At 40.2% G+C, this 122,780-nt stretch overlaps 5 protein-coding genes across 9 annotated transcripts; 2 read left to right on the top strand and 3 right to left on the bottom strand.

Annotated features, from left to right (window-relative positions):
• Positions 1-51,539: 51,539 nt before the first annotated feature.
• gapvd1 (GTPase activating protein and VPS9 domains 1) lies at positions 51,540-77,683 on the bottom strand. 4 transcript variants are annotated; one of them, XM_054610544.1, is made up of 27 exons: positions 77,542-77,683; positions 70,798-71,017; positions 69,535-69,802; positions 68,843-69,415; positions 68,662-68,745; positions 68,434-68,568; positions 67,247-67,439; positions 64,829-64,986; positions 64,397-64,526; positions 64,172-64,297; positions 63,849-64,022; positions 61,117-61,254; positions 59,765-59,899; positions 59,008-59,127; positions 58,668-58,745; positions 57,515-57,861; positions 57,258-57,345; positions 55,668-55,739; positions 55,432-55,560; positions 55,200-55,326; positions 54,970-55,082; positions 54,198-54,357; positions 53,854-54,041; positions 53,165-53,378; positions 52,681-52,753; positions 52,375-52,572; positions 51,540-52,051 (listed from the first exon to the last, which is right to left on the bottom strand). In XM_054610544.1, the coding sequence occupies exons 2-27, from the start codon at positions 70,980-70,982 to the stop codon at positions 51,911-51,913; spliced, it is 4,347 nt and encodes a 1,448-aa protein (XP_054466519.1). In that variant the 5' UTR covers positions 70,983-71,017; positions 77,542-77,683; the 3' UTR covers positions 51,540-51,910. The 4 variants fall into 4 exon arrangements, with proteins under 4 accessions (XP_054466519.1, XP_054466522.1, XP_054466521.1 ...); XM_054610547.1 differs by having other exon boundaries at positions 55,441-55,560; XM_054610546.1 differs by having other exon boundaries at positions 64,829-64,983.
• A 3,706-nt stretch (positions 77,684-81,389) lies between these two features.
• unm_hu7912 (un-named hu7912) lies at positions 81,390-87,727 on the bottom strand. The gene is made up of 2 exons (XM_054611672.1): positions 87,683-87,727; positions 81,390-84,651 (listed from the first exon to the last, which is right to left on the bottom strand). The coding sequence occupies exon 2, from the start codon at positions 84,597-84,599 to the stop codon at positions 81,390-81,392; it is 3,210 nt and encodes a 1,069-aa protein (XP_054467647.1). The 5' UTR covers positions 84,600-84,651; positions 87,683-87,727.
• A 9,029-nt stretch (positions 87,728-96,756) lies between these two features.
• On the bottom strand, positions 96,757-104,947 carry syn1 (synapsin I). Of its 2 annotated transcripts, none has more exons than XM_054610561.1 (13): positions 104,053-104,947; positions 102,979-103,036; positions 101,879-101,970; positions 101,557-101,713; positions 101,354-101,443; positions 100,711-100,773; positions 100,465-100,607; positions 100,289-100,363; positions 100,096-100,198; positions 99,876-100,013; positions 99,101-99,170; positions 98,484-98,979; positions 96,757-97,364 (listed from the first exon to the last, which is right to left on the bottom strand). In XM_054610561.1, exons 1-13 carry the CDS (start codon positions 104,412-104,414, stop codon positions 97,229-97,231), a joined length of 1,983 nt encoding a protein of 660 aa, XP_054466536.1. In that variant the 5' UTR covers positions 104,415-104,947; the 3' UTR covers positions 96,757-97,228. The 2 variants fall into 2 exon arrangements, with proteins under 2 accessions (XP_054466536.1, XP_054466537.1); XM_054610562.1 differs by having other exon boundaries at positions 96,757-97,326.
• Positions 104,948-105,037: 90 nt separating this feature from the next.
• vgll4l (vestigial like 4 like) lies at positions 105,038-112,114 on the top strand. Its single transcript, XM_054610560.1, has 6 exons — positions 105,038-105,107; positions 108,352-108,477; positions 110,155-110,278; positions 110,386-110,629; positions 111,168-111,249; positions 111,398-112,114. Exons 2-6 carry the CDS (start codon positions 108,411-108,413, stop codon positions 111,697-111,699), a joined length of 819 nt encoding a protein of 272 aa, XP_054466535.1. The 5' UTR covers positions 105,038-105,107; positions 108,352-108,410; the 3' UTR covers positions 111,700-112,114.
• Positions 112,115-115,867: 3,753 nt separating this feature from the next.
• On the top strand, positions 115,868-121,713 carry slc20a1a (solute carrier family 20 member 1a). Its single transcript, XM_054610215.1, has 11 exons — positions 115,868-115,975; positions 116,737-117,376; positions 117,514-117,654; positions 117,774-117,859; positions 118,117-118,213; positions 119,457-119,576; positions 119,837-120,049; positions 120,162-120,633; positions 120,718-120,903; positions 120,992-121,076; positions 121,197-121,713. Exons 2-11 carry the CDS (start codon positions 117,028-117,030, stop codon positions 121,350-121,352), a joined length of 1,905 nt encoding a protein of 634 aa, XP_054466190.1. The 5' UTR covers positions 115,868-115,975; positions 116,737-117,027; the 3' UTR covers positions 121,353-121,713.
• The last annotated feature ends 1,067 nt before the right edge of the window (positions 121,714-122,780 follow it).

Here is a 122,780-nt window from a genome sequence, read left to right as displayed (position 1 = left end):
CCACAGCTGAAAATAGTCCTTAGTCAATATCTATTGTGTTTGAGTTACATTTGCTAAAGACTACAGTGACTGGCTTTTTTAGGAGATTACGTAACCTTTTTTAAAAAAATGAAAGCATTTATTTAGGACTTTCTTTTAATGAAGATTTGCTTCTTCAGTATGAAACAAAACACTTGGGACTTAGAGCAACAGACACAAAGTATTAAGAGACGGACTGACACATTGTTGGTTTTGGAGTGGATTTGTTGACAAAAAGAAAAATAAGGGAATAAAGCAAAACCTTTGAGGAAAGAGTTGAATTTAGACATCACAGCTAACATGCCGTGGCAATGACACCAAAATAATCTCACTCTCTCTCCTTATTTTGTACAATATCCTCCACAGAGTGACATCCCAGCCATGTATTTTACTCATTTAGTGATTAATTTAAAAGCAGACAATTAATACATGGAATAAATATCAATCAGTAGAATATTAACTGTTATATTTGATTTTATACTGGATGCAAACGGTAAATTATCATGAAGAAACATAAGGAAATGCTTTAATTCCTTATAAAAGAAACAACATTAAAAGTCAACTATTCCATGACAGATTTCCTTTTGGTTGATTAAAGACACTATTTCTATTCTGAAATTTCCTTGAGTAGAGAGGCTCCCAGACCAGTAATAACCTAATTGGAGAGAAGCCTCTAACCAGTGTCGCTCCTCTGTGTCCCTGTGTATAAATAGAGCCTATAATGGACCGAGGTGTGATGCCATCATTCATCTCTGCTCAGAAACACTCCAGGTTTAGGTCTTTGCTCATTTTCCTAATGATGCTCTTGTTTTAGGTATGTTTTCACTTTAAGGTTTGTAAGATTCCAGCTTAATGGATACTATTCATCACAGGCTTCTGTACCCAAGTCCAGTTTACCCAGCAAACTTATTTGACATAACAAATTGCCAAATGAAAGGCTTTGCTGCCGTGGAATTGGTATATTTTTCAAACCAAAAGGTAAATGTGTGAACAAAAAGCACATCCCAGTCCTGTCTTCCAGGTCAGTATTTACGTCCTGTTAAGTGAACAGCGTTCTCTGCTGTGGTTATATGATGGTGGGAACATCACTGACAAATTAATCTATTGTTTGCTAATTTACTTAACATGGCTATTTAAAGTGATTTTTAATTCTAAATGTTAATTGACTAAAAGAAGCTTTCGGTGCCAAATTCCATTGACACCACATAATGGGAGGTCTCTTTAAAAAAAATAGCATCTTTTAGGAAGCATATCCCTTATGATAGCCCCCGGTTATGCCCTGCCTTTATGTGGTAGATTAGTCCCTGGCTGTAGCCCAAAAAAACCTGCTTTTTAACCACTGCTTCTCCCAATTGCCTCAGGATGCTCGTGGGCTGGCAGGTTGCACAACACATTACCATCCTGCAGCAGCTCTTAAAACACATTTTAGCCCTGAAACACAGCTGGCATCTTGGCCTGCACCGCTGTGTTGGGCACGGAAGGACCAAACGTAGATGTTAGAGCGAAATTAAAAATGGAACCCAGTTGGAATGATGAGAGTGCATCCACGCTGCGGTGCTTGTGTGCGTCTCATTCCCAACACATCTCCCTGTGCTAACCTAAAAAGTATTTGAGAGAGCAGGCTTTGATTATTGCAAACTAATTCTAAAGGCATTATACATTCGTGAAAAAGGGAGTTCACTTTAATGCAGTGCAGGAGAGAGTGCTCACATGCATGGCTGCCCTTGTGTGTACTAGCTCATGCCAAATTCAGGGTCTATGTGTAGAGTTATGTGTTGCTAAACATCACTAAGATCCAACAGCCCAGTGTGATGCCTTTGGTTTCCAATCTCATGCTTCACGCCTGCTGCCCCTCTATCATGGATTTTTATTTACAGGCAGGACCCTCGCTGAATCCCCCGAGGAGCAGATGATGTGCAGGTCTAGGTTGAGGCCATATTCCATGAATACTGTCCCTATCACTATGAATACGATTCAAGAGTTCCAGTAACTGATCCAGCTAGCTTCACTATGTGCAGGGCAATGAATGCTGTCAACTTGAAAACCTTTTTACCCCAGAATTAGGTTATTTCACAAGTGAGTAGATGTCTATTGTCAGTTTAAAGGAGCCACAGTCAGCTAAAACCCTGCAGATTATTAATCTCTGTGATATAAATGAACCAACGGCATTGACTGATTCTTTTTTTCTATATCCTGGAGCTGCTGTGGTTTTATTTAACAGAGCGTACAACTCTGCTCCACATTCCCTCTTTTTAAATGCATCATAAATTATGTCCTATCTTTAAACATGCCCAAAATGAAATGTGCAGGAGGAGGAGACAGTAAATATGAGCTGTCCGGTGCTCCTCTTGTCCATGTCATCAGGATGAGTGCATTCAAAGGCACTGTGGAAAGGCTAATTGTGGATTTCTGGCCAAGAAGGACAAGCATCTATAAATATTATTTATTTATTTATTGTTTTTAATGATTGTACAGTTCATGTTCTCAAGACAAAAATAGATTAATGCTTAGCAGTTCATGCACAGGCACTCAAACACAAAATAATGATTTTGACATAGCTAAATAAGTCACTTGTCACTCTTCACATAAAAAAAAAAACTGCTGTTGATTTTTCTCTACTACACCATAGCAGAAACCATAAAGGTAGACGTATTATCCTACAAATAACACATTATGATATTCATACATTTTGATGGTTTAGATGCATGATGTGACTTTATTACTAGTGCAATATAAAGATATATATATATATAAATGTTTTTAAATGATACACCGTGTCTGACTACTGTATAGAATACTTGACCCAGAACTTATAATATTTTACAAAAACATAAATTTTATGAAAAGAAAAGACAACTTAAAAGAATACATTTTTCAAATCCGAACTAAAACGAAAAGAATAATTAAATAGTCTTGCAAAAAAGGACAGAATAATCCTGGATGAGATGCACTGCACGGATGAAGAAGAGATGCATAGTGAAGAACTTTTTCCATGGCACACACTGTTTTCAGCATTCAGATGGATGTAGGAAGTTTGTTGAAGTAACCTTATGTGGTGGGCTGAAGGTGGATATCCCACAATGCCGCAGCCCGCCACCTCCCATTGTCTTGATAGGGGAGCAAGAGATGTACAGCGGCCTCAAATGGAGGTGGCATCTGGTGCCCAATTTGTCATGCCTGAATTACCCAGGAGCTGATAAAGGCTGAAGTTTTAATAAAAGTTGGGAGCAGCAGATAGCAGGGTGAAGGACACTGATGAAGTGTCTTGGGGCCTATTTCCAGCTAGAGATAAGAACCTACAGAGAGAGGTGGGTCGAGGGTCTAACTCAGTGTGATAATACGCTGATGCCGAGGAAAAAATAAAAAGTGCTGTTGAAATGCAACACAGCACACATAATGGAAAAAATAATAAATAAGCAAATAAATAATGATGATGATCTAAACGAGGAGAAGCCAGGGTGGAGGCTGTGGAGTCCTGAAGCGTCTCTGCCTGTAATTTGGCCACCCGCCAGCAGCCATTGCTCACCCTCAGCTGCGACGGCAAGCTCCAGATGTGCCAACGGCACGTTTTGGATTTTGCCAGCTGACTGCACCGTTTGATAGCCCGCTCTCTGGATGCCCATCACCGGCCGCAGAGATAGAATTAAATGATGATGATCTTCCCACAAGTTGGGTGAGGAAACAACGCATATAAATCTTGATTTCATCTCAGCGTGAGAAGTCTTTATCCATCATCACTCTTAATGAACAAGTCATTAGCCGCGATGAATGGCGCTCTGGGCTCCTGCTCGCCACTGCTGCTTTTGTTTGCAGCTTTCAGGGGCAACTTCCTGTGCCCTTTGAGAGGGTCAAACTCATTTCTCCAGATGTGGGGTAACCTCGCTGCTCCTGGGGTGGCTGCACACCCATGTACTAAACAGGGCCTGGAAAAATGAGGATATACTGAGGGTTTGTCTGTTTTTGCCACATTGTCTGTCCCTCAGCAAGTCTCTGTGTGCGCTATCATCCAGAGAAGCACATTAGCAAACTCGGTGGCCAACCTATTATGGTAATTATATGTGCACAATCTTCCACTTGATGCAAGCTTGCTATGTAAACAGAGAAAGGCTTTTTGTTGTACAGTAATAGAAAACTAGCGAGGAGATGTAAAAGCCATGCTGTGCTCTACAGACACTCTGTAATACAAATGCATACCATTAACAATGTGACTGCACAGGATTTTTTCTATATCTGCAAACTTGAGCAGTCTTTTATCTGAATTGATAATTCTCTGTTTGAAATGAATGAGCTGTTTGCCGAACAAGATCTCTTCAAGACAAACATTTCCTGGGAGCCTTCGTTTTTATTCATAGTCATTGTGCCGCTAAGAGCATTTTTAAAGAATTTAACAGTGTGCACCATATACCCCGAGGCTACCCGAATCTAAAACACCTACATAAAAGTTGGATGAAACTGTTGTGATCTTCTCCTCCTCCTTCTCCTCTGAAGTACAACAGGGCTTGAAATATGAAAAAAGCAAGGCTTCAATCCAGCTGTAAGGCACTAAATGTGAAGAGATAAAGGTTGACACGAGATAATTGAAAATATCTGGCACTAATACACCAGAGTCTGTGTTTGTTTTTGAACATAAAGGAGAAGAGTGGCATGTGACTTTCCTTGTTAGTGACAGCTGCCATGTTCCCCAGTCTGCAGGGACGTACTGTACTGGAGGATTCATCTGACTTGTACAGTATGTCTGAAGTTCCTCAAATCCCCGAGACACATCTTTACATGTTTGATGATTTTCCTGAAGAGAGGTTCCAGATAAATCTTTTCAGAAGTTTTGTGCCTTGAATTCCCTGAACGTTTAAGTCCTAGAAATAACAGAAGGACCAAACACAGAGTGATAGTGAGTTCGTAGAAGCAACTGTTTTACCCATGGGAGTATTCCTGCTCTTCTAAGACAACGTTATAATTTCGGCTTTCTAATAGCGGTGTGCCCAATGAGCAATGCTACCATTACACTGTGGTTTCCTAGTGATCAGTCTAATGCTTCACTTGATGAAATAGAAATTTACCGATGTTGTGGATACGCACCATATTTATCTGTGTTTCCAGTTCCAACACACGCTCAGTATAGGTGCAGAAGTGAAATACCCATTACTGCATGTGTCAGTGTCATAAACAATAGCGTCGACTCCTCGGAAGGAGGCAGGGCGGTAATGGAGGCAGTGCATCAATGTTCAGCACAAGGTCTGCAATTCACACCAGGAGAACACTCACCTGAGCATCAGGAATGCTGCTAGGAGACGGCATTACCAGGAGCAGATGTGTGGAGGAGGACCGGCTTGTAAAACAAGCCTTGTATGTACAAGCATGCAACTCAAAGGGTCAGTTCACTCATAACCCACACAAAAAATTAACATTTTGTCAATTATCCTTAGTGGTATCCAGTGATGTAGATAGTGTCAATTGCATTAGCTGAGGTTTTGAGATAAGCTCCTTGGAGACTTCCAACACATTTATACAGAGGAAGTGATTTAAATGTAATTTGTGGGGCTCAAACTGAAACTCAACCGCAATGTCTCCTTCCAGAAATGCCCGTTTTCCAGAAACCTCTCTGTGAACTGTATTTACATAAATACTTTCCAATAAAAACATTCAAACAGTGGATGTGTTAGGAACATCTAAGGTCTCAATGTAGGATACATCTCAGCAACTAAAACAGTCTGCATGGTTAGAGGCGTTAACTGACCCTTTATATTAAAGAAAATGATGGACTTTTCTTTTAAGTCAAGTAACGTTTACAGTCAGTGTTTTTCGCCAACTAGCATTGAGGCCTAACATAAGCATTGAAGGCTTTACCTTCCTCATAAAACATGTGCAAAGCTGATATGTTTAAGTATTTCAAAAATCCTGCATTGATTGCATCCATGTTTGCTAGTTTATCTTCTTTTCCTTGCTGGAACGATGCGATGTTTCTTGCTGAATTACAGCCGGCAACTGTTTTGTGAAACTGTGTGCAGGAGTGTGATGGCATTGCATGTGATGCAAAAAAAGCAGAGGCCCACTCATAAAAACATTGCTTCATAGCACAACTAATGGTCAAAAGTCTACAGGGAACCTTTAATGATGTACAAACAATGAGGGCTGTACCTGTGACTATTGTCTAAAATGATTAAGTGCAGTTTCTATTATTTTAAATGAACTTTTGATTCATTCAAATGAAACTTTTATTGATTTCTTTTAAAAACCACACATACATTTTGTGCAGGTTTGGGCAGCACATGAGTACAGTCCCAGACTAAATAATGAGCCAAACAAAATGTATTGTGTAACGTTAAGATGCTCTACTGCATGCAAATAATTTGTGACAAATATTTTTATCCTCCATATTGCAGGTCAAAAGGTTTTCTTTACCCTCTCTGAGCATAGGCGCATCCAAATTCAGCTCATCTTTTTGATAATGAATAATAGAGGAGCTAAAGTCTTCAAGGGGCTTAACTCTGTAAAGCAGTTACATACAGTAAGGTCTCTCAAAACCTGCAATGTGATGGTGCCAGAGGCAGAAAAGGCATTTTACATAAACACAAAAACAAAACAAGAAGTGCAGAAGGTCTTCCTACTGTAATATGTGGGAGAAGTAGAAGTTTTCTAAATTTAAAAGGATTTCTTTGAGAAATGTTTTTTTTTCTCCTAAGTGGTGCTGATGTGAGAAAATAATGTTGGTCTGAATGATTTGTTGCAAGGTACCATTTACGCTAATTGAGACTTTTTTTCAACAAAATTGAAACTGTGGTTGTTAATTAGGATGCTTCAATCACTGGAAGTGGCGAATGGAAAAAGAATAAAATGCAAATTGTCTCATGGCCAGAAACAAGGAAGTGCTCCATCCTCTTGTCCTTGCATTATAAGAGGCTGAATAACAACAAAACACTGCAGGAATAACAGTCACTATCACTGACCAGCAAAGACACAAGAGTCCCAGTGCCCTTGCTTGATTCTGTCACAAAACTGAATCTCAGCAAGGACTTGACAACCTGACCAATGAGCAGCGAGAGACCAGCCAGCTCATGGCACCCTTTCTCTTTGACTGTCTGTCGCTCCTTTACCTCAGTGGTCATATCTGCAACCTTTCCCTTCCGTACTCGGTGTCCTTGAGTTTTGTTGGGTAGACAGCTGCATATTTTCCCAGGGGACCCTCCTCAGCCGTCCTGCTGCCCCTGGGACCAGAAGTCTCAGGTGAGGTTGCCGAATCTTTCACTGTGAGTTGATGAGTTGTGGGTCATTTTGGTCTTACTGCTGTAAAAGTGAGCTCATTCATGTTGACCCAAAAATAACTGGTTTAACTGTAATGATTTTCCACCTCTGCTTACATAAGCTAGGTAGACTTTTACTATACAATAAGCACAATACCAAACGCCTGTTAGAAACACCTTTCAATATGATGCAGTCAGATACAGCTGCAGCACAAACAATGGCAAAAGTAGAGCTGACTTACAGTCTGCTATGCAGCTGGTAAGGCACATATTAGAGAAAGGAAGTTTTAAAAGAAGAAAGTTTGGATGTAAATGTTGATAGAAAGGCTTAAAGCTAAAAAAAATAACAATACAAAAGTTTATCATTGTTTAATTTGAAATATTTAAAAGTACTTCCCACTGACTGTGAATGAAGCCTTCTGGATGTTTAGTACAGTAGTTTGTCTTTATCTAAATAAATATAAAAAAATCTTCCCTCACTGTGGGCTGCAGCACAATAGTATAACAATAACAATAAGCAGAAATGCAGTCCTTCAGATAAAAGACACACTGGATCCAAGCAGCTTTTTTTTTTCTCCACAGAGCTGTTATTTCCCTGGTTTGGGTGAAGGTAATGCAGCTGCTGATGGGTGTTGTTGGAGAGAGAGGCAGAGCAGCACTGTGATGACTGTGGCCTTGTCAGTAATTCAGCGGATCAGATGACACTTCAATAGAAGAGCCGGAGTGTGGGGTGGAATTTGAAAATTGAGTTGACAACACCAACTATAAAGGCGTTATGGTCTCTGGTATTGGTCTTTAAATGGCTGGTGATTCTGTTGTTGAACAATGTGCTCGTGAGAGATTGCTCTGTGAAACAGCAATATTGCCTCTTGTACTTAAAAGTTCTGGCTTTAATATTTTTGTGTAAATTGAATAACGCCGCAATGGGCAGTCTCAGTAGGTGTGGATTTAGTCTAAATGTTACAGCCCAGCTTGGCCTATGTGGCGTGATAAATGCTCATATTAGGAATTCAGTAATTCTTATAAAAATAAAGTCAGGAAGCAGCATTTTTATTCTTTAAGACCATCAAAGAGTGAAATTGCATAGAGATTATAAAGAAGCAGTGATGCAACATTTTTAAGAGGTGTGAATGCGCTGGATTTAAACAAAAGCAGCCGTGGTGTAACATCAACATTGCACTATCCTGTCAAGATTTCCGTTTAAAGTGTTATTTTTTCACCCTCGCAGTTCTGTCTGATTTAAAATGGTTCGGAGGAACAGTCTGCAAATCCTCCTTGAGCGGATTACAGCTGAGGTTGGAAAACTTGGGGCAATTTCATGTACTTGCTAAATTGCATAGATATGAGCGAGTCAGAGGCTTTGAATACTGTATGGTCCATTTTTTCTTGACATTTTTTCTTTCTGCTAAAAGCATCACTGTGACTTTGTTGCCTCCCTGTGCTGAATTTAGAAGTACATCTAAAACATTTTGTCTGTTTATGTCATTTGTTATTTAAAGACAATGTATTTCATATGGATAATGTTGTATTATGTACTTGTGGTCCTGTATCAACAGAGCTGTGAGCGTTCTACTGGGAGGTGTGATTTTCTAAAGGAATTGCGTCAGCTTCTGAAGAATGCCTTTATGTTTCCAAACCCAGCTCTTTAACACACATTTCAGAGGAGTGCTGTCAGCTTATGGCATATTAGCTGGATGGGTCTGTTTCCCATGGGACACGAGAGGCTAGCTTGGAGGGATCCCAGGGAAGAAATGGAAGACACACTCTGTGAAATGCTTTGCTCTGTCATTCCAATTCAGCACAATAAAAATCAAAAGCAGCTTGGCCACAGACCACAGCTTCACCTGGAGCCTTCCACAGTACAGTACCAGCCTCAGACTCTATACAGCTGTTGTAAAAATAATGCTGTCTACATTCATTTTGTACTTTATATAACAATGGAATGTTATTGAAAAATAAGCATTTTTCCTGCACAGCAATAGCTCATAACTCACATGCTGCATCAACAGCAATCACAAACATAGTAGTGTTTAAATGGCATAGATGTGAAATACATATTTTCTTGGGGCATTGAAATGTTATCTGCATGTGTGTGAGGTTAAACTGATGGCAAAAATCATAATTGTAAGAAGTGCGTCTGAATTGTCCTTTATTTCATACTTATTTATCTTTATTTCATTCTTGAATCTGTACTTTTTAGCAGTGAAGCTCTCCATGTTGTTTCTGCAGTGCTGACTGAGTACAGTAAAACAGCCTCCGCCACGCTACTTGCCCTTACGGACCCAGAAAAACATGAAATCAATACTGCATGCATTTCAAGCAGGAAAATTCTGTTATTGAGTATACTGCTTTATAATGGTTTCCATTATTGACATATATGAGTTATGAAATAAAACCTAACGCAATGAGGATGAGGAAAATGGTATTTGAGGGTTTTTATTGGATCAATGTAAAGTCAGAGCAGTGCATTCTGATGACAATAAAATGCTAATCTCATCCAGCGTATACAACATCCAAAAAGGTTAGAAAAGTGCAGAGGTATCAAAAATGTAAACACAAGAGGGAGGGAGAAATAATCGTAGCGTCTACCAGACTTGTCTTTCTTGATTTTTGGAGGGACATTCTGATGAATGTTTAACCTGACAGAAGCGAATGTGATTAGTTAGCTTCACCAAACATAGAGCTATGAGGTAGATGTGGGAAAGTATTTTTTCAAATATTATTCAGGTACAGAAAGTTGATGTGATGAATGGTCAAATAATCAGGTTATCTCTTAATCTATGTCAAAAGAAACTTCCTTTAATTTAGCTTCTTCCACTTTTGACCAAAGAAGAGTGCAATAAGTCAAGCACATGCTGTTTCTAGATGTATTCTGCAATCTTTTTTTTCTTTTTTTTTACCATTCATCATTATTATCTCCAGAGCTTGTGTAGCATTATTCGTCATGCGATAATAAGGAAAGTCCTACTGTGTATTGAACAATCTCTTCACAAAGATGAGCATGTGCATACAGTAGTTATTGGGACTGTGCTATTGATGCAGCCCTCTGAACATGGCTGATCTCAGATGACCCTTCCTCTTTTCTCCCCCATAGCCACCCCCCCTCCCCCCCTTTCTTATCCATTACATGGGAGCTGAATGATGGTGATTTGGTTGAGGCCCAGTGAGTGCCTGTAGAAAATTGGTTGGTTGATAAAAACCCTCCTATCAAAGGGGGCTACTTTCTCATTTACATTTAGATGAGTATTGATTATTTATTTACTCAGTGGAGTGGGATTCTTTTCCAATCTTATCTCTCGTCTGTGCCTGTCACCTGGAAAAAAAAGAGATAGAGTTCTTGACACTGCACTAAGATAACGGCATTTTGTAGAGCAGATAAAACTTGGAATGGTGGTCTCTTCTGTAGATTCCCCTTTTTCCTCTTACCCAATTTTGACGGAAAAGAGAAAGTTTGGAAAATGTAAACTGATAGCCCTTGTTCAAAAGGGGAATCTCAATTTGCAGGGGGGAACAAGTCAAATTGGTTGTCCAGATATGGTCAGGCTGTGTCCACTGGGAGATTTCTTATCTGTGTTTTCTTTACAGTTTAAGATTTCTATCAGATATAATATAATATTGTTTGATAATTGTGATGTGAAACAGTGCTGTACATTTAATCTGATACCCCCTATAATAAGATTGTATCAAACTGCCTGCTGCATGATCCCAGTGTTTGCAGACTGTGTGGAGATGAAGCCCCTGGACGTGTCTGTCATGTCCTAAGTGCTAAACTCTGGTGATGTTTGGGTGGTAGAGCTGGGGATTGGTCATGCATTACCAATGAGTCTGGAGGCTTGTGGCAGCGTGAGGAGCTTTGCGAGACTGACTAAAGGTGTTTAGGGTGGGAGGTGCAGCATGTGGGTGCTCTGTAGGAATTGGGAACCCCTGACAGACCCTGCCTCTTCTTCTCAGCTCTTTGATGGAGAGTGAAGAGTCTCTTGAGGTGGCCTCTGTCAGCTCTACTTCTCCTCAAAGCAGACAGACGGCTTCAGCACAACACTGCCGCGCCTTCTCACCCTTCACCCCCTGGGCCACTCCCATCCTCTCATGGTCACTTTTCATCTCCTCTGTCTCTGCACAGAGGATGTTGCCACATGCAAATGGCCTTGTAATCACTCTATTTAGAGTGTATCTAATGGGGAGCTTGCATATGTTTTGACCCCAGAGTAGATCAAGGTTGGCTAGTTACTGTAGGTGGGCACAGTGAGCAGAGCTACATGGACAATGACTGTTCACTACTGCCTCACAGAAGGTGACTTATTACGCTGCTCAAGGATTACAGCCCATTTTTCTTTGTTAGCCAGTCAGTCATTAGCCTAGTTACACATCTGGATCCCCACAGCAATTTAAGGATATGGAAGGTTCTTTCAAAAAAACCTAATTAGTCCAACTGGAGAGGAGCATCTTGTTTTCCTACACCCCTAATGGATTGGACCAAGGTCTTTTGAAATGCAAACCCATCAAGGAGATGGCTGAGAACAACCCCCCATCCACCCCCCAACCTCCCCCACTGTGCCGCAGAGCAAACATCCTTACTGCAAACCCGCTACCGGTGGTGCTTTCTGGAGCTAATGCAGCTTTCTACGTGAATATTATTTAATATGTCAAAAAGCAAATTAACAAGTGTATCTTAGCACCTCTTTTAAAACCCAACCCATTCACATTGCTTGCTTATTAGCTGCTTTTGGTGGACTAATGATACATTTAAGGTGTTCTTTATGATGTAATTGACTGATATCTTGAAATAAAGACCATTCAGTGCTGTTTTTATTGTATTTAAAAACAATTCAATAATAATAATCTAACACTGACAAAGATTATTTTCCCATCAGAAATGTCCTACATTTATGGCTGTATCAATTATTCTCGGAGAATGGTGAACATAATAATAACTACAATAATAATAATGATAGCTGTACATCATCGGCATAACAACAAAAGCTGCTGTTTGTTCCAGGCTCCAAAGACAAAGTAAAGTAATAATGCTGTGGAGGGCCTTGGGTTATTTTAATAAAATGAAATATAACATCGTGCCCTCCTCACCAATCAAATACATGTTGTACTGTCCCTTAGCTCAGTCAAGACCGATCAGTACATAATGAAAATTTGAAAGTCTGCATCAGATTTTTGTCATGGAAGCCAGATTTAATGACAATAAAAAAATAAAAAAACAATAGTGCTTTACATGAAGCCTATCTGGGTGTTTTAATGATAATCAAGGTTGTCAGCTAATTGCCGGATGGTAAAGGAGGGTCAACAACATTGAGGAGCTTGTCGTCAGTCAGCCTGTCATATCGCTCATTTAGAGATAAGTAAACAAGCCTGAGTCTCTTGTAACTAACCCACATCATACTCACTGTTTTGCCCACAGGAGGAGACCACTCATGTGACTGGAGCTGTGTGGCATGACAAGTTGCCATGTTGTGAAATCCAAATGTAAGTGACACAGAGCTGCACCATGTTTCATGATCACACACATTACGATATTATCTCTTCCCCTTTTACTTTTATTCATATTATTTTCAAGCCAAAATGATTATACCACTAGGGAAATTGGGTTGCAGACAGTTTACAAACACATTCATCTTAAAACATAATCACAAAATTCACTTTAAGTGAAGTGCCAAACACAGCAGAATGCAAAATGCATGAAGTGTTAAGGTGCTGAGGTTACAGTACAAGTAGAAACTCTGGCTACTAATTGCTGTGCAAATAAAAGATAGCTTGTATCATCTTGTCCTCTGAGCAGGAACTCTGTATCTAAGGCCTGAAGGTAGTAGCTCAAAGTCCCTCTGAAGGACAGTCCAATATGACCTGGGACTTCCCTTAGACTTGCCTTTAGTAGAATTAAGCTGTAGCTGACTAACCCCAATACCTTGGCTGGCCACTTGGCCAAGCCTATTATAATTTGCCAGATTCAGGTTCCTGATCAAGCCACAATACAGAATTTATCATTTAGGTGCAGTCAATAAAAATGAGTACAGAATCTATTGGAACTTTTTTTTTTAAATGCAACAAGGTTGGGTTGGAAGCTCAACTTGTTGACTTGTGATTGTCCACCAGGTCAATTTCATTCCCCTCTATATCTAGTAGTCTTGGGTTGAGTGCAGACTTCCTAAAATCAATGATCATGGCTGTGGTTTTTGACACGTTCAACATAAGAAAAGACTCTTAACACCATGACCGTTTAATTAAAAAACTAACAGACTTTAGTCTGCAAGGACACAGACAATCTGCAACAGAACTCCACACATAAAGGAAGACAAACAGACAGAACAAATGAACTGGTCTGGTATATGAAGTAACTGGCTAATGGGAAAGTGGAAACAGGTGAGCAGAAGGTCTGGCAACTGCAGTGTTGATGAGACAGGTGAAACTAATCAGGGCGAGGCAGACAATCAACAAAGGCGGGAAAACACACAAAAGGCAACAAAGTAAAACAAGACAGGCCACAAGGAGATCAAGTGAGCATTTTTCTGTTCAATAGACATTTAAAACTATGGCCACCGGTGAGAAGATGTTAAAAAAAAATTCACCTAATATTTGAAAAAGTTTATTGAATGTTCACATTAAGACCAGATTTCACTGGGATTTGCAATAGTGAATTTCTTCATCCTCTACATTGTGCTAATAATAGGACTGTCATTTTATACAGTCTAAACGTTAATGTTTAATCAATGTCTTCAAATAGTTAACAAAAACCTTTTTTTTTTTTAACCACTTTTGAAAATGCTCATAGCAATTAAATGAATAGTCTTAGAACTGCATCAACTGTTTCCACTTACAGGACAAATAAGACCATTGTACACAGGCAACAATTAATTTGTATTGATTAAGCAACATTGTAAATATAACATGAACAATGTTCTTTAAATAGAACGACAATGTAATTGAAAATGCAAAGTGTTGAATAAAATCTCACTTTACTTCTATAAATGTGGTTGTAAAGGCCACCCACCCAAAATATATTCACTTTTGAACCAGTTTTTAATGTCTTTTCACTGGTGAACATAGTTGTTTATATACTGTATATCTTTTGTACGTTGCTGTATGCCAAAAACAATATTTTGATCCTCTCCTTGTTTTTAAAGCACTTTGTTTCACTCAATTCCTCCCCATTCAAACTGTATGTATCCCCACTCGCTTTATATAGTGCATTTTAGAAGTAAAATGGCTTAAAGACCAACTTTATAACTTTGGGCTACAGCGAAAGCCCCTAAAAACCATTGCCAACATTAGCATACACATATATTTTTGCTTACTGTCGGTCCATGCAGCAGTACACTACGAGCTAACATGCTAACGCTACAAGCTAGCAGCCTCGCATGCATCGTGAGCAGCATAAGATGATGCCAATGGTTCTAATTTTGCTTTGCTATTTAGAATCCAGTAGTTCAAGTACTACAAAGTATGTAGTTAGCGTGAAGCCTTACATTTTTCCGTCAGCTGGTTCACTTCCCTCCGCAAGTCTGATGCTGAGGCTCCAGACCGATGCTAATTTTGAAGTAGTCTAAGTTTCTGCGCATGCATGTTCCAGCAGTAAAAACACACTCGTATTTTACATAATGGTACAGACTTCAGATATCACCCAGTTTTCAACTAGAAGTCAACGATGAAACCCCGGTTGGTGCTCACTGGGGAGAGTGTACTTACAAAATAAAAGGAGGAAACACTAAGCCTGAACGAATCACATGAAACAAGGAAAAAACAAACAGAAGACCCCAAATCCTCTACAAACAGATCTTCAAAAGATGCAACACAGTCCAGTCTCCACACAGAGAGTCAATGGGCTTGGAGCCAATCGGTGACGTAGTATAACAGAATCATCTGCAAACTTTCTAATGTGTCGGATCTAACATAAACTTTGACAGTTGCTTGTGTGTAGAATATAAAAAAGGGGAGACAGAACACATACTTGACGTAAACCTTGAAAACTTGAAGTAAAGCTTTTCAAAAATGACACCATTAAATCTCACACATTGTGACCGGTGAGAGATAATGGTGTTTTTTAATGGTGTTTGTTTTACTTGGGATTATAAAGTATTCAGAAACGAAAAAGAATATGTCAGAAAACACTCAGCACACTGAATCATCCAGACCTCTCAGACTTGATGTGTGCCTTGGCTTTGTTACTGTAGCTGTGAAGGACGAGGAGTGAATTGGTCTATCAGCTTTCCAACAACAACAGAGAGTGAATGGCAAGGTAAGTACAGCACAGACTTGGTTAGCTCGCTGATTAGATGACAGGCTGTAAGGTTCGGTCAATCAAGTACGCTTCAGAGCTGCTCATTTAAGGCTCTTGGTTAGAAATGACGTTTTCCGCTATCCCCATAGGAGAGAACAAATCAAAGAAGAGATCTCATGTTTCTATCTTTTCTTTGGACGTGTTGTAACACGAAGAGGAGACCAGGGAATTTTTTCCTACTTGTCAAAATCAGCTGAAGACAGCAACCACAAACTTGTGCTTGTGTTTATCTAATGCAATGCATGTATATCTATATAAATGAATAAATGACAAATAGCAGTCTTTTTTGTTGATTTAATTATTGCAATGATATAATATTTACTAATAATCTTAATAATCCTAATAATAATAATAAAGCTTGTCGAGGTCACGCTAAAAAGAAAGTTACTTATGTTCATGTACTCTGGGAAATATTAAAATCTTCTAAAATACTTATAACTGTATGCTTTAATAAAAAGTTGGATTTAACAGTTGTCTCTCAGTTTGTCTCTTTCCTGTTTGACAATTTCCCACCGATGTTCATAGCACTTTACTAGCTTTTCTTTCTTGCTACCTAATCGTATTTTTTAATATAACTATTTTAAATGTTATTTGTGTGACCAAACTCTTGACAGGTGGTGCTTCAGACTTGGATTCCTGCTGCCAACGTTTTTTTGCTCGCGAGAAATCTCACCTTTGTCTCCGATTCCCACAACCCTTTCGCTTTCTACGGAGCAACAGGGCCAGAGGTTGGAAGAGGACCTGTCTGAGGCATCACTACCTCCATTCCTCATGGCTACATCTGCCAGAGCCTCCTCCCACCTGTCTGATGCTGCTGAGATTTATGTGGCTGTATAGGAGGAGGCCAATCCAGTGTGCCAGGCCATGTGTAGGCTTCCCTTTATACTGACAGTTGTGTGTATGATACTGTAGCCGGCTCCCACTGAGGCTTGGCCCACTGTATCTGAAATCTGTCATAAGTGAAAGCTTGAAAAGGTTAGGACAGTTCAGGGAAGATAAATGGTGAATTGGGAGGACAGCTGATGCGGGAACACAAACACTTCAAGACGATGGAATGGACTGAGGCCGATCTCCCTATCCCACTACGCACTGTGGCGGGTTCCTCCTCGTACCTGCTACAACCGCTACAGTTGGGCGAAATCATCCCATTGTGTGCTCCACTAACTGAAGTTTCTACACAGCAGGCCATTCAGGGGAGCCACTCTATTACTCTCATCAAAACAAATGATAAAGAATGGTTATTGGGTTTTCACAATGTCTTTTGTATAATAAAGCTCGTTAACTGCATTGCGCAAAACAAATGGGCAGAATAATCAGTATACTTATTGACATTGTGTCATTTCTGGTTAGAGCAGGAAGAAGACTCTCACTATGGCTCCGGGCTTCGCCTTCTATCTCTCAAGAGGAAGAGCACTAATGGCTTCTGAAAGCGGGGATCGAAGGAACTCATAAAGCTCTGCAGCATGAGACGAGAGGAGGAAGAGCATTATTAATCCTTTTTCATCTGAATACTCGGCGCTCTGTGCTGCACAGCATCCAAGCTTGAGACAAGTATTGTGCTGCATCTCGTTAACTAATTGCAGATGTCGTTCTTTACGGTGGACACTTAAGAAGTCAGATGGCAAAAGACTTAAATAGTAACTTTTAAGTGGGCTACATTTACAGCATAGCTAAAATCCAGCAGTTGTAGAATAATTTATACCAAGTTGTTTAATCACATTGAATTTTAAAATACCAGAATGTCCAACCCAAACAATATTTTTAAATTGTGCACATTCAAAAATGAATTTCATGTTACATTTTGATGCCCGTATAGACTTTTAAAACCAAGAAGTTTTCTCATCGTAATATAATGAGCAATAAAACTGACAAAAATGGACCTTGAATCTGAACTAAATCAAACAGCAAACAAAGCCTTTCTATTCAGGGTAACAACCAAACCTGTCTGGTTCTAATGATAATGTATCAGAGCATAACTGAACCACTGTCCATTCAATATGTTTGTAATTTAGGTTTGTGCCAACAGGCCTTCTTTCCTTTTATATAAGGAACAAATAGCACTGACTGAGGTTCATGGATACTACACTGTAACCTGTTATTAAAAATAGAAAATAAATAGATCTTAAAAATTAAAGATTTTATTTCACTAGTCCAGAGACGTCCATGCATAATTTTCCAGTTTAAGATCAAGCTATATGGGGTGACAGGGCATTTTCTGCTGCTTCCCCTGCCCTCTTGAACTCTATTCCAACTCACATCCGGAACTCAGATTCACTCCACCTTCTCCCTAAATAGCTCTTTAAACACACTTTTTCAACCATTTTACTGTCGTAGTTGCATAATTGTCTGTTCCTGTTATGTATGTTTTTTTAACTATTTCTTTCTATTTTATCCTCTTTGGAAAATATCTTTGAGATTTTGAAAAGTGCTCCATAAATATCATGCATACGGTTATAGTGAGCTTTAGATATGCTGTGGATGGATTTTGTTACCTTTGAACAGAGCCTGGCTAGCTGTTTCCCCCGGTTACCAGTCCTTATTCTAAGCTAAGCTAACTGGCAGCTGTTAGCTTTTTTTTGTCATGCAGACAGTTTAATTTAAAGGCCTTTACAAACTAGTTTTTTTTTTCAGATCAACTCCTTCTATTCTTACCTTTCATAATAAATGTTCGAGTAAGTATTTCGCTCTTGCGTGTTATATATTTGTCATGCACCCGGTGTGCAAAGGCCTGACCCTTTGACAAAAAAGTGAATAAGCATAATGTCCAAAATATAAAACCATTTATTATGACTTCTGCAGAATGTTTTTATTCTCAATGAGGACCATTAGGGCTTTATTTTCTGTTGATGTTATCTGCTCCACAGCGTTTTTAAATATTACTAGTTTCACCTCCTTCTATTTTATATTTGCTAATAAAATCCCATAGATAGATAAATCAAGTGTGAGTGTGTCTATGTGGCCTCGCAGGTCAAACTCACGGCGAGCGAGCTGCTCCGCTTCCCCGTTATTAGGAGATGATTGACAGCTGCCATGTCTTCATCACTGCAGACTGATGTTTGTCAGAAGCCATCTCTTTGACAGAGGATCTGAGGGTCTTCTCAGCCAAGAGACGGCTTACTGTATGACTGCTGCATCATGCTGGGAGGCTTCACCTAGAGGAGAGCGATGCCTGTAATCAGCCTTTGCAGATGAAATTATGTCCGTATTAATATACATTACATTTTGTCATATCATAGCAAGATATATCTTTTTAATATCATTATTATTATGCATTGCACTTCATTGTATCATCTAATCATGTTGTTATTTCTGAAAAAGCAATGTAGCATGAACACACAACTGGATTTACAGTGATGATCATTAACTTGAACTACGAGGAAGACAATACACATACCTGTAATCTGTTTCTTCATCAAGCTGTTGTCTGATTTTTAATGATGCATACTGTATAATTTATTTATAAGTCTATCTTTCACCACTTGGCTCTACTGGGTGTTTATCATCATTTATCATCTGCATCAATCCGCCTGGCTGTAAAGAACCATGCTGGGAGAATGAGTCTCTGCTGTTACTGTTGCTTTGTACTGCTGCCTTAACAACGCAATCAGCTGGCCCCCGCTCTCACTTTCCCTCATCAATGCAAGCTCCGTAATGTACGATAGAGCTGTGATTTATAATCCATGCTCAAAATTAAACAGCATAAATTACTCTTATTTACTCTGCAGGTGATAAAGATCCCGTCAAATAATGTCACTTGAGCATAATTTTTATAGAACAAATGAAATTTGTTATCAGGGAAAAGCGGGTCAAGTTCATCAATTAAAAGTCTGCTCTTTTTTTCTCCCTTCGCCGTAAATGGTCCAGTGCTATTTAAAATGATTGATTTTATTATTTCTTCATTTATTAAAGTACTATGTGAGGCTATAGCATGAGTAATCAGGACAACAGAAACTGACTCAGCATGAATGTCGAATACTGGCACCTCACAATTCAGCAACTCAGACTCTTCTCTTCTTAAAGTGATTTGACCGCGTCCATTAGGCATACCACACTGAGGAGGTTTTTCATGACATTTAAGATAAAAATTCAGGAAAAGTGACATTTCATGTTTAAAAAAAACAAACCTATTTAAAGAAACATCTTATTTCTACTTTAAGTGGAGCACAGAAGTGCGTTTATGTCTGTCAAACCTTTGGGAAATGACTTTGTGAATAATATATACAGCAAAGAGAAGTGGAAAGATTTTAATATATATCATGTCACTTACTCAAAGCATCCTATAAATGAGACAAATCTATTTTTATGTAATGTATTTTAAATTTTCATTTTGTTATATCTATGTAGGCTTTTCCAAAGTGACCCGCTGCGATCGAGACCTGAGGGGGTTAAAATCTGTGCTACTTGGAGTGTGTCCCCCCAGAAAAGGGATGAGGTCCTGGGGAATGTTTTACAGATAAAATAAAAAGAATCAGGAGAATGAGGGAAAGAGGAGAAGTTGAATATATATTTCATGTGATAAGAGAAAGATGAAGCGCGAGAAAAAAGATTCCATTACAGCTGCGACAGTTACAAAACTGCTGCTGTGTGGAGTAGCCTCTGTTGAAAAGATTGATGCAATAAGGACTGACCTTGGCTTGGAGCAGGAGTCGGTGATGTATGTATGAGCATCTCCCTGCTAAATGGACCCAGATTTGTAGCACTAATATACATGGAAGCCCAGTACCAAACTGGCTACGGCTATAAATCAACAGCCACTTTGGGTGTCATTTCTGGTTTATATTCTACTATTGTTCTGTGCCTTTAATTCGTGTCACTGCCATCTGTTCATTTGATGCAGTTTCATACTGTATGATTTGGCTGTGGAGATACTGTGTAGACAATCCCTGTTAGACCATCAGTGTGGATTAACTGCTTCGGGTAAATTCCACTGAGGCTTTCTCTGAGTTACATGTAAATAGAATCTGAATCCAGTGAAAATCTTTACATGTGCAGGAAAAATAGAAACATATAATACCAACTTTTATGGTTTGTCAGGAACTCTGCAAGGAAGTGTTCCTATATAAAAACCACCGAAGAAAAACAGCAAGAAACCTCCAGTTAAACCTCCTGTTAAAGTGCTTTGAGTGTAGTGGATTCACATAAATTCTCTAAAGAGTCAACGTGTTTTACTGAAAGCTGTAACTAAATGAAACGTTTGACCATTTAACTTTACGGTAATTGACAGCTGTGTCCCGATGTCTAGTAGTTGTACATCTTCTAAACATGCAGCCTCTTTTCCCCTCCTATTAAATGTTATTTTTGGTTTCTGTTTATCCTTACACAGACCAAGTGTCTTATAGAGAAAGTCATATGCTGCACAGATTGGCAAATTTGTGAATTATACTATATGAGTAAAAGGGACTGGACTTGACATTGTAGGCAAGCGCATTTACAGTACATACAAAATCAAAAATAAATCAATGCATGTTAATACTTGTTAAAACCATATCAAACAGCTAAATACATACTTTACATTGTTTTATTACCTTAATACTTCAAGACTTCAGTTTGGAGTCTCATTAGACTAGATGTAAAACATACAGTACAATAGATTGATTTGCTGTCAAATCTATGATTTGATTTTTTTTATTTGACCTTCATTACAGTTTGTTCATAACAGGTCTGACAGGGGGCTAACTGGCTGGAAACACGGGTAAAATGACCCTATAGGATAACCAACTGTACAGTTGACTGACTTTTTGGCACACAAAACAAATACATATTTGTCCATGCATAGCCCATATAACATTAAACATGAAATATTCCCATATTTGGTTTTATGACAATGTTTTTTGTAATATCTGTTACAATGTGCAGGACTAGCTATGCCATCTTTAACACTTTATGTTGTGTGTTTGTTGTTTTAAATTGAAGCTAGATATCAGCAGTCAAAGTCCCTTGAAGGCTAGATAGTGTTTCATATGCAGAGAGAACAATGTGATTGATTACAAGAGTCCTTACCAGACTAGATTAGATACTGGTCAACCCTGTCCTCATTATGTCCAACTATAATATGCCAAGAAGGAATCTGCTACTCAGGAGAGATAATATGACTTGATTTCAATGACTTTGCACCCTTACTTGTGACACCATAAGACATAAGGAATAGTTCCCGAACCGGGATGCATTAGAAAGTAAACAATGGAAGATGATTACACTTCTATCAGGGAAAATATGATTTTGAAAAGAAAACACAGTAATAAAGTAACAAAAATCCTTGAGTTTCTTCAAGAGCAACTCTTTCTGATGATATAAAGTTCTCAGCAAAACCTTCTCCCTCACATGTCCTAACCCTTAGATTTATTTTCATTCCCGGCACATATAGGATAATACTCTCTCCCCCTTTATGTGTGTGTCAGGGGAAAATACATTGACAGAGGTTAAAAAGGCCATTTTTGTTTTCTCGTTTAAATCCCCTGGCAGTGTGGCCGGACATTGTGTCTTAAATTGTGTACATCACCCTAAACCTAAAATCATCCTCCGCTGCCTTTAATAAAGCCCCCGATAAGTCCCCTTTCATCCCATGGCCGCTTCAATTTTAGTGTGCCACCGAAGTTATTTAATCAGCGCTGCAGTCTCCCATTCACAGTGTATTACCAATTCTGTCTGCGATCTTTATCAGTGCAGTGATGTATGTATGAGGCAGATGTTCCAAGAGGCAGAGGAAACAGAGGCCATGAATGAATGAATTATTAGACTCACCAAAAGGAGCTATAGATATAGAATTTTGAGCCCTGTAATATGTTTGCTTTCTCTCCCTTATCTTGCCCGACAAAAATATACCTTATCTCGGACTGCTGGGGTCTGCATGAATGTGGAGCCTCTCCGGATCATCCTCTTGTTCAATTTCTTTGTGTTGCATGTGGATGGGTTGTTGCTGTTCGTCGAGGCTGTTGTTATTTTTACTGTTGTGTTGCTCCTCTGCATGTAATGGGATCTTCTGCTTTGTTTTGTGTCGTTGTTGCTGGAGGTGAGATGAGTGAGGGGAACTACTTTTGATACTAGCGTTCTTGAGTTTATACAAACACAAAATAATCACCAATCCAAACACACACAAGACACACTCATGCAACCTAACACACTGTGCCCCAATTTGGGCTCCTTTGACAACAATAAAAAGCAAAGATGCCAAATGTTCCTTCCCCATGTTTCCTGTTTTGTGAATTTGCAATGAGTGTGTGGTGAAAGGAAAGGGCATCAGCACACACACACTTACACATACAGCTGCAAGCCAGAAATACACTAGGCTGCTTGATAATGAGGGTGGACAGGACGGAATTATCACTTCACATCACAATAATATTATCCTTCTCACAACTCCCGCAGCATCTTCCATGACGGTGTGACATTTCCATTTTACTCGAGTTTAATCTTGGTCGTCTAAATAAAACCGTAGCCTACAGGCCCTTCCCAAACTGACCCAGTCCAATTTTAATCACATGGAATTAAATAACTTCAGTTTAACACTGTACTTGTTCTGACAGCAGTCATGACAAGTCGTTTGCACAGCAAACTTCCCCTCTAGTCAAATAAAGAATAAAAACAAACTGAATGGAGGCTAAGGATGACATGAGTGATATTTACTACTACTGAGAACTATGGTGAAAGAAAAAAACGTATTATGATTTCTATAATTAAAGTCATGTGACTTTATTGTAGCCTATTTTTTCTATAAATACAGTTGAAATGGGTTTTATTTTGTACTGCAGAGTTACCAAACTACATCATAGCCAAGACAATTCTGCAAACATGCACTGTTAAATATTTTAAGCTGGTTCAGCTCAAAAACTTACATTTCCCCGCTACCTTAAAATGTGAGGTAGCTGAACATAAATTGAATATTTAGTCGGCTGTTGAGTTGTGAAATACTTATCTTCATCGTGATTCATTCTTTATGATTCTTAACATAAAATAACATCATACAGCAAGTTTACAAAATATTTTTTCCAAAAATGGGGTCTCTGGTGAGTTATAATATCGATGCATGCTGGGAAGTCTGCTGCTATGTTCATCTATTTCTGGAAGCTGTAGAATGACAGGAAAGGGGGAGAGAGAAAGAGGATGAAACCCAGCAAAAGAGCCCAAGTCCGAATTGAACCCGGTCAAGGACTCAGCCTATATGGGCTGCAAGCTCTACCGAGTGAGCTGGAGATCACCCATAAACTAATAATATGGCAAACATTTTAGCAAACAGATAATTTACACTACATTTACACTCTTTTAGCTCTGTTTTGGTCTCTGTCAACTGCCTCTGTAGTTGCTTTATATTCCTCTATTTCATAATAGGCGCTCGTCACTAACTGTATGTCTGTCTGCTGTTTGGTGCTGAGCAGGTGGCAGCTAAACAGCTAGACAGCTAAACAACGAGCTGAAACTCACTACAAAGCTCCACCGCTTTAGAGTCGGGTGATAATTCTCTGTAGGTCCATAACTATCAGTGACCCCTTTCACAGTCACATTGCTTTCACAATATAATTTGATGTATTGTTACGGTATTATCAAAGTATCGATTAATGAGCTGAGTGAACACTCAGCTGTACATTTATTCAACGTCAAATTACTTACAGTAAAAAGACATCAAGCCAGAACAAGTCATGTTTTTTAAGTTCCGACATGGTCTGACGATAAAAACTAGTAATTTAACTTGACATAGCTAAATTTATTGAACTAATATATATATTTTAAGTTGATGACAAATGTTGATTCCATTTAATTATTGTATAACATGTTATTATGAGATGTCAAGGCTGCTGTATGTTACCTCTGCTGCTTTGCAATGCAAACAATCCACCACAAATGCAAGAGCAGAAGAGACTGCGTTGTATTTTTACAAAAATGAGTCAGTGATTTGCACATTAGTCTGCCGTTGCATCACCTCCGGTTTATCAATGTGATGTCAAACATGAATGTCAGACTACCCTGTTAGTTTGACCTTCTGTTAGTTATATCATTTGTTGGAAAGGATACACAGTGAAATATATACTTGCAAAATATTTTTATTGGCACCTTTGGGTTTTCTTCAAGTCAAATAAAACCGCAAGAACTTCCATTTTGAATCTCTTGTCAATTCAAATGCTGTGCATCTCTCCCTGTGAGCCAGCTCTCCTCCTCCATCTCATTCCTTTGTTGCACTGGGGCTGAACACTATGTTAACCTAGTAATTGGCACTGGGCCTTCCCCATTATACGGCTTTCTATTGAGCCGTTCTACATGACTAGTTAAAGAAGATGGCATGAAGATTAATGAAGTCCAGCTAATACAGGAGGGGGGTACCTCTCCAACACTTCCACTGAAGAGATAGCAGAGACCAACAACAGTCTGCCCTCAGCTCAGTCGTCTCGCTACACCTTTTTTTTTATATTGCCTGTTTTAACCCGTGAACCCTGGACCTTCCACTTGTGTAGCAAAGCCAGCGCAGCGTCCCAGTTTGATTGATGTCGCTACAGCAGTCAGTCTTTTCCCTTTGAATTGAACGGCCCGGCTCTCCAGAATAGATTTTCCAGCACAATTCACACTGGCTGCCAGTAGATAGAATGGAAGGGCAGCCCTTTATGCAGTTTCATTTAAAACCAAGAAGTAGCTGACACACTCATTCACTTTTTGCAAAAGCTCCCTTTGGATAAGGTCTACAGTCTTCACTTTCATATTGTCAGAGAGGTTTCATTGGTGATATTGTGAAATGTTAAAGCAGAAAATGTGTTCTCAATTTAAAAGCAGGAGTAAAAAACAACAACTCTAAACTCACTTTAGTACAGAGGGGGTTACCTTTGGACCTGTGTGAAAATGTTCTGAACTCAATTATTATTATTAATTTTTGTTTGGTTGTCAATGAGTCAGGTATTGTATTTTGCTGATATGTGACAATCACTGTAAGTGACAAAAGATTACTAAAAAGAAAATAAAAGGCACTAATTTCTGGATTATAGATACTCCAACTTTACAATTCGAAGTGCATAAATAAATTACATTACATTACATTACAGTCATTTAGCAGACGCTTTTATCCAAAGCGACTTACAGGAAGTGTAAATGTGTAAATAAGCATCTAAAACCTGAATTATCATTTTGTTTGGCCACAGCGGAATTCTTCACCTTTTAGCTCTGCTTTGGTCTCTACCAACTCCTGTTGTTGCCTAAATCTTTCACATTAGACATATTCACAGCTACAAACTTCTACAACATGTGTGCATTTAGCCAGCATATGATGTCCTTTCGTAAATAAAAAAAAAAGAGAAAACGCTCACCTGATTGCTAACCACTGATGGCTTTGTATACACTAAAACCCCAGAACTGCTTTGATGCAACACTTGAGGTTGCCTGCAGCTTGTTCTTTGGGTGCTCTTGTAATCAGATAAATTAACCAAGGCTATCAAAAGATTGCAATAACACTCAACGCCGCCATAAACCTAAGAGCTGCAACTGTGGCGGGAGCTTTATGACAGACGTCACTAGAGCATGCTGATTTATTTGTGCACCCCTGTCCTATCGATCTTTCCTACGAAGGCCTTACTCTGCCTCTCAAGAGAGCTCTCTCAAGCCAGGTTCTCACCGGCAACCATCAAAATCAGCTCCAAAGCATCGGCATATTGAATGTGCATGTGTATGTGTGTGTGTGTGTCACTGATTTTATGACCCCGGACAAGTGACAGCGAGTGGCTGCTTTCTTTTCTTTTCCTTTTTTTTTTAGTGTATGCGTGCATGTATTCCTCTGGTGTTTGTGTAACATTAGTACATCAGGAAAGAACGCCGCTAATGAAATTAAATAGAAAGCATGTGTGGGTAGCAAAGTGACCCGTATCCCGTTTGTGCATGTAATCAATATTATAGCTTGGCCTCTCTCGGTTGTTACTTTAATCAAGAACAAACTGTACCTCTCTTAATCGCTTGGTCCCAAGATGAATGTTTCAGAAATGCTGCTGAACATTTGCTTTGATATATGCATCTGATTGGTGTATGTAATATACGAGGGCTTTCTTTTTCAATTGGTTCCAAGAAATGTTATAATTTGGATGGCAAATTTCATTAATTATTCTTATATATTGAAACCTTTTAAGAAACTCTCTTTTTTCATAAAGACACCTTTTTGCCGTTTTAATCATAAATGAAAAGTATATGACACATAAGGGCACCCAATCATATCGTACATATTGCCTCATCCTTTTAACAAATATGTTTCATAGCCCTATTAAAAGGGGTCTTCATCTGTCCTGTCAAAAGGCAGCCTAGCAAGGTTTTTTAGTTTAATTACACTATCCAATTAAAAAGAAAAAAAAAACTGAGCCGCATTCTGATCCGCCTCTCCTTGGGTTTGAGTGGATATGACATTTACAAGGCTCGCCTTTCAAGCAGACAATGGCGTGATTGATGAGGTGCAGAAGCTATGAAGGAGGCGATTGCCATGTGGAAGCAGTGCTTAGTGCACTTTGATTTATTTATCATCTGTTTCTAAAGCAAGGCTGGCTGCTCCAGGTCCACCTTATTCTAGGTGAGGCTGTAGGTGGACTGTAGCTTTGATGCTTTGTGCTCCGAGCTTAAATATCAGCGGGTCAGCAACATGACGCTTTAACGTAAGAGGTACCCCTTTAGGATCCTGAGTGGCAGTATCTTAAAGAGTAGCAGGCCTCCAAATTGTTGTCCTCATTGTGCGGTGGTGTTGAGTCCAGTAAATGTTGCTGTTATTGACATTGACATGCTGTGGTCAACCAGCAGGGGCCTCTTGTTAGCTGACTCTTGCTGTTTTGTGTGTTTAGAGAATGATTAATTCATTCAGTAGGGAGAAAAGCTGGATTCAGTCCACAAACACAAGCTGACGAGTGGAAAAAGAGGCTGTGATCACAAGTATATATTGCCTTTATGTCAAAAGTCTTTGATATAATTTAAAAATAAAACTATTATTTCCATTCTGATGTTGAAATGTCTTTTGTGGGTCATTGGATTTCTACAGGATTACACCAACGAGGAAAGTTAAACATCTTGTTAGAATCAATTTGCAAAGACTGCAATACCATATTTCAATAGGCTTTTTATGAAACTTAACCTGAAATATTTTGCCCCCAACCACAATAAGACTTTTGTTGTATTTCGTTACAAAACTCACTTTTCTAAAGGAGACGGTAACATCTTGATTGGAACATCTTGAAAAGCGCAGCTGCATTGAAACTCAGTGAGGCGTGCTTGCTCGCTGCAGCAGCAGCACCAACCTCATCAGAATCCACTGATGAACTTAGCCTCTGACATCTCTCTTGTCTTCACACTTGTACAGCGATGGAGTCAGAATAATTTAAAGCAATATTTCATTTTTCAGCACGCATACCTCTGTCATGAGTTCAGGAGCAGTTAACCACCAATCCTGGCCGCCCGAGGTAACCATAGCGATACCTCTCACTTGCACTCACTTTGAAAAGTAACTGTTTTTACTCGTACAAAATGGCATTGTGTGACTGAGAAAACACCATCATCTTTTATTCTGTCTTCTGCTTGTCTTCGGCTTGAATGTGATCTTTTTTGAGAGCTGTAAAATGAGTGATGTGAGTTTATTTGATGTATTTCATAGGTGAACCTATGAGTGAGCATGATCTTTTATGTAAAAAACAACTTAAATGTCCAAACAACTTTGTAGTGTTGAGAAAACTCTCTGATTCCTTAACACTATCTCCTTCATCCCAGTCAGACTCAGCCCTGATGGGTGGCACTGTTAACTCAGCGTGATGATGGTCAGCCCTTGGAGAGGGAGCAAGGGTGAGCCACCTTTGTTGTTTATGTGCTGCCTCCCTGGCAGCCTCCTCCATACACAGACTGAAGGGGGGAGTCAGGAGACAGATGCTTAACGACTCCCTCAAGGCCACGGCTCCGGCCCTTATCTCATCCCCAGTTTGTGCAGGTTGCCATAGTAACTGACCTGAACACTTGAAAGGATGAGTAACACTACAGAATATATTGGCCCACAAGCTACTAGAAGAATTTATTGAACACATAGACTAATAAAAGCCAGACGTAATGTTGGGTTAATGCGGTTATAATGTTCACTGCTTAGTAATGCTGTTTTTACAACTACACGTGTGTATTTTTTTTTTATCTAGTAAAACAGCTAAAGAATGGAGCAATGCTTGTAGTCAATGTAGCCTACAGTTTTATGGTGTCATACTTTTAACAATGACATCTACTCTCAGTGTGACGACATGTTGGTGACAGGTAGAAAACTTGTTTTAGCGTTCCATATTTATGGTAAAGTTAAGTTATTATTAATCAGCTAATGATTTAAGGTTTAATGTGCAACTGCTGTGGCACACCAGGCTGTGATCTATGTATTAAGAAAGATTCACAATGACAAAGTCACACAATGAGTTATTCTGAATATGCTGTCACCCAGTTATTTTGTATCTGTTGTCAATTACTGTATCACACACCCAGAAAGTACATGTCTAAGTAAGAAAATAAATTAAATCCAATATACGCTCCATAAATGCTTCACTATCAGACGAAATTCTGCCTCTGGGGCTTATTCTGGCACATGTTCAGTATTGTTGAGAAAAAATCTGCAGTGTCTTTGTCAGCAGAGGTGTCCATTGTGTAGTCCCAGACTGGGCCTTGAAGAGGAGACTAAACTAACAAGGACTGGTTGCACTGTTGCTGGTTGCACCAGCATGTGCACCATGGTGATCAGACAGGTGTTTTGACATCTCCCTCTCTCCTCTCAGAGAAACATCTGGCACTGCTGCCAGGCCTAATTGTAACAGTATTTTGCAGGCTGTCAGTAACCTGGACACTAACAAGCAAAACAAAATTATAATAATGACGCAAGTAAAGCCTTTTAGAAGACCTATACTACATATTCTGGGGGGGTAAAGATGTGTTTTGCTTGTTATAATATTTAAATCTATTTTGTTGTCTTTTGATAGAAAACATTCTCAAAATGAATGACTTGTCTTTCTCATAGTAAACTAAAAGAGAGAGAGAGAGAGAGAGAGAGATGATGTAAATTAAAACAAGGTCTTAAAAATACATTTTTATACACAGGGATTAAGGATTAATAACATCTTATACACAGACATTAACTGCCAAACTGCCTGTTGATAAAAAAGTGAAAATTGTCTTCAGTAATAATAATAAAAAAAATAACTGTATAGAGTAATATCTGATTAATTATTTCTATTATTCGATGAATGGTGGATAATATTGCAATTTCTATTTGTAACCATGCTTTGTGTCGTTATCAAGGCTGAATGAATGATGGCACAGTTAAATCAAACATTGCCAGTTTACCAATAAGATATCATGCTGCAGAGTCATTACCATATACTGTAGAAATGACAACATGTCAGTCAACAGGTGTTTATAGCAGACTGTAAACAAAGCTCCACTTCTGATTGACACTGCACTCTGTATGACTTTTCATTATGCCATAACAACACAAACCCTGTGAGTGTCTGTGTGTGTGTGTGTGTGTGTGTGTGTGTGTGTGTGTGTGTGTGTGTGTGTGTGTGTGTGTGTGTGTGTGTGTGTGTGTGTGTTGTGTGTGTGTGTGTCTCTTCTTTGACAAATAGAGAATGAACAGTTTTATAAATGTAGACAAAGGGTGTTAAGTAGAACCGTGCCAAAGAAATTAAATGAGTACAATAAAAATGGTATGAGCCATTTTACGAGTGACAAAAGATGCTTACTTTTACAGCATCCAGAGGACAAATTCCTGTGGCAATTGTAAGGAACAATTACTTAAATAATTGGGCTTTCAAAGAAAAGATTGATTGTCTAAAAGCTGTTTTCTGTGGAAAATCCATTAGGGGAGACCATTTTTTCTGGCTCCCTGACATAGTGTTTTTATTAATTTCTACTCGCAAAGATGCATGAATCTTTGGTTTCTTGCTGCTCTGTCGCTGGCCTGTATGATGAACTATGCTGCGTGGGGAAAAGTCATCAGATGAACAATTTAGATTCAACCCCTGATTTACTGTGTCTATATACATATATATTACTCAAGAAAAAAATTGTCTTTCAACTTAGGGAAATGCACTAAAATATATGTGTGCTGTACTACTACATGTTCCAAGTGAACTGTGATGTCTTGAGTGGATAGAAAAGGTAGTTTCATTACTGTACGTGTGCGTGTGTGTGTTTTTTTTGTTTTTTTAGTGGCCGCAACAGTATGGCAATCTTCTCTTTATTCACAAAGCTTAATTAGCACCTATTCAGTACATGCTCTTCACACTGCAAGGAGAGGTGAGGGATGGGAGGCTGCTGAAGGTTATCTCCCAGACAAGCTGCTCATAGACGCCGCAGCCTCATTCATAGTCGACCACGAGGCCCGTCAGGCAGGTCGTGCCCCGTCATCTTAAAGCTGATTTTATTCTGTCTCATTTTGAGGAATATATTTCCTCACCTAGATCCCATTTTTAGGCCAGATGTGATACATACATGTGATAGGCTCTACCCTTGACTTTAATGTTATACTGTGTAAGTACCCAGATGATTGATTCAGCATCTCCAGTATAGTGCGGTGAAGGTTTGGTGGGGGGGGGTTGTATGTTGTTAAAAACGTATCACGCTGGCGGTATGATAAGGCATCTCCATGAATGCTGTTAATGTGAGGGGGGCCTGTGGCCATCTTGAGTCCCCCTTCTGTTGTGCTGATGGGACGAAGCCACTGCCATCTGCTTCCCATCCTCCCTGTTCCCCCACCCATGGACGCAGCCGCTCTCCGATGCCCTTTCATCCAGCACGCTCGCATTGTCTTCCATCTCTCCTTGGAGGTCACGCAGTGTGCAAGTACAATAACCCGAGCAGCAAGAACATATCCAGGCCTTCATCCTTTGAATATGATGAGCACAGAGAGAGAATAATTAGGAACAGGTACTGCGACAAAAAACATGATGTTTTGAGTTGTTCTGCTAATATTTAGGAAGCTGATGTGGATTGCTGGCCAATCCTGCAGCTACATGCATCATCACATGACTCTATAAACCTTAGGGCTGAAAAGAAAGTGATGGTGTGCATGGTAGAGTATTATGTAAATGTGAGGAGAGGGAAGTCTATTCCAGGGAAAAAAATCGCTTTATTTATGTGTCCTACATCTCAACTTCTATTTCAATCATCCCGGCCCCCCCTCTCTCTGAGATGGGACCCGCAGCTTTGCTCCGGGGCAGTCTGGTCCTCCTGTGACTGACACCCTCCACTGCTGCCCCCCCACCAGGATGCTTCATACACAACCTGGGGGGCCCGTGTAGAATTAGCTTTAAAAGTAGGGCACAGATAATTGTCTGGACAAGAAAGTGTATCAGTGCTCTGTCATGTTCAAGTTCCTGCCACTCAGCCTCATAAGGCTAATCCTGGGGAAGTACCTCGTGCTGTAGGGGCAGAGTCGCTCTGCTTTTTGACTTATTTCTCTGCGCTGGTCCATACATGTTAATGCACTCCTCAGCCCAAGGCAGCTGAATATAATTAATATGTATGAAAGGTGAAAAAGGGAAGAAAAGCGGTTCTTTTGATTAATTGTTCTTCTTTGTTGGCTTTACCATATTAATAACCAGGAGGATTAAGAAGGTCAGGACTGACCTGGTAAACATAAAAATTTCATGGAACTACTACACATAGCTGACAGTAAAAAGACAGTAAGCATACAAACGCAGGCTCTCACGCTGGCATGAATATAAATTACTCACACAGTGTAACACCAACCAAATCTGAAAAGAGTGCTGGGATGTCATTAATAATAAACAGGCAGGCTCCCATTTATTAGAATAGTGAAAAGTCATGTTTTCTCCAATGTGGCCTATTTTAAAAGTGCTTCTGAGGGAATAGAAGAAGCGCTCTGTGTGGATGTGTCGGAGCAGCCTCCCCAGGTCCCCACTGGGAGGAAGTACGGCTCAGGAGCAGCTGAACACACTCCTCGTTCTGGTGGGACAGCACTGGGACACGTAGCAGAGGGAATATTTTGCAGAAGCTAGATTTCCTTTACACTGTCTCCATTGTGCTTATCATGTAAAGATCTGGGATTTTATTACCCATGAAAACGTTCCGTATATTTTTATGCTTTAAGCTATAAAATGTAATGAAAGGGGAACACCCCATGGTGCATAAAAATTGTTCCGATTTTACCACGGCACTGTCTGATCCAGCTGATACAAGGCCAAAGGGTCCATTTTTATCTTTTGATTCTCGCATTAACCTTCCATTAAAAATTATCTATGTTATCATCATCCTAGATTTACCCTAATAAATTCCAGTTTTATGAGCCATCTTGGAGGAGAATTATCATGATGTTATAGTTTAAGTAACATATGTTCCAATTTACTGACATCTACTGGATTTGACGCGGCATCAGCCATCCATTCACATCATCATCATCATCATTTCATGGCATGAAATTCCCTGCAATAAGTCGCCTTTGGATTTTGGTGATCAAGCAGCACATGGAGCCAGAAATGAACAGGCTGCTGCAGAACCATGAACAGGGCTAGTGTAGAAATGGATGGATTTTTTAGGCCTATTATGATCATGCAACATAATGTAGCAGAATCTCTTTAAATAAGAAAGGAGACAACCACTGCACTGAATAATGCACCCAATTTTCTTTGCCAGAATCCAATTTATCTGTAATGCTGAATCCTTATATTTAGGCACCTTATTGAGTGGAGCCCTATTAGCAAGAAATACAAGGGCTTTTCCAGTGATTAATGTTGAAAAATTGTTGTAAAAAATCCTTCGGTTTGTACTTGGTACTTTATTTCCTGTTCTGATGTACTGGACAGTATGTAGCAAAGGAATAACAGTTGTATTCAGGGATTCATTTTGCGTGAGTGGTAATTGATGGTTGATATATAACTACAGTCAAATATTTTCTGAGGTCATGGGAGATGTTTGGAGTCTCTAAGGTGTTTATTGCCAGGTTTACCCGGTGGAGGGTGACAAATGCAGATGTAAATCTAATTTTTAAAGGTTAATGCTTTAGAGAATTCAGAGTCATAAAAAAGGAGTCGCATTCAAGTTTTCCTTTTCCTTCTGGAGAGAATATAAACTTTCCCCCCATGCTCACTAGATTCTTACTTTCGTGACAAAGACGTGAAACAAAGATGTGTTCTTGTGTTATTTGGTATGAAATAACATTTTATTATATGCAGTATATTCAATAGCATGCATCTAATGAAAATTGAAGAATTATATGTGGATAACTGTAAGGATTTAGAAAGAAAAAAAATAGCTTTTAACTTTTTTTAACAAATCATTGACGCCATTAATACATTGTTGTACTGTAGAGAGATGAGTCATACAAATGTGACCAAACCGGAGTGAAATCACTGAATATGTGACACCTCTACGCGGCGCGAGCAGTAGCCTTTTAGGAGGTCAGTTGGAGTCAGATGGTGGGAGGGAGACTCCGGGGCAAAAAATTAAGCTTTTCTGGACAGCTGCTGCAATAACGTGAATAGATGTCTTCCCCTCTGCAATTAAACCCTCCCTGATTACGTCTCTCTGGCTATCGATTGGAAACTTTCACTTAATAACCACTAACATGGTCTCTTATCTTAACCTCAAGGTCTAGCCTTCAAGGACTGACTGCGCAGAGATTTATGTCCGGTTTCTTAGTGACTCCTTCGGGCCATTGTGTCATTTCTGTATTCCAAAGTGTGGAGAGGTCTGTTGGTTTCTTGTTAAACCACATTATTAAACACTGAGTTTTCCGGTCAACTCTTTTTGTAGAAGTGCAGGGAAAAGGGGATGAGGGAATGAAACGGCTGATTCTTTAACTTTCTTTGATCCTCATTGATTATAAGTTGGGTAGTAGTAAAAAGGCTGCATTTAAATTGTATGACTTTATTGCTGTTCATTGTGATAACTCTAGTTAAGTTGCTCCAGTTCACAGAGAGAGGTGCTCTGAAAGCCGATCCCATAGAGCTAATAAGCGACATTTATGCTTATAATCTGTGACATTGTGGAACTCGGAAATTCCCCAGTATCCAGTGTTGGCCATATCTCTCCACAAAATAATACAAAGGAAGCGATTACTTTTTGTCAGCATGAAATAAATAAATAGAACGGTGACAAAAGCAGTGATGCTGTGTGTGGCTAAATAAAGAGGCCCACCTACACAAAGTGAGAACTCATCTCCACAGACATCACAGGACAACACAGCACAGCACTGACCACTTACTGGCATCATGCAAATTCTGGGTGGCATGTCATTACTTATATATGTACTTGTCACATTGATGAATGCGATTTAAGCCAATATTTACTTTAAACCCAAAGTAAGATGATGGATGGAAAATTGCTCACAGTCTTTGATGAGCTAGCTATGAAACAATAGAAGTGCATTCTGGCTTACGAGAGGAAAAAGTCACAATGCGTGTAAATGTTTCCTGGGACAGCTCCAAGCCGCTGTTTGCTCCAAAAGCAACATCGACTTGTATAAAAAATTTACCCTTCACAGCTCACGCCTCTGAATCATACACCTGTTTGGTTTCAGCGTGCCAGTCTTCCTCACTCGCTCTCTGCTCAGCCATGTGAACACAGCGCAGGTTGTCCACAGTACTGCCCTCAGGCCCCGCAATGTGTTCATAGCCCGGCTGGCTGGGTGGCTGGGTGCATGCACGGGAAGAGGGAAGAAGGCAAGGAGAGGGAATTAAATAAATAATAGCATGGCCTTTCTCTGGGTGAGTAAGCAAAGAGGGAAGCAGAGTTTCCACGTGGCAGAGACAGTGCCCTTTTATTTTCCGGAGCTTAGAGCCCCATGCTCTTTATGGTAAACACAAAGCTTAGGATGATACAGTATGCTTGCTGAGTGCAGAAAAAGCTAAAAAAAAACAAAAAACTATATGAGCATGGTATCTACCTCATCTAAAAAATGTGAATGTTAAACAAACGTAAAAATCGACAATGGTCATTTGAAGATGTTGAACATAGTGGGGTATTATTTTTTTAACTGCATCCTTCAGAGGGATAGATGGTTGGTTTTTTGTTCTCTGTCTGGTGTCTGATCTTCGGCTAACTGCTGCATTCATCAAAGGCCTAGTCAGACACATAGAGACAATAGCTAATGAGTAGAAGCTCCCAGTTGGGCTGATCCGGGCTTTGGTGCTCCAGACAATGCAACAACATCTGTGCTGCTGAGTGCTGGTGTGTGCTGACAGAAGCATCCCCAGAGAGAGAGGAGGGGTGGTGGTGATGGGGTGGGAGTCTTCACATGTCCTGGACATACAACCCTCCCTTCCCCCCAATCCAAGCCCCCTCACATCACCCATCTGTACAGGATCTCCACGCACAGAAGGGATGAGTGCCGGTGAACTATGATCCATTTCTCAGCCAGGTGCGCCACTTGCACAAAACTGGAAACCCCAACAAAAGAAGCATTTTAAATGTCAACAGTTTTGAGTTACAACTGGAAGGAAGCGAGAGATTTTTCTAGATTGAGGAAGGAAGAGCGGGGGGAGGGAGGGAGGAAACAGGTGTGGACCTCCCTGTGGATAGCTCCTCAAGGGGAGGGTTAGCAGTGACTGGGGCTGGATGGATACCTCCCCACAGGGGGAGAGGTGAACATAATTCAGGGAGGATGCCGGTCTCTCCCATATACAGAATTAGTTATGTTGAGTGGTGACAGGCCAAGCATGAACAATAAGATCCCTATTCACGCTTGAGCATTGCGTTAAAACGTCTTGGTAGAGTATCTCATTGTAAACATGCAGGAAGAGATAAAGCAGGTCTGAAAACAGGAAAGTCTACGCACTCACTCCCACCAAGGCGGTGACCCATCAGGAGGACAAGGTGTACCTGGTAATTAAAATGCAATCTCCGCTGCTGTGCCCCCTGGAGCGGCAGTGGCAGCGGACTCACCCATGAGCCTGGGGGCGAGAGGTGCCACCTGCACTGCCACACCACCTGCGCCACCACTGCCTCCCTTCATTAAGCCCGGTATTTATACGAGCGTCTGCCCCCCCCCTCTCAACAGCCCTGGTCTTCATGGGCCCTGGTAAGGCGGCGCTTTATTAGAATTAATGTGGCACTTCAGAGGAGAGTGTCAGTGTGGCGCGTACCGGGGTGCCAGGAGAAAGAGTCCCCAGCTCTCCTCTGTCACATTGAATAAAGGCACCAAAGCCAGCCCAGAGCTGAGATGAGCGTGGACAGCACATGACAGAACTGTTTTCCAGGGCCAAGGGAAAGCAAAGTATTCTTTATTCAATCTGTTCTCATGTTTACAGGATGAGCTATTATATTGTACATGGAGAAGATCAAAGCCTGGAAGAGAACGTAACAGTGCAAGACAGAACGTCGTGTCAAGCGTTTAGCTAAAAAACGGACATTCGACAAAGCTCGGCGGAGAACACATGCGACAGTTGAGGGAAATTAATATCAAATGGCGCCTACAGTCGGAAGGTTTAGCAGAGCCTCCCTGTCATTCTGCTTTGAATGATGTGATTGTCAACTCGATTGGGTGTAGATTTAACACATCTCAAGCATAACACCCTGCTCTCTCACTTTACATGTTGCTTTTTGCACCCGTCACAAGGTTTAGAGGGCAGCCAAGACTCTACTTCCTGGGGACTGATGACATAAGTATCACATTATAAACCAGCACTTTATTATGGCCAGTAATTAAACGCCAAAATTAATCTGAAACAAATGCGATTTAATAAAGTTCCCACATGAGTCATAACACTGTTTCCTTGGCAGGATTGTCACAAATACTTCTGCACTTCTTCAAATGCCAGGAAATAAAACAAAACTGTGGCATTTAGACGCATTTAGCATCTAATGTCTGCATGTTGTGTCGCCACATTTAGGAGGGAGTCTGTAAGAGTGTGTTTCAGAGGTTGTTAGCAGAATGTTTGGTCATTTCTGCGAGAATAGATGGAAAAGGAGGGGTGGCTACACTGATGCTACTTGTAGTCAGGCAGCAGGGGAGGGCATTAAAACCTAGTTTGCATCACTCAGCGCCTCCAATTAAACACGAATAACCAGATACAAGTTCCTGTCTTCAGATGTGTTTTATGAGCTCCTGTGCAGCAGGGGAATTCTCCAGAATATACTGTACGTCTCCCCGCAGTTTGGCGATCTCTACTGCACGCCTCAGTTCATTAGTGTTAAAAATGGTAAGCATTTTAGAGCCAGATGCACTTTTTTAGCTTCAGATGATGTTGTTTAAGGGGCATATGAGGCTTCCAATTAAAGCTGTATAAAACTAAAACAAGTTTCTCTGATATTTTTTTTCTTCCTAGAGTTAGATGCAACTTTTCTAAGCCATGGGCCTAACTGTTAGCACCCTTCTTATCAAAGGCAGACATCAAAGGATGTCTGCAGCTTGTGCACACACAGCTATATTAATCCTTAAGACAAAATCTAACAAGCTGGAGAAACAAACAGTGCAGTCGTGATTTGTTGATGTCCATCTTCAAAGTTGCTTGAAGGTAGCGTGAAGCGTAAACTGAGATGGAAGCAGTTGGTGATATAGAATATCTTCTATTCAAGAAAACAAAGATAGATTTCTTTGCAAAACATTGATGTGGTACAGCGGCTGTAGCTTCATAAATGTTTTTTAAAAATAGACTAAAAAAGAAAATAAGAATTTGCATCATCATTTTGTGTCTAAAAATCCCATTTTGCCAGCTCTGGGTCAAAGCTATTTCAATCATTTCAGCGCAAGTTTTTGGAAAAAGACCCCACTAATCCTTTCCTAAATATGTCCAACGCCACTTTAACCAACACACAGCTCTTTTGATGCTCTTATTTTGTATTGGACCCGTGCTAATGGGTTCATCTTAAGCCATAGCAGAGGCAACAACAAGGCCATTCAGCATCTCCCACTACGGGAAGGTGCACCGAGGCCCGGCCATGCTGCACTCCCAATCCCCTTACAGTGCTGTCACTATTCATTCACGGTCTGCCCTTCCTCCTCGCGCCACAACCTCAACAGGGGCATCGCTCATGATAGAAAACAATGAGCATGATTTGTGAACTCTCGGCGTCTTTGTAATTTCATCAGTGTAATGGGATTATATTTCAAATCACCACTCCTTTGTTCATTACACATTTAAACTCCTCTGACAGACAAAAACTTAAATAAAATGTGCATGTCAACCCTGGTTGACTTTGCCTGCTCCGGCACTTGATTAGACAAACAGCGCACCGCGGCTGCAGAACAGGGGGAAATAATGTGCTCATTTATTCATTTTTCAGCAAGTCACAATAGATTTTTAACGACCAGTGTCTGACCTCCCTTAGGTACTTCTTGCTTAGGGGGGTTAATAAAGCCTAACGTCGCGGCGCTCAAGCACCACGACGAGGACCAAGCTGAGAAGATGCCTGTGATGAAATAAAGGCAGGGGCCAAATCAAGAGTCTCCGAATGCCCGCTCCAACCCCGGAGAGAGGGAGTGAACGCGGGCGTGGGGGCTGGCAGTGGTGTCGGCGGGGTAAGGCTAGAGAAAGAGACTGGTATTCCACTTAGATTCCAATTCCACAGGTCTCTGAGGGACAATTAAACCAAGTGAGGAAGAAGTACTCTCTTTTCTCAATGCACTGGGGCGTGCATATTAGACGCTGCAACCATGGTGATACACTCACACACAGAAGAGTCTGCCAAGATTTAAACTGGGAAGCTTGTAAAAGGCGCTCTGAAAACTTCACGTTGACATTTTAGAGCACAGAGAGATCTCTCTGTATAGTCCTTAGATTTAATGTCAAGCTGTGCAGTTAAAGGATCGTCTCTGAGTCATGACAACATTAAAAGAAATGTGTGTTTGTAAATCAAGGAGTTGCGTAATTTCTCGAGTTTTAAGATGCATGTATGCAAGGCTTATTAAGAGTGCATCCAGACGGCTTTAGAAGTGGTGTGTCTGGGGAAAATGTCAAAAGTTTGGGCACACCAAACACACACACACACACACACACACACACACACACACACACACACACACACACACACACACACACACACACACACACACACACACACACACACACACACACACAGAGCGAGAGAGAGGCAGCCTGTGCAGATGTGCTGCCACTAGACATCCATCTTGTTTTCCCGCTTAGCTCAGTGCTCTATTTGTCTGAATCTATGTCATTTTAGCTCACTCAGGTCAACGGCAATTCAACCTCCTCTTTCGTCTGAGGCACTTCAGAATCATAATGTGATGCATGTGGGATAGGAACCTGCTAAACACAGTCCCTGTCACTGCTCAGACATTGCTGGATATAAATGATATACGCCCTGCGCTTGCCTTCCCTATTCTGGGCCTTACTACATCCTGTTTCCACCTGTACATGATCACTGCCTTGTGTAAATATTCTCTCCCACACCCTCTCTGGTAGTGTTCGCGATGTGTCACGGCATTAGACTATAATCACACCTCCAGAAACGTCAGGGGAAAAAAATAAGACTTAGTGATCTGGAAGAAGAAATAGTAACAAAGGGATTTGTTCATAACAGTTGATATTTCATACTTTTTCTGGCGCTCAGCCTTGTTTCTCTCCTTTTAGTTGGTGTAGCTCTCTGCTGGGCACCTCTTGGGAACGGAGGAAATTACATCCTACCTGATAATTAGCAAAGTTCAGAGCAAACTAAAATCTGCCCCACTCTCTTAGCTCCCCACCACTGGCAGCTTTCTCTTAGTAACTAATTAAGTCCGCCTCTGAGGTTTTCAGACAGCAATGTGCTGGATGCTGCTGCAACAGCAGAATTAAAAAACAAAAGGAGGAAGGATGGAAATGAAGAGTGAGAGTTCATTTTTTTATTATGTTTTTCTGTTTCATCTTTTTATTTTGACAAATAAAATATGACAATGGTATTCCTGGAGGGAGTATTATTATTTCACACATGGATGCATTCTTCAAATAGAAATAACAGTGTTGGCCGCCATTACGCACGGTAGCAAATAGCGAAGCACCCTCTGTCCATAATGTTCTTTAATTATTATAATGTCATCATCCATATCCGGCAATGTTGCATGAAAAAGAAACAGCAGAGCACACCAGTATTAAATGCAAATCACTAATCTCCCCACAGTTGAATGAAATCACACTACACAGACAGCATTATTAGTGATGTTATCGTCACTCCTGCAAATCATATTGGAGATTCTTATGTGAGACTTATACAATGGGTTTGATTTTTTACCTCCATATTATTCATTTGTGGTTTACCCTCATAGGCTTAATATATTTTTTTAAAAATTGAGTTGTCCCAATAACCTCTAATCTTAAAGTAACGAAACAAAAGATCTCCATTTCGTTTTCTTTAGTGGCTGCTATGGCAAAAAGTGGTAATTGTAGGTGACAAGTCGCTGCTTGTGGTTTTTCTTGGGAATGTTGCCTCAGACATCCAGTTTGTAATACCGCAAATGCAAGAGCTCAGCGAACAAGGCTCAATTACTATTGCGTAACCTCGGCCTAACAGACATTTATTTTAAGGTATAATGTGTAGCATATTTAGGGGTTCCGTTGGTAAATATTGAATATAATATTACTAAGTATGTTTTCTGTAGCGTATTATCACCTAAAAATAAGAATTGTTGTGTTTTCCTTACCTTAAAATTTGCCGTTTATACTTCCTTAAGGAGTCGACCGCCATGTTTCTACAGTAGCCCAGAAGGGACAAACCAAACACTGGCTCACATTCGCATTTTTGAGTCAGCCGCTGTAGTTCTTTTACACGTTTGGAAAACATGAGTTTCACTTGATTGCAATCTGAAATCTCATCGCTAGATGCCGCCAAATCATACACATTTAAACATTTTTGGCAAAGCCAGCCAGGGGAACAAATTCAAAGTGAAAATTTGTAAGAAAGTCTTTGAAAATAAAAGCTAATTGTAATGTGTCATAATCCTTGAGTTAAACACTTGAATAATGGCTCATTAGAGATGCTTGAGCCACTGGGCCACTGATGACTAGCAGTGTAAATGGAGTCGCCTTTAAAAGGCAACCCAACAGCCTCCTTGATAAGGCTCTTGGTTGCGCTGAGACTGTTTGTGATGTGCAATCCATGAGAGACAGAGGAAGCAGGCAGGCAGGCAGTCATTATTTTCTCCACAATTACCTGAAGTCCTTGATAACGAGCAAAAAAAAAATGCCATATAATTAGAAAAACACCAGCAACACCATTATTGTCAGGAGAACACAACAGTATAATGAAGCAATTATAAATGAGCAGCTTTGTGCTTGTCATTAATTTCTGCTTTTAAGGATGTGGAGATGAAGCATGGCTAAACGTCAGAGGGAACGGGGAGGATGTTTAGGTGGGTTAGGCTATGAGGAGCGCACTCTGGGGTGTTGTGTGTGTGGGTTTGTGTGTGTGTATGTGTGTGTGTTGGGGGGGGGCTGCGGCATAGACAGAACTGCTGGTGATGAGTCCACTAAGCCAGCATGGACAAAATGTCCACTGGGGGACACTTTAAACACGTTATAATAACCTTCTATCATGCAAGTGCAAGTAAGGCTTTCAGTCGGAAATGTGTGTTTACAAATATGCACAGATGAGGACACGCAGGTTCCACTGCGGCCAAAGACGGCCGGATATCATCACACTGCATTCAAGATGTTTATTTTGCATCAAGTGGAAGACGCTCGGTTGCCAAATGAAAGGTAATGAGGAAAAGTACATGCTGGGCGAGGAGCTTGCCCTTTTCACATATCATCACAGAGATTGATCTCTCCTTCCCTTCCCCTCACTTGAATCCGGTGCTCAATTGAGAGATACTACATTTGAAATTCATGCATATTTTCCCTTTGAAATGTATACTGTTCTCCTGATGCAGCCGTGCAATTAGATAACATGTTGCATTTCATTAAAATAATTTCCTCCCCAACCACTGAGTGGATTAGAGACATGTCTTTTTATTAATGAGCCTGTTTCCCTCTTTGATTTCTCCACATATTGAAATGAGTGGAGACAAGCTGAAATCCCAGTTTCCTCCTGATATGTCAGGGCTACTAAGAGCTCAGTTGTTTGCCACCTCAAAGGCATCAAGGTGAGCAAATAGGAGAAAGACAGTGAGTGAGTGAGTGAAGTCCCTCCACTTGGTATACACTGAGAGTACAACTCCAAAGCAATGTCCTCAGTTAGAAATGTCATCTTATTAACACATCCTACAGCACACTTCATCACATTGTCTTGAGAAGGCAATTGAATGGAAGGGGCAATTAGGACAGAGAAGCTGTGAGGTTGCCATTATTTTAGAATTTAATGACCACACAATACGGACCTAGATGTAGAAATGAGGGCTACAATACTACAATTATGCATAATCTGGCAGATCTTACCGCACCCCCCACACTCCTCTTCCTTTCGCCTTGAATAAATTTACATGGAAATGCATCCCTGCCTAATTTATTCAGAAAAATTAGAATATACATTACAAATATTTCCATAGACGACATCGGCAACATGCGGTTTAGAATTTAATGACTTATTTCTTTGTATTAATGCTCAAGATTAGGTCGGTAGGGCACACCCTCCACAGTCAGTTTTTTTTATTAGAAAAAATAATAAATAATCAAACACAGGTATATTGATATTTACATTCACCTTTCATTTTTTCCAGCTGCTGTGCCATTTATTCTATAGCAAAAGAAAGCTTTCCAGTGTATAAGAGGGAGAGAATACTCACTGTGGAAATGTGTGCTCTGTATGCTGTATGCTGTAAAACCATGTGTGTGTGTGTGTGTGTGTGTGTGTGTGTGTGTGTGTGTGTGTGTGTGTGTGTGTGTGTGTGTGTGTGTGTGTGTGTGTGTGTGTGTGTGTGTGTGTGTGTGTGTGTGTGTGTGTGCCACTTGTAGTGGCAAGATGCATGACTCTGGACACAACCCAAAAGCAGGGATTATTGACATGGATGCTCCACCATTAATAAGCCGCCGTATCCTTTTGTGTTCGGGGTCGCCATTGCTGCAGTTAACTATAACTTGTCAAGGCTGCTCCAGCCGCACAATGCGTACCTCATGCATCTCCTGTCAGCAGGCATAATTCCTGGATGCTGGCACGCCGCTGATTTCTGCATAAGTGATGCGAGCCTTCTAGTAGAGTTAGGAGCACGAGTCTTTTGCCATTGAGAGATGTTCATCATTCTTGATCTGGCTCTGTCAAGACCTGGTGTTTTAGTGCCTCTCACGATTAGGCAGAATTGACAGGCCAAGAAGGCAGTGAATAGCAAAAATGTGTGGAACCAAGGGGGTGTGGTGTGGGCTGTAGGGTGAAGTGGAGTGTGGCCGCCATTTAATCTGCAATTTATCAGTTTAGGCTGCACCATGTAACATCAGGGAGATTACATTCCAGAGAGAAGGAGCTCTATCTCTCCTCCATCCCCTCCTCCTCCCCTATCTCCTCTCAAATGCCTCCTAATGTCGTCTGACGGCAGAACGCGGAGGACAAAGAGGGAGGACTGTCTTTATTGTCACCATTATTGTTTCTGAAACCCTTAATTAATATATAGCATTGTGGACTCCTCTGTGAGTAAGCAATGAAGTGCCAGTGACAGAGAGACGGAGCATAAGAGGTTTGCTGCATCTTTTATAGAGTCCATTTGTCATAAAGCAAAAAGTTGGGTCAGATTTAACATGCACAAGCACAAGCATTGACTGCACGTGCATTCAAACAAACACGCACACACACACACTCGCTGCCATTGACGCCTGCACATGACCTCTGACAACACTGATCACGGCCAATAAATGCTTAATTGCCATTTTTCCGTTGGGCTGCTTTATTGATGTCGCTTCAAAAGTGATTAATATGAACTGTTAACTAGCTGTTGCATTTAGCACTAAACAAAACTAAACTGGCATGTTGAATTATATTGATTTCTTGGATTTCTTGGATTTTCTAACATTGTACAGAGATTAAATTAATTAATAAATATATGTTGTTATGGTTCAATAAATAAAAATAAATCTAAAGCTCACTGGGTTTTTTTTTTTATTAAACTTTTTTGCATTTTGTCATAAGCAGCAGGAAGGCACAGGTGTTGTTTTTTTATTTACTCAAATATCCTTGTCATATGAATCCAAAATACTCGTGCTACATGCACTGTCTCCATGGTGTTTAAAAGAACCATTAACAAGGTCACTATCTCTATTAATATACACCGGTATAGCATACCAACAGCAAGCTCAGTTCTCCAGTTTTATCTCTCGTTCTGGGAGGGCAGAAACAGAAATATGAAGAAGCCGGCTTACAGGAAGGAAACCCATGGCAGCCTGATATTAAAATGGTTCAGGAGTCAAGTAGAACAAGTCAAGTAGCTGGAGGGCAAACAAAAGAGGGAGAAAGAGGAAGGAAAGAACAGGTCATTCTTAAAAGCTAATGGACTGTCAATGGTCATATTGTATTATATCAAATATTATAAAATATGTTTGCTTCATGTGAGGACTGTGCTATTAGTCATTGTCTATTATTAAACCAAGACCATTGACCAACAACAACAGAAATGAATTAAATGTACACATTACCATTCAAACAGTGTGCATTTGTACAACTGCAACAGAGAGTTTCCAATGACAATTTCAATTTTTTGATTTTTTATAATAGACACCCCTCCACACACGTCTTTGTCCTACATCTTGCTAACCTCTTCAGTGTGGAGTTTGTCTGCCAGCTGCTGAGACCAGAGCTCACCACCGCTGCAGCAAACAATAGCGTCCACCAGATGGACTGTAGCCTGAATACCAGTCCGCCCAGGGCTCATACAAAACACATTTCTGTGCCTGGACACAGAAAAAGCTTGTTTAACAATATACACTGCGACTTTTGATTAGGTTATGTATTTGTACATTTAAAATGCAGTGTTGTAGGATTCAGAATGAACACAAACACATTGGTGACTATTATTGCTTCCTGATCGCCAATAAAGCAGCATTTATTAAGAATGCCTGTATCCTGGTGGTTATTTTAGAATGGAGGGGAAGTATGAGCCTCTGCCCAGCGACTGAGAGCTTGATCCATCCTGAAAAGGGGATTGAACTCTCACAAGATGAAGACATGACATCTTCAGCTTACTTGATGTCAATGATAGGACAGCTCACTTGTAGATCAGGCATGTTGCCAGCCAGCCCTCCTTGGGTCCTGAATGCTGCGTCTGAACAGAGGCCAACGACACAGATGACATCCGGGGAAACCCATCACCTGTTGCTTTAGGACAGAATAATCAAACTGGGTCATACTGGGACGCCGGCCTCACAGCGTGCGCAAGGGCTGATGTGTTCATCTAGTGCATGTGTTTGTGTGTGTGTGTGTGTGTGTGTTTCCATGACTTGTCAGGGCAGCAGTCAGAGCTGAGCCCTGAAATCCACCCCAGTGACAGAGATCATCAGCATCAGCCGCAGATCTTCAGCCTAGACCATGTTCACAATGAGAGCCGTGCCAGGCGGCGACACCACTTCACTGTCCTGTTGGACAACAAAATTTTGCCTGCCGACACATTTCTGAACGTTGATTCAGAAATTTTTTAAATCAGCAAACGCGTGTGAGCAATATGAACATTTCTCGAGGCAATAACAAAGGTCATTTTAATATAAACAAATAACTTTATTGATTTACATGCATCCAGGTAAAACATGTTATTGTTGCCCTTGAGGGATTTATTTTTTTCTTACGATCCACACTTGACACAGCCCTAACAATATTGCTTAATTGCAACCTCAGTGAAACATGCACGCTCAATCACGGAGGGAGTTTACTGTCGAATTTATGGAAATGCATGAAAGGGGCCTGTGTTAGTTGTAGGGTACACCTGCACTTGTCAAGGTACTCAAGTACGCCGGGTAATTGGCTGTTGATTGCTGCCATTAACATGTGATGGCTAAGTGCATCTAATTCCTGTTCTATTTCCACGGTTCAATTTGATGTCACCACCCACTCTTTCCTCTCACAGGTGATTAGCTGTGCCTGTGAAAATTGTTCTTTTTCTAATGATATAAGCACAATATAGGGAAGGAGTGGTAGCCTCAGAAGCACCATTGTAACTGACACCTTTGCTTAATTGATATCCTTTGTGGTGAGCAGTAAAGGAAAACATGATGGGGAATGTCATTTATTACTATGTCTACTATTTTAGACTAAACCCAGTAGGTTTGATGCCACAATAATCTATGTATCGGTCCTTTGGAATGATGCTATAGCATGACTGTTTGGGTAAGCATTTAGCCTACTGCTACCTATTTCCATGCTTTGATATTGACTCTCTATCTAGCCATCTTCAAATGAACCAGAGCTATGCTGTTATTTGTTAGGAGACACAAATCTCCTTTGTCTTTTTTTTTTGTTTAAATTTCAATTATTTCAGAGAATGGTGCTCACTTTTACTATTTGCATCTCCTACACTATCACCACCTCAGGGCACATATACTTGGTATCCCTTTGAGTTTTAATCTCCTCCTCTGCCTGCATCCTTGCGGCTATTTCATTTAAGTTTTAATATGTGTATTTGACATTTTTGTTCATTTAAAGCCCCCCCCCCCCTTCATCCCCCTCCTCATCCCGACACTTAATTTAATTGACGTGCTGCTGCCTTGTGTTGTTTATTCTGTCCCTTTGTGAAGATTTCCCGCCACCAACAACAGATTAGTCCCAGCGAGATACGTACATATGGAACTGTACCATGCAGTATATGCGCGTGTGATGACACTTTTCACATCCAAAGAAATGTCACGCGGTCAACAAGAGACCTTTCTTGTGAGCCAAGTAATACAAAGTATTAGTCTTAAATGCTTATTTATTTAGCTTTTAGTGTATGTCCCTCCTACTACCAGGCCCACTGAAAAAAAAAAAAAAAAAAAAAATAATAATAATAATATTTTTTTTAATTTGACGAATATCCAAAATGAACAATACAGATCCAGTTCCAGACAGCGAGCCCCATTGGTTTTACATTTCAAGCCGTCGTGCCCCGTGGTGTTCTTTGTCTGAGCCGCTCTCAGATCAGATCTGCAGACCGTCGTCGGGAATGGTGCGTCTGCCATCTGCAGGACACCGAGGGTGAGGAGGAGACAAACACACACACACACACACACACACACACACACACACACACACACACACACACACACACACACACACACACACACACACACACACACACACACACACACACACACACACACACACACACACACACACACACACACACACACACACACACACACACACACACACACACACACACACACACACACACACACACACACACACACACACACACACACACAGTCCAGTCACTGAGGAGAACAGTGCTGATGTGGTTTTGTCCTTCCTCTTATGGTATATATATGAAAATCCGGCAAGGCTACTTTAGATGTAATGACTCCTTGGAATAAAAATATTAATATCCCAGTCATTGTCTGTGGTATATTATGGTGTATTTTTAGTTAGTACGGTTTTGAGCAATATTTTATTCTCTCTACTTTTAGATCATTAACATTTAAGCTCATCTTTAGAGATATACTACAACCCTAATTGTACAATTGATTATGACTAGCGTAATGCATTAAAATGGTATGAATGGCAATTTTAGTGTTCTACTGTAGAATCTAGTGTTCAATAACTTCCCATTGTAATTGAACAGTAGTGGGTGGGGGCTCTTTACCTTGTTCCTCTAAAGCCAGAAAGTACCTTCCAACGTGCAAAGTCATGCACAAACCCTGCTGGAGTGATCATCCGTCATTTCACAGCCATCTGTGAGACCTCAGGCCTGTTGATGTCTTCAAGCAACAGAATTACATCAATATAAAAAGGAGTCTTTCCCACTTGATCCATCTGCCATCACCTGTAAAACAAACTTCACTTTACTGATACCTTGTCTAATTTGGAAGAAGTGTTACACCTCATGTGATGTCTGCACAGCCTCATGTTGTCTCTAGTTCACTGTTGAGGAAAGTATCAGCTGTTAATAACACAATATGTGGAGCAGTGTAAGACAAAAACAAAACCAAGCCTCCTTTAATCTCAAATCAGCTAAGTGCCACCTAGTCAAAAGATCTTATCTCCAAATCTGGCCTATCTAGCCCATTGGCTTATGCAACTAATTAACTTCACACACCAAAATTTGAATTTAAATTAACATTTGTGAGATATCATCAGGGGACACAAAGCACCCCACGAAGAAGTTTATGATGAAAAAAAAAAAGATGAGTATTAGAGAAGGCAATCGGTGAAGTAAAGAGGGGATATCTCCAATTACAATCCAGCGTACACTTGTCAGCAGTAATGAAATGTTTGCTGAGAGGTTGCTATTTGTGGCTGCTAGATTGGATGATGCTGCTCCACTGCCCCCACTAACAATTATATTCCACGCATAAATTTACCTACCATCTCGTCTATTGTGTGAACTGTCAACCAGATATACCTACTACTGTCCCAAGAAGCCTCAGAATAATAATAAAAACACCATTGTTTACAGTTGGTACGACATTCTCTCCTTGTAGTGGAAATGTATCGCAAGAGTGACATAAGAAGAATAAACAAAAGAAGAAAAACTTCTGCTTCTTTTATTGTTTTTTTTTTAAAGATTTACATAATGCATTAATCACAGTAAAGACAAACCGGCTTTCCCCGCATGTCATAATTGTGCAAGCTTACAATTAAATGTAAAAGTAGATGTAAGATGTAAAACTGTTTTTTCTCTTTCTGCTCAGATTTTCAGCTCAATTGCACAGGGAGCAGAGCAGTAAAAGCTTAGAAGAACAGAACAACTCTTTAGTCTGGTCACTTGACGCTACTGCCCAGTGGTTTGCATACAATCAGAGCTTAAATAACAGTTGCCATCGCAGCCATGTGCATATTTGTGTAAATAATCGGTTGTTTTGATCAGTTTTTTCACTCGGGTCATCTGTAGCTGCTGCGACCGGCTATCTAAGGAAACGCTGAAACGTAAGCCAGGTCCAAATAATTTCATCAGATTTGTGCAGTATGTATTTCCAATTAAAGTGACATCACATAAACCTAATTAGTAGAGATGCAACCTGCAACTTGATTTTCCAGTGCATGGTTTTCTCATCAAATTGATTACAGAGACTCTGCGAGGAAGCATACTGCACATACAAATCTGGTGTATGTGCTTCTGTAGACAGTTATAAAAAAAAAATGCATTTGTGATGTCGCCTATAAATGCGGAAGCTTGAAATATTAACAGTCCGGTGCTTAACTCGGCTACTCAAACTTTATTCTAATCACAATATATTTATGTTAAATGACTGTAAAGGCCAAAAGTAATGCCATTTCAAAATGCACTGCTCCCTGTCAATTTGTTTCAGGCAAACATCTGTTTTGTGCAAAATTAATCGAGTTTTGATATGCAAGTATCACGGACACAAAGAGAAGCTTTGCATCCTCTTGCAGGTTCAATTACTGGCCTGTGGCAGATGCTAACTCTATTCTACTGTTCATCATGAGTGAGAATGTACAGACCATTCAATGACTTCATGCAAGAGGAGGCAGAGGGTCAACCAATCAGACGGATCATCTCACACACACTCACTAGATAAAAACCACGCTCACGTACTACACCAACCACTTTTAGCATAAACTGAAAAGAAGAAGAAAAAAAAAAATCAGTAACAAGTTAATAGTGTCGATTATTTGCTCTTCTATCCTACTGTGTTTTGTGCTGTCAGGTCAGTTAACGTGAAAAGTAATGGATCATTGAAAAACTATGATACATGTGGCACGTCTGTGCACAAAAATGAAGCAGAGGATTTCAAGAGAGAGGAGGAGTTTTAGTCATTTCTGGATAATTAAAAGACATGCTTGTACTATACTTGGGAATATACAATGACACTGGGATATCACAGCACGCCAAATTGGGGAGAAAAAAGAAATAGAAGTGCACATGAGCATGAGTCCCTTTCTTAAACTTATGAGGAGGTAGAGAGCCAATATCCAATGGTTTACTAGTCTGCCCATGTCACACGTGGCATCTCTGGTACAATATTAGAAACTAAAATGTCTTTGTTCGCTAACAAAAGCTTGTGTTGATTGAGGGTAATGTGAACACAACAGGAATCACAGCAGGTCAATATCCAACTTTTCCTCCCTTCCCCATCACTGTTCTACTATTTCTTACCAGTGCAAAAAATGATCCAGTACTCTGTTGACAACCAAATACAGGACAGTCGTAATCAGGCTCATTGGTTTCAACTCTGAGGTAGGATCCAGAATACCAAAGGGGACATTTGTTCAAATTCAGGTGCATTAAAGGGACCGAGCCATGACAATCAGTGAGGTGGAGATGCCCCATGTTCCTGCAGCGAGTGCTGGACAAAGGTTTCCCAGTGAAACGTGGTTGGCCCATTGGAGTGCGCGTGTGTGTGTGTGTGTGTTGTGTGTGTGTGTGTGAGGGGGCGGGGGATAATGCCTATGCTGGGTTAAAAAATAAAAGTCAAAACTAACTACCTGTACAGAGCGCCCCACATCAAAAAGGCACAATTGTCAATATGTCCATAAATGCCACCACTACTCTGCATAAGTTGACCCTGTATCCTAATCCCCCACCTACTCACTGCTAAGGTGCCTTCCTAACTCAAGCTTTTCTGGCAAGTTTACTATAATTACACCACTTGCCTCAGACATCTTGAATGGGCATGATATGCATTTTAATTTTTTCTTTTTTAAATTAGATAAACAAAAGCATTAAATAGATTTACAGAAATAAATACATTTTATTTCATATAAATATGTGGGCCCTTATGTCCAAATTGTCACTGACACACTTGTTTTTTTGGGAAAAGATGAAGTAAACGATTCATAAAAAAAGCTGCCCTGCTTGTTTGATACACTTACCTTGTGAGTAGTATGATTATTGTGAATTGATTTCAGTTTTTATGAGTCGCTAAACCCAATCAGTAACTACCACGCACTGTAGATCCCCACGTTACAATGCCTTTAATGAACACTATATTGTAATTTAATTGGAAGCCCTTCCCTCTCACTCAGGGGGGAATAAAAAGATCAGTGATCACATCAAGGAAGTCTGGTCCCTTTATATAGGATTATCTTTTAGATTGATTTAATGTCATATTGGTAATTATATATTTATAAAATTCCTATTACAGACCCCAAACGTGAAAACAAGAGACAAAAAGGAAAAAAAATCAAAATCAGGTTCAGAGCTAACATCTTGCCAATTTTTTCCCCAAGGCCGTTTTTTTCAGCACGGCTAAAACCTGGATTTGTCCACATAGATACAGTAATATATATTTTGTACTCTTTCAACGTCTCTGGCTATGTACAAGCTATACAAATAAAGAGCAGGCTGAGGGCCAGGTTTTAGAAGCTGTGCAGAGGGAGCAGTTGGTTGGGAGGTCTCCAAGTCTCCCGGCTCCTTCCCCCGCAGTCTGCCCATACAGGTGGCTGTTCTGCTTCACTTGCGATCGTCGATGGTCTTAATGAATTCCACCGCCGCGGTGAACTGCATCCACCAATAGCACTCCTCCCCACTCAGCCGGCTGGCATAGAAATTATTGATGTACTGAACGGTGGACAGCAGGCAGGGCGGGTTTGCCTGGAGGGGAGGAGATGTAGGGATGGACCCACATTAGCCGCCGAAAGAACCCTCGCGCAACGCCGTACGGATTACAATCATAAATATGTAAATATGTAAAATATATCCACACAGGTTAGCAGATAGCGCACTTTATGATGCATGGAATTACAATGCAGTCATTTGGGAAATCATTTTCGGATGGTTATTCTTAGTCTTCATTTCCAAAAATCTGTCAATAAGTGATCAATGCTGAAGGTCAAAGAAAGAGTTTTGTTTAAATATACAGCTTAGTGCTGACTGTGCTGTTAACAAAGTGTGCAGCAGTAAGAGCAGAGACTCACCCTTATGAGGACAAAGACAAGTACAGGGACAAAGTCATCCGCTCCAGGGACGGAGTCCTCATTGGCCAGGCTGAGGAGGTTCATGATGGTGGAACACATGCGCAGTATACACTGGACTTTGTCACGTGGCGTCTTATACGCATTGATGGTCCTTATCTCAGACTGTGCAGAGGGCCAGGGAGCCTCCTTCAGGTAAACCTGGAACCACAAAAGTAAAAGATTAAAAAGAATAACAAACAAACAATGACTGAAATGTTTTTTTTCCCCTTTTCCACACATGAATATAAGTGATCACAAAGAAAATACCTCTGGGATTTGAAGAGCTTTATGATTGGCCGTCACAACTTTTGTGAGCCGCTGGATATGTTCATGGAAAAGCCTGGGTGAGACAGAACAAGTAAGTATATGACAACAGAGAGAGTGCACATTCTGCCCAATCCAACAGTGCAACATATCAATCTAAATATAAAGCATCATATTTGAATTTATCTTCCTCACTGGAGTTCAACTGATTGATTAAGTGGCTTCAACTCGTCATAAAAATATACAAACAAAGCATCCTGGCTTCCTTGTAAATGTTAGCAGCTAAAATTAGCTTTAGATGTTTTCAAGGTTTATAGCATTATACTTATTTTAACATGTTGGTCAATAAAACTTGGTCGGAATTTTTTTTCTTTTGGGTTTTTTTATGATGAGATTTAAGTTTTACATTTGTTTTCATAAAATAACAAATAATCTGGAGTACTGCCTAGTGAGACCCTGTGGTACTGGTGTCATTACGGTTACTCACTGGTCTCTGAGAATATCTCCATCCTGGTTGGGGTAGAAGGCCAGTTTAAAGATGCGGTTCATAACGCTGCGCTCAATAGCCATCTGGGCATCCTGCAGCTGGTCCTCGCTAGCGTACTGCCAAATGGCATCACGGGCCATGGCACCGTACAAGTAGCGCAGAAAATCCTCCACTGCTGCCGTCTTGTCATCCGATGCTGTGCACCCCTGGAACGCTGGAGGGGAGCAGAGAAACAACAGATGTAACACCAGAAGAGGACGTAGCAGCAGCCTCTACTGTGGATGGTTTTAAGTGAGTCAAGTTGAGCTTGGAAGTGATGTTGTGTACAGGCACATCAAATACATGGAAATAAATTATGTGAGGATCAGAACCAATCTCTGCTAATAAATCTGGCTAAATGTAGTCATTTTATATTAACTGTAATTACATCGTCAAACTTAAAAGGTAAACAACAATCCTTCCATCATATCTCCCACTGCCTATATATTTAAATATCTTGTCAGGGTCACCACCACCTGTTTTGTTTTTGTGTTTGAGCAGTGCATCGTAAATCATGTGTAATATGCAAGAAATGGCAGAAAATAGGTCAGCAGGAAGGTCAGGCTTTTCTCGACTCTCTGCCAGCCGAAGCTCATAACAAGTCCATATGCTCATGTTTAGGTACACTGAATGTGAAAATGTGGAGATACCTTTAATGAAGTCAAGCATCTTGGCCTCCATGTGTTCAAGAAGGAGCCGGACACACACGGTGGTGAAGTAGCGGTTGGCCACCTCCTTGTCTCTCAGCACCCTCTGGAGGAGCCTCTCCAGGTGGGCCTGAGAGGTCTGCAGGCCCTGACGACACCGGGTCAGATAAGCTATGTATGGGGCCCGCTTCCTAAAGGAAACACACACAGAAATGTATATTTATATCATTGCCACTGTAGTGCTTGCCCTATGTTGCCTATACATCTGATTATGAATTGGACAAAGAGAAGATAAAATTAAAAACCCATTGGGTGCCACAATTGACTCTCCAGTCCTCCACAGTTACCTATAATCCTCGGCAATGGCAGCCAGCAGCTTCCTGCAGGTACGTGCGTCGAAGCGGGTGACGCAGCGCGTGGTCTCCTGGATCTGGGCCATCTGGTTCTTATCCTGAAGGTTGATGGCCTCCGCTAGCTGGATCTTCAGGAAGCAGACGATCTCATTGTCTGGGGGAAAGGACGATAGGGAGACAGAATTAGATGGCGCTCACAAAGGAACGGCTGGCTGCTGTAATCTGATCAACCTGCTGCCTCTACATGACAATGTGACTGATGGCCACAGAGATGGAGTCTTATGGTTTTACTGTTGAGCATTTCACAGGATGTCACTTGATTGTGCCTGCTCCTGATGTGAAAGTAGTGTCCTGCAGAACTGCTGTTTGGAAAGCTTAGGAGGTCTACATTTGTTTTGTGCAGCATCAGCATAATTGTATCTTTCCGATAACATTTTGAAGCAATATTAATGTAGGTGGTTACATGAATAATTGGTAGGATGGTTTAATAACATGATATTTTACTGACACCATATGGAGTTTCTCTTTTACCATCCACCACTTTTTTTCTACCTTGCCCCAAACCTTGGAAGGCGGGTCAGAAGGTGAAGGTAGAGAAAAGGTGTCTTGCTTAAAGACAATTTCAGCTGGTTGGATGCTTGCCAACATCCATGCTTTAAATGGATTGTGTTTCATGGTAGGTGTGTATGCTATCACACAGTTATTAGTCACTACAGCAGCACTGATACAGGACAGATCTAGCATGGATGCAGGAGGAATGGCTTACCTTCACAGTCCATGTGGTCAGGCAGCCCATTTCGAGTAGTTGTATGAGTCATGATGGGCAGAGCCACAGAGTCTGCAGAACACAATGCCAGCCTCAACTTCTTCTTTGCATCACTGGAAGACACACACAGGAAAAAAAATCTAACTAACAGCAATGGCTGAGAATATCTGTTGAGTAAATTAGAAATTGTTGAGTGATGGATTATAAATGGGGTTTTGTGGTTTTCCGACCTGAAAGAGAACTTGGAGTCATGCTGCTGTGCTGTCTGGCTGGCGGAGTCTGGGAGGTCATCAGTGGAAATGTTCTGCAGAGTGTCTTCTCTAGGAGAGTCATGCACGCTGTCCTCAACACAAAGGTCTGCAAACATTTACAGAAATTGGCAATTTATTCAATGTATCGTCTGCAAGTGTACAGTATGTAGCATACATATATATATATATATAGAAAAGTGTCTTTCCTGACCTCCTGTACCATCATAAGAAGCTCCGCCTGTAGCTCCATCACTCGGGCTGGTCCTCTTGATGTTCCTGTACTTGTCCAGAATGTCTTCAGCTGCCTGAGCTTGCGAGCTCTGTCTGGGCAACGGGTCATCTGATAAACCCACCAACACACAAGACGCATTAAAATGAAAGCCACCACAATAGATATCTAGATTTTGTGCCCAATTAGGAATGTAATTTAACCAAACCAGGGCAGACCTTGAGGGACACGCTCTGGGACGACGTCGTCTTTCTCATGCTTGTCTCTTTTACGAAATGCAGCTATCGGAGCTGTAGAGGAGAGACACGTGATTAGTGAGCTGACACCACTTTCCCTATGGCCGGATGACAAGCTGATCATGAGTTGCTTGCTGACAGCCATTTTGGTCTATCTTTGGTGGGGGTTTTTTTTTCATGGTTTGTATTGAGACAAAATAATCTCAGTGTAGGATGTATGGTATCATACATTACCAGAAAAAAGTGTAGTGTAGAACTTAACGAACATCAAAGCAAAATAATATAGAAATGGTGAATTAAACCATCGTTTTATATCAGAATATCACAAAGGTCCAATGTAAGTCATCTTATAAAGTCCAGTCCATATAGATGTAAGTAGCCCCGCTGATGCTTATCCTATTAACACTAAAGGTGCAAACAGGACAAACAAGAGACACAGGTTCAACAATTTGATGACACGAACACAAAGGAAACACTGGGGTGGAATATCTACATTGATATTGTGTATTCTCCAAACAGTAAAATGGTGACGTACTAGCAAAAAGAAAAGGGAAAAAAAAAAAAAAAGGGGTGATAAAACGAATGCAGGGATGAGGGCTGTGGGCGTGAGAACTCAGGCTACAACCATGACACATCACAGCTCTAAGGCAACATCTACAAAGCAGCATGGGTACGCGGCCGCTGGCTCCAGCAGTAAAGCTAGCTCAATGATGACAGCGTGGAAGCGTTACCTGGGACATCACTCTCAGCCGTCCAATACAGCACTGTGAGGAACACAACAGACAGGGTTGGCCTTTCACACACGGCTGCCGCTCTGCCGGACGACTGACTGTGCGTCACCATGCAGAGCAACAGGACAACACAATGGACTCTACAGAAGTTTGGCTGGAGATTGGTGGGGTTTAGGCTTCATGGCTTTTTTACTTTTCCATGTGCACAGTCCTTCATTTTATGAATATCAATTTAATGTTTACTAAAGAAACATCATTATCTCAAAGAGTAATAAGCAGCCATTCTGTGTGGGCACAGCTCATTATTTCCCAGACAGATGTATGAGAGACGGTTGTAGAGTAGAACTGCAACAAGAGATGCGTCATCGATCAGTGTTGATGACAGAAAGGTCTATCTAATGACCATTAGCCGCTGGCTGACAGCACTGCTGGGAGGGCTACAGCCACACAATCTACGCAGCTAAAGCTCCTCTGATGACTGATTAGCTTTGAAAAGTCTATATAAATCTGCAGCCAGTGAGACGCGAGAGAAAAAGGACTGGACACGTCTCTGAGGTAACTTCAAACAACAAGAAACATGATTTTCCAACTGGAGCATCAGCAGTGGAGTGGACAAACATGGATCATCATTCTCTTTCTCACATTATAAATTGCTTTTTCGCTCTGCTCTTTAAAGTGTGATATTTGCTGTCCGTTGTGATTAAGATAACTTTGTTTTTCCCACAACAAAAAATAAAAGAGCGCTGGGATCAAACTGATTGCTTTTAAATTTCTAAAAGTTCATTACAAAGTGTAGAAAAAGAGGGCATGCTTAAAATGACCAAGTGTTTTGTAACCTTACCTTTGGGAATGGCTGACACGAAACGCTTCTTCCACCAAGGCCTGTTGCGATCAGACTTCTCATCGTCACTGTCTTTCCTGTCCTCAACCTTTGGATAGAAATGACCAAGATACACTTAGACACTAGCAGGTACATTATCAAACATAACTACAACTACAAAAGAAACAATTTGATTATTTTAAAACGGCTCCACAGCAGCATTGGTAAAAACACGACTGTCTCTGTCAATAGCTAAGAGTGCCTCTGTAACTGGTTACCTCTCCTTTCAGGGAGTCCTTGCTGGGGGACGAGGACGGCCCTAAGGCGAAGGCCCCGGCAGGGTCGCGCTCTTCGACCGCTACCCGCCGGTTAAGGCCGGGGTCGCTCGTGGGCCGGCGGCCAGGGCACACGATGTCAGAGCTGCGGCTACGGACCAGCCTGTCCGGGAAGGAGTGGCGCTGCTTGGTGTGCTCCAGCTCGGCCTGGACCAGGCAGTGAGGCGTGAAGAGAGAGTGACGCGTCTCCGGCCCCAAGGCACTGGCCTCAGGGATGGGGGGATCAGGGGGAGGGTGAGGGGGCCTGGCGTAATGCACTTTGGGCCTCACTATTGTTCCAGTAGAGGAGCCTGAGGTAATAAAAGAGAAAAAAATAAAAGGTTGAGAACATTTGAGAAGAAAAATGAAAACCGATAATATTTAAATATCCCTGTGCACTTTGTATATTTGCATTTTCTTTCATCTTTGAGTTTCTTACTTACCAGCTCACTCCACAAAGCCTTCCCTAAGTGGATATTTGTGTTTAACTGTTTTTACACCCTTAAATATAATAATGATATTCTACAAGTAGGTTCACTGAGAGGATTGTTGTTCTGTTCCACCGAATCTCACTTGTTCCTGAGTAGTGGCTAAATATGATAAAACCGGTCGGAAAAAAAAACATCTCAAAAGTGGGGGAGAGTGTTTAAGAGAGAAGTTAGTGGGGGGTGAGACCTAGGTTTAGGTAGGCCACCTGTTCCAAGGGTAGACTCTCCTGAAAAGCTTCCAATGGCAGCCTCGAGCCATGAGCACAGTGGGACGAGGGGACAGTGCCAAAGAGCCCGGGGTGAGGTCTCTCAACCTGTCATGCCTTCACCTTGCCACACACACAAAGCCACGACCATTCCTCTCTTTCCACCTGCACTACAAACAAAAACCCACAGCAACAGAGACTGTGGAGAGTAATTTGGGATACTAAATGGGGCGAATGAAATTACATTTCATTTGCACTTATGACCGGCAGTTGGTCATATTGCGTGTGAGGAGCACAGGTATTCTTTTGGTTAATTCCACAGAGCTCAAGCTGTTCAGTGAGCCTGCAACATTAAGGTAGGGATTTAATGATACTCATTTAATAGCTCCGATTGGCTTTAGTGCATTCTGGGAGTGAGATTACCTTCACCTGAGGAGAGGGGATCGAACATGGCCAGTAAGGAATCTGTCTGAGACGGTGGAGATGTCAGATTGTGTCCTCCTGTAAAAACACAAGAGGATACGAGCGTTTTCTAAATGAACCACTGATACACTAATGCATATTGCTGTAATTTTCAGGCTAACGAAGAATAACAAACTTTAACTTTTATGACAATTACAGTTGCTGAGAACTGAAACAGTGATTTAGCTTGGTGGCAGTTGTGCAAGTGACAGAGATTGATAGCTCAGGCTGATGATGTTTAGAGCAGATAGACACTGAACTGATGGATGGTTAGCCTAGCGGGGATGTAACACTCTCCTACCTTGGCCTGACTCCTCCCCATCTGGACTGGTCACAGAGTCCTTCCCTCCAAAGTCGGAGCTGCACTCTGACCGTAGGTCCTCGATCTTGTTGGGGATGTCTTCTGAGGTTGCACTGATGCCTACATCAGGAAGAAACAACAACACAAAAACAGTAGAGTTGACATTTTGGACAAAAGCAACTCGATATCAGATCTACTGTAAAATAGAAAAAAACACAACGTGCATGTTCAATGTTTCTCAAACAAAAGAGGATATTTTTCTCTTTACTATACAGTACGCTCTCTTTCAGATGGGAACCCACTGGGAACTCCAAATTGGTAGTGTAAGCTCCCATGGGTAAGAGGAAAGACACAGATAAGAGTGATCATCAGATGCAGCCTATCCATTGGCCGGATCCCGCGGGACGTTTTCCTGTGAGCTAAGCCGTGAACATCACCGCTGGTTTCTTAATCTAGGATACTACTTCATGCGTGTCAACATAGCATGTCCACCTGAGCCCACGGAAAAGACTACCAGCAATAACCAGTGCCATTCAGAAAAATACACACACTACCATTGCACTGGTTAACAACCCTCAAAGCTACATGATTGCTCTACACAGACTCAAGGAGGCGGAGAACATTTATTTAGCCAGCAGTCAATTTAAGACGATTTCAATTTATGAAATACAGAAAGGACTAAGCATCAGAAGCAATAAAAAAAAGAACAGATTGGAGTGGGAGCGTAGATGGGGGAGAGTGGAGATTAGATTTATACCTGAGACAACACTGAGGCCTGGTGTGCTGGGTCTCGAGCTGACCTCTCTGACCTCTGTGTCATCAGAGGTGCTGCCAACACCTGAGCAGCTTTCCAGCTCCTGCAGACGCTCCTCCTGTTTCAGGTCTGGGGCTTCTGGAAGTGGACCCCAAAGAAAAGAAAAAGGCATATTTATATATACATTTATAAACAAAAAGACTTCTTAGACAAGAGTGTGTACTTTTCTAACTTGAAGAGGGGATGAATTTAAAATGAATCTCTGCATTTTGCAACATGTGATGGTCATTCTCTCTCTCCAACCCCCCTCTGTTACAATCATCGGGATACCAAGTGTGCACATATGCATGAAATCAAACAAAGCATACATTATTGTGTCTTATAACTGCCAAACCAAACCATAAAGCTAGTACGGCCAATTCTTTGGCTACCCAATGGAGCTGTTGGGTCGAACCCAGAGGCTCCATACTAACAGCAGTACTCATTTGCATGCTCGTTAGTAATAATGTGTTGGTGAAGTGCTCTTCAGAGTGTAGTTTTCTGCTGCCTAGCCATGAAACAAGCGTTCTACTCCAAGCAAGCCTCCGATCGTGCTATTACCGAGCAGAACAGGGGCAGCAAACGGAACAAAAAGCAATCAAGACACTCATGCATGTCATTTCTGCACATATTGGAATGCTGTACTACTTCAATTAACATAAGGCCTAGGCTTTTCAAAGAAACACTTAACTCTGTTAATAAAAGCACTCTACTGATTTTCTCAAAACACAGGTTTTTAAAAAGGGGGAGTTAAGCACATAATTACTCATTAATAAAAGGTTAAGACTGCATGTTCAATTTGCAAGGACACACAATCTACAATTTATAACATTTTATATGCATTTTGATTGGCACTGACTGACGTAAACTGATAACATGCGTGGCTATTGTCATAACAATATATAAACACCAGACCTAGAGAAATATAATGTTAAGTCTAGCCAGATGAAAAACTGACACTGTGTAAGCTGGCTGAGGACAGCTGCTGTCCTTGTGCTTCCCTCCCCACTGCTCCACCACAGGTGCACACACACCTGGTGGTCCCTCTAAGGAAACCCTGAGCTGCCTTTTACTGGCACACGCAGATCTGCCCTGAAAGACAGGCTAGTGCACACAAATATGATGACAGATGCACTCACACATTTTTGGTATGGAATGCTGTGCAACCACACCTGGTGTCCCTACCCCCACTATATCCAACAAACATAAATATGCACGCATGAACACACATGCATACAAACATTTGAGTCTCTCATGGAGATGGAATGTAAGAATCAAGACTATAAGCAAAGGACAGAACAAACCTGGCTCCTTACCTGAGTCACTGGGAAGGACCTCCACGCTCCAAGCCTCGCTTGTGGTCTCCGAGATGGTGGAGCCATAGGGGTCCAGCAGCACCGAACCCGAGCCAGGAAGACACAGCAGGCTGCCGAGCATGTTCTCTGCAGCTGCCCCTGAGAGCACAGTGAGAAAGAGACAAAGAGTTAATCTCCGTCCACAGCATGAAACACCTTTTTTTTGTCTGGAAAAGTAAGAATTCACCTCTACAAAGTCATCTGAAGGCACCTTTTTCTACTTTAACAAGACTTTATCGGTTGTGTTGGCACTGGTGTTGATTCATATTCTGTAATTAGTTCTGATAAATTATTCAGATTTTAAATATGAGCAACATGTGAACTTGAGAATAACACTACAGAAGATAGACATTTTTGAGTTGCATGTATGTTGAAATTATTGTTCCATTCCATAAAACATTTTATATATTACTAAGGCTTCCACTTATTATATTCATCATTTCGTTAACTGACTTATCAGTTGTTTTTTTCAATTTACAAATGATTCATTTTGTCCATACAATGATGATTAAAGCATAGTAGAAAATGTCAACTTCTGAGCTTCAAAAGTGAAATCTTCAATCTTTTATTTTTGACTTTACTTAACTGTTCAAAACTCAAAGATATCCCATTTATAATACAAAAACAGGAAAAGTAGCAAATTCTCACATACGAGAGCTGTGACAAGATGAATAACTGAAATTACTATCTTTTTTTTTTTTTATGCACTAAATAATTTAACAAGTAATTGTTACAGCACTCTATGGTACCGAACGTTTTTGTTTCACATATTATAACTTTAATAAAACCTTTTCCATCACTTTTACCGTTTGCCTTCAGCTCTGACTTTTTAACAACACTGTGAAAAGGCCTGAGATAACCAAAAAAAATACTAGAAAAATCCTCTCTGAATGGTGTGTGGATGTGGCTTCAGAGACAGTGAGCTTTGCATACAGAGACACAGAGAGAGATGGAGGTCACGTGCATTTCATGCTGGGACCCACAGGCACATATACCACTGTGCCAAAGGTCAGAGGTTAATGGTAATATCTCACCCTGCCCCGGCCTCCAGGGCCATGACTTTGAGCTGTTGATTAAGCCTAGCATTACTCACAACCAAATTACCGCCTCACCCACCCTCCCACAATGTCCTCAGCACGGTGTCCCTCCATCTCCATTTGGGAAGCCCTGGCTTAACAAGGCGGAAGAATGCGGAGGAGCTAGCAGGTGTGAGTGGGAGTACGTGGCCAAGGCTCAAGACCAGAAAAGTCGACCTGTGGTATCCGCGCCCCCTGGTATGTCCCGCTTCCACTTCATGGCACACACACGGCATGAGCACGTATGCATGCCAGCGCCCAGGCAACAGTGTGTTCTGATGTTGGCGGGGGCAGGGCTCTCATTGGCGGCGGGAGAGCACTATCCCGCTGTCCGTGTTTACAGTCTTCAAGGTAGGGGCGCAGAGTACTTGTCTTTCAGGTGGATGATTAAATGAGTGGCACAACAAGAAGTGAAACAATTAGAATTTCTGCCTCATTATCATGGTAATCTTATCAGTGGGATAATGAGGTATTAATGGATATTTAATGTGCATCTCATAACCCAATCCCTTGGAGAAAACACATAAGGAAATCGCTGTAAATTCACTTAATGATGGAAAAGTCCCCCAACGCCATATTCCGAAGAATGAAAAATGGTGGATGCAAATGAGAAGGAACCAAGGTCAATAAGACTGCAGGGACTGAGTGAATGTCAGAGAGACAGAAGGAGAGAGAGAGAGATGGGCAGAGGGAAGGCTGTGAAGAACAAGACTGAGGCAGAGGAGACAGGAGGATCTGAATAACTATGGACTGAAGATGTTTATCTTTTACAGTAGAGCAGCACATTATGATTACGCGTGTACTTATTAGCTACTGCCAATGTTATTATGTAAGCCAACTTCAGGATGTACTTCCAGAGACACTTAGACCATAACTTGTTTTGCCCCTAGAGTCCATTTTCAATCTTTATGCGTCCACTTAATTAGTCTATTTTATCAATTGGAAGATAATTGCATATGCAGTAATCAGTGGCAACAGAATAAAAATGATTATTATGAAATTGGTATTTTTTCATCCTCAATTATTATTATTATTCAATTAATATATCATTCAGTGTGTTTTTCTTCAGTTAAAAAGGTAAGAAAAACTGAGATATACTGTATTAATCATACTAAGCATCTTATAAAGTTAGGATTTGGCAGTGAGACAAGAAATTGCCTTACCACAATAAAGCACTGCATTTGGAAAACAAAAAGACAAATGTCATACATCTACCTAAAAAAACAACTAGAAACACTGGCCTATAATATCTCTTTCAGATCAAGTAGGTAACATATTCACTTATGATGTGTCTTAAATAGTGATATACAATTCAAAATCTTGTTTTAGATTAAAGAAAACTATCATGAGAAAATGTAAAAGCAGTGCCCATGTGGTGAATTTCTTAATAGAACCTGAGCTGAATTGATGACATGCCTGTTGATGCTATTTCACCCACATACCACAAGGTGATGACATTTCCCTAAATCTACTTAATCAACAGTCAGGGAAGATCCCTACGTGTGGCAAATTCATCTCATCAAACGGCAATGATCACATATGCTGTGCAGATCAATCAATTTGCCTCCTGATGCAGGAAGTAAAGTAGGTTAAATAAGCAGTAAAGCCATGCCCCACCTGCTATTTCCTGCAGCCGATCTTCATCCATGTTGGGGTCAAAGTCACTGCCGAGCACATCGGTGCTCCAGGTTTCGCTGACCGTCTCTGAGATGTCTCGGTCATCTGTCAGACCCATCATGTCTCTGATCTCAAACTTGCGCAGTTTGTCATCCAGGTTGTCCTGAGTGGTGGCTGAAGGGAACACGCAGTATGTTAGACAGGGCTTGCTCATGAAAAACTTTTATGTGTAATCTTTCTTATCTTTGGTCTGTTTACCAAACTGCTGTATCTAAAAATATCTATTTATTTATACTTCCAACACAGCAAAAATAGACACAGACCTTGTTCATGCTCCAAAAGCTGCAGAGCCTCCACTCCGTTGCTCCCTGATGGGCCGGCTCCCAGCTCAGAAACAGACTCTCCCTCCAGGTCCAGAGAGGACACAGAGTTGGAACGATTGGACGGACCTGTGGAAAACAAATTATAAATTAAAAAACATACACAAGGTAATAGTTTGTTTGGTAATTGTTTGTTTAGATGTATGTGTCTTCAGACTGCAGACTGACCCTCTGAGATGCCTTCCAAGTTGTCACTGCAGAGGGAGAAGCGGAGGGTTTTGTCTGGTTTACCATGCAGCTTAGTATCATCAGCATGGCCATCCCCCTGGGCCCCATCAGCCATCTGCAGGTTCAAAACCTAGAGAGTAAAAATAAATCACTTAATATATATTAAAATATCTCTTGTGTTTGGTGCCAACTTGTTTGAGTCATTCTTGCAAGAGACATTATCTCATTCAAAAGACAGCAGGAGACAGGTAAATTTGGATAAGGGAGTTAGTTATACATGAGATACAAGGTTTCTTAACCACTGAATAACGTCGCAAGCACACATAAAGCACCGCAAAATGCATGTCATCGACTCTGAGAAAAAATATGGTATTGAATTTATCACATCATCATCTCACCTGCAAATGAGCGCATTAATTCAAATCACATTACCTCATTCTCTGACATCATCCCAGGGACAGACTGAGGACCAGTTCCTATTGAAATCACGAGCACCTCCTCTGGCATCAGCTCCTGTAGGGACTCCTGGGAGCTGGCCTCTGCCTCCCCCTCCTGGGCTATGTTGGTACGGCTGCGGCTGCGGGCAGCTGCTGGTTGGTGGGGTTGGAGGGAATTAGTAGGAAAACCACTGTAATGTTTCAACAAACAACCAATCATTATTTGTGAAAATGAACAGCTCTAGCCTAAAGCTTGAAACTAGAGAACCAAGACTCTCATCTGGTATGTCACACCAACGCTAAATTCATAAGTAATAAGAATGAGTTCCAAATGAGCTGTAAGTCACAATGACTTTGTCAGTTTCACAAAGAAAATGTCAAAATTACCATTTGATTGAGTTCCAATTGTTTCCTTTTGAAGCTATACATTGGTGTGACATTAAAGACGAATTTAAGTATTATATTTAGATGTTAGATAATAGTTAGTTAATAATAATGGCTAAGCTTTCAGAAAATATTTCAAATCTGAAATGGTATTTTCATTGTAGAGTTCACTGGATACAAGCAAGTTCAAACGGATACAAAAACCAAAGACGCTATATCTGCCATATTTTTTTTTTTTTAACTAAATGATTTTCCCAATGCTAGAATATAGAATTTTGTAAACACTGTAAATAGAAATATTACAATGTTCACTATTGATAATAGCTTACTTTCTTTAACAATGTTTCTGGGATTGAAATGGTAGGCCTGATATAATGAAATGCTAAAGCAGCACATGACATTCATACCACTCTTCAGAAGAGTATGACATATTTCAGCTCTGTATTTCTGAAGCTGTTGCACACAGCATTGATTATGTAGCTCCATCCAACAGATATATTTAAACTAATTCAGAAGAACCACTAAGTACAGGACCAGGTACTCTACAAGTTAACTGGGGTTCTGACTTTTTCATGGGATGTCTGGTACTCAATTCTCCAATCATCTCAAGAGAATTACATAAAGAGAATCAAGACATTTTACAACATTACACTCATTCTGAATTGTTTTCCCTTCTCAATAACAGTGTTGTTGTTTTTTTACTAACAATGCTTTCATCAAGTATATATATATAGGTATAAAACTATTCGAGGAAGATGAAAAGCATGCTGGTTATATCACATGTTCTTCAATAACAACATTATCTCAGTTGTGAATTTTTAAGCGATCTGGAAATTAAACACTATACGTCCTCCAATTCATTTAAAAGCACAAAGAGCCAATATAATCCTTGATATTATCACTGTTATTCATTTTATTCTTACTTTTTCAGAGATGAGTGGATACCATATGTTCTATTAAGGACACAACACCACCACAGAGCCACAATTATTGTGGGAAGTAATTGCGCTAGTGTTTCCTTTATTTTGACTATAACTTTAGGCAGAGACTAAAAGGAGGAAACGATAGATTTTCCCCACTTTACCTGGTAATGAAAAGCCATATTCCGCTGAATGAGGAAGCAAAATAGGGGAAAACTTAGAAAACGAAATTAGTTTAAAAACATTTTAGCTCTAATAATAAGCCAAAGCACTGCGGGAGGCAAAGCGAACATGGACAACAGCAGTGCTATGTCACAGTGGTGAGGCGGGAAGGTTGAGAGCATGAACTAGATGAGCCTTATCTAACACGGTAACATGGGTTAAGTCCTCTCGAGGTCTAACACGACTGACAGGCTACCCACCAAAAGGGGTTACTAATGGAATGTGAGCAGACAGAGCGGTGGTTGTGGGGTCCCAGGATGTTATAGCGGCTAAGTGTTGTCCTGGTCATTCAGTGGCAGCACAGGAGGAAAGGAAGAGGAAAAAGTAGGGGTTGGAGAAAGAATACAGAGTACAGCTCAGAATTCGTAAAGTATTTCAAGTGTCAACTCAAGATTGTGTGTATCAACTTCATATTTCAGAGCAGCAAGCACTAGTGGTTCATTTCTAATTAAGGGGGTGTTGCTACAGCATCATTTGTCTTGAGAATGCTAATGAAGGTAGTCTATGCATCTTTTCCATCCATTCCAATTAAAATTAGTTCATTTATATTTGGTAATTTAATTGGTTGTCATTTCTGTAATTGAGCCTCAATCCAGGCCACGCTAATTATCTCTATAACAAGCTGAGAAGAAGCTCATTAGCTTCCTATAAAAACACAGGCCTTTCACTAGCCATCACCACTCAACTCTACTTGTTTATTATGCTTCTCATTAGGCAAAATGTTACGCTTTCATCTTCTAGTTCTAGTTTCAAAATGTGATATTCCTATGGAGCAAAATATCCTTTAGTGCCTCATATCGGGAAATTACAAGAGGTTGCATCACTCGGAGCACATCAATACATCTGTTCAATAAAAGTGTCAGTGAGACAGAGGTGGCGGTGGGTACCTATGGGAAGTCTGTTCTTCTTGTTGGCAGGAGTGGTAGCTGGGGAGAGCTGGGGGGTGTTGGAGGGAGTGAGCTCCAGACTGTTGCTCTTCACAGTTCGAGACTGGGGCACGTTGGCAACCAGGGTCTCCAGAGCCATGTGCTCCTCCTCGCGAAGGTGGTCCCCTGCCATCACGTTACGCACAAAGTCCACCTGTCAAGGAAGTGAGAAACGTTATTCTTGAGACCATGACGATAATTAGGAGTCAAATGTTATTCTGCGGAAGGGTGTGAGAAGTCTGAGTGAGCCTAAACTGTTTCTGGTGCAATACGTGAGAATACACAAAGGTTCATTAGAGTTCAATGACAAAGGATTACGACATAATGCATCGATAAATATGTTTTGCACTGAAGTCGCACTGAGTCATGAGGAAGGTTAATGCATAAGCTTTCCCTCTAGCCAAATTTCTGCTTTGTTTGCTACCGACTCATCTGCAATCCACATGGACGAGCCAGCCTATTTTTAACTGTATGTAGGATGCCTCTACACGTTACCTAGCAGAACAGCGTCAGTCACATATCTATTAAAGCTTTGACGTGACGCTATTGACTCACTTGTGTAGCTCCCTTTTTAAAATGTTATCTACATAGTTATGATTGAACTGCTACTAATTTAATTGTAAACCGTGCAACATGATGCACTGTGAAAAAAGGCTAAGGTCGATAATGATGACGCATATGCAAAATGCAGAAGAGCGCCAATGGAAACTGGTTTCATGGAAACTAATAAACTAAACTGACTGGTAGACACGTGCACTAACAAGATATTTGTGCAATAACTACTACATACTCTGCCTGAATAATTAACGCTGGCAGTGAATCAACATTCCTAGTTTCACAAAAAAGACAAACATAGTTAACATCTCGAGAAAGCCATTTACAGCACAAATTTGTAGTGTGAGCAATTTTTTTCTTGTTTTGTCAGCTGCCTGTAAATGAACTCTGCATTGGGACCTTTTAAGTAATTGTAGGTGTTTCAGGGAATTATGCAAAAGGTATCGGCAAGTCAAATCACCTCTGTCTGTAGGGAGTAACTTAAAACCTTAGATTGCCTATATCAACAGTTCAACTCTGCAACAGGGTGGCAGCACATAATAACAAAAACTTTCAAATGGTAACAAGGATACATCAATTGCAAAAGAGCCTACCATCACGAGCAGCTGATTATGTGTAATATAGACCGCAGTCCTACTGAGGCCTTCAAGAAGGTTCATTGAGGACATGGGCGGGGTCTCCGCTGCTCTTCCTCCGATCACCACATCCAGGAAGGCAGCTACACAACTCTGCAGACAGAGAGGAAGAAGTACAAGTTAGCACAATGAGCAATATGTTGTGCTCGGGCTGGAATCAACTAAGCATCACTATTGTTCACAAACCTTATCAAATTTGGACAAACTGCTTTTCCGCCTAGGGTCTGCATCGTCATCGGTCATGGCCAGCTGCTGCAAAAGTTGCCCAACCTGTGAAAAAAAAAATATATACAATATAAATCTTTACTGTAGAATGCCTCCGACCTGTGTGATGATGTGTTAACAGGATACTTGCTTTGCCACTAACCTGCATCAAATTGAAGCGGGCCACTTCATTGATGGGGGCGTCTGAGATGATGCCGTACTGCTCTGGGTTGACTATAGCTGGGCAGATGAAGCAGGTCAGCAGCAGGTCTGTGCACATGGTGCGCACCTCGCCCACCTCGAGACGCTCCACACAGGACAGAGTCTTGTACATCTGCGACACGATCCAGCGCAGGCTGTGGGGAAAGCAGTAGGTGTTCTGCTTTAGGTAGCCGATAAACTTGTTGACTAGAGCCACCAGCTTGGCTTCATTGGCCTCCACAGCTGCTTGCACCCTCTGTTTGTAGCCATCAGAGCCCTTCTCCCCAAAGCGTTCCTGCTGGGCCGGAGTGAGGCGCTCCGTCACCTTGGCCGGGTCAATCTCTAGGTGGTCTTCGTCTTCCACCAGCAGCTGCATTATGGGTTCATGGAGGGTGGCGGTGAGGAAGAGCTTGGCCGAGTACAGGCCCTCGGAGAAGAGCTTGAACAGGATGCTGAAGGCACAGGTTCCCCGTCGCAGCAGGCGGCGAGGGTTGTCACTCTCCTTTAGCTCGAACTCAACCAGATATCTCAACACCTGGGAGTTGGCGAGAAATAAAAGTTGCACCAGAGAAAAATAAAACATGTCATGATACTTTGAGGTCTTTAAATTGTTTCACAAACGTGTAGCACTAGAGACAGGTTGGGGACACTGACCTGGAGCAGGTAGCTCTCATCCTCCTGCATGATACAGTTGCCATAAAGTGAGGTGAAGACTGTATGGGTGACCCCCTGGTTGTGCTCCTGGTTCAGCCTCTCTCCTGCCACCAGACAGGAAGCCACCAGTCTGGGGTTGTCCCTCAACCGGGCCAAGAACTCGCCATAGATCGTCTCCTGGAAGCCCAGAGTCTTGTAGCCATCGACAAACTGTGTGTCCTCCAGCATTTTGGCATGTTGGCAGCATTCAGCTGGAGAGGCCTCCGCACTGAGGAACAGAGTTGTTTCATAATGAATAACGTCCAACATATAAAACCATGTGTACCACCAAATACTATCAGTATATACTGTAATTCCCTCTGACTAAGAAAACCAGATCTCCAACACTTTTAAGGCATGGTGGGTATAAAAGGGTATATCCCAGCTTTTCTACATGGTAGACGACACATTGTCCAACCTTGTTCTGACTGACATAAATCAACCTTTAGACGATCAAGTAGAAGCATTAGATCGCATTGCTCAAAGATCAAGGTCTCACTTGCTCTGCATCTGCAGGCTCCGACTGACAACTGATCTAACCTGTAGTGACAGGGCCAAGTGCAGATAGGAAGAACACCATTCAGTATCAATTTTTTTCTCACCAGCACAATAGAATTTACATTCAGAAAATGCTAGGGATCCAGATTGCCTCATTGTCACTGTTCCCTGATCCAGCTATTTGAGTGAGTATCGGACCGATATCCGATATCAGTATCGGTATCAATATATCTCTAAATGCTCACAACATCCTAAAATACTTTTTGGCATTTAAATTTAGTTGTTATTAAGGGTAAGTTTTTAATTTACCAGTATTTTAATTATTTACTGCTAACATACTGTATATTGCTATGTCTTTCATTCAAACCTGCTTTCTGTTGACATAAGTAAACCAAGATACAACAATAACAAATCACAGGCATGACACAGATCGTCCTCTATATACCTCTATTTGGGTACAGATAAAAAAAGAAATTGTGTTTATCAGAGTTTTAGAGACGGTGTGAGACATATTTAAACCTCAGAGAGAGACAGGCTAACTGTTAGCCCCCTGACCCCAATCTTTATGCTAAGCAAGGCTAATCACAGCCTGGCTACAGCTCTGTACTTTATGCACAGAAATGGCATTAAAAGCCATCTTGGCATCTCCCTTTTTGAAAGCATATTTCCCTAAAGGTTGATCTATTCCTTTTAAAGGCCTGAGTGGATAATGATGGCAGGTCAGACCTGGTGAGAATGAGACGGTCGAGGTTGATCCTCTGCTGCTTGGCGATCCATGCGGCCCGGTACAGCCTCTCAGCTGTCTTCAGTACATCACTGTTGAGCCTCTGGATCAGCTGCTTCTCCGATGACACGTACAGCCGCTCCTGCTTCAGGTGGTGGGCCAGAGTGTGGATGTCTGGCTTCACCATCTTCACCAGCTCACACAGGCAGAGAGGTAAATTACCTGAAAAGAAAAAAGGTAAAAGAGGTGAATACGTGGTACTGAAACAGATCAAAACCTCAAATAAGCTTTTATCAAATGTTGGAACAAAGAAAAATAAAACAGATGTCAGGTGTTTTGTTCTAAATGTTACATGTTATAGATAGCAGCACTATATAGCATGTGAACACAGTTGTATTAAGTCCACTGTGGTTCTGGAGATGTTTTGTCAAGTCTGTGAAATGAACCCCTGATGATGTCAATAGGGTTATCTCAGCTTGTGCCTCGAGACACAATTTAGAATAAATAGCCTGTGTTTTGAGTTTAAACAAATCAAGGAATTTATTAGTTGATAGTCCAAAAATGTAACTACTCTAGTTACATTTTCAATCTATTGTAGATTGATTATATTTGGGTTTTGGATTGTTGGTCAGACAAAACAAGACATTTGAAGAAGTCTTGACATTTTTTGATGAACGTCTTCTAACCTTCCAAGTTAAGACAATATCAGGATATCACAGCCTCACATTCAAACTTGACCATCCTTTTTTATCCGTCTCTTGCAAGTCCCCACTTACTGACATTTGACTTGTAATGATGTTGTGGGACTGTCTAGAATGTGTACTTGTCTGTTACCAAACAAACACTCCAATGAACCCAAGAAAGTTAACATTCTGCGCTTGTTGACATTTATGCTACTTTAGTACCCAACGAGTACCTACCTAACGATAGCATTTATTTAGTTTTTTTGCAAATAAAATCGGTATTCTCTATTGGAGCTCTCCTAGATTTAAAAGTAACTGTAATTAGAGAAGAAGCAGGAAATGGTTCACACATGATGCTCGCGTCATGCAAGGGTGATCATTTGCATTCCATGTGCTTCACACACTGTCCCAACGACAACAACAAAAGCACACTTTTTCACAAGCTTCAGGAGACGCCCAACAGCAGAATATGCAAATCCCTCTCCCTTTTCCAGAGATACACAGCCAACACATACAAACCAAGCTGAGTGCATGAAATTTGAAGGATTTCTTGGTGTATCATTCGCACAAAAGCTTCTTTGTGGTTGGTTGCAAACAAAGCAAAAGACAGATTTAACTGTGGAGTTATGGTTCTGGGAGGAGAATGAGACTAGACTGTAGAAAACGTCCTCAGAGTGTGAATGACTGGAAGGCAGCGCCATTGTTCCCAAGCTAACAGACAACCACAGCGTTTGAGTTGATGTGTCTGACAAATCAAATTGGTTATACGGATTTAAATTCATAATGATAGCCTCCACATTGAACTCCCATGGTAAACCAAGACTAATCAGTTATTACTGATCTCAAATAACTGATAGATTTTCTTTTTTTTTGGAGAGAACAGGTCAACTTGAAATTTGATGTTAATGAAATACCACTCTTATACAAAGAAACATTCAGTATGTGATTTTGTGGTTTGGGGAGAAAAAAATGCATACGTATAATTCTTCACAAGACCCAAATGATCCTTATCACATGAGAAACATGATGGCGTCCTGGGTGCATCAATAGATCGACAAAAATAAAGTATTCTACCAAGCAATGAATCACTTATTCATTAATCAGGAAAAATATGAAATAATTGCCAATAAAAGATTTCCAAACATAATTTCACATCATTATAAAGGCAACTATTTCGGTTTGCTTTTGAAGGCACTTTTTACTTGTATTTTTTTTTAATGATTTTAAGACTAAAACAGTTGAAAAGAAATCAATAACAAACTGGATCATGGGAATAACGGCAAGACTTTACTTTAAGTCCCCTTATTTAGCATTTATAAGCAGCAGCAGTCTATACATTCAATAAATGCTTTGTCAACAACTACATCTCATCCTGTGGGAAACCAAAGCTAGAGGCTGGTGTATAATCAGAAATATTTATTAGAATTACTGGAATCTAATGTCCCCCACATGCAAATTTTGAAGCCCTGGAAGAATTGCCAAATAAATATCATCCCATGTTAGATCTGAGCCGGTTATTTTGGGTGATTTGAATTTAGATTGGCAGAGATTTAGATTTTGCTTAGGACATCAGCATACATTGCTTAGTTGCATAAGTTAGAAATGCCTGAAACCTCTGGAATAACACCAATCCTTCCGTACTAGTAGGAAAAGGAATTTTAGAAAAATAATTAAATCACTGACCTTGAAAAAAATTAAAACATTTCTGAATCCAAACTAGCTTTTAATAATTTTACACAATTTTTAATAACGTTCTTGCTCCCTATGAACATTTTACAGTAAAAACAGTTCTAGCCTTTTATCCTTTTTTCCCCAAACATTTTCAAAACTCTTATTTTCAGAGACTCAGCTTGGAAAACTTGCCAAAACAACCAACCCTCTGACTGACCGGCGGAATTTTTGGCATCAACGGAATGACTATCTCAGACTTACTAAAGCTAAATCTGACTTGTACTCGCTTGCAAATACCTCTGGCAATGCATTTTAGTTCACGAAAAAGTTCAAATGCTTGAAAAAAAACTTCTCCTGCCTGGCTCCCCACTAAATATGTGTGAAGCTTTTAATTATAATTTTATTTTTTCTTGCGATTTATTTAACAAACAATTGTCTACTTCTAAGTGCTGGCTCTCCATCTGCTGGTTGTTCAAATAAACTTTATTTAAGAAGTGGACGTAGTCATTGTGACATCACCCATTGGTTTGTGGGATACCATCTCGCCATGTTTTTCTGCAACCAATATACGGAGAGGTTGCGGCCCGGTTCTTCACCTAATATTTTCCACTTTGGCAATCATTTGTTTGAATTAGTTTTATCAAACAGGGGGAGTTAAAGTTAAGTTTTACCAAAGTAACTATTAGTTGTGGCCCAATCTGTTTTTGTTTTTTTGATCTGCTTTTATGGTCATTAGAGTATGAAGTGAGTGGTGGGGACATGATTTAGGTATTAACTTGGGCAGCAACTAAGGATTATTTTGATTGTCAAATAAATAATTTTCATTTTTATTCAAGTAATTGTTAAGTCTATAAAATGTCAGAAATTAGGGGGAAAAAAATCCCACAGCCTTCAATATGCTTTTTGTTCTGACCGACCCAAAAAGATGAACTACCAAGGAAAGAGAACCAGCAAATATTCACATTTGAGAGGCACTTAACAGTGACATTATGGCATTTTTGCTTCAAAAATGACTGAAATGATTAATCAACAGTTATCAAAGCAGTTGTTGGCACTGAATTACTTGAAAACCTAGAGAAGGGAGCTGTGCTAAAACCAACACATGATGGGAGCTATAAATGATTGTAAAGCCAATCTACATTTAGGACCTTTCTAGATTTATAGATCTGGCAGGCAAATAATAAAAAGGTATAATTTCTTAGGTTTCCATTTCACATCCGAATTACTTGAAAGATAACTGGTTGATGGTACTCATCACTCAGGGTGCACTTCCACGTATTCACTCGTGTTCTTAAATAAGCACATTCCTCACATACTTGGAAGGAAGTGAAAAAACACCTAGGCTATTGAGTGGCTAGCAGTGAGGTTAACTGCCATTTGTCATAACCTCCTGTGCCAGTTAGCGCCAATACAATAAACTGCACAAAGCCTCCTGGTGAGTCAGTAATGGAGCTCACTGAGGAACTCTAAAGCAGAAGGGAAACCAAACAACAGACTTTGCTAGGGAAGGCATATTCTGCAACCTCATAAGTTGTTTGACAGTGATCTTAGTTGTGGCAGGACAGATACTGAATACTGTTTACATAGTGACAAGAGGACCAGTCATCATCCATTACCAATCTTTCCATAAGCACTTAAATGATATAAAGTCATAAGAGGCGGGGCAAAGACAAAATAGATGATTTAAAATGCCAAGGAAAGTCCAACTGCTTGAGTTATGTAATGTGGCTAAAGTTTCAAAGTCAAAAATAATTCTAAAAATGTGAAAGCACATAACAACACTACTTTTTTAAGTTAAAAATCACTTAATATCACAGCACCTGAGCAAATGTGTTTGGAACCCAGCCCACTCCTCCCACACACACAAACACACACACACAAACACATGCACACGCACACACACACACACACACACACAAACACACACACACAAACACATGCACACGCACACACACAGAGAGAGAAAGCCAACCAATACCACAAAGTGCTTTTTATAGCTATTCAAAAGATTTCACTTTCTACAAAAGGTGTTCATGTTTCTGAGCAAACATCCTCTTTCCACTTCCCTTTCAAATAATTTCTTACACTTCTCAGCAAGCAGATACTGTACACCAAGTCCATCAGATTTAAGAGAGACCTTTCCCACCATTCGGGTCAGGTACTGGGAGAGCTAGCATTAAATTATCACTGTCCCCACTCTGATCTGGGGATCCAAGAAGTGACCTTCTGGTCACAACGCTAGCTTATCTACCCTTATGGCCACCACAACCAAAGTAATGTTTGACAATGTCCACAAAACATTGTAGTGTTGCCAAAAAAAGAGAAACGCACACAATACATGTCCCAAATCAGGGGCAGAGTCTCACTAAATCCATGTTTCCATACCAAATACATTATGAAAGGCGGACTCTTTCATATTCAGTTGAATAAACAATGTTTATGCTTGAGTTCCTGAAAGAACTCCACTGTTTGTAATTGTTATCAGCTTGAATATGTAGTTAATTAAAGGGTGTTTTGTAGAAGTTATATGGATAAACAGTATTTACAATTAACATGGATCACTGTTGCACCAGTAGCTCATCAGATGCTGAAGTTAAATGTTACAACTTGTACATCTTGGAACTTAACCCAGTTTACCAGAGGGGCTGTCACCTTATCTACCACCTTCAGGGCAAGTGTTTGATTTGGCCAGTAGATGAGGAGCACCAGAGCGCACAATAGTATTGGTCTCAGTCAGGACAGACCTTCTCAACTGGCAAGATATGCTAATTCAGCCTCGTTCTGCCCTTTTCACAGACCCGTGAAGGTGGGTCAAACTATGTGTTGTTGCCCAAGACATTGAGTGAAATGGCTTCAAAGAAATCATGAAAACAATGGATTTGAAGTGTGCAGTATTCAGACAGACATTTTGCCCAAACCAACATTGTGAAGATGCACAGCAGCTGTCATGAAAACGTTAAGCAAATAGAACAAACACATGTAGCTATAAACAAACTCCACCAGCTCGGCAGTTCAACATCCTCTGAGCTTACACAAGGTCATCTCCTTCAGTGACCCCAGATTGTTAGAAATTGTATATAGTTTAGTATACATTGTCATCTGCATCAACTGAAATAATCTGTTGTTAGTTATCTTTTAAACTTTCAGTATTGTGGTCCTCCGACAAGTCAAGATGAACCTACCAAGTAATGAATGAGCCTAGGAATTGTTTTTAAATCCAGTTGAAAGCAACAACATTGTGATCCCGTAGTCACACTTGAATCAACAGAGCTGACTTAACAAAGTGAGTTACTAAAAGTGACTTCTGAAGCTATTAAAGTTATGCTGTGCTCTGTAAGGTGAGGTAACATTTCTTGCAGGGCATTAGCAGGTTAGTCCTTTTGAGGTCAGCAAATACAGAGCTAGGATGATTCAGGATCAGTACACTATGACAGCAGCTATTGTAAAAGAGGTAGTCAATCACTGTGTATATTGCTGTTGTAATACTATATTACATCATTTGTCATGTAAGCTTTAAGTCAGAAGTTCACGGCGCCTTCCCGTCTTCTGTGAACATGTTTTGTCTGGCAAACATTAAAAACTCAAACATATTAAATGTGACGATAAAGCAGCACAATGTAAAATTTGACAAGTGGTAACCAGCATATGTTTAGCATTTGACCTTATTAATAAGACTAGACTTATTTGGGTGTATGACAGATTACTACAGTAACATTTGACTTAATGGGGAGATCATTCCCTGTTTGCTACAAAGAGGTTTAACCAGTATGAAATCATTGATCATGTTAAATGGCATTACATCTGTACTTACAAGTCTAACAATACAAACCCTGTCTTAGTGGTCATTGTATTTAGTCACAAGGTAGACATTACCTTCACAGGCTCAAAGGATGGGTGTTGGCACACTTGACACTAAAACCAAAACATTTTCAAGTACAAGTGTATAATGTGCTTGATTTGATAACTTACTAGCCAGCACATCCAGATGGGTTAAGTTAAGTTACCATTTGTTAGGTTCACCTTGTTTAGATTACCATCAGACGAGCTGAGAAACCAAATAACCCACGTATCTCACGTCAGGTCAACTCACGATACATGCTACATAGGAAGCTGACACAACCCAGGACACCCAGGTGTTAAATACACTGCTACCAGACAACACGGGCTGGTGTTTGCACTGCTTTGATTAAGGAGCAAAGACAGGGAAGTGGTGAGCTAGCCAAACCTAGCTGCAGCCTGCTAACGCTAACCCAAGTTAAACTCGACTTGCTAGTCAAGCAGGGTGAGCTAACGAGGAGCTAGTTAGCTGCGTTAGCTTAGCTCCAGGCTGCAATGCTCCTCTGTGTCCAAACCTGATCAACGCAGCATGCTAACATACGTTCAGCGACTTACCCGGATGTTGTTCACGTTCACTGGTTGTTCACTAGTTCTCCAAACACAGCCGATCATAAGATTTCTCGAGTCAGAGGGATTGTGTGTTGGCGCTTAGCCGTCTCACACGGGCTACTGCAGGAGCGAACAGTGCTGTCATTTGCTGTCATCACGAGGAGACCTGCGCAACACGCATGCGCAGAGGCTTGTTAAAGGAAGCTACAGGCCTGCACATTTTAAATGTAAAACTACTTACTACAACCAAGCATTTTGGGGGATTTTCTGATTCACAAGCTTTATGTCCTATCTTAATGGATTATATCTAAAACAAATTATACATTTCTGTTACAATAGTTATAATAGTTTCTGTCTGTATATATAATATTTTTTAATTATTTTACTGTTTTTTTTATTGCTCATTTGCTTATTTATAATACTTATTTTTGATCTTGTTTTTTTTTACTATGTCTCTTGTTTGCACTATCCTCTATGCTGCTGTAATCCTGTAAATTTCCCCGCTGCGGGACTAATAAAGGATTATCTTATTTTATCTTATTTTATATCCTAGTCCTGGTTATATGGCAGTATTGTTTTCTTCATATTCTCTCCTAAGTGACACTTTGTCAGATTTTTGACTACAAATTCTGGATCCTGTGTCACAGAGGTAACTTAGTTGCACTAAATTGAGGTTTAATAATTTCTTTTGGAAAAAACAAATCTTGGTTAAATAATACTACTTGTATCTTTGCACACTCTGAATATACAGGCAAAAAAAACTGTATAGGGGAAATGATAGTGAAAACTCACACACAGTGTGATGTTGCTATTCACTCAGATCTGACAAAAAATGTAATAAAATGAGATGAACAGATTAAGGGCCGCATCCGAAAGTGAAACATTGAAAAGAACAATCTTCTCTCTGGGTTTTACTTCTGATTAAAATCTAATTTGTTATGATAGCTTATGATTTGTGACTTTTCCCCATTTTGCTTTTGTGTGTCCATTTAATTTGACTCTTTGACTGTATTCTCGGTTTGTATTTTTGTGTGACGAGATCCACAGTTATTTCATGCAAAAAAAAAAAACAGGTTCTAAAGATGAACTTATTATGATTTACACTAATTTAGTGGTTATCTTCCAAAGTTACTTGTTAGTCCTTAGTCTTTGTAGTCCCTCTTTTTGTTACTATCCCTCCACCACATCATCAAGGAAACACTGTGTTGGAAAACACAGAGAGGGAATACAAAACAGACTTTAACTTTAATACAATAACTTTAATGTATTTGAGTGCAACAGTCTGACAAAAAACAAAATCAAATTTCCTGGTAAATTCATAATTCATAATTTAATGGATTGGAACAACTGTTTTGACAGAGGCCCACTTTCTTAGTATTAAGATCTAAAAGCAGGACATTTTCCTGAACTTCATCCCCTGATGGCACTGTAATATTGCAATGTAGTACAATAACATAGGATAAACAAAAAGCAATCACATTTTCCATTTTGATATTTTTAAGGGAATGATATAAATTATAACTGAAGATAATACACATACTGAGCCAGTAAATAGTGTGGTACACTTACATTCACTGACACATTTATGGACATGATCTAGGTTTAGTGCTGCTGAAATAGGGGGGGGGAAATAATAATACATGCATTCTTCCACTAGGTGGTAGTCTAATAACAAAGAAAAAAGACACCTCAAGAAAATTCTTGAGTAAATAACCAGTTAGAGTAGCTCGAATCAGACATGTTATACCACATTAGTATAAATGAAAAAATATTTAAAAAAGAAGTTAAGGGTATGGATGAGGGTATCTCCAAGCATCAGCCAATTTGAAACTCAAGTTATAATATATTTAAATAAAAAATATTAAACACACACTACATCATTTACTCATGTAAATTTACTTTGTTTGCCTAGTGCTATTCATCAAGAAACCATGAGCTTGTTATTCAAGATAATCCACAGACATTGTTGAGAGCAGTTTCATGTAGGGACTATGGCTGAATTAATATGTTTCTACATGAAACAGCTCACAAGGTATGTGGATTACCTTGATTAAGCACCAAAAACCTAGTACCATATAGTCCCATTATTTTGGAGAGAAGGAGGACATCTCTACAGCCGATGTCTCCTGAACTAGGCAACTCACACCAAAACAATCTAGATTATAAATAGTAGTAAAGGTAAGAGGAAAAATGTGTGGTTTTCTTTTGTCTTGGGTTTTTTTTCTGAATACTCCTTAATCTGTGTCCATGTATGATCTTAAGCATGGCTGAAGAACGAAAGGGACAGGTGGCTGATGTCTTCAGATATGCTGATCAATGTGTGTATCAATCTAATTGTTGGTACCTTCTTATTTTACCCTTCAAATGCCTAATAAGGAGTACGCTAGAAGATACATACAAAGTCACAAAGTCACTCGTTAAATTCCATTTATTTTATATTTATATATGGTTATAAACATCACAAAATAGAAAGTTAAGGAAGGTCTTGCACAAAGATAGATAATCAAGTAAAAGAGCAACCTTAGATTAGTCAACCATGGCAACGGAAGCAGGCATATCATCACATCTGGGTTCAGTGCTGTTAAGAACATTTTTATTTTATAATTTATATTTTAGTGCAAACAAAGTCTTTGCAGCTCTCGGCTCCAGAGAACGATTCAATATTAATAATAAAATAGGATTTTACAATATAGATATTAAGGTTGCTCTTTTATTGCATATTGTTTAAGAACATACTGTGGCATTAGTTACAATAAGGTCTGAAGGTCATGATGTTCAAATGATCTAATATTCATATATATATATATATATATATATATATATGTATACCTCTTACATGTCTAAGCATCAAATGGTATCTCATTAACATAATAAATATAATTATAAGCTGTATCCATATTAAAATACCTGAATATAAATAACATGCTCTGAGCAAAATAATTGTTTCTTTACAATGGTAGTTCAAACAACCTAAGTCAAGAACTGTCAAGCCTTTAGAAATAGCTAAACCTATACATTGCTTTGTGTCAAATGCATTTTTTTTTTTCGACTGAAGGCCACTTTAAAACAAAGCAATTTGTACAAGAATGACATCAAGTCTAATCACAAGATGAAATGAGCTCCAACTAAAAATGAATCAAGTGGGAAACAAATAGGTGGTTTGATTGTACTTCTTTGTCTATCAAACAATAATTATCAATTATCAAATCAAAACGTAGCCACACAACTACAATATACTCAGGAAATAATACTTAAGTACAAATAAACAGTTGTTATATTACAACCACTGTACCAAGGTTTAATATAAATTTCTGATATAACATTTGTTGGAAAAAACCAATAATGGATAAATGTTACAATATAAGACCTGGCTGTGCCTACTTTTATGTGGTGGCAATGCAATGTTTTATTCATAAATATTGTGTGCTTCATACATCGTCTTCAGTAACTGCACAGATCAAACATGTTCACATCTTAAACACCTTGGTAACTTGCGACAAATCTACATGCAGACTATTAACTCTTCTGAGTGCAACAGGATCAAAACAAGCCAAAAAACAACATAGGGCATCCTTTAAAAGTGTGAGTATATACTGTCTGTGTGTGCGTCTTTGTGTGAGTGAGTGAGTGTTTGTGTGTGTGTGACTACAGAGAGAAATAAGAGAAAGAGAGAGACAGAAGGAGAGATTGGTCATATATATATATATATATATATATATATATATATATATATATATATATATATATATACACAGATTTCCATATCAACGTTCAATTTGCTTTACGACACCATGTATTTACAGTATGTACATTTAGTGTAGCTGACATCATTACCATAACTATTTAGTGCTGTCCTATATGATATCATCCAAGAGATGAGGGGTGCCCACCCAGTCCAGTGTTCTTGGCTCGGACGCAGCCATGATCATGCACATAAACTGTTTCCCTGTTCTCTTATCTAGAGGGTAAATTGTAGTTGGAGTGAACCTTTTGTTGCTCTCCACAAACTCACACAGCTGATTATAGATTTTGGGGTACTCGTGACGGAGGAACACCCCCCTGGTCCTGAGCTCACGCTGGATATTGACAAAGCACACCTCTCTGGCTTTCCTGCCCTCCTCTCCCTCCTTGTCAATGTCCGGTGTGCCTGGAGGCGGAGTGAGGATGAGAGTTTCCATTTCACTGTCCTTCCTGAGTACCTTTTTGTCAGGGCTTGAAGAGGCCAAGGACACCTTTGCATATTTTCGAACCGTTGGTGCTGGGACTCTTGGTGAAGGTCTGTTAGGCACCAGTTCACCTACAGCTACAGATACATTCAGAAGGAAACATTCATTGGGGTCATACTCGTTGCCTGCATGCTGCAGTTCCTTGCAGTATGCGCCTAGGTTGTCCTTGAAGCCATCCAGCTCTCTGAGAGAAAGGTATGTGGGAGACATGAGGAGGCTCTCAAGTCCAACTTGGAGGAAGTTGTCAGCTGTCTCCGGATTAGCAAAACCCAGAAAGAGAACGCCTCTCCCTCTGGAGAGATAGCCAGCCTTGGCAACGCGAGAGAAGGCTTTGTGGATCGCTGTATTCTCTCTGCAGAACTTAAGACTGTGTCGACACACGCTGTTCACACGGCCGTACAGACAGGTCTCTTTATGGATCTCCCAGTCATCCCTGCGACAGTTTCGCGAGCAGTAAAAGGTGTAGCAACTGTGACATGATTTGAAGTACAAGCAGGCGTTGAACATACCCTCAATCCGGTTGCACTTCTTGTTGGCGCACACCATAGTGTCGTCCTCATCTGTGCTGTGGTCTGGAGAACATTCTTCTGCACTCCTTTGTAAAGCATCACACCCACTATCAGGGTCCTTCATGGTGTCGGGGCTGGATTTAGACGAGGGGAGCTGTGTGTTCAGGCATCCTAAGTTTTCCAGCCCAGAAGATCCTCTGTCTTTGTCGTCATCTTCAGTAATTAGTTGCTTCAGCTGGTCTAAAAGGTCCACGCTTGACTTTCTGCTGGTTGGTGGTTTGTAATCAACGACCAAATCGGCTAAGAGTTCGTCAAGTTGCTCTAGACTCTGCTGGAGGGAGAAGTTGTTGTGTTTCCTCTCTTTGGTTATGTCCTGTGTATTCTGTGGCTGTTTGTGATTTATTACTTTCTGAAATGGTGTCTTCTCAACATCCGACGTATCCCAGCTGACAGAGTGCACATCACGCCGCTTGCTGTTTCCTGCACTTAGGTCATTATCTGTTATTGTGATCTCAGGAGTTACAAACCAGTGCCCACTCTTGGTATTCCTCCACGGATTGCTCGAGCCCCTCTCTAACGAGCTTTCAGAGAGCGAAAGTGCGGCGTAGCGTCTTGGTGAACTTGAAAGGTTAAGTATAACAGGTTGACTCTGTATGTCAGAAGATGCTGCATGCTTTGCTTGGTGAAACAGGTTCTCGTAGCTTCGACCACGAGGCACTGATTGCTCTCTTTCGTGCTGTGGGTAAAGAATATTGTCCCAAGACTTGGAGTGGTTTCGGACCTCTGTTCCTAGCCTACCTGTCTCTGCACAGCTGTTAGTAAACCAAGGGGGTATACTGGGGTCTTGCCTTACTCCTGGTGGTGTGTGCTGAGAGGACTGGTTAGAGTAACCGGATATACTTGAGCGATACCAGTCGTCTGAAAAGGCCTGCGACATTCGAGGGCGTCGACGGCCCTCCGTATGGTATGGCCTTGGTGGAAAGTACTGCTCCTCAGGGGAGCATGGTTTGGAATAAAACAACCTTGGGTTACTCATATGGTATGGGTTGAACTGGTTTTCCTCTCCATAGTAAGATCTAGACAGTGGAGTTTGAGAAAAGTATGATCCTGCCTCACTGGTGGAGTAAGGCCTATTATATACAGAGTGAGCTGGCTCTCTGTTGGAAAAGTTTTCTGTGTAATAAGACCTGACAGGAAGGGTGTGCACCCATCGAGTCCTTGGATCATACTGGCTAGTCATTGTACTACCATGGCTGGTAAGACTGGACCGGTCATCCTGAAAGTATGCTCTAGAATAGGGATGGACTTGATACCGAACTGGGTCCTCTGTATAGAAAAACTTGGTTGGTATGTTAGGATTTGAGTAAGCTCTTTGTTCTTGGCTCAGATATGGTGGCGTTGGTGATGGCATTCTGTGCATGTCTAGATGCTGGTATGAGATAGGAGACATGCTGGTGGTATAGTGGTATCCTTGTCTAAAATCTCCACTGTAGCATTCACTCGGAGTGGGCGTTGGTGAGGACACAATCTGTCGAGGTACATACAAACCTCTACTGCTACTGGCCTGGGAGTATCTCTGCCAAAGATGATCAGTTCGTACATTGGGAACCTGTCTAGATGTGTGCTGCAGGACGGCAGCATCTGGTTTAATGTCAACACGGCACCTGACATGAGGGGTTGTGGCTGGTTTATCTGGTTGTCCCTCCTCAAAACAGTCTGAGACATAGAGGGGAGTCTGAGGCTGCAGTTTGATCGGATGCACCTCATTAAAAAAAGCCTTGTTTGAGGAGTAGGATTCTCTATGTGTTTCAGAAGTCCTGTAGGTTTGAGACGCAGCCTGAGGTGCATCTCTACCCTTCCTGGCTCCTGGAGGGGACACTGAGATGGGCACAGGAGTGAGGGTGGACTTAACTCTTGGAGCGCTTCTAGACCTTGTTCTCTTTTTAGAGTCCGACCATGTAAGATGGCTAGGTTTATCCTGGGTGGTGTTCTGCTGGAAATGTCTGGTGTTGAACAGATCGGGAGACGAAAAGCGAAGGTGCCCCGGTTGATCTAGTCCATTCCACATAAGATCTTTGTTTAATGTCTGATGCTCAGTCCTCTTGTAAGGGTACTCCATTGAGGAAGAGAGGGACTGTGGGTCATCCAGTGACTCAATGAAGTCAAAGCTACGGCAGTGTCTTTTGTTGATGATTTCTGGTTTGTCGATCATTTTCTGGTCACATTGCCTCGAGGAGTGGAGGGAAATGGCGTGGTCGCTGATAGGATTTAGAGTAAAGTCCCGATATAGAGTTGATGCCAGTATATCAGGGGGATGCGTTCGTGTCATCTTAAAGGAACTTGAATGCTCTCCATTCAGTGTGATTCAAGATCAACACAGCCTGAGGAAAGAAAGAGAGAGAAGAAAACAAATACCCTTCAGTGCCATTTAAATGTACAGTGAGTTGTGTTATGTCAATAGTAGGATCATCATATGTTCAATTAGTCTGTGAACCAAATCTCTACACACAAATCATTTTTAATATGTTTTATTGAAAAGCATCTATAAAAGTTAACAACCTGACCAAATGATCCAGACGCTTGTAATTATTAATTATTATATATATATATATATATATATATATATATATATATATATATATATATTAAAGGTCATGTCTTGGCATTTTTTTGTGGTAAGATTACATACAATTACCACCTCAATTTTTATATATATATATATATATATATATATATAAATAATATATATATATATAAAAAAAATATATATATATATATATATATATATAATTTTTTATTTTTTTTAACAGATGTAGTAGCTCATTTGCTAACCAAGTTCATCTCATGAGACAATTTAGAATATTTGAGGTGGTAATTGTACGTAATCTTACCACAAAAAAATGCCAAGACGTGACCTTTAATTAGATTGGAGACACTGTATGCTAAAATGAACTCTTCACACTATCCTGCACTGCTAACTAGAATGTTTCTTTATATTAAAAAATCTAAAACATAACTTGCATGACATAATAACAAATTGAAGGGAAATTTGTATATTGCATATTGTTTGGTATATTACTCATATTTGTAGACAATAATATTAAACCTTTTTAAACCAATTTCAAATGAAAATATTATCTGAAACTAATTTTTATTGATTTTACTGCATAACTGCAGCATATCTTGGCGTGTCTTTAATTCTGTAATAAAGAAGTGGCTATCCTTGTTTTCACAATTTTTTTAAACGCAATGCAACAAAGCATTTCAGTTTTCTACTGTTTTAATATTCACATCTTATGAATAAATAATAATCTGCTTAAACATCCAGAGTATTTTCTTAAGGGCTTTGAATATTTTTCATGGACAAAATGATTGCTTGTTTCAACAAAGGTTTTATGTGTGACATACACATGGGCTTCCTTGTTGGCACCAACCCACAAGCTAATGCTGAGTTACCATCTGTTCATCGTGATGAGAGGAGGACTGACCAGCCATCCCCCTGTCATGTCTCCACAACACACCTAAATATCACACATGACCAACCGTGACAGACAAACCAGCACTGTTATTCACTGCTTTGCTTCGTGCCTTAGATTTTTTTGTTTCAAATGCATATTATAAGATACCTGCGTGTATTTTGCTGCTCGTAAAAAATTAACAAAGCAGCTAGTTGTATGCCAGGGTTGTTTATTTAATTTCAAAACACATTCTTTTTAGGTATGCATGAATGAATGTCAATGGGTGAAAACATTGCAAATAAGAACCAGATCACTGACTTGCTAAATCCAACCATTGTAGAAAAATCTGTTCAGGAACTCAATTGTAGTTTAGGAGCAAATTTCCCCATCTTTTCAAATCCTGTAAAGAAATATTTACCCAAAAGTCTGCTGTTCTTAAAAGTACCGAATGGTCACTAACCATAATTGATGGCTAATTTAAATAGCTTCTTTTGTGTCAGTTGTGCAAAATAGCAGGAATACATTCCTTATTGTTATCCCATCAGTGAATAATCTGTAAATGATGAGTGGATGGGTACTGAAGTTAAAACTATATGCAACTAAAAAAGTTCCTTAAAACCATTTTACTCTTACCATCATCTTCCTATTTTTCTAAGTTGAAATTAATTAGGTGAGGTGTCAGCAAGATGGCAAGGACTTTGATGTGACTAATACATTCTATTACAAAGCATAAAATGCCCAATGAGATGCAGGATGTGAAGACTGATAATTCAGTGAGAAGTTCACTTCCACACTCTATCTGGCCTAAAAAAAGCTATAGAATTTAATACATCAGTGGATATGAACAATAGTACTGTGGAAATAGTCCTGCAAAGCAGCTGTACAAGTCCCAAAAGCAATGCAACAAAATGCCACAGGAGATTAATACAATAACATAATTAATTAAGTAGGTCTACTTCACTGTTGACATCACTACTGACTGCTCCAGACACACTTTTAAGTATTTGTGGAAACCAATTAAAGTTGAAATATGTTAGTGATCTAGGAGGGAAGGTAAGACAAAATAGCACATTTGTTTTAAATTAGAGGACAGGAAACGAAGCTTAAGCTAACTAAATGCATGCATGCCTTCCTCTACTCATCTTCATGGTCTAAGAATGTTCTTGAATAAAGGGACTACACTTTCCTGAACAAGTATAAAACCACATGCCACATACTGTCTCCATGGCTACAGCACACAGCAAAGAAACCATCTAACACTGCCGGAGTTGCACACTCAGGGCACAATTTCAGTCTGAAAAAAAAAATGGACTCCCATTCACTATGAATTGCTTTAATATCGTCTGTGTGGGCAAAATCCATCTGTGACACACAAGTGCAACTTTATATTGACTTTATCAAAGGGTACACCAATGATATTGCTACGATTGCTCCTTCATAGAGCCAAAGGCTGTGTGTTTTTCTGAGCCATTTTCTATTTGTGATGCATGAGGTTATGGTTCTACATGCAGTTTGATATTAATTGAGCTCATATTCATTTGCTTGGCAGTTTGTATCATAACTAAAAACTTGAACTGTATTCTACCAATTGCACCAGGTTTTCACACAATAACAAATGTGCTGCAGATTCGCCTGGAGCCTCCCCATGGGGCCACACCGAGGCGCATTGAAGCCTTGAAGCGTTACCAAATACTTGCTCTAACGCACTTCGACACCCTTTTTATTTTGGTGCTGCGGCACGATCCGCCCTCCATCCTTTGCGGCTGACCTAATGCCTTTGAGCCGGGAATGACATCATTTGCAGAGAATAAAATTTAAAAAAAAAAAAAAAAAAAAAAAAAAAAAAGCAAAGGGGTTCAAACCAGGACAGAGCCCCGCCGGGGGGAAAGGGGGGGTGAGTTTGGCTATAAGTTTGGTAAATAAAAGATTGCGCCAGTGAATGAGGGGGCCTTACCGTCTCGCCGTAAAGCAGATCGGATGCGGTGAACATGGTGAAGCGGCAGCCTGTTCTCCTGCGATCTGCAGCTTCAGACGCACCGCGCCTGCTGTGCGCCTCCCGGAGCCGAGGACCCGTCCTTCATGACGCCTGACATGTTGTCAACTTCACCCAGCGATGCTCTCACAGTCGCTTATGGCTTTTCGTGTGTGTGTGTGTGTGTGTGTGTGTGTGTGTGTGTGTGTGTGTGTGTGTGATGGATGGGGGAAAGAGGAGGTGTGTCTGATGCTGCGCTTGTGCGCGTGCCTCTGGAGGCGTGGTTGTGCGTGTTTTTTTATGAGGAGGGTTGGAGGAGGAGGAGGAGGAGGAGGATGCCGGGGAGGGTGATCAGTCTCGGAACAGCAATGCGGTCTCTCCGTTCATCTCGGAACATGGAGCCCGGAGGACTACTGCATGGGCATTCCCGGGGGAACTGTTTGTTTGTTTGTTTGTTTGTTTGTTTGTTTGTTTGTTTGTTTGTTTGTTTGTTTGTTTGTTTGGTTGTTTGTTTGGTTGTTTGTTTGTTTGGTCCTCGGGCAGTGTAAGGTGCTTTGCAATCAGCCGAGGCAAAGCGATTCTGACATTTACATTTATAGAAAGTTTGCAGACAGACTAAAAAAGCTGCGTGCAAAATTAGGCCTCTCCTACACTTGACAGGTCACTTCTGATCTTCCTCCTACACTATTGCTCATGCATTATACATGGTGATGAGAAAAATCTGTCTTGTGCCAGTATACTCTAATTTAGTTGCCCTGATGGGAGATACATGTTTCATGTAAGGCTGCAGATTGTTTTCATTATCCGTCGTACACCACTTATTTTCACAAGTAATAGATAAGCCTTTGTGGTCTATAAAACGTCAGAAAATTGCAATAGGCCATTATAATTTCCCATAGGTCAAGATGACATAATAAAATATGCCCGCCTTGTTTTATTCGACCAACAGCCCAAAACACAAAGACATCCACATAACTATTTATCATGTATGACACAGAAAAGTTTAAAATTGGTGCCCTAGTTTGTAGCCCTGTTTTGAGTTGCACATTGAGTCTGGAGAACAGCTCCTTGTACATGCACTCAGATTGGCACCTGAAAATGTCCTCTTGTAAATCTTCCTTGACACAAAAGGATTTTGATACAACACATCATCTTTGTTGTTTGCAATCTTTCAAGATTCAAACTCAGTTACATTATGCCTATCTTAGCTTGCCCTGTGCCACACACATCTGCCCCACAGTCTCACCTCTCCACAGCCTTGTGCATTGTCTGGATTGATGATGGGGACAGCTGGCTGTGAGCCCCAGCCGGGAGCATGTGACTGCCGCTGGAAAACTGCTTACTGAAGCACTCCCACAGAAGATACAAATCACTACAGACAAACTGTGCTGATGGGGCAACGATATTTAGCTTTCACAGTGCTCTTTTTATTAGCACGTCTTTACACTACTTGCGCACAGTAGATGATCACTAGGTTTTTTTATCTACACTTTTCCTGCATGCACCCTGGTTACAAAACACCACAGCTAACCGAGACTCCATCTGTGATAGACCACGTGTATGAGATGTGATTCAGAATGACAGTACAGTGGATCTCACATTGTGCGGCTTCCAACATCCCTGAGAGTGGGATCTATCTGAGCATGTGTGACTCACCCTCTCTCCAACACAGTGCATTGGCATCAGTTTGTGTCAGCTGTTGGTTAGCAGGCATAAGTGTCTGTCAGCTGGCTGCTAGCAGGTGTCTTAGGCACCTTGTAGGCTCCGTGGAGAGGAAATCAATGGCCCTCTGTTGATTAGAGCGCCCTCTGACAGAGATCAATCAAGTTTATACCACCGCAAAGTAAAAACATTAAAGCAGAACCAGTCTTCACTACGGCTCCACTGCTCCGACAAGCTTTCATGCTGCTCTGACATATCAGCCATAATGAGCCATAAGGACGAATCTGGACATTCTGCTTTGTTGTCGCTCCGCGCTCATGCTGACACAGTAAACAACCTTCAGTTCTCCAGTTGCCTCCAATTAACTCTATATAAGATTAAGCTCTACAAACTTTCTTTTTTGATTTCTGTGTTACCATTCGAGGGAATTACATAAGAGATGCAGGGATGCGCATCCAGCCAAACCCCACTGCTTACAAAGTCCAGCCCAAAATAGCCAGTATGGCAGGCTAATACAAAGCAACTATCAGCTTGGGTTATTGTGGACTGTAATGACATGTTAGAGGAAACAAGGAAAACACATTTGACAGCAATGTTAAGGCAAACACATTTTAGCTGGACCGTTTCACAAGGAATGCCCAGTGCAGCTAGGAATGTTGTCTGCAGTCCCTGCAGTCGTTAATATTTCACACAGCCAGAATTAGACCTCTTAGATAGACATATGTCTGAATGAGGGTGGTTCCTTCAGATCTTACGGTACCTTAACATGCCCTGTATAAAATATTAAGATGCTCTGATTCAGTGGATTCAGAGATGCAGCAGCTGAGAATTTGAAGACTCAGTGGGAGATGCACCCAGTCTTCCCTTAATCCCAAATGAACCCTGATTAAATTCTCAACAAATTAAACCACTCAATCCTCTCTTGATTTACAGTTGTGACAGTCCATATACAGCACATGCCACTCAGACCACTCGTTTCTGTGAGGATTTAGATGCAGCCAGAGAAGTATTTGAATGCTCCACGTTGGCATAGCTCTGATTCCTGGTGGATCAGACTAGATTATATTCATCACATTTTAAGGCCTTTCCAGGGAGCACTTGAGTTAGAGACACTCTCTCTAACGTGCTCAAGTAGCTGATACGGCATGTTGTAAAGGGTGCAAATGTTTGCAAAAGATCACTGCCTGAAGAAACCATGTCAAAACAGAATGCTCTTGAGACTCAAAGAATAAAAAAAGAATAGAATAACCATTTCAATGTAATTTTCTCACGCTTAATGAGCAAATTATGTTTACTTTGGCTGCACAAAAAAAGAACATTCGAATCCACTGCAAGTCACACTCATAAACAAATTCATGTACAAGCCAAACCATTTGGGAGCGGTATCCATGGTAACCCACACTGAGTAGGAGCAAAAGAGACTGAATTGATTTCAAAGGGAATGAAGTAAAGTGCTGATGGGAGTCTTCCATGGAGACCATAAAAATTTCGTCACTAGGATGAGATGAAGGGAGCCGAAAAGTGATTTAAAACCTTCAACAATCTGCAAATGCACCGCAGGAGGGATGGAACGGTGCAGTTTCAAAACAATGCACGTTCGGTGGAAACATACAGTGTCGATATCTCTGCTGGCCTAGATTATCTCCAACTGAGATTGACAATTTAAAGTTAGCATAAGGTGTACCATAAGGAGGCCCCCTGTGGCAGCCCCACGGTAAAAAATAAGACAGGAAGAAAGACTTGTGTGGGTAGATCCTCCTCCCAGTACATGTAGGTCAAAGTAAGAATAGTGTAGATATTATTCACAGCTGCACTGAGCAAACACAAACTCTTCTGTCCTGATCTCTGGAGTCACAGTAAGACATCCCATGGTGAGTCTTAATTAAATCTTTACTACACACTCCTCTCTCATCCTTCATCATCTGCCATTTTGGCTAAGGAATCACTCAGTCATGTGTGCGATTTTATTAAAGAGGAAACGCATTAAAAACGAAGGGACGGGCCTCTCTGCGGGTGCAGTTTCTTTCCAAGGCCTCCTGATGGTGTGAATTATTTGTGGCTGTGCATTGTCACAATGATATTGTTATGTAATGACATGGCAGCAGAATGCGGTAATATTACATTTGGAGAGTTTCATCAGATTTTCAAACTGCAATTGAGGTCAGCAGGAGGTTTTATAATGCAGGGCTGTCATTAAGGTCCCGCTATTCAAGACTGGACAGACAACAAATCTTTTGTGCCACGGTTAGGAAGAATCAATGAGGTCCTTCTAAATATGGATATCGCTCGCTCTCCATCCCACAGCAGCACAATGCAAAGCAGTACTGAGTTGCACTAATTGTGCAAAGCTGCAGGCCATGTATAATAGCTGTAACAGTCACTGTTTCCCATTCAATGAATACCATCTAATTTCTGAATAAAACAACTGAATTGTGGACTGACATTAGCATTTCTTTTTCCTCCATAAAAGAATGACTCAGAAACCTTGTTTACAATTATTCTGTTCAAGTATTTGAAATGAATGAAACAAATGTGACATGTACCCGGGGCCTGGAATCTTGCCCATTCAAATCCTGCGTAGTTTGCACATCTCATCAAATTACATTTGCAAATCGGTTTTGACACTTAATGTATGTAATTACGCATTCCGGTTGCAATTTGCAGCCATCCAGATGCACCTGTGCTCGCAGCTTTCTCCGGGCTGGTTAAATGGGTCAGCTCTGGAAATATCCTGGCTCAGAGAAGAAGTCGTGAGAGCCCCTCCCGTAACAGAACAAGACTATTGCTGGCAATACCCTTGAATCCTTTGTTTGTGACCTGCAAAGTCATAGAAGTCTTATTAGAATGATTACACCTCAAGTGCATGACTGAAGTGGGAGAAAATCACAATTTCAGTTTTTTTGTTGTGAATGGATGGCGTAGTTCTGCCAGACAGTGATAACAGCCTGCTCTCCTCTTTTAATATATTAAAGTCACACATTTGCTAGTGAAAGATCAAAATGTGAAGTGGTATGTGTAAATGATGCTGACTTTTAAGACGTCAAAAAAAGTAGAATGTAATTAACCTCCAGAACATGTTTAACATGAAGTTACGTCATCCTGATCAGATGAGCATCTGAACTGCTAACAAAACCTAGATTTGTAAGGAGAGAATGGTAAGGCCCACTGAGCAGCTAGATAAGAAGTGCAAGAGGGCCGACAGCTTTGAAAACCACACGGACCTTTTGTGAGCGAGCTGCCATATAACATCCTGCCCGCAAAATTGGATTTTGCACTCCAGACACTTTTGTCTATAATGAAAACTTTCAAGGGAAAAATAAATTGATCCATTTGGTGATTAAAATTGAGCTCTCTCCCTCAGTGCATGAAACCAGCCAGCCCAAATATTTTGACACGGCAAGTGATTTTAAAGTTGGATAAGGGAAAGTAAAATATAATTTGAATGTATTTGTTACAGCTGTAGATGCCGTCATTAATTTGTACAATGAAACACAGGCATTCTTTTGACTAGAGGATGCATAATACTATTGCCGTTTTGCAGCTGCAGCTGCTGCATTCAAAAGTCCAAAAGACATTGGAACATAATAAATTCGTTTTTCCTCAAACACTATAAATTAGGCCATTATTCTAAAGAGAAAGGGTAGGCTAAACTATTATGAGTAGTATTGAGGGAGCCAGTTGTTCATATGTGCCCGATTAGTTTGGTTTAATAGGATTACTCACACATTGGTATTTGTGTTTTCTGTGTGATTATGACTCAAAATCATGGAATTGAAATGCATGTCTCAGTAGACATAATGAAAACAAGACCTATTTGCCGTTTATAACACAGTAGAAGACAATAATCCAATAAAAATCTCGTAATAATACCAACATAATAATGGTTAAATCGCTGAATAGTCAGTGAAATACAAACATCTCATTTCTAAAAATAAAATAAGAATCCTAACTGTAGTAGAGAAGATGTTTTTACCTTGTTGTTTGAGAGAGATGCTCTTACAGTTTTTAATATCTAACTCATGTTCCTATCAAATATGATTTTACATATTGTAAGTCATAAAGCATTTTCCAAATGAATGTAATGTATTTTAATGAATAGTTCTGATCACACAGACATAAAAGGGTTATTACTCCATTGTAAAATGAATTACATAACCTGTTTAATCTCGTCCAGAATTGAAGGCTGTGGTAGTCAGACTGCAGCCCCACACCACCTTGTGGTCACATTAGTACGACCGCTATTACAACAAATGTGCAAAACACTGTTCAGCTGAGCAAAGTGTGCCCAGTTTACAGTTTTCAGCGTGCACTTCAAGCATCTTTTATTTGTTTTAAAGTTTACAAGATTTAGAGAGGTTTTCAGCTCCTTCCTGACCTCAAATTTTAGATTTTTCTAAATACTTGCATACTACCATACAATACAAAACACAAGTACATCAAGCACAACTCCTACCTGGATGGTTAATACGGGCAATTCTAAAGCGAAAATTATATTTTCAATTTCTTGATCTGGATGTCATGTTAAGTCATAACTGTTTTATTTTTTATAAATCTTTGTCTTAGGGTGCTTTACAATCTGTACAACATACGGCACCCTGCATTCTTTGACCTTAAACTTGAAAAGAAAAAACGCCACAAAAAATACAAAAAACAACAGAGGATGAATCTCTGCAGGACAGACAGACATGCTTAATGTACAGAAATAATTAAGTGAAACGTACTGTTCCATATTCAGTTAATAACAAATAAAACATTCATTGTTGGTCATAGACTTTATTTGACATGTGCATGTTTTAACAACATACTAATTTTCACATAATATAGCTACATTGCATATAACATCAAATACATTTTTTTGACATTTAATTCAATAACCCACCATGATTTGCATTTTGCAGTATCTCCTTTTTTGATTGACAAAAAACCTCTTTTTGATTCTTGCACTTACATTAATGATGTACATTTTAAAACCTGGCAGGCATCAACTGACAATCAGTTCAACTCAAAATTGTAAAGAATTCATCTTTTCACAATAATAATACAATGCATTTGAAAAACAATCAAACTATCTGTAACAAAGAAAAGAATGTACATTCACAGTCAGATACATCCACCATAAATAATGTAAACTTTTAAAAAGAAAGAACAATCTGTGAATATCAAAAACATAAATACATAAAACTAGTTCTTTGCATCACTGTCACAGCTCATCCTGTTAATCCCAGAAGGTGCCATTACAAATGGCATGTCTTATAATGGCCAACAGGCCTCTGAGCGACAGTTTGACATTTTTTCAAAGTTAACCATCCATGCTAATTGTGATGGCTCATTTTCATAAATTACACACTCAGTGTAACAATTACACAAAGCTGCTCTTACTGATTCTCTTGGCGTTGGGCTCTGCCATGATAAATCAGACAGTCATGCACTGACACTGAGTCACTGTAAAATTTAAAAATGAAGCCCTGAATCACTAATGCATAAACGTACAAGCCCCAGATAGTCCTGCCTCATAGAAAAAAAGAAGCGTGTACAAAATAGTTGAAATTAAAAGCACATAATAAAGAAATAAAAACTTTAGAGACACACATAATATCAAGAAGCACAAATAGCAGCAGGGGATAAAGGTGACAAGCTGCATCACTCAGAGCTCTGTACGACACATCTATTTGGTTTGACCAGTTACAGAACGACATTCACACATTTATGCACCATTGAGCACAAGGGGTCACTGTGGCTACGCAAAACACAGGCAGCATGAAGAATCTTCAGGGGAACCAGGGCTCCTTTTTACTTTTGGCTATTGGGTCTTCTCGAAAAAGCATGATATTGCCATACTACGTTGACATTCGAATGGAAATCGCTCCATCTGGAAGACATGTTAGTGCCTGGAAACAGAGTCGTTTTTCAGTAGTGATCAAAGAAAAGGTTGACAGTGCGAGGGAGGGGTTGTAGAAAGTACTAAATCTACTGCAGGGCTGAGGCCCCCAGTTGACATTCCTACATCTTTACATTATTTCTTTGTTGTAAAGCATCTTCTTATAGGACTATGAATGCATTGAAAACCTGGAGGCATAGATGAAAGCAGAAAGTCTCCTGCATTGTATGATACAGACTCAGGTTTGGAGTTACTTAAGTGCAAAATCACAATGCATCAACGCACTGCTAAACCCTAAAATAAAGCTGACTCAATCCACTAATTTACTGTAAATTAATAGCTGGATTACAGTAAGAAGCTCTTTCATTAAATTGCATTGGAATCAAGGGAATATGAAATGACACTGTCTGTAAATAATCAAATTTTTCACTAACTGTACCTGAACAGATGCAAACCCTGCCTATGCTGTATCCTTCTGTGCCACACCTGTCACACACACAGCAGCAACCCAGAGTACGAACAACGAGTTCTTGCTTTGTCAAGTGGCAGACGAATAAACCTGAAAGTAAAGACTTCATACATCGGTCAGTGTCACTGTATTCAAGTATAATTTTGCAGTATACTCTGTGTGCAAATGCATCTGAAATAATATAAAGATTATTTTTTATTAAAATGCATGCTTTTCCTTCATTATAAGTAAACAAGCACAATAAACTGCAATGGAAGACCCTCACCCACATACAAGTGTCACAATCAATTGGAAATCCCTGAGACAACTCCATTTGATCTGACGTTCTTGTCTGTGTAAGGCATGCTTTCAAGGTGGAGACCTTTCTGGCTTTTGTTCTTGTGCGACAAAAAACGGGAAGAAAAGTGGCAGCAACAACGTACTCACAACACCTACTAGTTTACGTTACTAACTAATTCAACTACATGTGACGACACAGTTACAAGCGCCAATGTCAGGGGTTGGAAAATGCGACCATTGCCTCCTGTTGACATGCAGCCAAGACATCACCATGAGCGGTCAACAGCTCGAACAGATCTAGCATTAACTGGACACTGGACATCCTATGTGTGCAGCTGTGCTGTGTTAGGGACCGTACAAAAATGACTTTGGGGCAGACGGTTCAGAAAAGGGTGTTGTCATTTTTATTTTTGCTGAGGAGAGTGTAGTCTTACTTTTTTGGAGAGCAGGGGAGGGTCTTTTATTGTTTTATATCTTCCCACACATTTCTATACTAGGTTATATTTTATGTTGTTTATGTGTAATGAATTATATAAAAATAGGTAAAATAGTTAGTAAAACAAAAATATGGTTTTCATGTGTGCCATAGAGGTGCATTTTGCCATATGCAGAGGATATAATAACTGTTTTAGCAAGTTCTATATTCAAATATAAAAACTGTTGTAATTCAGTATTTTGTTATGTTAGGCTATATATATAATAAATAATGTATATATATATATATATATATATATATAATTTTGACAGTATTAAAAAACACTGGGGAGGGCCTTGGTTTTTGCTATAAAATAAAATATAAGATTTAGAACTCCACTACTCCCAAATGATTTTTGTACAGTCCCTTAATTTATTCAGTTAGTTAGCAAACCGACCAAAATGCAAAAATAAAGATCACAATGACTTCACGGCACCTACAAACAAGTGGGAGCAGTATTTTTGTTGTTTAGTTTCTTATCTTTGTGTAAGAGTGTTCATGCATATACAGGCTTTGTTCTGGGATTTGTTAGTGTCGAGGCGAGGCAAGGAATGTTTCAGATATCAGCGCCTAAATTAACTGTGTATTCTACTTTTTGTTCATTTTAAAAGGTGTTAACTATTTAGGCAGTGTGTACATTTTCATATCATGGTCAATGTACATGAATTGTATCCTGTTGGTCGTTGTTTGCTGGGGGAATCTGTCCTTCAGTTTGCCTGTCCATCGTTCTGTCAGTAGGAGGAGAGGAGGGGGGCTTGTGCCGTCTCAGTCTGAGAAGAGACTGGCAAAAGATTTGCGTAGATTGCGTATGGTTTCAGCCTTCACCTCATCCTGGCTAAGGCTGGCTCGTGGCGCTGGGGTTTCTGGAATGTTGAAGGTATTGGTAAGAGACTGGGACTTGCTATAAAGAGAGGAAAATGGCAATAGAGGAGAGGAAGAGGCTATTAAAGTCATGCAGCAAACCCATGGAATGAAGAGACATGGAGCGCGGCAAGTCAGAGCGAGAGAGAGGGAGGAGAAAAAAAGCTCAGTAAAAAATGATAAAAGCTTTCTATATGACCATTCAGTATTGCCTTATCATTTCAAGTTAGCTTTGATATGATATAGGGAATGGCTTTTCTGGATGCAAAGAGATGATGATGTTCAAGAGAGCATATTGCAATCTAATATAATTAGAGTTCAATTTAATTTAAGAGTTCAACAAATACAGTGAAATGTAAAGGCACTTGTACAGCTTTGAAAGCATCTATATCAAGATGAGTTATATAATTTGTCAGTAGTAGTAAATGGTAGTAAATTTTTTATTTAAGCTTTATCTAATTTTTTGCAACACACAGTTTTACACATTATTACACATTATTCATAGAGCAATTATTTGCAACAATATCTGAACTATTGTCTATTTTTTATGTTTAATGTAAAGGTCTCAGATTGCTTAGAGTTATCAGTGTTGTCTCAATTTAAATTTTGTGACTAAATGTGAATCTGCATAAAAATTTTAAAATTACTTTCAATGATATGAGAATAATGTTGCAGATTTTAATTGTTAAATCAAGAATTATCTAAATTAAAATGGCAAAATGTTTATTTCTTTAATGAATGAATGCTTCATATAACAGCACATCAACCGAAGAAGTTTTAAATGACTGATTACATTCTTTTTGAATTTGTTAACCTGTGTCCTAGAATATGAATTGTGACAAATGTGATAGATTCATTGTGGTTATGAACAACTGCAAGCCAGCTTCAGCTTGTTTTTGTTTTAATGTATGAAAATCTCAACAGGCAATCTGGAATGTTATGTTTTGTGAAACTGCTCCTGAAGGACTGAAAATGTAAGAATCAATAAATCATGCACATTCAAGCGGATCATTTGTCAAAAAAAGTGCATGAATAGATTTCCCATGTGGCATGCATATCCAAATGCAGGCAAAAAGTAAGACCGATCAGCTGTAAGGTTTACTTTTTAAACAATAAGAGGAAACTGATCCACAATCCTGTATCATATACACTTACTTACTTTAGTTGTGGAGAACCGCCCATAGCCGGGTTGTCCTGACTGGGCTTGTTCGGGGGCTGAGGCTTTTGCTGCAGCGGGGGTCGTCCTCCTGGGCCCCCATGGCCTTGAGCAGCAGGTCGGGGCTGCTGGGTGGTTGGTCCTCCAGGGCGACCTTGCTGGCCGGGAGCCCTCTGTTGCGGCGCCCCCCCCAGGGACTGCTGTCTAGGAGGCTGTGCAGGCCTCTGTTGAGTTTTCTGCTGGGAGACAGACTGCTGCCTCTGAGCTTGGGGTGAACCTCCCTGGCTTCGCTGAGGAGAACCCTGACCAGAAGTAGGTCTCTGGCCTTGAGGGGCTCCCTGACCTGGCGGCCGTGGCTGGGCTGCAGGTGGTTGGTTAGCCTTAGCCTGAGCACTGGGGTCCCCGGTTGCTGGGTTTACAGCAGATTGTTGGACCTGTGCAGGAGGTTGGCCTTGAGGCTGTGGGCGCTGCTGAGATGGGGGACTTTGCTGAGGACCACCTACAGGAGAAAAACAAATCACCTGAAAATACTTTCCTAGTATCCTTGCCTAGCCTTGAAATTAAAAAGGGATGTTTTCTAGACAAAAATAAACTATATCATTTAACTTCCAAGTTCTTACCCTGAGGTGATGGGCGCTGTTGAGCCTGTGGTACTTTGGGCTGTGAGACAGGCTGAGGAGACACTGCTTTCTAAAATACACACAGGGGTTAAAGGACAGAGAGTAAATGTGCATCAATCAAAAAAGATAGAAAATTAGCGAAAGGTAGAAAAACAACTGCTTGGCCCGTTACTATTCTATTTTTTGTCTCTTGATTACCCACAAATATGACATAACTCTCCACTTCTATGCTGATGACACTAAATTCTTTGCACCATTTAAGCCTGATGTCCTTGCAACAGTTTGTTTGATACCTCAGAAAACCTGAAAAAACTATAAGACTGAGTTGTATTACGTACTGGTCCAGGAAGGCATAGACATCTACTTTCAGACATTACCTTAGAATCAGAATGATAAAGAAATATGATATAATATAATGATATTTGTTTATTCTTAAAAACTGAATTCTTCAATATTTGTAACTTGTACAGGGTCTGGACTTTGCTGTCTTTTACAATGGTTCCACCAATGGATGGTTCCACCAATTACCGTGAGTTTGGTCTCCATAAAAACTCATTATCTGTTTCTCATAGTCATAGTCTTTACATGTATGCAGTACAGTGCATTGTACGTATGTTATCTCATAATATTCTAATGTTCTTCGAAACCTTGTGTCTAACTGTGCACGCTAAATAAAAACAGACTTAACTTGACATTTATTATTAATAAAAGTGTGGAAAATAAAGACAGGTAAAAGATTACTGGATCAAAAAAATAGTATATGTGGTTTGAGCACCTGTGCAGGCTGCCCTGCTGTGGAAGAGCTCAAAGTGCGTGGAACAGCCTGGTTCATCTTAGAAATCACCAGCTCTGCAATCTGAACACGATCCTCGTCCTGCTGGTCTCCAATCAGTGGCATCGAACAGTCATCAACCTAAAAATCCATGGATTTAATTGATTTCCCTTATGATCACAGACAAATATTCTGTTGATATGATTAAACTGCCTTTTAGTACCTCTATAATGTAGTCCTTGCCATCTTTACCATGGAGAGCCTCCACAGCACAGATATCCAACCCTCCAAAGATGTCAGCACAAGAGTCCACCCACAATCTGTACCTGCAATAACATGTCGAACAGATCTATTTTAGAACAGTGAGACATTATAGGACTCACAATCTCATCTTCTCTGCATGTATGAGCTCTTACTTGTCTGACATGGCCACCTGCTCAAGCATAGATGAGCCAGTGTTGGTTTTCCAGTTGCCAGAAATTGATGTTCTCCTGTAAATTAGAATTTTAAAATGATTATCCTATTTAAGCAATTTCATTTGTTATAATAATGTACCGGTGTGTTGGCACTTTGGCAGTAATCTGAAACTTACATGTAAGCTTTGTAATGGCTGCCGATCTTCTGGATGCGGACATCATACTTTGCATCAATGAAGGGCTCGGATGTGGCATAAGTCTTGGTCAGTGCCACAACACTGGCAATATCTTGAAAATCATATTGATTGTCGACTTTCACCTAGAGTAGCAAAGGTCAAAATATAAATATACTGGCATATATTGGTCCAAGAAATATTGTGTTTACATTGAATTGATTAAACACTTGAGCACTCCAGTACTACCTTTCCCATTCCTGAGTGAGCATGGCCCATCTTTACCACTACAGGAAAGCAGGGGGAGGTAATCTGTAACAGGAGAATCAGCACATACTCAGATTTATCATAAATTTACTTCATAATACCACTCTAATCCCTAAAACACTATTTTTTTATGCATTTCTGTCAAACAGAAGTCACATACAGCATCCCTCCTATATTTCTGCAGGAGATTCTGATTCCTATTGATGGCTTGAAAGTCAGCCCAGTACTGTCAGCCTGTGACTGCAGGGGTGGAGATGACTGCTCTGCAGCAACAGACTCGGTGGAACTGTAATGTCACTGACTTGGCAGACGAATAATCAAAAACTCTGCCTCTACCAGAAAATGGAAAAAACCAAGACATTGATTGATTGATTGATTGATTGATTGATTGATTGATTGATTGATTGATTGATTGATTGATTGATTGGTCTCAGCTGCTACATGGAATGGAATATTGACATGGAAGTGAATTACCCTCCTAAAATGGGAAATGGGCCGTGCAGAGGGATGATCTGTTTCTGTGTGTGTCTCCTTAAGGCTTCAGCGTTAAGACATACTAATCAGCAAAAGTGTAAAGGGGGAGGAGAGAGAGAGAGAGAAGGAGAGCAGATGGCAAAGAACTCACCATTTCCTTGTGGTTTGGGTAGTAAACCTGCTCTATCAGAGGGAACTCCTCTGAGCCCAGTTGCTTGGAAAGTCTAGACATCTGAGCAAACTGAAATGGCCACAAATGTTTAGGAGAGAGCATTTGTAATTCAAAAGTTTTATATATCTATGCAGATATAATTGTGTAATATGGTTTCAAATTAATTAATAAATAATACTTGCCACCCAGGGTTTGTCACAGAAATTGTAGACAGAGTGCAAAGAGTTAACACTTGGCAGTCCAGCATACTGCAGTCCAATCACTATGTTCCGGTGGTCTCCATTCTTGTCCATGCTGAAGGCATGCTGTCTGATCAGCACAAAGTCTGGCTTAAGGGATCTGGGCGAGAGGACATTAGCAAAATATTAAACTGCATTGCATGACAAACTGAACAGTTATGAGGCACTTCCATTCCTGGTATAGCGGAATTTCAGCACCTTGACCTCGAATTTGCAGCAGCACTTTCAAACTTTCCTAACTAGAAATATTTTGCAGAGTACTTACTTAGTAACCTTATGCCCATTCCTGATTGCATCAATGTCCACATTGTAAGTGCCAGTGGAGTTCACCACCAGGCTAATTTCAGAGAATTCTGCCTAAAAGAAGAAGAAGAAAAAAACACGATCACAGCAGCAGGATAGTGAATGACTTGTCACCTATTCAACATGAGCCTTGTTGAACAGGGTGCAATTATAAGATGGCAGACTTCATATGAGTGTGTTCTACCTGTTAAGAGGCCACAGGGGAAATAATGGAAATGCCAGGGCAACATGAAGTTGAGGGACCAACAGAAAGGTAGGAAAATGCCTCAGGCAGCGGAAAAGATTTACTAACTATTAGGTTGTCCTGGTGGATTACAGCATAAGCAACCACTGACACACACTGTGTTTAATAATAATAATAATAATGTTAATAATAATAATAATAATAATAATAATAATAATAATATATTTTTACAAGGCTATACATTACTATTCACAGATTTACCAAAATTACTAGACCATACAAACAACAAATTTATTTCTATAAGAGACTACAATAAAATCTTTGCTTTACTCACAACTACTTTCTGGAGGCATGTGCGGAACAAACTATATGTTTCTCCTTATCAGATGTCAAGAGAGTCGTGTGGGATGAATAGAGCTGCCCCTTCTGCTAACAATACTCTGGGGCATTCATAATTCTAAGGGCTGTCTATAAACACAATTATAGCTCCCATTGTACTGGATGATGCATCTGTTATTTATTGAAGAAACCACAGATCATTATGTTAGTATCAGGGCCTGTTGTTGATGAGTTCACCTAATATGCAAATATATATCAGAGATATTTACCCAACAAAATGACTCACCAAGGAACTTAGAGGTGTCACTGGCTCAAAAAATAAAGATATAAAACCAAAATAGGATCAAAGGGGAGACAATTATGCACGATATGGGCAGGGCTTTGTAACATTTCTCTAACTGAAGTTTATAGTTTTGTAACGAGGATAGACTGGTTTATCTCAACCCGTCCAGTTATTTTATGTGTTCTCTGTCCTCCTAATAAGTGGTAAAGATGGACACTAACACAGAGTAGGGAAAATAGTAATGTGTAAAACCTACCTGTTCCACCTTGATGTCAAATTCATTATGCACCTTTCTTCCTCTGAAGACCTTTACCCTGCATGTGAAATAAAGATTTGAGTCCAATTGTTATTTGTATTCAGACACAAAACATGAATTTAATTTAGCCAACTCTTCCTGTAATTGACAGCTGACATTTTCTCAAGCATTTGCAGAACATTTCAGAAATTACCAATGAAAGAGTTATGTCAAATACATAAATAAAACTGAATTCAATGGAACAAAATGCTATTTCTCCACATATAAAGTAATCTGTTAGTAGCAGTATGTTGCATACATACTGCTACATACTGTTACTAATTGCTGGCAATTCATCAGGATTAGGCCTGAAGGCCCCACGCAACATAAATGTAAAGCTAAATTAAGATGCCTATGTAACATTACTTTACATACCTGATGCACAAGGAGATAACATGAAATGAATACTGGTCATGCCTTTTACATCCACCCTATGAAGTATAAATAACCACACCTCCTACATGTTGTGAAAGGTTGTGAGAACAGCAGGGCCTCTGTACTGTGGGATGGACTGGTTTTGATGGTGATGGTGATGCACAGATGCACAGATATACATATAGTTAAATTATCACCTAGGGTGTCATTTTGGTGAGTGCAGTGTTTTATCACCTTGGCTGTGTGGGCAAATCTCAAACAAGCATGCATTATGCACACTGTTGAGGAGGCTTGACTAACCTGATGCATGCATTTTTCTTTTGCACCATTTCTTCTTACATCCACTCCACTTGAAAATACCTGCATCATCACTGTGACATTAGCCCACACCCGGTGCATCGGCCCCTAATGTTAAGCATTTAACACATGGTGCCATGGCAAACTGTTGCTCGTTTGCCATGGCACTATCACTACACAAACACATGTGCACGGCGTTGCAGGTTTGAGCCAAGCCCACGGCTGTTACGCGTGATATATCTCACAGCACTGGGTGAATCATATGACCTTCTAGATGCTAGGCCACTGCAACCCACGGTCTGCCACACATTTTTTTTGGTCTAGACGAGGGGGCACCGCGCAGGCAATGCGCACTGCTCTTACCAGTCGGTCTGCTGGTCATCGATAACCAGGAGGATCTTGGCGCTGCTGGAGACTCCTGCCCGGTCAGCTGCCTCAGATAAGGTCGCAGCCGCAGCAGCTGTGGTCTGTTTGACAGCATTTGATATGGAGGAGAAGAAGCCTGAGCCTCCACCTCCAGTTTGCTGCTGCTGCTGCTGCTGCTGCTGCTGCGGCGGCTGCGGCTGCGGCTGCGGCTGGCTGGTGGACTGCCGCCTCTCCGTCGGGCCGGGCGACACTGCGGGGCTTTGCTGCGGCGCGTCGGGGCGTTGGAGATCCGTCATGTAGCCATTGGGCAGGTTGGACATGAAATTGCTGTCCGAGAGGCGTCGACGCAGGTAGTTCATGATGGAGACCTTCTAACGTGATGGAGAGAGAGAGGTGTCCAGATATCCTCCAACTGGATGCGACTTGCAACTTGGTGTTCAGTAAAAAAAAAAAAACGGAATGACTAGGCTACTTTCCCTTATACAGGGGGCGGGGATCAGTGATACCTAAAGAGAAGCAAGTCTTGTGTTATCAATTGGGTGCAGATTTTGAATATCTAATTATAGTCGAAAGGAATCGTGACAGTAAAGCTTGAGGTAAAGCAATCACGCATCCTATTGATAAAAGCTGGGGGAAATAATGCTCCATGCAATTGCTTCAAACGAAATAGATAATATCCACATGTATATGTGTTAGATAGCGTAAATAAACCCCACCTATCAAAGCAACCACTATAACACCGTCATATCAAGGCACGATGAAGCCTACCTACCTTGGAGTGTATCCAACCTGATCCGCCCCAAGGATGAGGTGATGATGCCTAATTATTATCTCTCACAGGAAATCTAAATATAGGTTACTCTCATGTCCTCTGTGCAGTAGGATAAACGGTGCATCGGGCTCGAACCTGTGAAATGAGATCTTACAATCCTTCCAGCATCACCGCCGTCCTCCCTGTCCTCACCCTCCAGCCCTAGTTTTTTTCCGTGTGCCCTGCGTCACTCCCAGTCATCCTGAAGGGAAGGAGCCTGCAAGGCTTCACAAGAGTCAAGGTAGGTAATGTGCAAAACACGACTTCCGGGTGTTTTTTTTTAATCAAACTTGGATGATATTATATATATATTTGTTTTTTTTTTTTCTACAAGAAGAATATACATTTTGACAATCTAATTCAAAAGTAACATATTATAATTGTGATAATATTTTTTTTCTAATTAAAAATAGGGAAATGTATTTCTGTTTTGTGAAATCAACGTGCCTTTTTTTTTATTATCATAACAACTTGATTCTGTCACTTAATATTGTTCTATCAGCAACATTGCTGTGTAGAACTATTACACACAGCTCGTTAATTGGCAAATCAAAGTGGTGCTGAAATGATGACAGGAAATCGACATCATTTTTAAATACCTGTTTCATGTAAGTAAACCAACATTTATGGGTAAAGCTTCGAAATGTGAGGATTTGTTGCCTTTGTGTGTTTTATGTAATTGTAACATGAATATTTGGGTATATAGGTCGTGCAAAACATCCCTTTGAATAAGTCACGTCAGGCTTTGGTAACAAAAGATTAAAAAAAAAATCTATTTTTGTAGTTTTGACGTACACCAAACGGTTAATGGTTTAAATCAAAATAATCAAAGGATTAACTGAAGTGAAAATAGTTTGCAGTTGCAGCCATCAAAGTATTTTTTAAAAATGGCAGCTGAAATCACTCAATGTCTTGCTACTGTTAAAGTCTTTTAAGCTATTAAAATGAATATTATTAAACTTCCTCTCAGTTTCAGCCTGTGATTGTCTGACTTGACGCAGCTCTCTGTTGGGAGATGATGGTGGTGCTGATGAGAGTGTCAGGGGTGTCGCTCTCTGTCAGACATGAGCACGCTGTGAATCCACGGGGTGCTTATGGGTGTTGATGTGATATTGCATCCTGTTGTGTTCAATAATGCATCAGTGGAACACTAACTGTTTGGATGCCAGGGAGCTGACACAGTGTGTTACTTTTGATTATCAGAAGAGTCAATACAGATTTGGAGAGATGCGCCATCTGTTGGTGACACCCAGTGATCAACACCGACCCCCAGGGAGTCCCAAGCCTTCACTATGGAAGCTGCACTGTCTGTGTGGTGGTGACTGAACCATGTTTACAGTGGACACAGATACACAAGGCATAGTTGAATAATGCCTGGTCAATGTAGATATTATAGCCTGTTATTATGACAAAATAATAATAATAATAATAATAAAAAAAGGCATTAGTCCAGGATATGTAGGATATTCAAGCTTAAACTTGGATGTTTAATGACACATTTTGCATGGTAAATATGTGTTCATTTAAATATGTTCTGACAAGAATTTTGATTAAACTGATTTATTTATTTATTTATCAAATAAATTGAACTGAATAGAATTTAAATTCATTTAAATGTCAGCAATAGGTTGTTTTATTTCTGAAAAATGCCTCAATATTGCTGCTGTGCAAATACATTAATGAAACACCTTACTCAAAAAGCAGAAAATTATCAATATTATTATAACAACAATGTCTTAATAATATCATGATTTAGTATAGGCTTTACAGTATCCATAAAGTGTCAATGCTTTTCTTGTTATCACCTGGTACCTTCAGTCCAATTTTGATTAAAAAAAAAACTATCAGGGTTATAATTATTAATTTATAGGAATTTACTGCTATATACTGAAGCAATAGCAGTTTCTCATATGGGAGAATTGCATTATCTTGAGTTAACAGAGGGTTTAGACAGAGCGGATAACTATCGACTGTGTATTAAAACAAAAAACACCAAGAATACACCAATAGTTAAAAAGTACACCAATATTCAATTTAATATAATAAGATTAGGACTATTCAGACCAGAAACTGGTTCCCCTTTGCTGCACTATGGTAATAATCTCTCTAGGGCGGCACAATTAGTTGTCATTTTATCAAAATCGCATTGGCCCGCTGCAACTTTCATGTGTCAAAGGCACATCCTTGTGCTGCAGAGATGTCCTGGCCTACACATCGTATTCTAGACTTCAGAAATGGTCAATTAAGGCAGACATGAGGAACATGAATGCTACAAAACTAGAAAGACAGTCAATCAGATTCCATGCATTTTTAACCCAGATTCCTTGCATTTGAAAAATGTTAACACTGCATGGAATGGGTCAGTGAGCAAACTAGTAGCCTATATAGTTAACAAGACGTTGTTATTCTTGATGTTTTAAATGGTATGCTGGAACTTAGTGACATTTTTGATGGCATGTTGTTGCAGTGTACTGACTTAAGAGGGCAGTGTGGAGCTTATAAATTGAGCTCAATACAACACATTTTATTCACGCACTCACAGTATGCCCTTTATATGTGCAGCCCTTCTTTAGCAGCTGCTATCACCCTGTTAGGACAAGCAGCATAATCAGTATCAAATGGAGTAAGACAGGTTTATGTATACCAGGGTAGGGCAGAGGATTATTTTTAACTATTATAATATACCACTGTCTAATTATAAAGAATATGATTGATATGTTTGCGTATAGCAACATATTTATCACACTCTTAATGATTTTTCCTGCAGATGGCTACCAGTGCCACACGGTATCTGAGTAAGTGGCCTCCAAAGGCTTTCTACGAGGGGCCAAAATTCTCAGTATGCTCAGGTGAGATTGTTCTCATGGCAGCGGCATTCTCAGGACTTAGGAGTCTTTGTCTGGCCATCAACAAAAGCCTTTGGATTACTGGTGAGGCAGGCTCACAGTACAGCTGCGTGCGTGTATGGGCAGGTCAGTGGAATGACTGGAGCTCCGGTGGGCTAAGAGCTCGAAAAAATGCAGTTTGGTGAGATTGCAGATCAGTGGAGGGAGGGAGGGAGGGAGGGAGGGGGACAGGTGGTGATCCCATGGAGGGAAACAAAAGGCACACTTGACTTTCCTCAGGGAAAAATCTAAAAAAGTTGTGAGAGGTGTATTCTTTTAAAAGAGAAAAGTGTTGAATATTGCAAAAGCTTTGCTAATCAGAGAGGATCCTGTGGTACTATGACATTTAGCAAATACGCTTTCTACCTGTAAGACTGAGCTACCTGTGAGCTCATTCTGCCTGAAGAACAATAACAACCCAGAGTGAATAAGGGCCTTTGATTGGCCTCTGCAGCAGCGAATCTGAATGCAAGGAATGAGTCACGAGGAAGCCACTGCACCTATCTGCACTCACCTGATACTTTACCTGTCGGAGCTCAGACCCAGCATCTCATTACCTTTCATATGCAATCTACAACTGAGGCTCATTGTGTCCTGTAGGCTCCAGCAGACAAGTTGTTCCTCGCTATTGGGCTTCACTCAGACAAAGACAAGGAGCCATGGCTGTGGCTAACTTCCAATACATTACCCGGATGAGCAGTGGCTTCAAGGTCTACATTTTAGAAGGTGAGCATGATTTCCACGGTTCTTTAAATTGCCTCATGTTGCTTGACGAGAGTGAATACTTGTGTTACCTTGATCAGTGGAATCAAGTCTCTGCTGCGGTTATGATTTAACATTTTAGTTTATAGCATTTTAGTTTTAATTGTTTATATATTTTGATTTTGTGACATTTCAAAACCATATGTGTTCATTACAGTGGCAGTTACCTTTGTTCTTTACAATGTTATAAATGTAGATGTAAATGTATCAAATATAAAGAATTAGATGTGATGGCAGTCACCCGGGAGATAAACATAACAGCTACATTCAACTTGAAAAAAAAATATTTGGGAAATTTGTCTCTTTGTGTTGTTTAATACAGTATGTTTGTCATAAAGAAAAGATAGATGGGTTTCATAAAGGGAATCTACTTAAAGAATAAAGGAATCCCTATTCATACTTAATACTTACTTACTTACTTTTAAAGTCTCCAAGATTGAAGATTCTGTATATTGTGTTACTATGCTGTGTTTCTGTAAACAGAGCAAAACAGAAGGTCAGACAGCATATTCCCTCCACTAACAGGGAATAAATATCCATGCCCGAGGCAGTAGAAAATCAGCATAGGTGTGGTTATACCTACCCCTCTACAATAGCACTCTGTGTGAAGTCAGTAGGAAATGCGGATTGGAGCGAACACTTGGAGTGTGAAGACAGGGGACCACTTTCATTGTCTTACAATTCAAAACACATTATCACCTCATTGTTTGATTTCAATAGACGTGTTTATGACTTATTTAAAACACTGAATGGTACATTTCAATACAGTTCAAGGAGCTCTGAAGGACTCCCACATCAATGTGAATATTCAAGTGTTAACTGAGCATACAGTCAAACAATAGGCCACAGTCTAATTATGCTGCCTTTACAATGTCAAACAATGTGTTTTATTTTGACTGGCTGACTTTTGAACATGTGAGCTTGCTGCTGTGAGACAGGAGCCACAAGAGCCAATCAATTTAAAACTATAACTCCTGTCGCTTGCATTTAATCTGATAAATGAAGATCCCTCCTTTATAAAAACATGGAAAATCATTTTGTGGGTTTAGCTTGCACTCCATACAATGCTCCTATTCAGCGCATCGATGACATCATCAGCATCTTGTTAATGTGTTTCAACTTGTGTAATTGCAAAAATCCAGTGTGTGTGTTCACTTTCATTGGCACTTCCAAGAAATGGGTGCCGCCCAAATCAGGGTCCTTAAAGTCTCATAGCTTTTAGACGTGTGACACCCCATTCTTACAAAACCTGTTGATTGTGCCCTATGAGCTGTGTGATGATAGGGCTGGATGCCAACATTATGCAGAAAAACAACATTTACCGTTAGCACTGAATCAGCTGTGTAGTGTTGTAACCTTCACTGATCTGGTAGTTCAAGTTCTACAACTTAACGGAGTTTACAATTAACAGTGGCCAAAAAAAACCAAAAAAATATTTTCCCACAGTAGTAGCAGTCATGCAGGTTTATGTCATGGATCAAAACAAGCAGTTACTCATTACCACTCAATTTTATCACTGTAGTACAATCGTCATTGCCAGTAAATGGCCACGTGTTTTTTTTTCCATTTCAATCAGCCATAGCCAAAACACATTTTAACGCCTCTTATTCTAATCCTGCGCTTTAACTTTTTATTTTCCAGGTCAGCCCCATCTCAGGAGCGAAGACAGATACAGACATATGCCGAATGATCGGGCTCGAGTCCCCACAGTGCTTCCGGTCAAACGCAAGCGAAGCCACGAGAGAGGTCTTACACTGGAAGAAAGGTTGGTTATTCATGTTCACAAAAGTAATTCAATATTAGAATTATGATTCATTAAATGCAAATGGTGTCAAAGAGATGTAACATTTTCTTAATGAATTAATGTTTCAGGCGAGAGCGGGCCCTGAGCAGAAGCAGTGGCAAAGCTGCCCAGAGAGCAGGACCAGTGGTGTTCAACCGGCCACAGAGTCCCACATCTACCTGGAGTCCAACACCCAGCCCCACTAGCCCTCTGCCCACCCACGTGTACTATGCACCAGTCATGGATGAACCGCTCGCCCTCATCAAGAAACCAAGAAAAGACCCTGAAAGCACAGAGGAAAAGACTAAAAGCTCTGCTCCTGCTCAAATCCAGGTAATTTAACCAAAGCAAGTGCTCCTTGTGTCCTCGATGTGCTTTTCTCAAAGGTCATGGATATTTGGGCTGTCGTAACTTATCAAACGTTGCAGTCCCTTTGTAGTGTCGGTGTAGCTCCAGGCTATCCACAGCAGTGGTACATCTCCCATCTGTAGTCAGTATATAAAACTGCACAGGCATTCTTCTTCCAAGTGTTAACAGGCCTTAGCTTGTCGGAGCTATGCAATCCGGCCGGATTCAGGGAAGAAATGTGAGCAATGGAGGGAGGAATGCCATCAACAAGACCAAACAGACTGCTCTCTTTTTGACCTGCATATGCCACCACACTGGGGATAATCTAATGTTTGTGGGCAAACCAAACCCATTTAATCGTTTTTTAAATGATTCTGTATTCAAAATTGACCTTTATACACTATTTTAGTTGAGAGTAGGAATTTTCAGGGATGAAGAGAAAACAAATAGCAGAGTTGCGTTGTTATAAATGCAGAATTAAAGTGTGTTTTTATTTAATTGATGTTCCATGTTGTTTTTTCAGATGCGTCCTTCTGTGATTACCCGCGTCTCCTCATCAATGAACCCCTCCTGCAGATCTGAGGTCCACAGGAGGCCCTCATCAGGTCAGTTTCACAATCTTGTGGATGAGCTCATGCACCCGACGGGCATTATAACTTATTGTAACACATGCATCATAGTGTAGATAGACTCATTCTTCCTGACTCATCGAGGTGTGTATTTGACATTGTTATTCATTACTCTCTTTTTCAGTGATTTCAAGATGCAACTATGACCATGTGGTTGACGAGCATTTCCAGAGGAGCCTCGGAGTGAACTACCAGAAAGCTCGCTCCCAGCAGCTCTCCATCAGCGTGTCTGTGGATGACCACTTTGCCAAGGCTTTGGGAGACAAGTGGCTGCAGATTAAATCCAAGTCTTCGTCATGTTCTTCCACGCCTCCCAGCAGCCCAAGTGTAACTCACTCCCCCACTTACAGCCACAGCCCGAATCAGTCCCACAGAGAGTCCACCAGCAGCTCATCGCCGACTTCCAGTCGCTGGTCCGTCAATTAAATCAGAAACGACCTCTGATATGGGAAGAACCTGTGACTTTTTAACTTTTCACTGCAGCTCTGCTTGGCGAGCAATGGAAATGCCAGTGCTAGTGTTGTGTGGGCGAGCTAGCAGATTCAGTGCTGTCGCTTTGGACCTTTGTGTGTCCAAATGTAAGACACGTTGTTGCAGATAAATGTAGCAATAATTGGGGATGTCCGTGTTTTGATACATTTCTACCTTCTGCTTGTCGATAGCATCTGAATAGCTGAGATACTGTAGATGGTGATGTGGGATGATTGAAAAATCAGCCAAATAATCCTTAACATTTCTTTGATTTTGTGGCGTTTGTTTTTTATGTCGCTGAATGCTACAATTTCGTTGTATTATATTTATGTTCTGATAATACTTGGGTTCCTTATAGTCTTATGCTTATCAGCTGTACACAAAGGAGATTTTTAAAAAGACCTTGAAAAAATAAAAAAAGTTCCAAAATTCTTTAATAGCTTTGTGTGTTTTCTCGTTTGTAAATAACAAAAACAAACAAAAATGTAATTACAAATGTAAACTTTAATGCTTTTGTTGGACTCTTCAGAGGGAGAAGCTAAGGATGTCACAAAATGAATAAAACTCCTGAAGGTCATGAACCAGAGGACACCTTGTAAGAACTGGGCAGGGTGGTTTACCAGACAACCTAATTTCAGTTGTGAGTCAGTGTGCGTCTACAACACGTCCGGCATATACTCAGCATTTACACAGAGAGCCGTTGCCACACACTGGCTGGAAATTAGATGGATGTATGAGCAACACTTTTGGGACTTTTTGTAGGAAGTTAGAGGGAATGTAGGGTGCATGTCCCAGCAGGCACCAGGCCTTGTGTTCTGACATTCCTGTCTCCTGAGAAAATGACTTTGTAAGATCCTACAGATCCTGTTTGGCAAGGGAAAGGAGGGAGGGAAGAGGGGAAGAAAGAAAGGGTTGGGCTAATATAGGCCTGAGCATGAGAACCAGCCAAGCTCTTCAGTTACTTATTTGCATGTTCTATCTTGCCTAGCCTTAAATATGATAAGCCACATAAAAAAAATCCAAAGCTTTCGTCTTTGAAATTACAGATACAGTAATTTTAAAGAAGTGGAAATTACCTAAAGGTTCTTACAGGTTGAACACAGTGGGTTGAAGGTTATAAATCAGGATGTAGAATGAAGGAAAGTATAATTTAGGTGTGTTTTTACATTAAAATAGTTATGGAAAACAATTAAAAGTGTGTAAGCAAATGCCACTGGGTTGTTTAAGTAAAGACATATGTACAAAAACTCTTACAATCTGTACAGTAACATAAAGTTTACATCAAACAGATCTGGAATCCATTCAAACAGGTGACCAAACTGCTGGTTAGTATTTTTCCTCATTAAGTGTTGAGACTGGTATTTCCACATTGAGTTTATTCTTTATCCAGCGTAACCTGAACAGGGGCATTGATGCCATCTAGAGGCGCTTAGGTTCATGCAACATGACAAATGGTCTCATATTGCATGTTGAAGAGCACAGACAAATAAAAACACAGCTCTGCAGGTCTACTTGTTGAGAGCGAAAACTCGCTAGACAGAGAGACCTTCAGAAACTTGAGAGAAAACACTTTGCTCAGCGTACCACTAGGAGGAGACTGCGTAACAGGTTTTTAAAACTGCATGTCACTCTATTAATTCATAATCCACTTATTTTACAAACATTGATTATGTTTCTTACGAAAAAAAAATTATGTTTCTGGCATTGATAAACAGAAAAAAAAGATGTATGGTATAATTATGTTAGTTTCTATTAGTAGTTATGTTTGTACCATATTAAGTATGAAGGATCTTATCTTTAATTTCAGAATGTGTTTAAGATACTTGTATATATTTATAGATACACCCTGTATTTGATGTACCAACCAAGCCACAGTTGTATGCAAGCTTGCTGTATGAGATAAATTAAATGTGTTCAGTTATAGTACTGGGTACTGTTGTTTAGTACAAGTGGGAGTTCAAATAAAATATAACAACATGGCCATGAGAATGTAACAAGAAAAAACTTCTCAAGCTGCTGCAACACAAATGAACATTGTTGTTTGAGGCAACAATAAAAGATAATTACATTTCTGAATGCCTCAAACATGACAGAAAACAACATTTAACTCAATTTAACTGTGGCAGTAGTAATTAAGGATGCACCACTGTACAGGAGATCTCTGGGAAAGTTCTTGCACTTTGTCTGGTCTGTCAAAAGTTAGATCACTGTCAACACAGCATGAAGAATTTAGTAAATCATTTAAATTGCAGCTCTAATCTCATGAGAACATGATTGCGTTGAATGACTTTGTTTTGAGGGAGGGTATAATTCGTTTTCAAGGTTCTTGTTCAACCTCTTTGTGTTTAAATGATCAAAGATAGCATTCTGGGATTTTTCTTAAAATGATGATTTATTGGTCTGGGTCGATCTGGGTGTTCTCAATCAAAAAACTTGCATCTTTATTCAACCTACAATAGCAAGTCAATATGAAATGAAATGCCCTTTTTCAAACAGGGTGCTCAGAGGGGATAAAAAAAATCCCATTTAATTGGAAAAGCTACTGCAAGAATCTGTTGTAAAGCGTTTTTTTAAATTCCATTTAGCTATGTATGTGACACTCAATGTGAGTTGTGTTGGACCATACCGGTATGGTTACATGTATATGGGTAAGCACCACTATATAAGGGCATGCATATATAAAGTACGATGTAGAATTTTTTTCACCTTGTGTGTATTTTTCTCACTTTACTCATCTTGTTTTGATATGTATTGTATTTGTGTACTATTGGTATTTCAGAGCTGGCAGGGATGGATCTAGGGATATTATGTATATGTTAAAAAACAAAGAACAAGTGATAACATAAATGTCTATTGATAATCTAAATATCTGTAAAAAATATCTGCCACTTGACAAAATGCTACAGAAATGTGAAACTGCTTTTTCCAACATCAGTTTACCAACATTAAATTACATGGTTATATGGCCTCGTTGTCCCCTTTTTAGATGATCTGAGGCACATAATACTGTATAACATGTGGTGGTGCAGGTTAAAGTGTGCTGACTGTGTCTGCCACCTTCACATTTCTTTTCAGTAGAGTTGTGAGTCAGTTCCCTTTGCACTCCCATGCTTTAGAGAGGTCAAAATATTCCACATAGGTAGCATTTGTGCGCATGGGTTGACTTGTCAGATGTTACAAAGCCTAACTACATAATCCAACAGGAACTTAATAAATGAGTAATGAAGATGAACCCATCAGCAGATTTGGAGGCAGTGTAGCATTTCCAAAAAGAATCAATTCTGCTGATGTTGAAGGTGGCCTAACAGTCTTTTTCAGTAAAGGGACAGGTGAATGGTGAATAACAGGTCAATCAGTAACATAGTTTGAGCCTGTTGTTCACATACTGCTTAGCTACACTTGCTAAACAAACTATACATACTACAGGTGATTCTCCACATCCTTAACTTGAGTTCAGTGTGATCATAATGTGACAAAGTACAATGCTGGGAACTCTTTAACATTGACATCCTCACATGCAGAGAGAGATGGACAAGGGGGAAAAAAGACACTAAAGACCATCAAACTAGTATAAAACCTCAATAATAGCATGCATGTATATTGTTTAATAAATAATAATAAATATGAAAACAATAAAAAAGATACTCCTATTTGTATAACCTTATAATATTAGGTTTGTCCAGTAGGTGGCATCAGAGTGGAGGCCAGAGTCTAAAAGCTGCACATGCACATTGTCTTTATTTGTATATACCCGAAATAAGTACAACTATACATAGTATCCAGGAATATTCTGTGAATATTACACATAATATTACAATAATAAACCTTGATTACCATAAACACACTGTAGCCTGAAATATATTTTTCTTTAGGAGCAAGAAGATATATTTAAGGAAAACAATAGACATGTGTGTGTCTCCATGGTGGTGAAGGGGAAACACAATTTGGGATTTTAGGCTCACATGCAGTCAAACAACCTAATCAAAGAAAACTGTAATTATTCCTCCCTGCCTACAAACAAGCTAAACATTAGCTTTAGGCAACAGAGGTCCCATGACCGGTTTGGAAAGGCGTGTACTCCACCAGCTCAATATATAAATCAACTTCCAACGGGGACCCGCAAACGCAACAGACCGCCCTCCTCTAATACCATCCTTTCACTTTGCATAAGGCTGCTTCTCACCCTGCGACAGTAAACACGGAGCGGAAAACTTTCACTCTGGTCTCAAATGTAAGTATTTTTACTTTCTATTCGGTCGCACTTATTTTCTCTGTTTCTCTACTGAAATGTCGCTCAATTTGAATTATGCAATATCAGCTTAGAAGATTAACATACCGCTATTTTCTATACTGGAGTTGAGTTTGATCAACATTAAGTAATATGCCTATTATTTGAAGTTTTTGGGGGAGTTTTAAGTGGATTTATTTGTGATTTTACAACACAGCTGGAATTTTTAGAGGCTGCTCTAATTATGCGAGGCTGACTTTGAACCTGTTGATTCAGACAAGTCATTAAGTCAAATAACTACCGCATTAGATTTCATTACATACACGGATTTCATTTAATTTAAATTTCAAGTAGTATAATTAAGTATCCGGTGGGAAATTAATACTCTAAAAAAACTATACATTGCTTCTTCAGTTTTTGGTCATAAAAGAATCCAAAAAAATCTTATATAGGACCATTTTATCTCATGATATGATTAACTAAGATCTCCATAGCCTCCTGTTTAGACAGTAATGGTATGCTCTATAGCAATGCAATGCCTTCATTTTGGCTCACACCAGTAATGACCAGTAATATAAAACACTTTCTCATAACCACTTCCCTTTGCCACGACGTAGTAAATCATGTTTGCAGAACAAAATGATGTATGATGTTTGGTCGTGTTGGCTATTTTTGGGCTTGTTAATATGTAACTCAACTTTGTTTTTGAAGCTTTAAATAAGGCCTATTAACCACTAACCTGTGTATTTTATGTGCTTTTGCAGTGTATATCACCAGAGGCTCGCTGTCACAATGGATGTCACTCCCGTCACTATAATCTCTCATTTTATGATGAAGCCTACAGACAAACCCTACATACCAAGCTAGCAATACATTTTTATTTCTTCCCATTAGTACTATTGGAACTGAACTAAGGGGAAAGGACCTGAGGGTAATCCATTTATGTGGTAGAAATCTATTCAAAGCACATATTACCTCACACGTCACCATTCAAGCACAATCAATTGGCTTGGTTTAACTCTATTTGTTTTGATTAAATTAAATTGCGATTAGTAATGGATACGACTACACTAGCAACTCTGGCTGCTGCCACTACAGTAGCTCTGGTCTCTCAGTCCACCATGTCAAGCTACTTTTGGCTGCTGGTGTTAGGCTTCGTCATTGCTTTTATCCTGGCTTTCTCTGTGGGGGCCAATGATGTGGCCAACTCCTTCGGTACTGCAGTGGGCTCCGGAGTGGTCACCTTGCGTCAGGCCTGCATCCTGGCTTCTATCTTTGAAACGGTGGGCTCGGTGCTGCTGGGGGCCAAAGTCAGCGAGACCATCCGAAATGGGATCATCGACGTCCAGATGTACAACGGCTCTGAGCACGTCTTAATGGCAGGATCGATAAGTGCAATGTTTGGTAAGCACTCATATATATGGGGTATAGAAATTACTTTTGAACTGGAATGGTGCAATGAAAATAAAGCAAAGCACATATATGAAATATTTATTTTCAGATTGTGAGAAAAGGCTTTGCTCATGTTTTTCGTCCTACAGGCTCTGCGGTTTGGCAGCTGGTGGCATCATTCCTGAAGCTCCCCATTTCTGGAACCCACTGTATTGTCGGAGCCACAATTGGCTTCTCCATGGTAGCCAGAGGTCACCAAGGGGTCAAATGGATGGAACTATTGCGCATTGGTGAATATTTGTTGTTGTTGTCGCCCACATATTTAAACAAGTATCTGTTTAATGTGAAATATGAGTGTCGCTAACAGCTCACTACTAAATGTGAATTCAAATGTCTTTCCTATCCAAAGTTGCATCCTGGTTCCTGTCACCTTTGCTGTCAGGCATCATGTCAGGGATTCTCTTCTATTTTGTTCGCAAATTCATTCTGAACAAGGTAAGCCTAACGTGAAAGTTCTTATTCTGCAGAAAACTGTCACCGTAGACTGATATATTATTATACACAACATTATTAGATGTTTAATATTGACAGGTTAGAACTCAAGCAGCATTTACCTACTGTTACATACTGTTAGGTAGTTTAATCCAGTGGTTCCCAACCTAAGAGTCGAGCCCCAACCAAAGGAGCAAAGAGGGGAACTGTCTCTTTGTTGGAACTGCTAACAACTCCTGCTCATACGTTGATTTCCACAGGCCGACCCCGTACCCAATGGCCTCAGAGCTCTTCCCATCTTCTACGCCATCACTATGGGCATCAACATCTTCTCCATCATGTTTACAGGAGCACCAAGTGAGTACCACGTCTACACGCTACACGCACGCTTCTTTTGATTCACACAGCAGCTGTTGAAACCCCTGGAGCAACATGAGGTCTGAGTAAATGTCACAGGAGACACAGAGGAGAGTTGATGACAGTCTTCTTAAGACAAAGTAGGTGACAAATCGTAGGTGACAAAGAAGAAACATTTATATTTTAAAAACTGTACATCGTGTTAGATTGGGTCATTTGGACCTTATTTCATTCATCAAAAACGTGTCTACCCTGGCATTTCTATCTGATGAACTGGTCGCTTTAAGATAACACCAGTGATAAAACGGTCAGACTCTAATTAAGACAGAATAGCAGAAAAACTAAAGCAACCAAACACAGCAGGAATAAAGTAAAACCAGTTGAATGGGACTTTGAGAAAGAAACAACTATTAAATGGACGATTTCCACTCCTTTTTGTTTCATTTGCAGGATTGAACTTATCGAGAAGTCAACTGGCCTGGGCCCTTCACTGAAGGCTGCAGGCCGGTGTGTGTGGGTCACGAGATATAACACACCATAACTCCTGCTATGCAAATTACAGAGTAACACGGCAAAGTGAAAGCACACAAACATGTTCCAGCCAACGTTTTGTTTCTGACACAGAGATACAGAAATACATTATTTTATGTAAATCAACATTGTTTGTGGCTATAATGGCTTCACACCGATGTTGATAATGAAAGCCCTTTCTTTTACTATGTGGCTTCTTATTTGTTGTTAACCCCGCTGTTGTCTACATGAGCAAACAGGTAAGTTGTGTCTATGAGGGAAAAATGTAATATTGTCATACTAACCTTCCTTAAGCCATCTAATTCTGAAAGTTACAGCAAAATATATTATTTGTAAGCACTGAAAGAAAAGGGAAATGAATATAGTCAGCATATTATCACTTGATTGCAAGACTGCTCTTTTGAACACTATCTGATTGGAGGAGTGTGTTCGCTTGCTGATACAGTTGTCTGGAAAAGCATTCTGTTACGTTGGAGCAGGCCGTTGAGACAGCCTGGAAATTTAACACGATACCATATGTCAGATATGGTACAATGTCTCTGAATGTAGGCTAAACAGTATAGGAATGTGTGGGGAGGCTACTAACAGATTATTTTCTCACTGTTTTGAAAGGAGCCGTATCAATTGTGAATAAATGAAAGAAGCAGTTAAGTTTCTGTTTCACTTTATCTGAGACAGAGTTCTCTCTCATGTCCCCGTCTCGTGTGAACAGTGTTGGGTTTTGACAGAATGCCCTGGTGGGGTACACTGTGCATTGCGCTGGGCTGTGCCTTCGTCACAGCCTTGGTCGTTTGGTTCGTTGTCTGTCCATACCTGAAGAAGAAAATCAAACGTGAGTGAATCTTATTCTTTATCTTACACTTTATCAAAACAAATGTTATGCTGATATTTTGCTCTGTAGTAAAAAATAAAATGATTTGCACTAATTCTTGAGCAGCTTGGAGCAATAATGAAAATAGATTTTTTAAATAAATTTTTGGGTGAATAGGATATTTTGGTGTTAAACTTTTTGTCTTGCACAAACCAGCTTGTATAAGCTTTGCCTTAGATGTGTGTCACTTCATCTCAGTTTAACACCATCATGTTCTTCAGGAGAAACAGCTGTTACTCCCTGTGAAACTCCACTAATGGAGAAGAACTCCAGCAAACGACCGCCAGCAGAGCAACCCACAACCCCTCGTGACCCTCAACACCAGACTCCGCAGACAGCAGACAGTCAGAAGGTGGCTTTCCAACTTGGAGGCTCAGAGGAAGCTGATTTGGACAACAATGACATGGAAACCAAAGACTTGGATATCAGCAATGGTGAGAAATGAATGGCTTGGAATGAATAACCTAAATCTTTGTAAATGTCAAAATATTTGACCTCACTGGTTCTTTAACCACAAGTAATTCTGACTAAGACTTATTCTCATAGGTCTAAATGGCACTGTTGGCCCTATGATGATCACTGATCCTCACAGTGGACGGTCCCACACGATCCACAAAGATTCTGGCCTTTACAAAGACCTACTACTCAAGCTTCATGTGGCTAAGGTCGGCGACTGCATCGGTGACAGTGATACGGAGGAGAGACCCATCAGGAGGAACAACAGCTACACCTCCTACACCATGGCTATTTATGGCATTCAAGGAGATCCTAAATACAAGGACCTGGATGGTGGGCTGCAAGGAAGACCGAGGGTGGGCAGTTACAGCAGCTACAGCTCAGCAGTGACCACTGGGAGTGCAGTTCAGGAGGAGAGCGTGGCTCAGGAAGCTGGCACAGACCCCGCTCTGGAAGAGGATGAGCTGGAGGTCGACCAACCCGCTGTCTCCTTGCTTTTTCAGTTCCTGCAGATACTCACAGCGTGCTTTGGCTCCTTTGCTCATGGAGGGAACGATGTCAGGTAGGCAAATAATGGCTTTCTTCTAGGGAATTTATGTCTGTGCTGTTTATTCAGAGTTGTTACATAAGCTATTTTTATCACTAGCAATGCGATTGGTCCACTGGTGGCTCTCTGGCTTCTGTATGAGAGTGGCTCTGTGGCGTCCAACGCGCCTACGCCCATTTGGTTGCTTCTTTACGGCGGAGTGGGAATCTGCGCTGGACTCTGGGTGTGGGGACGTAGAGTGATGCAAACCATGGGCAAAGACCTTACACCCATTACACCCTCCAGGTTTGCCACACATTTTCTATCATAGAACAACGGGAAATCTGATATATTGGATAGTCAAAGCGTACTAACATACTTTCTTCCAATTTAGTGGATTCAGCATTGAGCTAGCGTCAGCACTCACAGTTGTTGTGGCATCCAATGTTGGTCTTCCTGTCAGCACAACCCACTGCAAGGTAACGATACACAAAACTCTGAAAGTTTATCTTAAAAAGATAGAGTATAATCATCAACTTTTCTGTAGTATTCTATATTCATGAACCCAATGGTCACAACTGACTTTTATATCGACGCAGGTGGGATCCGTGGTGGCTGTAGGATGGCTGCGCTCCAGGAAATCCGTTGACTGGCATCTGTTCAGGAACATCTTTATCGCCTGGTTTGTTACTGTTCCTATCTCTGGGCTGATCAGTGCTGCCATCATGGCTCTCTTCATATATGTTGTTCTGTGAGCCTTCCGGCTGCCAAACCACACTGGCACTCCAACTGACAGACTGCAACCAACAGTTTTTGTTTGAGTGACTGATACAACTGTGCTTATAAACATGTTCCAGTTGATTTTCTATTAATGATGTTTATAATATTATTTGACGTCAAGCCAATGATGTTATCTCACAGGAATATGTCGATGAATGAAGTAGGATCTAATTACACTGTTCAAATACCCTATGATCTTGTATAGTCCAATGTATATTTGTATAAAAGCCAAATGTCAATATCAAATAATTCAATTTTCACTGAAAAAGAACAAATGACAGTTGTATTCTATGTGTGTATTTGGATGGTATTAAACAATGCATTGCTTGATTTTAACGGATTTCAATGTATTTTACTCACTATTCAAAATGAACCCTTTAAGGTCTGTCATATTTTCTTGATTTCACATTTTAATGTACTTTTTTATAACCTGACACCCAAGTGTTTCATAACAAAACTGCAGAAAAGTCTTAGTCAAATTTGTCCTAGAGCACTCAGTAAAGACATAAGTTTATGATTTTTAAAATTCTTTAATTCTTGCTTTGCATGGGGAGTCGGTGGCTGCTTGAATGATGCTGGATGTGCTCCACTGGGCCATGGCAGTTGTGAATCATGTCTGTAAAAAATAAAATAAAAATGACATTACTACTAAGTTCATTGAAAGAAAGTCCTCACTCCTCACATTCAGAAATGTACGGTAACTTAACATTCAGTATAAAATCACACACAGATAAATAAATTTAATTCTATGAAAGACAAGTTCTCATCTGTACAGAACAGTATGGTAAAATAGTTGATGGCTAAAACCTTCATCTGTACTACTTGAAAGTGAGAAAAAAATTACTTTTTTCACCTCTCCATGGCTCTCCCGAATATCGAAAGAATACAGAAACCGTTTCTGAGGAGGTGAGTAGGTCCGTAGTGATTTCCTGTCCATTGGTTCGTTTCCCACACCTTGGTGACTGACACATGAATCCACAAATTACGCACTGTCATAGTCAGAGCTATGACAGTGCTCAGCTCAGACTCTGGTCACCTCAGCATTCTCATCCTCCTCGACCTCACTGCAGTTTTCCCACATTCTCAACATTATTGCCAGATTGTTTGCTTGACAAAACCGTCTTAGAAGCTGTCAATGTAACATGTTTGGAAATGGGTAGACAATTTCAAAAAAATACGTTGCAAGTGATCGGAAGAACCATCAAACTCTTACCAAAGAAAAAGTTCAAATTAATCATATAATAAATTAGCACACTATAGATGACACAATTGAGATCTAATACAATACAATACATTGCATTGCATTAAATTAAAGCATATAACAATGTGACAAAATGAAAAAATGTACAATTAAAAGCCAAAGGATACTTTACAAAATAAATGTAATCAATGGTATGTAAAAA

This window comes from Anoplopoma fimbria, chromosome 13 (assembly GCF_027596085.1).
Source record: "Anoplopoma fimbria isolate UVic2021 breed Golden Eagle Sablefish chromosome 13, Afim_UVic_2022, whole genome shotgun sequence".
In the NCBI taxonomy this organism is placed as follows: Eukaryota; Metazoa; Chordata; class Actinopteri; order Perciformes; family Anoplopomatidae; genus Anoplopoma; species Anoplopoma fimbria.
Note: the sequence above shows the minus strand (reverse complement) of the source record. Positions and strands in the feature narration are given on the sequence as shown.

What these genes read in the sequence shown, in the direction of transcription:
- gapvd1 (XM_054610544.1), bottom strand. Translation starts at nt 70,982, where the DNA reads ATGGTGAAGCCAGACATCCACACTCTGGCCCACCACCTGAAGCAGGAG. An exon ending in GACCGTCTCATTCTCACCAG is followed by an intron (nt 69,803 to 70,797) that starts GTCTGACCTGCC and finishes TCTGTTCCTCAG; the next exon opens with TGCGGAGGCCTCTCCAGCTG. An exon ending in GCCATTGCCGAGGATTATAG is followed by an intron (nt 54,042 to 54,197) that starts GTAACTGTGGAG and finishes TGTTTCCTTTAG; the next exon opens with GAAGCGGGCCCCATACATAG.
- vgll4l (XM_054610560.1), top strand. Translation starts at nt 108,411, where the DNA reads ATGGCTGTGGCTAACTTCCAATACATTACCCGGATGAGCAGTGGCTTC. An exon ending in CAAGGTCTACATTTTAGAAG is followed by an intron (nt 108,478 to 110,154) that starts GTGAGCATGATT and finishes TTTATTTTCCAG; the next exon opens with GTCAGCCCCATCTCAGGAGC. An exon ending in GGTCTTACACTGGAAGAAAG is followed by an intron (nt 110,279 to 110,385) that starts GTTGGTTATTCA and finishes TTAATGTTTCAG; the next exon opens with GCGAGAGCGGGCCCTGAGCA.
- slc20a1a (XM_054610215.1), top strand. Translation starts at nt 117,028, where the DNA reads ATGGATACGACTACACTAGCAACTCTGGCTGCTGCCACTACAGTAGCT. An exon ending in GCAAATTCATTCTGAACAAG is followed by an intron (nt 117,860 to 118,116) that starts GTAAGCCTAACG and finishes TGATTTCCACAG; the next exon opens with GCCGACCCCGTACCCAATGG. An exon ending in ACACCCATTACACCCTCCAG is followed by an intron (nt 120,904 to 120,991) that starts GTTTGCCACACA and finishes CTTCCAATTTAG; the next exon opens with TGGATTCAGCATTGAGCTAG.
- unm_hu7912 (XM_054611672.1), bottom strand. Translation starts at nt 84,599, where the DNA reads ATGACACGAACGCATCCCCCTGATATACTGGCATCAACTCTATATCGG.
- syn1 (XM_054610561.1), bottom strand. Translation starts at nt 104,414, where the DNA reads ATGAACTACCTGCGTCGACGCCTCTCGGACAGCAATTTCATGTCCAAC. An exon ending in TTGACATCAAGGTGGAACAG is followed by an intron (nt 101,971 to 102,978) that starts GTAGGTTTTACA and finishes TTCTTCTTTTAG; the next exon opens with GCAGAATTCTCTGAAATTAG. An exon ending in TCTGTGACAAACCCTGGGTG is followed by an intron (nt 101,444 to 101,556) that starts GCAAGTATTATT and finishes TGGCCATTTCAG; the next exon opens with TTTGCTCAGATGTCTAGACT.